The sequence below is a fragment of the Podarcis gaigeae genome (assembly GCF_964106915.1).
Source record: "Podarcis gaigeae genome assembly, chromosome: 4".
In the NCBI taxonomy this organism is placed as follows: domain Eukaryota; kingdom Metazoa; phylum Chordata; class Lepidosauria; order Squamata; family Lacertidae; genus Podarcis; species Podarcis gaigeae.
The window spans coordinates 17,990,583-18,134,761 of NC_139677.1; the positions used below are offsets into that span (position 1 = coordinate 17,990,583).

Sequence of the window (144,179 nt, forward strand, 5' to 3'; positions counted from 1 at the left end):
AAGGATGCTAGAGTATAAACAACTTGGCACCATTGAGTTTAAGGAAGTGAATTAGGAAGATAAGATAAATTTAAGAAATGATAAAAATTTTGGAATATGTATTTTATATCTAAATTTTCTAAGATTTGAATTAAACGATAGTCAAAAATAGAGGTATAACATTGGAAAATTAGTTATGATGATTAAAAAGTAAGGGGACAAATTTGCTGAGTAAAATTATAACCAGGAACGCAGGAGCGGGAGATGTGAGGGAGTCCAAAGAAGTGAAAAGATCTATGTTAAAGAGATGTGAGATTGTATTGTTTTATTGGCATTGTGATTAAATTAAAAATTGTTAATAAAAATATTTTAGAAAAAAATAAGAAAAAAAGAAAAAAAGAAGGGCTTTGCACCTTTATACAATATGCATGTGTGCTTGGGCCCAGGGTCTTTTGCCTGACTCCCTGTTGCTATTCAGCTAAAAAAAAGAAAAAAGTGTCCCCAGATTCATGAAAAAAATCTGGTAACCATACTTCAACTCCCATCAGAAGTGTGTGGTCAATCATCAGGGATGCTGGAAGTTGTAGCCCAACAACATCTTGAGAAGAAGAGTTTGGATTTGATATCCTGCTTTATCACTACCTGAAGGAGTCACAAAGCAGCTAACATTCTCCTTTCCCTTCCTCCCCCACAACAAACACTCTGTGAGGTGAGTGGGGCTGAGAGACTTCAAAGAAGTGTGATTGGCCCAAGGTCACCCAGCAGCTGCATGTGGAGGAGCAGAGACGCGAACCCGGTTCATCAGCTTACGAGTGTACCTCTCTTAACCAGTACATCACACTGGCTCCAGGAAGTCTGCTAAAAACCCTGTGAAGGATTTTCCAAGCTCCACCTCTTTTTCCATAGCAATGGATTCATTCACTTGTAGAAGAGACAATGATTTGGGTTTGAGGAGAGATACAAACCATTGCTGAGTTATCCTAAGATGCAGAGAGATGGAGATAGCCATTATAAGAATGGATTAGTACGAGAGAGGGAGTCCAGAAGCAAGGCAACTAAAGAAAGGTGAACATTAAGCAGTGGACTGGAAAACATGAAACCATGGCTAGGTGAAGGAGAAAAGAGTTTGAGGAAAGGAACAGATGGGATATAGGGAATGCAAGCATGAAGAGCTAATGGGAGGTGGAGAAGTGAATTTTGCAATGATTTGAATCAGGGTTGAAAAATGTGTATATGTGTGTATGATTCCCACCGCCCGCTCCAAAATATCTATTCCTGCACTGCAAGTGATTGGACTAGATGACCCTTGAGGTACCTTCCAACTCGGCAATTCTGTGATTCTATGATTCTATTTTCCTACTTCAGAGCTGAAGCTGCATATTTGGTGTGGTCTTAGAATATGTTTACAGGCCACCCTTAATTGTTAATTGTTAATTGTTTAGAATTCTGAACCAGTAGCAATGCTTGATAACAGACATTATGAAGATTGCCATTCATTATCATGAGTATCTAATCTCTATGGCTTAGTGAATGCTAATATGAGAAATTAGGGGTTTTGTAAGGTTAAACGTTCTCACCCACTTAGATATCTTCCTGTAACGGAAGATAAATAATTCTCAGATTTAACATGAATACAGCATTAATTTCTCCTCCCTGAACCTCCGATTCACATTGCGTATCCATCATACAATTAGATTAATTGAAATAATTGAATCTCTGTATAAAGAGTAACTAGCATAAAGTTTATGATGCAGCTCCTACAATAAACAGTTAAGTGAATAATGGAATTTGGTGACCATAACACTCTGTTTTTGGTGGTTACTATATATTTCGCCATTCATGGAGGATGTGTTATATGATTCAACTGTATGTAAAATCTACATTTTCTACCCATATCCGTCAAGACCTCCTCAGTGTGGGTAAACCAATGATGTAGAAATATTCTGAAATAGAAAATAAGTTACTCTGCTTGAGAATTAAAGACTGTGAATCACTATCCATATCGGGACACCTGGGTCTCTTTGCTCTTCTCATTTCTGGAATTCTACATGTATCAGCCAAGCTGTACTTCTTGGATCAATTGGTTGAGTTCCAAATCCACAGTCTCATTCAGTTCAGATTGATCTACAGCTACTTTGTGGACAGGAAGGTAATAGAAAGGAGGCTAAAAAGATAAAAACCAAAAAACCAAATGGGGCATTATTTCAAAGTAGTCTCTTCAGCAACAGCAATTTCCCCTCTCTTTCCATTTGTTTAAAATATAGGGGTGTGTGTCAAAGGAATTAAAAAGGATTTTAACAGATTAAAAGGTTTTGAAGGTTAAAAGTCCTTACAATAAGTTTTAAAAATGTGGAGATATAGCCAACAGGAAACCAGGGCGGTGGCTGCAAGGCTGTTAGGCTTCGTTAAAACTAATTTGTCATGCTGGCTTCACAAAGTTCTATGGTGCAAATTCCTGGGGTTGTCCGAACACATAAAACAGCCTTACCTTGGATAAGAGGAATTTTTAAAAGAACAAAATGGGGGGGGGGGGAGAAGCCAGCAAAGCAAAACCCCATCATGTAATATGCAGAACTGCTTGTCCTTACGGATGTCATCCTGTGGCTGGATCTGCTATGGTTATGCAGCGTTGAGATGTCATTCTTTCTCTTTAATTCCCAGTTGACTAGGAACACCCATATACCGTATTTTTTGCTCTATAAGACTCACTTTTTCACTTCTAAAAAGTAAGGGGAAATTTGTGTGCGTCTTATGGAGCGAATGCAGGCTGCGCAGCTATCCCAGAAGCCAGAACAGCAAGAGGGATTGCTGCTTTCACTGCGCAGCGATCCCTCTTGCTCTTCTGGCTTCTGAGATTCAGAATATTTTTTTTTTCTTGTTTTCCTCCTCCAAAAACTAGGTGTGTCTTGTGGTCTGGTGCATCTTATAGAGTGAAAAATACGGTAACTGATCTGGTAAGCATCAGGGATTTTTCCCCCAGCTGGAACTCAGTTCTGACACCTCTCGAGTGGGCACGATTGTCATTATATGAGAACAAGGGAGGCATTCCTGGTGAGTTCCGGAACCTCTTTTACAGCACTGCTCACTCCTATTTAGCCTCTCTTGTTCTCAGCGGTGTCTTTAGGTGGGTATACCTTTGTTGGCTACAGAGCATTGCAATAGCATCTCGTTCATTACCTAAATGGAGGGACCAGTGTGAAGGACCCCCACTGTATACCTCACTTCATGGCAATGATGTCCTTGCATCTTGCCATGAGAGAGATAAGATGATGGGAAGACCAGTGCTGTGTGGGAGCATTAGGTTGGTTTCACTAGTGTGCCAGCAGAATGCTGATGTCCTGCTGCCTCTCCCCCGATTTTCCCAGTAAGCGGCAGCGACAAACCTACTGGGAAGCCAGGTGCACCGCATCACGCCTCCCTACTGCCCATTCCTGCCTATAATAAATCCGGCTATAATAAATCACTGGAGGAATTATTAAAATCCATTGATACTGCAGCAAATTGAGTGAGGTGGCAGAGTGGCACTATACAGAATTATTTAAAAAGCTATCTTATCACAATTAAAAGTGTTTTTGTTTTGTTTTGATTTATTGGATTTCTATACAAGCCCGTCATCATAAGATGTCAGGGTGGTTCACAGAATAAAATACAGGATAAAACCAAGTAAATCAGCAAAACAAATCAGCAAAACAATACCCACCCCTCCATCCTTTCCCACCCCACAGCAAACGCTCATCCCAGATGCAGCATTAGAATAACATTCTGTGCAGCTCTGAGCTTAAGAACAGGGGACCACCACAGGCAGAAAGGAAAATGGCACAGCGGTGAGAAGAATGTTGATGCACAGAATGAAAGAAACGGGACTAAATTACTTTCAGACTATTGTACTCTGTCTTGAATTGTTTTGCCTAAAACCTGTAATCAGGTTCCCAAAGGCTACAGTTGCATCAGGAGACATTTCTGACATTTTGCTTAAGGGCATGCAGTTAACGAAGCCTTTGCACGTAAATGATATGTGATCAGCACCTGTATCCACCAGCCCCATGCATCTTATTACTGATGCCACAGTGGGAGATAATCAAATGGGGGCTTGGGCTGGTGGTCTACTATCCAGTGTGCTTTAGAGCGGCCACAAATGCATCTTTTCCAGGTCCAGAGAGAGAGAGAGAGAGAGAAAGATGTGTCAGGTGTCAGGTGGCATAAGGGTTTACCTGGTCCAGTGAACCTCAGATTCTTACCTGGTTCCATAGTTGTACAGTGGTACAACTTCATTGTACAGTGGTACCTCAGGTTACAGATGCTTCAGCTTACAGACGCTTCAGCTTACAGACTCCCCTAACCCATAAATAGTATCTCGGGTTAAGAACTTTGCTTCAGGATGAGAACAGAAATTGTGTGGCGGCAGTGGGAGGCCCCATTAGCTAAAGTGGTACCTCAGGTTAAGAACAGTTTCAGGTTAAGAATAGATCTCCGGAACGAATTAAGTACTCAACCCAAGGTACCACTGTAAAGGCCAATGTACTATCAGATTTCCAGCTAAGATTTCTTAATGAACTCAATGTTTGTGAATTTTAACATGGACAGATTTCATGCACACCACCTCCAGATTCATGTCTCAGGCAGATCATAGTTATCCACTAGAACTGAATCATCTGATGAAGTTCATGGCTCAGATAAATAAATAAATATCAAAATCAGTTAGTGTATTTTGGCAGTTTTATTTTCAGTTCCTTTCCTAATGATATGTGGCATGGATTCCCCCCCCCCTTTACACTGCTGCCACACACTGGGTTAATGCCAGTATGGTGTAGTGGTTAAGAGCGGTAGTCTCATAATCTGGTGAACCGGGTTCGCGTCTCCGCTCCTCCACATGCAGCTGCTGGGTGACCTTGGGCCAGTCACACTTCTTTGAAGTCTCTCAGCCCCACTCACCTCACAGAGTGTTTGTTGTGGGGGAGGAAGAGAAAGGAGAATGTTAACCGCTTTGAGACTCCTTAAAGGGAGTGAAAGGCGGGATATCAAATCCAAACTATTCTTCTCTTCTTCCTCTTCTTCATTTATCTACTACGACCCTAAGGTCTCATTCTTGGTCATCCATGGCCAGTTCAGACTTCATGAGCATATAGGTGAAATTAAGTGGTATTTTTGCCCCAGCATGCATCACTTTACACTTGTTGAAATTTAATTTCATTTGCTATTTTACTGCCCATTCACTCAGTTGAGAGAGGTCCTTTTGGAGCTCTTCACAATCTCTAACGAGCCTGAACAATTTAGTATCATCAGAAACATTGGCTACCTAATGATAAAAGCAGCAGTATTTCTTTACAGTGGAGGGAGGTGGGTCAAATAAAAAAGCCAAAACACCTAAATTTACGTTGCATGCTGAGGCCCAATTACCTGGGACTAAGCCCCATTGAATTCATAGGACTTCTGAGTAGACATGGTTAGAATTGTGCTGTGTCAATCTACTTTTTGCAGTCTTCTGTTTCCCCTCTTCGTTTCCAAAGAGAACAAGTGCTTATGAGCGTTGATAGATGCTAAAGTGCAGCACGGAAAGAAATCTGGATGTCTTCATGCTCTCATCTGTTTGTGTTCTCATTTGATTTTATGCTTGCCTGCCCATGCACAGTGCGCTCCCTCAGTGCTCGCTTGTGCACATCAGTGAGTTGGTTAGCACAGTGTTGAGGAGAGACTGGAACAAATGGATGGAAATGAAAGAAGTGGCCAACTGCACATGTGCCAATCCAGAATTAGTTTTAGGAAGTCTCTGTGGAGGAACAGAAGGATGATGAAACTGAACATTGGGCTGAGGAACCCAGAAAACAACTACAGAATGTAACTAAAGAAATCCAGTCATCTATCTGGAACCTAGTTTTTCCAAGAGTCTGGAAATCATATAGAAATCTGGAACGAACTGTTTCTGGTGTCTTCTAATCTCCTTTTATGCCATGTTCCAGATCCTGGTATCCCAGTTTCACCTACTAAACTTCCCCTTCCCTGATACAGTGACAAAATAGAAGGATCTCGCAACACGCTGTGCCTAACAGTGTCCATCCCTCCTCAGAAGCAGTCGCAGGTTCTACACAGTGACAGCTGCAGGAGCAACAAGGTATGAGATGTCTAATTGCGGCAAAATACCTTGCGACTCCATCTTTGCCATTTGTATTCACCGTTTCCTTTGAGCATGAGATCAAGGCACTTGATCTCATCCTTCCTATGGGTAAAAGCGCCGCTACTGTTTTATTTCCCTTCTCCGTCTGATTAAAGTGTCTGTGAAGACACAAGATTTTTGACGGTGGCCTAGCTATCATTTCCCCATATGTTGGTGCATGCTTAATGAACCAGCCAGGTGCTGATCCTGCTGGTAGCCATCTGTCTTGTGGCAAGGAATTAACTACATTGCCAACTCTTGCACTTATAACTGGGAGTCTGTTGCTATTTGGAATTATTGTTCAAGTCTCAGGTGCCAAAGTCAGGAGCCAATTTTTCTCCTCTTTCATTTATTTGCAGGTGTGAAAGTAGTTTAAACAATGCAACATGAATAATACAAAGATTCAGAAGCCGCACTTTTATTTTAAAAATGTTGCCTAGCAATGCGGAATATCTGTGCTATATATTCTAAATCACTTTTAAATCTGGGGATGGTTTATTCTAAGATCTAAGCATGCTCACAGATCAAAGTTCTACAGCATAGTCCAAGGATTGGTTGTAACTATTTGAGCTGTGGATTCCCAGGGCTTTTGGTCTCTGTACAAAATAATGCAGAGAATTTAGCACCTTTGGACTCCAACTCCCCAGTGCTTTGGGTTTTGATCATTCCTATGTGCCATTTTCTTACCTGTCATTGACATACAAACAGCTGCTATCATGTCTGGATCTTGTCATTAAATTGGAGAGAAATGGCAGAAGTGTGTTCTCATTAGATTTCAAATACTTCTCAGTGCATTATACAACCCCAAGAATTCATAATCAGGAATAAAAAGGTGCAATCATGGATGAACTAGACATAATGGAGATTTCACCTTTTATACTTGATGCTGAATTTGAGGTCTATGCAATACATTCAGAAGAGTTAAAAAAAATGTATGCACCTTAATTCAATGCCAATTAACACTGTTTTTTTAGTTAAATATTGTCTTTTGTGCCTGTATTAAAACCTTGAAAGATAATTGTGTACTCACAAACTATGTCTTCAGAGAAACTGGGAAAAGTTGTTTTGGATTTTCCTTCTTTCACTCTTCTAGTGCATTGGGGTATTTATTATGTCCACTTTGAGCTGAACTTGACCTGGCACAAATTTCATGGGGATGGCAGCCCAGAAGAAAGCATTCTCTCTGGTAGCTCCAAAAATGTGGAACTCTAGATGCCAGCAGAGGTCAATGATACAATTCCCTATTCCCAGCAGCAAAATGACACAACAATATATATTTGCCTACATGACATGGACTGGTTCCTTCTTGCACATGTGATTCCAGGGCTGCATTGTACATGAATAGCCCTCTTGGACTGGCTTTGTGGGGTGCGTGTTGGGATCACTGTTTTATCTTGGTCCCTGTCCTACTGTTCAGTCTCAAGTGCAGAGAGCAGCATTGGGGAAATGATATTCACTCCCTTGGCATTTATGTTATGGGATGCTGCATGCCACTATTTTGTCCCCAGTGTGTTCAGCATCTATATGAAGCAGCTGGGAACTGTCATTAGGAGATTTGGAGCTCAGTATGTCCTTAATATGCTGATAAAACACAGTTGTGCGTATGTCTTCTTAATATCTGAATCTGGAGTGGCTGGGCAGGATCTGGGCTAGGGGTGGACTGGATGAGGGCCAATAATCTGAGCTTTGGTGGACATGCCCAAGGATTAAGACTTTCTGGGAAATGATTTACAATAAAATGAAAAAGGTATTTAAATATACTTTTTTGAAGAAACCAGAGGCCTTTCTCCTGGGCATGGTCGGCCAATTGGTGTCAAAGAAGGATAGAACTTTCTTTATGTATGCTACTACAGCAGCAAGAATACTGATTGCAAAGTACTGGAAGACACAAGATCTACCCACCTGGGAAGAATGGCAGATGAAGGTGATGGACTTCATGGAATTGGCAGAAATGACTGGCAGAATCTGAGACCAGGGAGAAGAGTTGGTGGAAGAAGATTGGAAGAAATTTAAAGATTATCTACAGAAATATTGTAAAATTAAGGAATGTTAGAAAGATGTTGGAATGAAGTTACATGGCTTTAGCAGAAATGTTATAAAGAATTAAGTATAATAGATTGTAATTGGATTAAAGGAAAAAAATAATGTTAGAATTTGTTAAGTTAAATGATAGGACAGAAATTTGAGGAAGATGGAAAGGATTTGCTGAAACAATTAATCGAAGTGGAATACAAAAAAAGGGAGGTGTGAGGGAGGTCGCTGAAACAAGTAAAAGAAAGTTAATAACACTGAAAGTATTGGTTGTGTTTTTTCTTTTTTCTTTTTAATTGTTTTTGTTTTATTTTTCTTATGTATATGTAATATTTTTGTCTTTGTATTGTATTGTATGGTTTTCTTATGTTTAATTCTTTTTTTTCTTTCTGTAACTTTCAAAACTTTAATAAATATTATTTAAAAAAAATAATAATCTGAGCTTAAACCATGACAAGATGAAGGACAAGCAGTTCCTGTGCCTGTAAATCAGTTACCCTCCAGCCCTCCAGGTGTAAAACTCAAATAATATAATATCATATTTAGAGCATTCAAAAAGTATTAAGAACATCGGAAAATGCTTAAAAACAACCACACACCCTCACAGCTCATAATTTAAAGGTTGCCAGGAGCAATATCTTTCAACCATCCCTATCTATGCCTGGCCAAACAGGAGTCTTACAGAGAAGACTCCTTCCACCTTAACATGAATAATTATGGGAGTTCACCAATATCTGGAGGGCCACCTTATGGAAAGGCTGAGAACATTGCCAGAATCTCCTCCTCTTCCTTTCCCTGCAGCATGAGATGCCAAACATGTAAACATATCGAGTCACAGGAGCTCTAATTAAAAAATGCCGAGGTTTGAGCAGATCTGAAGAGCAAAACAAACCACAATACAGTAAAAATAATAACAGAAAATGGAGGAAACCAGAGTACATGACATCTTGACATTGCACTGGGAAGTACAACTGCCCTTGGGGCATAAGCAAACTTTTATAAATCTAACTAGCATTTGCTTCAGTGCTGATAGTTGTTTTCACCCTAATTTGTCTCCTTCCTGAACAAGCTTTTGCCTCTTGGCTATAGCTTATGGTTCCAATAACTTTCCAGTCTCCTTTCGTATGAATTGCAGGAAGGGGTGGGGGGAACGGAGCGAGAGATGCGGTTCTTTTTATGATCCTTCCCAGGCTCTGCCTCTGGAATTTAAAGGTAAAAGAGAACATGAGGAAGGAGCGTGAGATTTATTAGGTTGTGAAAAAGTCTCCCGGGGGAAGCAATAGAGCTCCATCACCTGCCATATTAGAAGAAAGGTGGTAAGTGCCTTGTTGGAGGCTGACTTGCACTGTCAGAGGGTGGACAGAGACTCCTGAAGTGACTGAGCCATCTTTAGTAACTGTAATTGAGCCAGAGGGAGTTTTCAGGTATACAGCTAAGCTGGCATTAGACATCTTTTGCATGGCCAGGACATCAGAGAGCAGACTTTAAAGTTCAAGCAGATTACTGACACTGTTTTCACTTCATTCCTTCCTCTTCTTCTTTTTAATGGAGACGAACATATTCCATGAAGTGTAATAGGAATGAATGAAATGTGTGATTCATCAGTGCTTCTGGAAAACATTACATCAAAATAGGGGATGGTGCCCTCATGGTCCTGCTATCCTATATTCATGTCAACCCCCCTTCACATGATCAATGTAAGAAGGGGGCTTTGCTACTCTCAGGAAAAGGGGGGATATTCCCCATCCCTGGTGTCATGAACTATGTTTATTGTGGTCAGCTTGCTTCTGTGTGCATGTTTGTAAAAGTATCTTCATAGAAAGGAAATATATGTCTCTAAAACATGCAAAATTGCTTTAAGTACTAGATAGTAGCAAGTCATAGTTCTGTTGTTTTACGTTATGTGTGTATCCGTTCTCATTTTATATCATTGTGCTAATGGTTATTATTTTTAACTTGTTTTATAGCACCCCGTCCTGGGATTACTTTGCAACGAAGAAGGGTGGGCTGAAAATATTTTAAATAAATAATGGTCACTGTCGATGGGAGCTTACCGACCAATGCATTTCATTCAGTTAAATCCATTGCAGAGGAAACAATTTTGAGTCATACTAAATTAAGAGTGGTCGTCATAATTTGTACCTAACTCTGTTGTGATGGCTGTGCCCACAAACTACTTTTGTGCCATCAGTTTGCACCCTGTTTCTGTGACAGTAACATGCAAAAACACAGATATAATAATTACTGCAATGGTGTCTCTTATAGAGCATGCCACAGGTTCAGGACAAACCCAAGCAATCCAGAATATCCATAAAATGGCTGCAATCCATCTAGTATAGGAGTTTATCACAGGAAATAGCTGTGCAGAGCTATTAAGCCACAAAAGTATTGAGTAAATTGGGCCTTGGAGTTTAGCATTGTAAAGACAAGTGTATATCGTGATAAAATGTAGAGTGATATTTCACTTTTTACTGCATGTATACTTCTAACAAAATAGATGACCTCATCTTGTGAAGAAATAAATACACATTGATAACTGATCAAGCAATTTAAAATGCTATAGCAGGTGCTTGGGAATGTGTGTGTAAGCATGAAGAAGCTAGAGACTTTCTATGTAACGAAGCAGGAAGCATCAGATGTGTTGCTATTTAATTATAAAATATGAAATATTTAGAAATGTTAATTGGTTCTTTTCCAATAGTGATAAGAAGAAAGAAGGAGAGGATTTATTTGAATAGCTTACTGCAATTCTACTCTGCCAGGTTGATTAATTGTCCAATCCTTCTTCAGAAATAATTGTATGTGGTTTGAGATGAGAACCTGCAGAAATAATAGACTGCACCAGCCCTTTAGAAACTCTGGAAATAAACAGTGATGTATTTTGGTTCTGAATTTTAGCTGCATCTTGTTTACCAATATTTATGTAGACGCAAGCAAAACTTTGGAAAGGTAATGTAGTCATATGTGAATGATAAGTAGACTGTATATTTAGTCGTAAATTTGGAATGGCTAATATGGACACTGAAGGGAGGCTATTTTTATAAGCCCCAAGTCATCGCTTCGGTCAGTCATGGCAAATTCAAGGATGCCACCAGGAGCAATGATAACAAAGCACCTTCTGGTATGTAGGCTTAAAGAATTACAGCTGAGGAGCACAAGGTTAATGAAACATAAGGGGAGATATTAAAGTGAAGAACTGGAGATGTCCAGAACCAGAAGCTTGTAGGTCATGTTTACAACAAGGGGTACCAAGTTCAGAGTTAGAATCAAGAATTGTGCTAGTATTAGCACAGGTATTGAGCCAAGTGAGAATTTGTGATCCAGGGAAACATGATGAAGAATTGACCTCAAGCGTCCAGGAGAAAACAAGTGAAATTCAGAGGCATATCATGAACAGAGACATAAAAGAACCCATGGCTTTCAGAAACCATCAACAAGGTTAATTTCAAGTTTAATACATGACATCAGCATTAAGATAATACGTGCAATTGGAAGGTAAGAAGAAGGAAGGGAAATACTTTAGGGGCGAAAAGGGCAAGTGAAGAAGAAAAAGGCTAAATAAAAGCTGTGTGAGGGAATGTGTAGCTATGTGGCTCCTGAGACAATGTTATTCCATGACGTGCGGAAAGGCTGGGCAAGGGTTCCCACAAACCCATGAAATGAAATTTGGGAGATACATTTACTGGGTAGTATCCAGCTAAATAGTTCAAGGTGTTTAGCTGTACTGTGGAACCCCCCATCCTCTGTACTCTCTGTGCCCCTATAACTGATTTAGGTAGTTGCATGGGATGGAGGGAGAGGGGAAGTTCTGCTGTGCAGTCAGCCCTCCATACAAAATTTCCTTGTACCATTTTGAGTAGGCCTGGCCTCTAGACCTGGCTGGCTTGTGCCCACTCTGCCCATTGCTCCATAAGGCCATTGGTACTAGTATTCATCCTCTTTGTTTCCTATGAGCTGGAAAGGCCACACTCTTAACAACCCTTCCCTTGACATTCCAAGCTCCCACTGTTTACAACTGTTATATAAATTTCACTGTGGGGCTATGCGTATTCTACGAGTATAGAAAAAAGGCAGAAAATGGCATTTGGCTACAGGCTTCCGCTTATGAAGAATATAGGGTTCCATTTTTAATAAAGCAGGTTTGCAGCCTTTGTAAATGTATGCTCACAAGTGTGTTGGCAGCACTTGTTAAAATCTCAGGATAATTAGCTGAGCAGGTATTTTATGCCCTCCAGAAGCTCAGTGTGCCACCTCTTGATGAGCAGAACCAGGGAAAAATAATAATACGTAACATCTAAGGTATTGAATACTAAATCACACACAATGAGTGAAATCATGCCAATTTTGTTCTATCTGCATAATTTATACAGGGACATGGATGCTAATGGTTCAATATTCAGCCACTATTGTGAGCTAATAATATGAACTAATTGAATACAATAGGACCAAATGCCACAGTTCTTTTATCAACATGCAAACTTCTTGTATGAATAATGAGTAACACCCAAGTGAGTTTCCCAGCGAATCTATGAACTTCCAATAAACTGGAATGCAATAGACAGCTTGTGCATCTGCTTATGTGCTAGTCCTGATCTTTATTCGTATAAGGTATATGAAAATAGGAGGGTGACTTATGAAGGTCATTCCAGGCTTGTAAAAAGCAGCATGCAACACAGACCCAGATCAGCTTTCATGCAAGAAGATCAGTGAATGTGAATTGATGTGAGTCTAATTGCTTCTTTCTGTTCAACTCTAGCAGAACCATGGACAGTTCCCTGGAGGTGAAAGAATGGTATAAGGCCTGCCCTCAGCCTGCAGACAACTGGGTTGTAGCCTGTCAAGATTTCACATAATCAAACAAATTTAAGGCAGGCAACTATAAAAGCTATCACTCAAAGTAAATAAGATGTCACGACTTTCAGGCCTTTGAGCAGATTTCCTTTTGAGATGATTCTGCTTCTTAGATGTGGTGATTCCCCCCCCCCCACTATATGTTACCAAGAACATCAGCCACCCCAGAAGCATATTCCTTTCATGCCGATATAAGTTTGGATTGAGTTCCTTATATTACCTGACAACAGCTAGTGATGTAGACAAAGCTCAAATTGGGCAAATTTGGAAGACAAACTCCTCTAAATTGAAGTTATACATTTAACACACATCTAGAGCTTATGGATTTCCTTTAGGATTTAGTTTATTAATAGTGTTGGGAATGCTAGCTCTGTGAGAGATAAATTACAGCTCTCATTATGGTTTGGGGGAAGCCATGTGCTTTAAATGTGTGCTAAATGTGCTTTTCACATTCACCCAGTGCTAGACCAGCTGCACTGGCTCCCAGTGGAGTACAGGATCAGGTTTAAGGTGCTGGTTTAAACCTTTAAAAGCCCTATACAGCCTAGGACCCTTGTATCTACGGAACCGCCTCTCCTGGTATGTCCCACAGAGGACCTTACAGTCTTCAAACAAAAACATCTTGGAGGTCCTGGGCCACAGGGAGGTTAAGGCTGGCCTCAGCCAGAGCCAGGGCTTTTTTGGCTGTGGCCCCAATCTGGTGGAATGCTCTGTCACAAGAGACTAGGACCCTGCAGGACCTGAAATCCTTCCGCAGGGCCTGCAAGACAGAGCTGCTCTACCAGGCCTTTGGCCAAGGCACAGTCTGACCCCCTCCTTTGCTAATCCTCACAGAACTCTAGCCCAATGGATGCCATTAATTTGATTTTGAATTGATTTTAAAATGAAATGATTTTAAAATGAATTGATATTCCTCCTTACTTTTATACAATAACATGATAAGAAATGGAATCTCCCAGGCACATCATATATTTTAATAATAATAATAATAATAATAATAATAATAATAATAATAATAATAATAATTTATTTATATCCCGCTCTGAGCCCAGCTTCAGCTGGGCAGGGCGGGATATAAATAAATTATTATTATTATTATTATTATTATTATTATTATTATTATTATTATTAAAATATATGATGTGCCTGGGAGATTCCATTTCTTATCATGTTATTGTATAAAAGTGTATGCAACCTATACTATATCCTTTGCTATTATCAGTTGGATTTTATTTATCTTTTGTCCCAGAGCACAAACAATGTTCATATTCCTCCTTACTTTATTTCATACCACTGGCTTGATCTTCTGTCCTTGTTTTTGCCAGTAGCGACTCTCTCTCTTCCTGGGCTACCCTTTTGGCTTCTCTGTCATATTTTTAGTACAACATGAAAACTTCTACATCTTAAGCAAGTTAGAAAACAGAAACACCACAATTGTCTCAATTATTGATAGTTTCTCAAGGGACCTTGATGTTTTGTTCATTCTCAAGATACGCAGCGGCATGGTTTTCCAGTTTCTCAACACTTCTGTGAATAAAAATATTCAAGAAGAAGGAAAGGGGAGAGGGATACTGGTGATAAGTGAATTCTGTAAAACTGTCCTTAAATCTTTTAATTTGTTGCCCATGTTATGAGCAATAGCTGTCTTTTATAACAGAAAGGGGGCTATTAAAAGGCAGCTGGTGTCATTATACACAAAACACTCATACCAATCTGCTGTGCAATTCTAGATGGATATCATGAATCTTGTACCAACTGCTTTCTTAAATTGTCATCTTATTTCATTTTTTTTTTAAAAAAAGGTCATTTAACAATTAAGATACTTTGAACATCTTAACGTATTATGTTGCCCTTCTAAATATTACATATTATAAAATGTGTTATGTCCTCAATGAACTATTTTTCAGGAGCCCTTTAACTTCTATGCCTCCTAAATATATTTATAACTGCTGAAAAGCTTAGGGTTCCCTCAAACCTCTCTCTCTCCTGTTCATAGGTAGTAGCATCAGCAATAACACTCACAGCCTGAACATCAGAAATATAGGGAACAGTTGAGGTCCTGCAACAAAAATAGGTTGCATTTGGGGTGGGGGGGAGGTGCTGTGGAAAATCCCAGATGCGCTACACTCTTGAATTTCTCCATGATTATCTACGAGAAGCTAGGTCTTCTTCCCCTAGGGAGAATGTGGATGGTAGTGAATTGGGGCTTTTTTTTACTGATCCAAGGAAGTTCAGACTCCCAGGGGCTCTGTTGATATCAGGCCCCATAAGAGAAATGTGCAGGAACTAGAGGAGCTCTTCAGTGATCAAGTACATGCCGTATTTTTTGCTCTATAAGACTCACTTTTTCCCTCCTAAAAAGTAAAGGGAAATGTGTGTGCGTCTTATGGAGCGAATGCAGGCTGCACAGCTATCCCAGAAGCCAGAACAGCAAGAGGGATCGCTGCTTTCACTGCGCAGTGATCCCTCTTGCTGTTCTGGCTTCTGAGATTCAGAATATTTTTTGTCTTGTTTTCCTCCTCCAAAAACTAGGTGCATCTTATAGAGTGAAAAATATGGTAGTTTCCACATTTTCCCCTCCTTTCTGAATGTGCCTTTAAGAGCCAGAAGCTAAGAATACAATTATTGGATTCATCTGCTGTACATAATTATGAGGGTTATATCCAATACTACTCATACTCAGAAAAGACCCAATGAAATTCTGCTGAATTCACTGGGTCTATTCTGCATATATTAGATAACATCTTGAGAGTTCTCGCTCTCATTTGGCTATTCAGAAACTTACACAAGACATTTGAAATGGCCCTTAGCCCTTTTCTACCTCTATCTCAAAAGCCTGAGTTACTTGGATGCTAGTCCCACTTAATCCAATTGAGAATTCTTCCAAGTGAGCATACTTTTGTACCTTTAATCTTCTAACCAATAAGGAAGATTGAAAGCCCACGTATGTGACCCTTTTCGAATTTAATTAGAGAGATCCTTCCTGCGTTCATGTCATTTGCCGCGGTTACACACCAATTCATTCTTAGAGAAAAACAAACACAGACAATAGGAGGACAGAAAAGAAGGACAATTAAATGAACTCCATCTCTCTGGATTGCCATCCACTTCATTCATTCTTCATCACAGTCTCTCTCTCCTCGTGGGCATGGACTTGGCAGCCGCTCTTACCACTTCTGACAGGGCTGGCAGGTTCCATTACCGACTCAGCTCTCTGCTGATATCCATCCTTGATTCTGCAGCATTGGCAGGCGTATATAAATGGCACTGGAGTCTTTTAGTACATAGCAAAAGAGCCTTAGCCTAAGTGCACACAGCTCTTGGAAGATAAGTCCATGATGAAAGAGTCAGCTGCGCATTTGAATGGTGTTAACAAACACAAGCATAGGATGGTGTCTGGGCCAGTACAACTTCACAATGCCCTGGGGTTGATACAGTTTGACCATGGTATCAGAAGATTTGTGGCATTTATCACTGCAGTGTCTTACAGGATTAGAGGGATTGCAGGTTCCAGAGATTCAAAACATTAAACAGTTATTTTGTGTGTTTGAATGTTCTCACATTGTAAGTCCTTTCCTCCCCTCCCTGTTTCGGAAATATTTAAATATCCCCAAGGATGTTAAAAGACAATGGTTTAGACCTAAGATGTAAGGAAATTCTGAAACAACCACCCACCCACAGGACTCAGGGCTCTCATGAACAATGGGGAATGGGTTGCCAGAATAGGAAGGAATTACTCAAAAGTAAACCTGAATATTAAAGTAAGTTGAAGGAAGGAAGGAAGGAAGGAAGGAAGGAGAAAGAAAGAAGAAAGAAGAAAGAAGAAAGAAAGAAAGAAAGAAAGAAAGAAAGAAAGAAAGAAAGAAAGAACCCTAAGCAGGGTATATAAAATAGTATAAAATAAATATTGATAACACAGGTATAACCAGCACAAATTTTAAAACAAGTACAGTGGTACCTCCGGTTGTGGATGGGATCCGTTCCAGAGCTCCAGTTGGATCCAAAGGTGTCCACAACTGGAGGTGCCTGTTCTGCGCACGCACGCGGCATGATAGAGCGCTTCTGCACATGCGCACACATATACTTCCGCGTTTTCCGCGTGTGTATCCCGAAGGATCCATAACAAGATGGACATGTAAGTAGAGGTACCACTGTGTACATAACTAAATTATTTGTCTAGGGGATCTTACTGAAATAAAAAGTATTTTAGCAGGTGTGTGAAATAGTTATGACAATGATTAGGGCTTTTATTCAGCCAGAACTTGCCAGAACTCAGTTCTGGCACCTGTCAGATGGGTGCCATTGTCTTTCTAACATAATGAGGAAGGCATTCATGGTGAATTCTGGCACGTCTTTTTCTAGAAAAATGGCACTGATGAGGGTATAATAGATATGGTTATTCAAACCATAGGTGCCCTTGACAGAAGGCATTATCCACCCCTGCCCACCTTCTCCAGCTGGCTCCACAAAGGTTCCTAGGCAAATAAAATGATCTCACTCTCATTCCTACAAAGGATGCAGTAGTGTAGCTTATGTAGGCAGTGTTGCCCTTCTTCCCCCTGCTCCCCTAGCCCTTGCTTTATTGCTTTGTAACGATCCCTTCAAGGCCTTCAGAACTATCCGTAAATATCTGAGAGCCTCTGTTTATTCTAGCAACCCTCAGATGAGCCTGAGCGAACTTGACCCCCCACATACATTCACTTATGCCATGTTTTCTCCATGCTCTGCTTTGCAATTTGATATCTTTGGTCAGAGTGCTCTTTTTAAAAGTATTACTCCAGCTTGGCAGCTCCACTTGCTTTTCACAGATAGTCTGCGCTTTCATTTTCTCCTTCCCCTTGGGTTTGGGTTTACACAGAGGGGCAGGAGTTCCCTTTGCTCGGCAGGCATGTGCGGAAAGCAAATATAACATCTCATTTCCCTGAATGAAAGCGCCAAGTAATGAACTAAGTAATAACTAGTGTGATGTTAATCACAACAAAGACAAACAAACAGATAACAGCATTACAATAAATGTCATACTAATGAATACATGAATCCAAAATTAAGTTTGAAATATGTGCGCGTATTAAGCATATGCATATCTGTCATAAAAGGCAGCTTGAACTATTAAATTAGAAAACTTAGAGAAATTGCAGCGCTTTTGATCTACATCCATTAGTATTCCTTGAAGCTACAAAAGGCATATCTCCCATACCTCTTTATCAAACTTCCCACCCCGAATCACTAACAGCTCTTTTTCGAAATAGGAAGATTGCGGATGACAACTTGAGGAAAGCATCAAAGGAAGTAATTTAGATGCTGCTTTATATTCTTCCCTTTGATTCCAGCTGCAGCTAAAGTCTCCCACTCCGTAGACCATAGTCTTCTTGCAAGAATTGATGCGCTAAGAAGCCAAATTGCTGCAACGTGCTACAACCAAAGCCTCTTGTGCTGCATGCTTAGAGAATTGGGAGGGGGGAGAGGGAGTAATCAGGGCACCAAGGCTTAACAAATAGCCTCAACTAAATCTTTCAAGCGCCAGCCACTATAATTAATTATAAACCTCAGAGGAAAGGACATTGCTAGGCTGGAAATCCTCCAAAAATGATGTTAGCAGTTATTATCCTTCCAGCCTTTTCACATGCATGACATATCCCTTGCTAGTGAAACAACAAAAAAACCAACCCATGATGTGAGTTTATTTATTTTCTATTTAAATGACTTTTGGGCTACTTTTCAGGATCATAGATTGCAGACAAAACAGCTTGCAATGAAACATCACAGTGCAGTGATATTAAGCATCCCAACAGTTCTGATGGAAACAGGCTAGGTGTCATCTGTGAGTGAGATAAAAGAGTCATGTCTAACAGCAGGGTTGTTGAACTGGCTGTGGCTGGCAGACTAGATCCCACCTCCACCCCCAGCAGGCCAAGATTGATAGGGGCTGCTCATCTGTCAATCACCTCCCATGACAGTAACCCCAGGTGGCCTGTTTTGTCCATTCGCTTTGAAATCCAGGTCCCGTGGTTTGCAAGTCCCATCAGTCAGCTTCCAATCCCTGTGGCTTAGCAAGTCCTGGTGATCAGCTTCAGCCCCCTTTTCGGGTGCTCAGGTGCTGGCTGTGGCTGGGGGGTCCTCTTTGCCAGTGTTGTCTGGTTCACCTTGGCTCAGCTATCTGTGCACTAGTGACCTCCAACCTGGATGACTGTAAGGTAAAGGTAAAGGTACCCCTGCCCGTACGGGCCAGTCTTGACAGACTCTGGGGTTGTGCGCCCATCTCACTTAAAAGGCCAGGGGCCAGCGCTGTCCGGAGACACTTCCGGGTCACGTGGCCAGCGTGACAAAGCTGCATCTGGCGAGCCAGAGCCGCACACGGAAACGCCGTTTACCTTCCCGCTGGTAAGCGGTCCCTATTTATCTACTTGCACCCGGAGGTGCTTTCGAACTGCTAGGTTGGCAGGCGCTGGGACCGAGCAGCGGGAGCGCACCCCGCTGCAGGGATTCGAACCGCCGACCTTTTGATCGGCAAGTCCTAGGCGCTGAGGCTTTAACCCACAGCGCCACCTGCGTCCCTTGGATGACTGTATTGATGCCTTTAATGATAGTTCAGGAACTTCAGCTGGTGCCAAATGCAGCCACCTGCATTTTTGGGCCAGGTGGTGAGAACATATTACTCGTCTATTGAACTGACTGCACTTGTTACCAGTGCTTTTCCACGCCCAACCAAAAACTGTTGATGATTATCTTTAAAGCCCTGAATGGTTTGAAAGTGGGTAATTCAAAAGGAGTGCTTGCACCCATATCAGCCCACTAGGACTGGGCGAGATCTGGCTTTCAACATCACAATATATCACCAGCTAAGCATCGTGATATACTTGATATATTGCGATGTCTGTAATAAGGATGGATCTATGTAGAGGCACTGGCTGGCTTCACATTTTTTCCTGCATTGTGATTTTTGCATAGCACACACACACACACATCATGATTTGCAATATATTGCCAGGTCAAAAATTATGAAACTGATATCAAGATATGGGCTTGCAACCGGTTATATCGGTATAATGATATATCGCCCAGCCCTAAGACATGTAATGATTTGTGATATGTTGCCAGGTCTAAAATTATGAAACCAATATAACAATATGGACTTCAAACCGGTTTTGGACAATATATGGATGTATCACCCAGCCCTACAGCCCACTTGTGTGCTACAATTTGCTTCAGAAGCCTTGCTTAAATGCCCACATGCTAAGATAGACAGGCTCACAAGCACATAGAGCACTTCCTTCTTGATGGTAGACCCACAATTGTGCAATTCAATTCTGTGTGCAATTAGGCTAAATCCACTCCCCCTACTTTTAAAAAAATAAAATAAATAGTGCTGTTGTTAGTAGTGTTCTGAAATGAAATGGTTGTTTTGGCTCTTTCAATATTATATTATATTTTTTATTTTGGTGTATATTTCTTTTCATTTCAAAAGGTGGTCTACAGTTGGTTAAAAATAAAAATAAGTGTATTCTGCTGAACACACAATCCTCCCTAAAATTAGGAAACCTGTATTATAAGGCTTCATGGTTGTGAGGAGGCTTCTAAGCATTTTCAATTCTATAACTTTGTAAGAAGAAAAAAAATCATTAGGGAACAGATTCTCTGTATGAGAGATAAAGAGAGACTAAAAGCAGTTTGCCAAAGTTTCTTAGGATTTTTCTCTCAGCGTCTCACCAAAATGACACATGTTGATGAGAAACTTACCATTTTAATGTCAAATTTCCCAGCGAGTTTCTCCAAGTTGACTTGAATTTAGACCTTCAGGGATACATGTTCAGCACCGTATCAAAAGACGTTATGTAACTTCCATTACTGGTAATGAGAGGCATGCAGCTATATCACCCTGTATTGTGTGAAAAGCATTTCTCTTTATGTTAGCTTAATGCAGTTTAATGTATAGTTGTGGGCTTTGAATTGCAGGTGATACTGAGATGGTGAAGCAGAAGAGAACTAAAAGAGACAATGAACTTGCAAATCTGGTGCGGAGCCTTTATAGATTTTATATTTGAAATCTTAAAAGTTCCATTGAAGCAGCAGTATTTCTCTCTGGATAGAAGGATAATTTTAAGAAAATATAATATGCATCATAAAACCAAGAAAATGAATAGAAATGTAGCTGAACCCAGGACAGCAAGTTTCTTTGCTTCTGCTTGAATGTGAAACTATGACAACAGAATGAAAAAAGATGCAAGATGCATTTAGATGAGATGCAAGGATAAGTCTGACTAGGAATCAAAAGTCATTCAAATGTTACTCAATGGCAGTATACAAATGATTTTTTTAAAGAAACCCACACAATTGCTTGATCAAGTATGAAGAGAATAAAAGCAACAACGAGAACTTGAGATATATTTTCTATGATATTACAGAAAAGAAATGAGGATTTGTTATGCAGCATTTGAGAAGGGCCCCTTCCCTTCCTAGGTTTCACAGTCACTTTTCTGATTCTCACCATCAGGGGTGACACCTTGAATAAAATATTGGGGGGAAGGGGGGAGGACCAGGTAAGCTCTGCCCCACATAATCAGTCACAAGATGCGGCACTCAAACACCTTTTGGAAGACAATGCCCATCAAAGTTTGGGGCCCTCAGTCCCCTCAAATATTTTAGGGGAAGCTGAAGGGACCTCAGCCTCTAGAAGTTGGCTCCTATGTTCACCATAACCATACGTGGGAAGACAGGTAAACTAATGCCAGTGTACTGGAAGAAGCAAAGATCACCAGTGTTGAAGCAATGATTCTTCAACATCAGCTTCGTTGGACTGGTCATATTGTGTGGATGACTGATTATCGTCTTCCAAAGCAACTACTCTACTCCGAACTTAAAAATGGAAAGCATAATGCTGGTGGTCAACAAAAAAGGTTAAAAGACTCTCTCAATGCAATTTTAAAAAATGTAGTATAAACACCGACAACTGGGAAACACTGGCCTGCGAGCGCTCCAATTGGAGAACAACCTTTACCAAAGGTGTCATGCGCTTTGAAGAAACTTGAACTCAGGACGAAAGGGAGAAACGTTCTAAGAGGAAGGCACACTTGGAAAATGTGATCAACTCCCACCCAGAAACCTATGTCCCCACTGTGGAAGGATGTGTGGATCCAGAATTGGCCTCCACAGCAGTGGCGTAGCGTGGGGGGTGCAGGGGGGGCCGGCCGCACCGCACGCAACATCTGGGGGGGCGCGCTCGCACTCGCAGCTCTCTGCCCCTACTAAAATCCATGGGTTAGGGGGCGCAAATTACTTGCCTTGCCCCGGGTGCTGACAACCCATGCTACGCCACTGCTCCACAGTCACTTACGGACTCACTGTTAAAACTGTGTTCATGGATGCCAGTCTTACTCGGCTACGAGTGATCACCAAAGAAGAAGAGGAAGAAGAAGAACGTGCGAGGGGAAGTCATGTACCAGCTTCACCTCCAAATCCCATTGCCCTCCCTCCCATAAGTTGGGAGAGTGACGATCTGAAGGGTGAAACCTCCTATACTCAAAGGGAGCCTCTGCCCTTGGGGAAGATTAATAGAATGATGGTGGGAAAGTAACGCTGGTGCATTTGTTCCTCCACTCCTCTTTCACAAGTTTCCTCATGTCTTTGAAAAGGGCTTAGGAAGAGGTTTCTAGGATGCTGACCACTGATCCTCACCTCCTTCCCAACTGCCAGGACAGCCATTTTAAAAAGAAGCATGGAACAGTAAAGATCAGTGACATGTACCAGCAAAAGACAAACACAAGAAGGATAAGAATGTGCTTATTTTTAGATAGAATTTTGGAATTTTGTGATTGAAGCACCCACTCTGAACCTAAAAATCAAGCCATACTTCATATTACTATCCCCCCCCCCACGCACACCCACACCCACACCCAATCATTTCTTCTTTTTTAAGTTCTAGAAACCATAAAAATGATCTGGGGGCAGTTGCAAAAAGCCACCACCCAGAGGGTATATAGAATATATAAGGTAAAGGCAAAGGGACCCCTGACTGTTAGGCCCAGTCACAGATGACTCCGGGGTTGTGGCGCTCATCTTGCTTTACTGGCCGAGGGAGCCGGTGTAGAGCTTCCGGGTCATGTGGCCAGCATGACTAAGCTACTTCTGGCGAACCAGAGCAGTGCACGGAAACACCGTTTACCTTCCTGCCGGAGCGGTACCTATTTATCTACTTGCACTTTGATGTGCTTTCAAACTGCTAGGGTGGCAGGAGACGGACCGAGCAACAGGAGCTCACTCCGTTGCGGGGATTCAAACCGCCGACCTTCTGATCGGCAAGCCCTAGGCTCTGTGGTTTAGACCACAGTGCCACCCATGTCCCATATATGGGATATATAGTACTGGCCAAAGGGCTACAAGATTCAATGGAAGATAGAGATCACTTCAGATATGCTGACAGAGCACAGGGGGATTTGAACCAGTGGCAAGCACATGATCTGTGTGTGGGAGTCGTCACCCTGTAGCAAGCACAGGGGGATGTTGCTCATCTGGCTTCCCGATGCTGAGCATTGCTGCCAGGAGTCAGAGGCAGGTGAGAGAGGTGATGAGGAGCTAGGTACAGTCTGGGTGCAGCAGCAAAGCCAACTGAATGCACCTGCTGCTGCACCTGCACCACAACAGACTCAGCACTGGGATGCCAAGTGGGCAATACTGCTCTAGCCACAGCACCTCGGTTGGCTGAGCCACCTCAGGGCCACCTTTTGTGCAATAACTGCATTGCAAGGCAGTTGCAATAGAATCATAGAATCATAGAGTTGGAAGAGACCACAAGGGCCATCGAGTCCAACCCCCTGCCAAGCAGGAAACACCATCAGAGCACTCTTGACATATGGTTGTCAAGCCTCTGCTTAAAGACCTCCAAAGAAGGAGACTCCACCACACTCCTTGGCAGCAAATTCCACTGTCGAACAGCTCTTACTGTCAGGAAGTTCCTCCTAATGTTTAGGTGGAATCTTCTTTCTTGTAGTTTGGATCCATTGCTCCGTGTCCGCTTCTCTGGAGCAGCAGAAAACAACCTTTCTCCCTCCTCTATGTGACATCCTTTTATATATTTGAACATGGCTATCATATCACCCCTTAACCTCCTCTTCTCCAGGCTAAACATGCCCAGCTCCCTTAGCCGTTCCTCATAAGGCATCGTTTCCAGGCCTTTGACCATTTTGGTTGCCCTCCTCTGGACACATTCCAGTTTGTCAGTGTCCTTCTTGAACTGTAGTGCCCAGAACTGGACACAGTACTCCAGGTGAGGTCTGACCAGAGCAGAATACAGTGGCACTATTGCTTTCCTTGATTTAGATGCTATACTCCTATTGATGCAGCCCAGAATTGCATTGGCTTTTTTAGCTGCCGCGTCACACTGTTGGCTCATGTCAAGTATGTGGTCAACCAAGACTCCTAGATCCTTTTCACATGTACTGCTCTCAAGCCAGGTGTCACCCATCTTGTATTTGTGCCTCTCATTTTTTTTTGCCCAAGTGCAATACTTTACATTTCTCCCTGTTAAAATTCATCTTGTTTGTTTCGGCCCAGTTCTCTAATCTGTCAAGGTCGTTTTGAAGTGTGATCCTGTCCTCTGGGGTGTTAGCCACCCCTCCCAGTTTGGTGTCAATATGGTATCTAAGGTTGGCATGTTTATTATAACATTACTCCTGTGCTGGACAACAACTTGGAGCATGTGACACATTCTCCTTCTGTATCTCTATCTGGGGGTAAAATATATATTTGGGGAAAGTTCCCTGTTTTGTCTATCGGATGGCTATTAAAAAAACAAAAACCACCACAACCACTTTTACAAGATAGATTAGGAAGGGTTCTTGTCCCTGTTCCTGTTCTTTAGTCATTTATTTTAAATCTTCCATCTTGAGCAGCAATTAGATATTACAACTAAATCCATTTTTTTAAAAAAATTAAGGCACTGATCCTAAACATATCCATATAGATATACATCTAATTGAAATCAGTTTATCTACCTTCTGAGTAAATACATTTACAATCAGAAATTTTGTGTGCAGATTACTATAATTTACTATTTATACTGCCCTGCTCTATTTGGGTCAGTTCCATGTGCTTTATAATCACAGTGGTTTTATTTCTTTTTATAATTGTATATTTTATTGCTATAATCTGCTCGGGGACTTTATGGCGAAGGGATGGGTAAAGAAATTTTATAAATTAGTGTACAAACACAGTGAAGCTTTTGTTTTGGGAGGTTCAAGTAAATTACGGCTTGCCCCATTCAGTATCTGGTTTGCCATTTCTTTTGTCTCCTGTTTCTGACGCTATCTATGCTTATCCTATCCATAAAGATTTTTCTTTGGAGTTTTTCAAGAACCATTTCTGTTTAGCTGTATCCTAGACGTGTACGTGAATATTATGTCTTACTAGTTATGTGTGTTTGTGCATTTGTGTGCTACAGCAAACTATTCTAATAATTATTCAGCTGAAAGATTCTTGCCTTGGCCTAACATCCTGATCTTTCAAAATATGACAAGAAATAATTGTACAAATAGAGTTGCTCAGAAGATGTGTTCTTTTGCTTTCATCTCACAAAGGTCACTAGCTCATCCATCAAAATATTGGTTATAATTTCAATCTCTCTGTTCTATTTTCATCTCTTTTGCCTCCCCTGCCATATTGTATAGACACTAGCTGTAGGTTAATACAAATGATGCTAACAGCTCTTCACTTCTAGTACTTCATAACATCGGACACCTATTCCTTCGAGGCAGCTGGCTGTAAGCAATCTTTCTTATGAACTGCTTCTTTCATCCTTGGTGCTTTTTCCATCCCATGGATTTCAGTGGACTCATGCATGAGTAACTGGGCAAAGAATGCAGAAGTCCTTGTATTCCTAGTAGGTTGCTGTTATTTACTGAGTTGAATAGGATCCAAAATGCAGCAGTCTGATTGGTCCTAGAACAATAGGATCCAAAATGCAGCAGTCTGATTGGTCCTAGAACAATGCAACAGTATAATTGGTCCGCAGGAGCCACCCAATCCAGCTCCAGGTGGAAGTGAATCCGCAACCTGATTTTCCTACAGGAGAATCCCGGAATTAGCAAATCACGTGCGGCCCATTGTGTAAATAATGTATATAGAGCTGATATTTTGGGGAAACTTTCATTCCTCACTACTATAAGCCGAATAAAGAGCATGAAATCCACACTCGACTCCAAGTATATTTCAATTGCATAGAAAGGTATGCATGTTCTCCTTGTTTGGAAAACTGGCATTTTAAATTTATCCAGTTTCATTTTGGCCACATCTTTTTATTTCAACGTCCCAGGAACCTTATGAGATAACTCCATTACCCAAACCAAGGGTGGGCAATGTTTTGGCATTTGAAAACCACTTTCTCTCCGGGATAATCTGTCAGAGGGTCACACCAGTGGTGGGCAGGAATATGACTTTTCTTTCCTAAATTAGACTGTTGAAATGAAGAAAGCTAGTTTTGAGCAAAAGGACTGTGACCTCAATTCAGTTCTGGTACTGAAAACAGATTCATACATGTGCTTGGAGGCACCCTGTTTCCCCCCCCCCAAACTTTAATTCTTTTGCACCAGGCTCTGGTTAGTTGATTGTGGGCTTCCAATAAAAAGCAAAGTAGGTCTGGCCACTCTAAAGTCTGTGCACTCCTGTACTAGACGGACAGCAGTCTGCCTTGTGGCAGAATAGAGCCAGAGCCACAACAGGAACAGATTCCTTTAGCACATGAGTTGTTTGTGCTCCAGAAGGGTTTATTTCCTTCTCTGACCCAGTTAAGCTTATGGTTTTAATGGGATTACCACAAAATGGGAGGGAAATAACCTTCAAATCTCTCATTTTGCCATTCTAAATTTAATTTGATGGGTGTTAAATCCAGGTTATCCTTGCTCAAAAACACGCCTGGCATAACTGGCTGCTAAAGTTATAGCTGCTACTGAAACCTGCCCAACACGAGGCAAATATGGAAGTTCCTGCATAAGCAAAACAACTAACAATTTCCAGAAGAACTAAAAGAGTTTCATTAAGGCAAGTGCCAAATTGATGAACAATAAAAAAAAAACATACCCATGTAACAAGATATACCTAGCCAGAACTTAAGCAGAGGCCTTTCTCCAGGTTCTCCTGCCTAATGAGATCAGTCAGGTAGTTATTAAGGAGAAGGACTTTTCAGAAGTGGTACCTCCAGGCTTGACTACAGTAATTCGCTCTATGCGGGGCTGCCCTTGAAACTGTCCCACAAACTCCAGCGGGTGCAGAATGCTGCAGCGAGGCTCCTCACGGGGTCCCTGCCATGGGAGCATATTCATCCACTGCTTTACCAGTTGCACTGGCTCCCGGTGGAGTATAGGGTCAGGTTCAAGGTGCTGGTCTTGACTTTTAAAGCGCTTTGTGGCTTAGGGCCCTCGTATCTACGGGACCGCCTCTCCTGGTATGCCCCTCAGAGGCCCTTATGGTCCATGAATAGTTTAGAGTTCCCGGGCCCTAAGGAAGTCAAACTATCCTCCACCAGGGCCAGGGTCTTTCTAGTGATGGCTCCAACCTGGTGGAATGCTCTGTCCCATGAGACTAGGGCCCTTCAGGATCTAATCTCCTTCCATCGTGCCTGTAAGAGAGAGCTATTCTGCCTGGCCTTTAATTTGAATTCAGTCTGATCTTTTATTTCCCCTCTCTTCCCTCTTCCCTCCCCCACCCTTTTATGAATGATCACCCACTCTGAGACCCCACAGCTAATTCTCCCCTGACATCCTCACTGGCCCAAGTAGGACCAATTCAGCCAGCTAGCCCTGGGGATTATCTAATTGATTTTTGAATTTTATTGTAATTCATGTTTTTATACTGTATTTTATGCTGCTTTTATAATTAAGTGTTTTAAATTTGCTGTTAGCCGCCCTGAGCCTGGTTTTTGAACCGGGAAGGGCAGGGTATAAATAAAAAATTATTATTATTATTATTATTATTATTATTACTACTACTACTACCCCCCCAGTTGTGGAATATCATCACCAGGCAAGACTCTCTGGTGATCCATATTAGGTCTTATTTGATGCTTCCAGGCATTTAGATAATTGAGGTTTGGTGCATTTCAGATCCCTGACCAGTTTTGCCACTACCACTTTGTTTTCATCTAACTTGCGCCACTTCGCAATAGTTTTGCTCTGATTTGTACATTGATACACAGCTTCTGTAGGCATTAGATTGGTTTGGGTTTTGCTATATTTGTATTTTATCGATTTTTACTTTTAAAAGGATTGTAAATGGCTCAGGGAACATGGTTAATTGGGCAGTATAGAAATGTTCAAAACAAACAAATAAACAAAATAACCATAGCATGACAAATCAATTAAAAGCTCCTTTACTCAAACACTATTGACCCCAGATGATAAATACAGAAAGACGACCCAATGAGGCAAACAAGCAAATGAAGAGAAATCACATGCTCGGAGTAGCCAATCAGATTACAAGTTTAAAAAGTCCTGCAACCTTGCAGCAGAAAGTTGAGTTTGTGTGGGGGTTTCCCCCCAAAGCTGTCTAGGAGGATTTACTAAACTTTTGCTTGCCTCTTTCGACCTACATGTGCTTTCATTGACAAGGGTAAGAATGTTCTCTTTTGGTTGGTGTGGAAATGAGGCTTTCTCTACTAAAGATGTCTTCAAAAGCTTTCATCACGCTTGCACCTTGCTCTGATTAGTTTAGGCTGAGAAATGTTCAACAGAAGGACAGCAAAGCCTGCTATTTGTTGATTACCCTCACTTTCTAATAACATTTCTCAACGAGCAGTGACTGCCTATGTATGCTGAAAGTCAATAGCTTGCCGAAAGTTAATGAGAATTTGGTCTCCATTTAAAATGTCAGCCCCACTGGGGATCCACTATAAAAAGTGCACATTGGGGTTAGCACATCTGTTTGCTTCAGCTCCACTTACTAAAGCTTGTACATATGAAATATGTTCTGGGTAAATATTCCAGGAAACAGTTTGCCTAACAGTAAAAAAAAAAAAGAAGTAACTTTGGAAAATAATGCAAAGACCCCTGGAAGTGAAAAGTAGCAGATGCTTATTGTTGATGCCAGTGTTGCTGGCTGCTGTCAAGATGACACATGAGTGTCTTGCTCCTTCTCCTTCAAAATCAAAATGTATCATTCTGACAATGCATGCATTTGCTCCTAGTCTTGTGACTCTACCCTGAAAAATCTCTAGTCGCAAGGAAGTATTTGTTGTGACGTTTAGTTGATTGATCGGATCGAAATCCTTGTGGTTGGCTAAAAGGGTGCAATAATTAATCAGAAAGTTTTTATTAAATAATATTTTTGGTACAAGTATTTCTATCTGGAGGTTACAGGCAGCCCCTTTAAAAGGGGAAGATAAAGCAATAGAATCACACTCAAATAATCAACAACATCAAATTAAACATCTACACCATCTTAAAACTACGGATGGTGATCCCATCATTTAACCATTGGACATATCACCTTCAAACTCAAGAAAAGAACTATGTGAAGAGATATGTTTTCAAGATGGTGAAGAAAGATAAAAAGAGCCAGCACTAACCATACTTCAGAGAGGGGGGCATTCCATAAACCAGGTACCACCACAGAGGAGGCCATTGCTCAACTTGCTGCAATATGTATCTCCCCGATAATGGGACAAAGCGAAGGTCCTGTTCGAAAGATTTTAAGGCACAGGTAGGCTGGGAAGGGGGACGCAGGTGGCGCTGTGGGTTAAAGCCTCAGCGCCTAGGACTTGCCGATCGAAAGGTCGGCGGTTCGAATCCCCGCAGCGGGGTGCGCTCCCGCTGCTCGGTCCCAGCGCCTGCCAACCTAGCAGTTCGAAAGCACCTCCGGGTGCAAGTAGATAAATAGGGACCGCTTACCAGTGGGAAGCTAAACGGCGTTTCCGTGTGCGGCTCTGGCTCGCCAGAGCAGCGATGTCACGCTGGCCACGTGACCCGGAAGTGTCTCCGGACAGCGCTGGCCCCTGGCCTCTTAAGTGAGATGGGCGCACAACCCCAGAGTCTGTCAAGACTGGCCCGTACAGGCAGGGGTACCTTTACCTTTACCTAGGCTGGGAAGGAGGTAACATTCCTCCAGTTTTGGGACTCTGAAGGTACTTAGGGCTTTATCAATAAAACTAGGGCTGTGCATCCTGTCTGGACAAATCCCAGATCCTGAAGTGAATCAGGCCAACCCAGAATTAGTCCAGAACAGGTTGAAGCAGTCACATATTGACACAGATCAGCTTCAGTCCACCCAGAAGGACCCAGAGCTGTCAAAAGGGGTGATGGTATTAAATATGTGGTTGGGTGCAGGAGCAGAGGAGATGATGCAGGCAAGATTCTCTCCTGCAGACTTCATTCTTGCTCCCCTGCCTCCTGACCCTAGGGATTTATAGTCTCCCCGATTTTAGGCTGGGCTAGGAGTGATCCAGCTGAAATTGGTAGATGAACTGGACTCCAAACCAACTTGGGAGTGCCTTGTTTAAAATCTTGGATTGGACTTGGAATCAAACAGGCAATCAGTGCAGATCCTTCAGGACCAACCTCACAGAATTCCAATATAGCCAAAAGCAGTTTGCTTTGGGAGAACTTTTGGGATGCATTTCAGGTGTCCCCAAAAGCCTGTTTTTCATGCCTAAAGCTTTTGGTTCAGTCTATCAAAGATGGGTTTTCCAAACAGAGGCTCTGTCCTTCCTCATTTTGAGATGGGTACTTATTGTCAGAAGGTCCCACACATGAGTAGGAAACTGGCAGAGACACATGCATGACTGGCATGCTCTCTCCCTCCTGGTCATTCGTTCAGGAGCTTCAAAATCTTTCCCCAGCCTGAACATCACAGCGACTGATGCCAAGAGGCATCAGCACACTTTAGGATCAGCAGAGTGTGTGCAATCAGCGTACAGACTCAGTAGCACAACATTTTGGCTAAACTACTTTATTTACATATAATTCACTCGGAGCATTCTAACTCAGCTCCTTCCTCATCAGCATCAAACAGCAAAGAGAAAGGACAAAGGACAAAAAGTCATACATCATGGAAATACAGTAATACAAACACCCTGTCCCCATCACTTCCCACAATGTGGAATGAAAACATACACCATCATGTGCTGAAAACAATCACATGACTGCAAGCATGGGAAAAGAACCCTAACTTGCTGCAATATATATCTCCCCTGATAATGGGACTAAGAGAAGGTCCTGCTCGAAAGATTTTAAGGCACAAGTAGGCTTTAGGCATGAAAAACAGGCCTCTGGGGACACCTGAAATACATCTGCTTTTGTACAATCTGCTTTTGTAGACTTCATTGCTGCTCAGTGCTAGTCAGCTGTAGTTTCAGTGCCCTTTTTTACCATTGTGTCAGGGACCGTGCTGAGGAGGGCTGCACTGAGGAGGAATGGTGGGAGCCTCCCCCTCTCCCTGCTCCTGGTTTGGATTCTGAATCTTCCTAGGAGCAGGAGGACAGTATAGATTTGGAATAGTGGTTTGCAGAGGGACATAGTTCAGAAGGCAGAAGCTGGGAAATACTGGATGGGGAACAGCTAACAGAAGAAACACTGGGAGAGAGAGGGTTAACAGATTCACTGTCTCTCGAAAGCATTCTTCTGCTTGGCCCAAGGCCAAGAAGAGCTGAGAAGGTGGCAGAACAGAAAGCACTCAAAGCACAGAGGGTAGGAGCTCAGATTATAAGACGTAGGAGTGACATGGATTTATAGGGACGTAAGGAGGTGTTATCCTTAATTGGGAGCATCACCATTTCTAGGATTTGGGTTCTTTGTTCTCTCGCTGCGATTATTAAAGTTTCTAACGGGTAAGAAGACTTCTTTTCCTTTGCTCTGCTTATATATTGCCACGAGGGGAGGAAGCTGATTCCCTGAAGCCTTATAATTGGTTTGCCAAATAATAGTGATGCCAAATAACAATTATGTGGGCTCAACACAAGCCCCTCCACTCCCTGAAAGAGTGTTTGGACAAATGGTCTAGCCCCATCTGCCCCCCCATTATCCCCCATCCACCACCATGTGCCTCTGGCTGGATGCTCAGTAGGGCGGTTCATAAATTATTATTTTTTAGAAATGCCTGCTCCAAAGGTCTTATCTTTCTACACTAGGGATTATTTAGCTATATCTGAAATTTCATGCATATCAGTTAATATCTTGACCCTGTGCCACTGAATTGAAATGTCAGCCTTCACAACATAGGAAAATGGGCCAAGTAATAGCTATTTTTGTGGAGGAGGGTCAAGATATTAACTGATATGCATGAAATTTCAGATATAGCTATATAATCCCTAGTGTGGTAAGATAAGACCTTTGGAGCAGGCATTTTTTTAAAAAAAGTTTTTTTTATGAACCGCCCTAATGTTCAGTGGACATTGGAACTCCACCTTGCACTGAGAAGCTCAGCTTCCGTACACTTTCAGATGCCTGTCAGATTAATGTGGCAACAGCAGCCACACGTAGCCTCTGTGCTTTCTTTCCAAGCAAGAGTTCATGAAAACCCCCTGCTTGTCATGAAGGCACTCAGGATTGGGTAAATGGAAACATCCCTGAGAGGAAATGAAGCCAATTCAGAGTGGTAAAGGGACCCCTGACCATTAGGTCCAGTCGTGACCGACTCTGGGGTTGCGGCGCTCATCTCGCTTTACTGGCCGAGGGAGCCGGCGTACAGCTTCCGGGTCATGTGGCCAGCATGACTAAGCCAGTTCTCTCGAACCAGAGCAGCACACGGAAATGCCGTTTACCTTCTCGCTGGAGCGGTACCTATTTATCTACTTGTACTTTGACATGCTTTCGAACTGCTAGGTTGGCAGGAGGAGGGACCGAGCAACGGGAGCTCACCCCGTCACAGGGATTCGAACTGCCAACCTTCTGATCGGCAAGTCCTAGGCTCTGTGGTTTAACCCACAGTGCCACCCGTGTCCCAGTTCAAAGTGAGGGTGTTTCTATTAATAAAACACTGCGATGGATATTTTAAACATCCAGGTTCTTCCAGACTGCTTCAACAATACATATTAAAATCAAGCCTATTTTAAGCATAGGAATTCTTGCTTTAATTTCTATAGAACTGGTGGCTTTTTCGTGAGAGAAAAAATGGAAATGCAATTATAGAAACATAACAAGCTAATATGAAATGAAGAGTGAAATTGACATGAAAAAAGAAGACAGGTATGTCAAGGAGATGCTGACATTTACTTTTGCATTGGAACAAATCGACATCATCCCTAAAAAAACAGAACACGGACAAAGCGTAGCAGGTTAATAATAGATACATAACACAAGGTAAGATCTTTCATTACCTCACATAAAAGAGTACATAAAAGACACGTAATTGCAAGAGTAAAAGGGGTTTTTGTTTGTTTGTTTCCAGTGGGCAGGAATCTGTTTTCTTAAAACATAACTGAAAAATTAATATTATGTATACAAAGCATATGACAAAGCATATGACTCCATATTCAGTTTTCATGGAATAAAGATTATAACGGAACTATATACTACTATTCCCTAAACTAGGCACACTACAGAAGACCATTTTTGTGACCAAGTAAAATTTGAAGTGCATTTCAATATTATGTTCAAACCGATATGTTATTTCTCCATCAGCTCTCAGATAGATAAGCAGGCATCCTCCTTGCAACTGCAGGGCAGACCAAATTTTCCTCTTGGCACCTCACTTTTCCCCTTTCTGATCAGGCAGGGTTGAAGAATAGGAAATGCCAGTTTTGCTTGCTGGATCTGGGCCAAATTAGAAGTTTGTGGAGATTATAATAAGCCTCCTCTTCCTGGAGGTGAACATTAGGAGTCCTGAATTTTTTCTCTGGCTTGGTTTAAAAGCCAAGCGAAAGAATAATTTCTGATTTAGTCACAACACCCTGAGAGCTTCCCTCCACTCCACCTGCTGGGCACTAATAATAATAATACTACTACTAATAATAATAATAATAATTTATACCCCGCCTTCCCCGGCCAGAGCTGGGCTCAGGGCAACTAACACCAGTAAAATTACAGTAAAAACATAACACAGGTTAAAATGCAATTTAAAATGCATCCTCATTTTAAAAGTAGCCCATAGATCAAAACCATAAGGGGAGGGAAACATAAGGGTCAGAATGAGTCCAAACCAAAGGTCAGGCAGAACAGCTCTGTCTTGCAGGCCCTGCGAAAAGATGTCAAGTCCCACAGGGCCCTAGTCTCTTGTGACAGAGCGTTCCACCAAGTCGGGGCCAGGACTGAAAAGGCCCTGGCCCTAGCTGAGACCCAGACACTCTCACCCTTTTCTTTACATGGCACTTGTCAGGCAACTAGTAGGGGCAAAGAGAAAGAGAATGTGAGAGGTCATTTCTCTAGGTAGGCCATCAGAAAGCATAGTTTCCCCAAGGGCTACTAGAGTGTCACAAGAACTACTCACACCTTTTGACCAACTAGCTGGAGAAGGGAGGGACCTCCATAATTTCCTATCCATGGGACAGGACCACTTTGGCTACTGCTGACTTGACTTAGCAAGTCTTGTTTTATAGGGAAGTGGGGGTTGAGGATGGGGCCCAAATTCAGATGAAAAATAAATTGATCTGTCCCCTGCTTGTGGGGAGATAACTTGTCTTCTTGTTACACCAATCTGTCACAAGTTAGTATTGGACCCTCTCTCTAGATAGAGCTTTTTAAATTCCTAATGCATTTGGTTCCAGTTCATAAACTGGGTTGTCGTTGCTGCTGCTGCTGCTGTGTTGCTGTTGTTGTGATAATGATGATGATGATGATGATGATGATGATAATAATAATAATAATTTATTATTTATACCCCACCCATCTGGCTGGGTTTCCCCAGCCACTCTGGGCAGCTTCCAACTGAATATTAAAAACAGTACAGCATCAGACATTACAAACTTCCCTAAAGAGGGCTGCCTTCAGTTGTCTTTTAAAAGTAAAATAGTTGTTTATTGCTTTGACATCTGCTGGGAGGGCGTTCCACAGGGCAGGCGCCACTAGCCGATGCATTTGTGATGCATTTTATTGTTGTGACTCATCTGACAAAGGGTGTAATGTAAGTTTTATAAAAGAAACAAAGTGCACAAATGAAATTCAGAATGTGAAAAATATGGGATAAATTGAGATGCAGCAAAATGTGAAAGCATGTTCATTAGTGATAAAAGGAAAGACTGAGGTGGAATCTACACACATATAAAAAAGTTGTGAAAATCCTTTTTTTAAAAAAGCGATTTAAAAAATACATTTAATTTTCCATAAGGCTTGCCATCGCCATGTAGAGTCACATTGTATGTTGCACTTAAAACACACCTAAAACATTTTATTTGCAGCTGTATAGCCGAGTCCTGTGTTTTATCAGGCCATCAGTGTTTTTCTGTTCCTCTACAGTTCGACAGGATTACTCCTGTATCATCACCTGACCTAGCTGAACACCTGATGTTTACTTTCTCATGGGTCATTAACCAAAAAAACTACTTGGCAGCATCTGCTGAAATGTTACTACCATGACAATGTTTACAGATCTAAATTATATCCTTTATTTTGCTCTTCTAACCTAAAGTGGCTAATTTCTTAATCTCTGCTTCATAGCATATCTAGGATTGATGGGAAATCATATGCCACATGGGGTGTTACAGCACACCATAGAGAATCGTTTCACTTCCACACCCTTTGGATCCACATGTGTGCCTTAAACCTGTTTATGTTTCAGTGTTCATTTTAAGCTCTGACGAATATTCTGTCCAGTTTGGTTTCTCCGGTTGCCTTGTGTTCCGTGAAAGAGAACTGGACAGAAACACAGCAAACTCACTCTCTCTCGCTCTCTTTTCGTATGTGAGTGTTTTTAATGTGTGTAAGTGAAAGCTGGACCATAAAGAAGGCTGATCACCGAAGAATTGTATCTGAAGAAGTGTGCATGCACACGAAAGCTCATACCAAGAACTAACTTATTTGGTCTTTAAGGTGCTACTGGAAGGAATTTTTTTGGTTTTGACTATGGCAGACCAACACGGCTACCTATCTGTCACCGAAGAATTGATGCTTTTGAATTATGGTGCTGGAGGAGACTCTTGAGAGTTCCATGGACTGCAAGAAGATCAAACCTATCCATTCTGAAGGAAATCAGCCCTGCGTGCTCACTGGAAGGACAGATCCTGAAGCTGAGGCTCGAAGACTTTGGCCACCTCATGAGAAGAGAAGACTCCCTGGGAAAGACCCTGATGCTGGGAAAGATGGAGGGCACAAGGAGAAGGGGACGACAGAGGACGAGATGGTTGGACAGTGTTCTCGAAGCTACCAGCATGAGTTTGACCAAACTGCGGGAGGCAGTGGAAGACAGGCGTGCCTGGCGTGCTCTGTTCCTTGGGGTCACGAAGAGTCGGACATGACTAAACGACTAAACAACAACAACAAATAAGTGCCTACACTTCGGTCCTATTCTGCACAACAGTTTTTCTCCCCTGCACGAAAGACAACCAAGGAAAAATATCCATAGGATACGCTGGTACAAAAATCTATTTTCCTCAGATATTTGTGTAGCATTGTTATCTCATGTAGAGAGCCATGATCCAGCAAAGAAAAAACAGCTGCAGAACTGTTGGCTTTCCTCTCGTTGGTTATAGACAGACTATGCTGCTTGAGTAAATGTTCTGTTTTGCTATTCTGTTGCCAGCAATGGAAAAACCTGCATGAACAGACTTTAGGACTGCAGTCCAAGGCTTAGCAACACATTTTGACTATGCTGGCTTTCATCCCTTCCCCCCTCTGTTTCATCACCAGAAAGAAAGTAACTAAATGACAGACCTGTATCTGAGCTGTTTCATCATGTATTATAGTCACTGATGTAAAGTTGCAATTTCTAAAGGCATAAAAATGATGAAAATGTAGATGCATGCATTTCCCCTTGAAATAAAATTCCTTCCATATTTACCTGTCTAACGCTGAAGGAGCCCAAGAAAACAAAGTAGAAATTAGTGATGCTCAGATACAGAAGTAACTGGAGAATAATAATTTGGAGAATAACTGGAGAAATGGCACAATTTGCACACACACAGAAAAATGTGAATCCAAAGCTTCTTTGGGCACCTGCAGAAATCATTAAGTGTGAATAAGAAAACACAGTGTAGCACAAGGCGAGAAAGGAGAGAGAGACGAGAATGAGAAGAAGAAAATGCAGCGAGCTAACCACTTATTTCTATTAAATGCCCTGACTGTTCATAAAACCTCGATTGCACATTCTCACGTACAGAGCAGGCCTGAACATTTTTAGCTCCCGTTGCCAGTTATATAAAGCCAAATTTATTATTTATTAATTAAATCCACTTCCAACTCTTCCAACAGAAAGAAGCAATTATATATAAGCCCCACTGGCTGTCACTAAGTCGGATGAAACCTGCTTTACTTTAACAATGTAAAATCACAGGGCCTGATTTTCTCTCTCTGAGTGTTTCTCTCTCATATATGAGATGCATCGTAATAACTTAATGATATAATTATAATGATATAAATTTGCATGTAACTTTTTTGGGGGGACTGGCTATGAAAAAGCAGCTCAGACTCAAGCAGGAGCTTCAAACAAAAGGCAGTTCAATACAGGCAAAGCTTGATCAAGTTGGAACCACCAGATTCTGTGTATAAATTGATTCAACACTGATTCCTCCCTTGTCTGTACAGCTGAATCACTCATATAAAAAGGAAAGTATCATGATGTTAAATTAGCTATTCCCTGGAATCCATTGCCCTTTTGTCTGTGTGTATTGGCGTCACCTTTCTGATGCATTTAAAAACATTTGAAAATGGTCAACATATTCCCCACCACCACCACCGGAAGCTTTTCTTCTGGCTAAATTTTATGAAATACCTTCATGTGTCTCCTTGCAGACCCTTTATTATTCTCACAGCTTTCTTTGGCTAAACTCTTATTACAAGTGGGAAGGTAGAGTCTTCTGGGTGATTACCTGCTTGTATGAACCCATTTTCCTTTAGGTGCTTGTAAATTAATTGTTGATATGTGGCTTTGATTTCTTCTTGTTTCTGTGTTTCTTCTTTCTCCCCTTTGTTTAAAGATAAATGCAACAGTATTATTATTATTTTATTCTGAGACTCTGCCACGTCTATATATGACCCCATATATAATAGCAAATGGCTCAGAGGTTATATCAGCTAGAATCCTTGGTCTCATTGCTCCTCTATAGGTACCTCATCTATCAGTTTTCTCTCACACGCTCTATGCAAAACAACAACAACAATCAGATAGCTCCGGATGGCTCTAACAAAGCCTCCGGCATCATTACTCAAGATGACCCTTCTGAAGACTCCTTCCGGCGTCTCCAGCAGATACTTACAACCCTTACGTCTCTTGTTTTGCTTCCTGTCTAACAACCCTCCCATTCGCAGACTCCTCAGACTTATTGGATCAGCTCCAACCTCTTCCAGGTCTGAGAGGCTGTCTCTGAGTTTATCCATGCCTGATAAACAGCTCTGGCTGTGTTCTAGCCTGCTCTCAGCTACTGCCTTATCAGCCTCTCTGACAAGGTCAGGAAGAGCCGAAGTCTGCAGCTGCCGGCTGTCCCCTGTCTGACTAACATCAAAGCCTTTCTGTTCCTGGCTGCTTTCTGCAATTGACTGCAAACCTTCACTGGGAGCTGGCTCATTCCTGACACCAGCTTTGCTGCTGGCTTCCCAAGCCTGTAGAGGCAGGAAGGGACTGGCAGCATAGGTCTGCAGAATGCAGAGGCGCCAACTTCTGAGGAACATTGAGGGGGCCCGAAGCGACGGCAAGTGTTGATGTTTCTTGCATGATGTTGCATGATGTCCTGGCGTTGCTCTGTGCCCAGCTTTGTGTTTAGCCTCAACAATGGGGGCACCCCCCTTAAATATTGAGGGGACCCAAAGTGCCTCAGCCCCCAGGAGTTGGCACCTAAGGCACAATGCCCCTCTTCCTGCCAAGTTAGTGAGAGGGGATGCAGTCCACCATCCAGCTTTGCCTTCCCCCCAGGTGCCAAAATGCCTCAGTCCACCCCTACTCAGACCATGAGTAGGAGAGTGGCCATGTACTCATGCCTTGCTTGCAGACTTCCCATAGGAATCTGGTCATCACTGGCCACCATTAAAATATTAAGAAATGAATTGGATAAGCATTAAGTCTGACTCAGCAGGGCCCTTCTTTTAGTGTGCTCTTAAGGGAATGAACTTTGAAGAAACCCCCACATTCATTTTGAATTTCACTTGAGGCAAAATCTGGTGCTTTCACTAGTGTTCATCAAATACTCTCACAGCGATCAACAAACAAACCCACAAACAGGACCCGAATTCAACAGCATTCTCCCTGGAGACTGGGAATCCCAGCGAGTTGTGAATTCTGGCAACATGGAAGGCATAACACAGCCATTTATTCACTGATATTCAAACTGAAATTTTCTCCTCTGCTTATATTTTGTGAATGTTGCATTGTGTTTTTAATGAAAAGTTGTATTGTTTTATTACTGATGTTTGCAGCCTTGGGGGGGGGGACTAATAAAAGTCAGCATATACACATATTTAACAAACAAACAATGATGGAATGAGAAAAAGGGTAAGGTAAAGGGACCCCTGACCATTAGGTCCAGTCGTGACCGACTCTGGCGTTGCGGCACTCATCTCGCTTTATTGGCCGAGGGAGCCAGTGTACAGCTTCCAGGTCATATGGCCTGCATGACTAAGCTGCTTCTGGCGAACCAGAGCAGCGCACGGAAATGCCGTTTACCTTCCCGCTGGAGCAGCACCTATTTATCTACCTGCACTTTGACGTGCTTTCGAACTGCTAGGTTGGCAGGAGCAGGGACCGAGCAACAGGAGCTCACCCCATCGCGGGGATTCGAACCGCCGACCTTCTGATCGGCAAGTCCTAGGCTCTGTGGTTTAACCCACAGTGCCACCTGCGTCCCTGAGAAAAAGGGTAGATGGATGCTAATCAGAGTTGTCTACATGTCTCAGAAATAAAACCTGCCTTACTTCATGCCTATTCAAAGTAAATTATGGGAATACATAAACTCCCCCCCCTTGACTTCCACATAGATTTCTGCCTTCCACCAAGTAGGACAGTATATTCGAGATAGTTACCTGCTGAAGTGAATCTGTATTTTCTCACAATTAGCATTGCAGATTCCATTTGCATTGCACTGTACTCTTGTACGAAAGGATAATGTTATACTCTTTATTTTCCTCAAATGGCATTGTTTCTTGTCCAGTTGTTCCTACGGAATAGCTCAATTTCAAAAGCAGTGATCTGGATTTCGATGGCAGCACACTCTGCTAACATGTTCTCTTTTTGCCCCTTAACCTCTCTGATATGCCAAGGAAGGAGGAAAAATATATTAAGCCAAAAGCAAAGCAATTTGACAGATGTACTTGGAAATTAGACGCTCCAAGAGAAACCAGCCCACTAGGTGAACAACACAAACCTCATAATATGTGAACAGCTGCATTTCCTGTGATGCTGTGAATATTGCTACTCCTACAACACGCCTTTTGCTTTTGCCCACCAGATGGGTCACTACAAGTGGGTGGCAAAGCAGACCACAATACATCTTTTAGATGGCAGATGGATGTATTGTACAATTGTTGCCAAACCATGGCAGTGCAAACAGGGTCTTATGGGGCATGTTCAATTTGGCTACGCATAACATGAAAACAGATCAGGCATTAGCACGGGAGGAGGCTGAGATGCAGCTCATTTTCATATGGTGAATTAGCCAAGATACCAGCTAAGTGCACTTCAGCAATCAATAAGTCTAACCAGTCATGCATCTCTAAGGGGCGATATCTAATGTTCCTCATACTCAAAGGAGATGCATTGAAATCAGTTGATTTCACTGGGTATATTCAGAGGATGACTTAGACTGCAAACATAACCCCACCTACATAGGGGTAACACCCACTGAATTCAATAGAACATACTTCACAGGTTGCCTGTTTATGATTGAGTTGTACAGCACCCATTATTTTAAGGGGGCTGAAAATAAAACATGAAGCATCAGAATGCCTTTGTATACATCACTGGTGCACAAGAATTTAAAATACTATGTGCAGTTCTGATTGCTTCAACCCATAAATGTTATCACACATGGGGGGGGTAGTACTGGAAATAGCAACTAAAATATGACCTTTAAATAGAGCCGTTTGGACCAGCACAACTATCACTGTGAAATTAATCATTGTGGGCATTCATTCACCTTCTTTTTACATTTCTGTTCCACAGTGGAGTATCAAGAGATTAGTTAGACTGAAACAATAGCACACTGATTATTGTAAGAACTGCATTTGGTGATGAGGGTTCAAAGGGCGGGAGGGGATGTTGTGGGTGGGGGGAAGAAAACAGAAACAAGGGCTAATCTATCAAAACACATGTCTGAATGAAGATTAATTTGGGGCAATCTATCCAAACTTTTATTAACAATTCATCAATAAAACATAAGGACATAATTTGGATCTTATCTTCTCTCATGTTTCTGATCTAGAAGTGGTGAAAAAGGAGAATTCACAGGGGAGTGGATACTATGTGATAGAAATTCATAATAAGACGAGCTTTTATGTTTGAAAGAATCTAGTGGCAAAGAGAATGTTGAGAACTTTTGAGCTGAAATGCTTGGACTGTTCCCAGGGCTAGTTCTATTCAGAGTACCATCTTATTTTCATCCCTCTGTGGGGGCAGCTATGTTTTTACTCATGCAAAATGTCTCTGGGAACTGTGGGGCATCATCAAGTCCTGTTTCTTCCAGGTGGCACTGCACTATGCAGCAGGAGCACCTTGTCCTAAAGGTAGATTTAAGGCAGTGCCAAGGAAACACCTCCCCACCTCCTTCCCAGCTCCGACAGGATACCAAAGTCCTTTTGCTTCCTCCCAAAGCCTAGTTAGTGCTTGCCCAGCCTGGGGAAGAAGGTGGGAGAGCTCTAGGCTTCCTTCCCCAAACCCAGAGCCTTCCTTACTCAGCTTTGTGAAGGCACAGTGAGGTGTATGTGTGTGTCAAATTTTGACCTTGCACAGGGCACCATATTACCAAAGTCTGCCCCTGCTAGCATGCCACTTGTCTACAAAACAAAGAGAGGCAACCTGCAGACCACCTAATAATTGAAATCTGTCAGTGATATAGGAATTTGCCAATGTGCAGGTTCAAATGGTTAGAAGTGAGCCACTCCTCACATTGGTGTGGGCCGATGATATGAATGAGATTCACTTTAGAAACCCAGCTCACTGGATTCCTATCTCATCCATACTTTGGTCCAGCCACCTTGCAGTTGTGTACCTCAGGTCTTTTTGTTGTGTCTACCACGATGTTCAACATCTGCATGAAACAGTTGGTTCAGTTCATGTAGTTTTTGGGAGTGCAATTGGGGCTCACTGTTCAGCATAGATGTACGGATTAGGAGGGTTCATTCCGTGTCTGTTGTATTGCTTTTTCAGGCTGTTATTGTGTGTCTGCTGGTGCTGTTTTGGTTTTGATGTAGTTTAGACTTCTTTTATTTTTCCCCCCATTATAAAATATGTGAGCTGCTCTGAATGATAGTTATCCAAAGTGTGTCATAAAAATCCTTTCAATAAATTAAAATGATAGTATATGGGCCTTGCATTTTCAGATGGTACCTAAGCAACAAGGTGGTTTAAAAAGTGCTTGGCTGTATTTTATATCCATCTGTCTTAGCCTTTCTGATAACTGGAAACTCAGGCTTCCCTAATATCCAGTGAAACCACAACTGCTTAAATGAACTCCACAACATTGTCATTTGCTCTATAGCAACAGAAACAGTTTGGTGACCTAAAATGAAGGCCTTTTGTGCGTGAAATTTAAAATGCATCAAAGCTCAGTTATAACTCAAAGGATAAAGAATGGAGTTAGTCAATGAAGAGTTTTATTTGCAGGTGTTTGATAGAGAAAATGAGCCAAAGGCATATGACAGCCTCTTGCATTCAGGTATCTGAAAATGATATGTTTTTCTCTCCCGCTGTGCATTTGGCACATCCAAGGACAGGAGCGAGCAAAGCAAATGTGGGGAAATTGCAAGAAAATTCAGAAGAAATGGACAGAAAAGTAACTGAAAGAATGACCGTAGGATGGCATTTCTCAGGACGTACAGCCAAATCATGTCTTGTTGTGCACAACATAGTTAGATGCGTTGTTGGAAAGGAAAACCAATACAAATACAATTCCTCTTCATTTTGTTCTCATAAATTTTATGTTATTTCAGAGAAATGAAATCTGTGCACAGCTTGTCGAGACAAAATGTGGTAAAATGAAAAAATAGATCATCTCCACAAGAGAGTGGACACACACCTACAAAATGTGTTTTCTGCCTTCTCTTGTTTTATCAGTATTATGTACTGGCTCAATACAGTCACTAAAAGAACTTGTAAATTATATCGAAAATAACACACCACATTTTTAGGAATGGGCAAGGGTATGCAAAGATAAGACTTACACCAGCTACGAAGTCCACTGAAAGGGAGGGATCACTTTTCCCTGCTACAGTAGTTTAGATAGGAAGTTCAAGTGCAGAACTACTGCACCTATGAGCAGTCTTGCCACAACATTCCGCTTCCAGTTACCGCTTCCAGATAAGATGCAATTACAGCCCCACATAAGACTCAGCTACATTAGTAAAAATGAAACGTCATAAATGTATTATAACACCGTGACACCAGATGGCACTATAGAGATGGAAATCGGAAATCAGTGGAATTTTCCATTGTGAGGTTTAAAACATTTTTTCAGAGAATCTTCAGAGTGTTTTTTAATAGCTGTGTAGATTCAGCCTTAAAGTGTGTTCATACCTTCCAACATTTCTCCCATGAAAATAGGGATGTCCTTTTCCATACCCTCCAACATTTATCCAATGGAAATTGGGATGTCCTAAGGAAAAGTGGGACATTCCAGGATCAAAACAGAAACTGGGATGGCTTCTGTAAATCGGGGACTGTCCCTGGAAAATTGAAGAAACATAAAAATGGGTGGCATGATAAATCAGCATACAGTGTTCTGGGCCTCCCCACCCCCCAAAATGCAGTGTTATGAGCCCCCAAAATTCCTGTTGGCACCCCTGCTCCCCCCTGCAATGTATGAACACATGCATCTAGGAGGCCAAAGGCACAGTTCTGCATGTAGGAAGCACTCACACATCAGGGAACCTTGTAAAAGAAAGGTTGTGTGAAGTGCTGCCAACTCATGCATACACATTGCAGATATTCCCACCAACATCGCTATTTCTAAAACTTAGTTTCTGACTAATGGATTTCTCAACTTTTAGGTGTTCAACTCCGAAAACAAATGAAGTTTCTAAGTCCATTTAGTTCCTTCTGATTGTATCAGCACTGATATAAAAGGTTGCTCTGTATTTTATCTTCCTGGTTGTTCTAAAGATTTTTTCCCCTCTGCTGCTTGAACAGATGAAACTACATTTATATAGGGGATCATTTCAAGGATATATGAATTGCTTTGGAAACGTGTTATATGGATGTAAAAGCCAAATTACACCATGGTATTCTCACCTGGAACAAACTGAAGCTTATAGTCTGTGAATCTCCTGGCAAATCACCAGTTCTTCAATGTTAACAATTGTTTCTGTTGTACATTTAATTTTGTTCCTCTACTCCTGAGCAGTTTTTATTTAGAATGGACAGGTTTTAGTTCCCTATCAGGTAGAAACTCACATGCCTTTCAACATTTCTTTGATGAAAACAGGGTCAGCCTATTCAATAACAACAACAACAACAACAACAACAACAACAACAACAACAATAATATTTATACCACACCTATCTGACTGGATTACCCCAGCCACTCTGGGCAGCTTCCAACATATCTAAAAACTTAATAAAACATTAAAAAACCTCCATATACAGGACTGCTTTCAGATGTCTCCTATAGGTTTTAAAGTTCCTTATCTTCTTGACTCAGGGGTCACATAACTTCATACCCACCAACATTGCTCTGATAAAAATTAGGGACATCCTATTTGCACCCCCAGTTGCAAGTATTTACATTTGAGCAAATCTAGGTGTGATTGTTGGAGCTAGAAGCAGTTAACTATATGTACCAAAATACACATTTTAAATAAGTTAATACAAACTCATTTGTTTGAGGGAAGGCTATACAACATTGCATCAAGCAATTTGACCCCACATTTCCCAGTGAAATTCCACATCACTTTGGTTATTGCAAGAAATCCTTTGAGACAGGGGGGGATTTGCGGTCCCAAATTTACAGTTATATTATGAAGCAGCATGCCTTTGTTGGGTAAAAGAATGGATTGTCATTAAAAATAAAGATTTGTTAGATCTAGAGGGTTTTAATTTAAGATTTGGATGGCATGCCTATCTGTGGCGGGATAAAGGAAAGAAACATAAAGATTTTTCTAACCATATTATTAGAGGGCCACTGTTAGAAGTGTGGGAAAGGAATAAAAAATTATTGGAACAGAAAACCCCCTGGTGGTTATCACCAATCGATATCCTGACAAAAAAGAAAATAAACACTGAAGGGGAAAGATGGACATATGAAGATCTATTAGTTAAAAAAGAATCCGGGTGGAGAATCAGACCATATGAAGAAATAAAAAATAAGTTGACTGGCTGGATTCAATATCACCAAATTAACTCCATGTGGACGGAAGATAAAAAGATTGGGATAAATGAGAAGAAATCTAGATTTCAGATTGAAATAATAGAAGGAAGAACAAAATTACTATCAAAAATGTACAACCAGTTACTTGAGTGGGACACCAAAGATGAGGAAGTGAAGGAGGTGATGGTGAAGTGGGCAGTGGATTTAGGTTATAATATAGAGTTTGACAAATGGAAGGCATTATGGTGTAAAGGTATGAACTTCACGGCATGTACAACACTCAAGGAGAACATGTATAAGATGATGTACAGATAGTACATGACGCCGGTAAAATTGGATAAAATTTATAAAACAGGTGCTAAAAGGTGTTGGAAATGCAAGAGGAAGGAGGGCGACTTTATACATATGTGGTGGTCATGTGAGATACTTAAAATTTTTTGGGAATCTATCTATAATGAATTTTAAAAAGTCCTCAAATACACCTTTAGCAAAAAACCTGAAGCTTTCCTCCTGGGGATAATTGGTGAAGAAATCAAAAAGGAAGATAAAACATTTTTCCTATACGCAACAGTGGCTGCCAGAATCCTCATAGCACAGTATTGGAAAACGTCTAAAATCCCAACGATAATAGAGTGGCAATCTAAATTATTTGATTATTTAGAACTGGCAAAATTGACACAGAAAATAAGAAATCAAAAAAGTACAAAATTTAATAATGAATGGGATAAATTCCAAATATATATGGAAACAGAAATAAAAGGAAAATAAAAATGTTGATAAAAAACAAATATATATTTGAAAAAATCACAGTAGGTATGAGATAACGCTTACTACGTAAAAATTGCTTGAAGAGTGAGACACTGCAGATAAAAAAATATGATAACTTTTTCCCGAAATTGAGATAAAGGGAAGTCGATGAGTGTTTGTCAATGTAAGTTGAGTTGTCTATGTTTTTATGTATTACATGTTTCGTTTTTCTTTTTTCCTTTTTCTTCTTCTTTTTTTCTTGGCTGTGTAAGTATGTTTGTGATATGTATGTATGTTAAAAAGCAATAAAAAATATTTAAAAAACAAAGCAAGAAATCCTTTGGGGGAGGGGTGGTGTGTGTGTGTGTGTGTGTGTGTGTGTGTGTGTAGTGGGTTTTTTGCCCATCGGCATCAAATCAACTTTAATCATGCAACATAAATCTGTCAGTCAATGAGTAAATCCCATCCGAAAACAGTGACGGTCTGGAAGCACTCACAGTTTTCTTCAGAGACCACAGGTGGGGTCACATGCTGATCACAAGCTTGCAGACAGTGGATTTTGTTTCTGGACCGATCTTTAAACAAAATACTTGCAATTAGTGACTGACCTTTTTTTGTACTTGGCTGAGTTGCCAACTTCATTGCCAATGTTCTCACCTTGAATCATCAGGAATGGAGAACCACGGGGTCCCTGAAGCAATTTCCATAAGTTCTAGCCCGAATGGCCAATGGCCTGGTGTGATGGATGTTATAGTCAGCAGCATCCACAGGGCCACAGGTTAGCTACCTCCAATTTAATTTGTTTTCCCATTGCAGGCAGGTCTCTATCAGATCCTTCATAGGACTCAGATCCTTCATAGGCTATCAGCTCCTTCATAGGACTCAGTTAAATTCATAAAGAAAAAAATGTTTTATGTGTGTTGTACATGCATGATAACACTATGACACCAGATAGCACTGTGGAGTCCCATCTTTCCCTACTGGATTTCCCAGTATGAGTTTACAATGCGCTTCACTGAATCGCTTCTTTGGCGTGTCTAGATCCAGCTATAGTTTGGCTTGGATACAATCTTAAAATGCTAATCTATCATAATGGACAGCAAGCTGTGCATTAACCTTTATCAGTTGTTTGAGATAAGGTACGTGGAGGTCTATCCTTCACAGTATTCCTTTGGCAATCACTTCTGTTGCATGAGCTCATACTGATCTTCTAGGAATTCATGCCACAGTTTGAATGTTTACAACAGCTCGAGTCAAGGTGAAATAAGATGTGCCCTAAAAACTAAGAGCATCTCACAGAGTTACAACAGAAGAAAGCTGTCAGGGTTTTGTCTGTGCACATGCTCGAAATAATAATAGGCGCTGCCAAGCCTGTTTCTTCTCTGAAATACAGCCATATGATTCAGAAATATGGAAACTGTTAAAGGCAAGTAAAAACTCTAATGATGCTAAGTGAATTGTGATGGTTGCATAAACAATATGGGTCTATATTTGTTGTTTTTAAAAATAAACACACAGAGAGAATGGCATATGAGGAGCTGTCTGTATTAGCTGAATCTTGCTAAGGAAGAAGAAGAGGAGGAGTTTGGATTTGATATCCCACCTTTCACTCCCTTTAAGGAGTCTCAAAGCGGCTAACATTCTCCTTTCCCTTCCTCCCCCACAACAAACACTCTGTGAGGTGAGTGGGGCTGAGAGACTTCAGAGAAGCGTGACTGGCCCAAGGTCACCCAGCAGCTGCATGTGGAGGAGCGGAGACACAAACCCAGTTCCCCAGATTACGAGACTACCGCTCTTAACCACTACACCACACTGGCTCTCAAGGATTGAAGTACTTCAAAACTTGGCAACTGGCAATGGTGTAAAGGTCTTGGGAAACAAGTAGCCAGGGGTGCCAACTCGAATAAAATATTTTGAGTTGTGGGGCAGGCAAGCGCCACCCTGCATAATCAATCACAAGTCATGGTGCACACACACAATTTGAATGGCAATGCCCATCAACTTGGGGGGAGCATGACTCCCTAAAACATATATATATGGGGGGGGCTGAAGGGACCTCAGTCCCTAGGAGTTGGCTCCTATGCAAGTAGCTGAAGGGTGCTATTTCAGATTTGGATTCAGGATGGCTTGAGAGCACCTTTTGGGGGGGGAGCAAATTCAGCACAACATCTGAAGCAAAATCCTATAGTCAGAGTTCTGTGCATTAAAGTCCTTTACCTGGGCAATTCAGTGTTTGCAGCAAGAGAAGCTGGCTTCTGAAACCTGTCCACATCATGCCAGTGTGGGGAATTTGCTAATAATAATAATAATAATAATAATAATAATAATAATAATAAGCTGGACCATAAAGAAGGCTGATCGCCAAATAATTGATGCTTTTGAATTATGGTGCTGGAGGAGACTCTTGAGAGTCCCATGGACTGCAAGAAGATCAAACCTATCCATTCTTAAGGAAATCAGCCCTGAGTGCTCACTGGAAGGACAGATTGTGAAGCTGAGGCTCCAATACTTTGGCCACCTCATGAGAAGAGAAGACTCCCTGGAAAATACCCTGATGTTGGGAAAGATTGAGGGCAGAGGATGAGATGGTTGGACAGTGTTCTTGAAGCTACCAGCATGAGTTTGACCAAACTGCGGGAGGCAGTGGAAGGCAGGAGCGCCTGGCGTACTCTGGTCCATGGGGTCACAAAGAGTCAGACACAACTAAACGACTAAACAACAACAACAACAATAATTATTATTTATACCCCGCCCATCTGGGTATATACTTTGTTCTTTAGCATAAGTTGTTTTGATTTTAGACTATTTTGCATGATTGTTACAAGAGGACAAACTCCCTCATCATATGAAACTTAAAACTCCATAACCGAAAAGGAGAAGATCTGATGCAAAAAGAGCATATATAAGTAGAGAAAAGGAGGAGGAATAAAAAGAAGGGAAAGCTGGAATGGAAAGATGAGGCAAGTGTAGAGAAGGATAACATGGTCTTTAATGTGGTTACAGATGTACAAAATACATTTATCGACAGCTTTGGGTTCATTTATTCTAGACATGTGTAGGATTAGATATAAGGATTTTGTCCAAAACTCTTTCAACATTTTTTTGAGAAATGTAACTTGAAATGAATGTAACTTTACCAGGTGGTGGTGCATGTCTACATTTAAAGTGCCGTATTTTTCGCTCTATAAGACGCACCAGACCATAAGACACACCTAGTTTTTGGAGGAGGAAAACAAGAAAACAAATATTTTGAATCTCAGAAGCCAGAACAGCAAGAGGGATCACTGTGCAGCGAAAGCAGCAATCCCTCTTGCTGTTCTGGCTTCTGGGATAGCTGCGCAGCCTGCATTCGCTCCATAAGACGCACACACATTCCCCCTTACTTTTTAGGAGGGAAAAAGTGAGTCTTATAGAGCAAAAAATATGGTACTTGCTACATTCGAATCCATTGAGCAATGTTGCATAGGTACAGACAGCTGCTGCTCAACTTGTCTTATGGGAAGGGCCAACCCTGGCCCTGAAATGACTACTAGGACCTCTTTTTAGTGTGAGGCTGAAATGGCTGCAAAAAACTTTTTGCCACTGCTGAAGTTCGTCTAATATTAACATAAGCCTCTTCCACCTTTGCATCATCAGAATACGTTAAGCTTGGAGTTCCTTTCTTTAAACTTGAAACACTCTCTATTGGTACAATTAGAATGGCCATAAATTTATATCATATATCAAATATGACCAGTGCTATTCTTCTAGAAAAGGAGGTCTGAAACTCACCATGAACGCCTCCTTCTTTCTGTTAGAATGGCAATGGCACCTACCTGAGAACTGCTGGAACTCACCTGAAAGGTTCCAGAACCCACCTGAGAGGTGCCGGAACTGAGTTCTGGTGAGTTCCCTCTGAAAAAAAGCTCTGGGTATGATCTGTTTCTCCTGCCAACCTAGCAGTTCGAAAGCACGTCAAAGTGCAAGTAGATAAATAGGTACTGCTTCGGCAGGAAGGTAAATGGTGTTTCCATGCGCTGCTCTGGTTCGCCAGAAGTGGCTTAGTCATGCTGGCCACATGACCCGGAAGCTGTACGTCAGCTCCCTTGGCCAATAAAGTGAGATGAGCACCACAACCCCAGAGTCGGCCACGACTGGACCTAATGGTCAGGGGTCCCTTTACCTTTACCTTTTATGATCTGTTTATCATCATTGGGTCATATACTAGAACAGGGTTTGTGATGGCCATCTTTCCATGACATTCGTTGGAGAGGTTTGAGGCAAAATGGGGCAAAGCGATAACTGTAGGTTTTTCGTACAGTAATAATAATAATAATAATAATAATAATAATAATAATAATAATAATAATATATTTATATCCCATCCATCTGGCTGGGTTTCCCCAGCTACTCTGAGTGGCTTCCAGCAGAATATTAAAATACAATGATTCATCCAGTATTAAAAGCTTCCCTAAACAGGGCTGCCTTCAGATTAATTTCTACACACATGGAGAAACACAAGCACATCCGCATCTTCCAAGCAAGCATGATGCATTGGCAGAGTTCAAGTACACCTTCGCTCCAGGCAAGTTTGGGCACCAAGCAGCAGGACCAGTGAGAGATGTGGGATGGGGAGAATTTTGAGGGCCAGAAAGAAAGACATGGAGGATAACATTTTAGTCCCTGGGCAGAGGTTTGCCATCCCTGCTCTAGCTTATCAGTCTATCCAACTCCCCCCCTTTCCTCATCCCAAGCTAGTTGACAATATCAAACCATTAACAATCTAACCATCTGGTTTTAAAGCAGCGAATCCATAACAACAGGTGACTAAGGCTGGATCTACACTGACGTATTTAACATTTCTCTCTCTTAGAACAATATTACATATGTCATTCTAAAATGTCACAGGGCATACTTGTTAATGAAAACTTTTTAACCTTGGTTTCTTTCATCAAATGTAAGCAATACCCGGCCACACCATGTTCCAAAATGCTGTTCTTTCCCTGCTGCTGGTCACTGGAGTCAGCATGGTGTAGTGGTTAAGAGCGGTGGACTTCTAATCTGGTGAACCAGGTTCGCTTCCCCGCTTCTCCACATGCAGCTGCTGGGTGACCTTGGGCTAGTCACACTTCTCTGAAGTCTCTCAGCCTCACTCACCTCACAGTGTTTGTTCTGGGGGAGGAAGGGAAAAGGAGATTGTTAGCCACTTTCAGACTCCTTAAGGGGGGTGAAAGGCGGGATATCAAGTCCAAATTCCTCTTCTTCTGGTTGTTCTGCTCTTTTCTCTGGTGTCATGTTTTAATTCTTCCTCCCTCCCTTCCTGAACACTGCCCCTTGAATACAATTGGCGTTTGAATGCAGTAAAACACCACTACTACTACTTCTTCTTCTACTACTAATAATAATTTATTATTTATACCCCGTCCATCTGGCTGAGTCTCCCCAGCCATTCTGGGCAGCTCCCAGTGTTAAAACCAATACATCATAGGGACATATGAGCAGTTTTTCACCTATATAGTAGCATAAAACGATAAAAAATTAATTGATAAAAAGGCAGGGTAATAACGCATTAAGAACATAAAAAGTAGGATGTTATGTATCCATCTATGTAATCAAAACCATTCCTTACCTCCACTTTGACATTAAAAACCATGAGTGTATATCGGCCCCAAGTAAAACAAAGAAAACTTAATAACAACTCTAGACCTCAGCCATCAGATTGTGCATACCCGCTTCACAGATGATATATTTCATTGGAGCCAATCCAGTGCTGTTTTGCTTGAAAAGCAGCTTTAAAATGCAAAGTTTCTACTCAAGAATAGCCAATGCTGTTTCACAGGTTTAAGGGAGGGGTAAATATTGTATTACGTGTGAATTATTCATTCATTCAATTTTGCATTCTTATAGATGGCTACCATCTCCTTGCTATGAAAACAAAATGAGGTTTCTGGGCAGAAGGCATGCATTGGATTAGAGTTCAATTAATAAATAGCTTCTCTGGGCTCATTTAGCGGTTGCTAGAAGCAACTTTTAATAAGTAAAGAATGGTTTGTCGATTAGTCCTGGGCAGAGGCTTTGGAAACATGCAGTGCAAATGTGAATTGAATGACTGTGGTGTTGATCAAGAACGTGAGAGACTTGGGCTTAGCAAAGGCTTAGCAACTTGGGACCAGTTTTAGAACATCTGAATATTGGCACTGGAAAAGGTCCATTTGTTAAGTCCAAAACTGGCCGAAACACGCGAGCCAAGGTGGAAGAGATTGGCTTCCATAATAAAATGGCATAGAAATGAAGTTATACTTGGCATAGTACACCTAACATTTAGGTTAATAACATTTTTGTAATAGTGAGGATACCAAGCAAATAGATTTTGCATTCCCCTGCCAGCTTGTCCAAACACCATTAGAGCCAGTGATTTTAATGGATTTTGGTTCAAATCCTAATTAAACATAAAACTTATACCAGTAATTAGTCTGCATGTTTTTCATATTAGTGAAGCCGTTTGCAGCAATGAGGAGATAAAGCATTTTAACTTCAGCAGCTTAGACATCTAGGTGGAAGTATAAAGAAATAATTTAGGAGAGCTCAATTATAACTTTTGGTTAAAAACTTTCCTGAAGTTTCATTATAATCCTGCTTTTGAAAAGTTGATTCAGAGCCCCTCCGGATTGGTGCTAGTTAATAATGATGATGATGATGATGATGATAATGATGATGATGATGATAGGTGTTATTCTGCAACATGATGCAATAATATGCATCGATGGTAGATTTATCCTAGACTGTCCTCAGATTATTCAGCCTTATAAGTTGTTCTGTGATGCTTCCCCTATTATTGCCATCTTCAGGGATAATAATAATAATAATAATAATAATAATAATAATAATTTATTATTTATACCCTGCCCATCTGGCTGGGCCTCTCCAGCCACTCTGGGCGGCTTCCATAAAAACCAAAAATACCTTGTATATCCAAGGTTAAGGGGTGACCAAGAATGCTTTCTATCAGCTCCACTGGACAAAAGACTTTTAAATCTCATATGCAGACTGCTTGCCATTTATTAATTCAAGTCTGCATTACTAGAGCACACTTTAGGAGAGGCTGTTATTGCTTGGTGTTCTACAAAAATGCAAACGCAACCCGCTGGCTGATCTGGCTGATCGCCGAAGAATTGATGCTTTTGAATTATGGTGCTGGATGAGACTCTTGAGAGTCCCATGGACTGCAAGAAGATCAAACCTATCCATTCTGAAGGAAATCAGCCCTGAGTGCTCACTGGAAGGACAGATCCTGAAGCTGAGGCTCCAATACTTTAGCCACCTCATGAGAAGAGAAGACTCCCTGGAAAAGACCCTGATGTTGAGAAAGATGGAGGGCCTAAGGAGAAGGGGACGACAGAGGACGAGATGGTTGGATAGTGTTTCCGAAGCTACCAGCATGAGTTTGACCAAACTGTGGGAGGCAGTGGAAGACAGGAGTGCCTGGCGTGCTCTGGTCCATGGGGTCACAAAGAGTCGGACACGACTAAATGACTAAACAACAACATGCTGGCTAATAACTGCCAGTCAATATATAATCGATTATGATGTCATTCAAAATATATGAAGCCACTTCAAAATAATGTATATATCATACAACACATCTCACAAAATATACAAGTAACTACAAATTGTTATATGCATCAGAGTCAAACAAAGAATCAAATCAATGAATAGCGAGGAACGCCAAGCCGTCTCTCAAAGGAAGACGTCTCACAAAAGTCACAAAAGAAGATGTCTCTCCCTGAAGAAGTCTCAAAAGGACAGCATTTACTGTATTTATATTCAGTGTTAGCCGCCCCGAGCCTGGTCTTGGCCGGGGAGGGCGGGGTATAAATAATAATAATAATAATAATAATAATAATAATAATAATAATTGGTGTTCAGCAGCTTCCACTCACTTGACAACATTGACCCTATGAGAAGTGGGTCAATGGGAATGCTTTATATTTTGCACTCAGAAAAAGAGTGTTTCCTGCGTTTCAGGGGGTCATACTAGATGTCCCTTCGGGTGTCTTCCAACTCTACAATTCTGTGAATCTGTGCCATCCATTTTGTCCACATGATCAGAATTATCGGGATCTACTGGAGTGGCCTTAGATGCAGCCAGAAGCAAGCAACAACTGAGTAACATAATTAAAAACAGCCCAAAGCCCAATGAATTATGTATGAATTTTGAAAGCTTTCTCCCAGTATTTTAAATAGTTTGTTCAATAAAGGATCTTACTTGATCTCTGCTTCTTCTTCTCTGGGACCAACACAGCTATCAATACTTTCATGCAAGAATGGCTAATGACAGATTAATTTACTTTAAACATGAAAACACTCTTGACAAGAGATGTTACCATATCCTGTAGCTTTAGATGAATGGGATGTAACAAAGTACTGTTTGGAAGGGGGAAAGAGGTGAGGAGTTCTTAATTTTATTGAAGTCTTTAGTAATTAATTAGGAGGCACATAATGAGTACAATTCTTAAGTTGTAACAGAATAATAGACTTGCCTTTTCATCTTGGAACATCAGAAATCTGTAAGCAGAGACAAGTAAGCATAGAGTAACTAGCTGAATCTCTGGGAGGCAGAGGGAGGGGGGATGACTGGCTGAATCAGTGCCTGCGTTCTTTCAAGATATTTTGACAATACTTAAGATGAAGGCTTTGAACAATTCTGCATTCAAAGCACAAAATGCCTTTTACAAGACTAGGTGCGATGCCTTTACCATCTGGGCAGAATTCTAATGCTATCTTACATTCTTGTTCCATGGGACCCTCACATTTCTGTCATTTCAGTTGTCAGCGGCAGTCCTTATTATTGGAAAACATTCACACTTGTCGTACAATTGCCAGTGGAATTCCATAATAGTAGACAAACTCAAACATGGTCTCCTTGACCTCATGAAGTGGTTTATACTATGGTTTTGTGGTTTGGATAGCTTTTGACAACCGCATGCTTCATCAAAAGCCGTAGTTGCTATGGTGGCGGTGGTATGTTCTTCAGTTGGTTAGTTAGTTTCTCAAGGCCATGCCTTATGGAAGGCAGTATCAGGTGATGGTGAACAGGACAATCCAAGGAAAAGTGTCTTGCTTCTCATCAGTAGGGTTGCTGTGCTTACAGGGAGGACAATGTGGCAGGAATGTCCACGTGGCTCAGGAGTGGTGGTAGGAGCACAGAAATGGCTCTGCCACTGAACTTGTGCTGATCTCCATACCATCGTACTTCTCCTCCTTCCACTAAGTGCGGTGGGAAGCCAGCAGCCCATGGAAAAAATTATGGAGAAGGAAATGGGGAGTCTGTGGGTAAATGGGGAGCAAGCATAAAGGCTCTGAGTTCGGCTGGTAGGAGAACCAACTTTTGAACCAGCCCTTGCATTGCCATAGTGTAATTACCATAGTCCCCCCTTCTATGAAAATTGTTACATAACACTTTCGGCAGGCCAAGCTGCCCTTAAAGGACATGGCACAGCAAATGGAGGTTAATCAGACACTCCGCTGATCTGCCTTTCAATCTTCAGATGCCTCTTGTGCTGATGTATCCACAATTCTCTATGCTGGGCACTTGTCATGATGAGGCAATCAGTGATGGGGGAGTCATTTGTTTGGTTTATATTTTAATGTGGCCTTATAAATTTTCACTTTCTGAACCAGTAATGAATGGAAACACAGCTCTTCTTTGAAATCCACCTCTTTGAATTTTGCAGTGCAGTCCTCCAACCAAAGTGTGCATATTAGGGTTTTTTAAAAAAAGAAAAAAGAAAAAAATGCACAGAGATTTATTTTCACTAATAAACATATCTTCACTAAATTAAGCGTTTTCACTATTATACTTATTTGCACTAATATGCATACAGAAGTCGATTCTATAAGGCGGGGGTGGGGGGGGGAATTGCCTGTGCAGGAAAATTATATAAAGAAATGTGCATTTTAGGAGAAATGCATACAAAAAAATAAGTGCAATTTCCTGAGCAGGCTTTACGAAAGAAAAAGGTTGGACCAAACAGGAAACTATGAGAAACTAAAATTGACAGATTAGCCCATCCTTAAGAGAAGATGGAGACTGGTGTCCTTTTTCTACAATGCACTTAAACATTCACTTAAAGTTAGTTACGGAATTGAAGCAGCCCACTGAGTGTTTTAAATCATCATTCACTGTTAACAGTTATTGGAGCAACAGAGTTGGGGCAAAGCAACGCTGCTCGTCATTTATTCTTTCCATGAAGGCCAGATCCTTTTGAGCGATGACTGAAAGATTGTTAACTGTGAGAACCGTGCTACCCAGGGCCAAGGAAATGTCCATAGTCCTGTTGCTTCATAACACTGAAGTCTCCAGGAAACAGGCCAGCTTTGGACCCAGCAGTTCCAGCACTGGTCCTGCCCATGTAATGTCCCAGTTTGAAGCCATACTATGGTTACTGCTGATGAAAAACCATCGGTGGCTGTATCTGCTCCATACTTTCAACAGTCACAGTGGGGTCCTGAGTATCAGCAGAGTCATTCTCCCCCTCTTTTAGTGGAGTCTGGTGGAAGGACTGCTCCACAGGGTCCTAACCTCCCACCAACATCACATACTGGAGATTAGGATGGCTCTCTGTGTGCTGTGTTTTAAAGCAGATGTCAGCTTTAGGTAATTGATATTGTAAAAGGAAAGGAGATTCATATTTAGGAGATGTGTCACCATGGTTGATTTCTAATGGTGGCTGTGTCCATTACTTGCCATTGTTATTTATCCCAAAATATAGGAAAGTGTTTATACTAATTTGCTCCATTGTTCTCCCTTCAGATATTTTGGAAGGAAGATTTAATGGCATTCTATATGTGAATCTTGTGTGTCTGTGTAGCAGTTACTTATTTGTCCTTTGTGCCATTTGCAGGAAAGTCTCTAGAGTAGTATTCCAAACTATATATGGACGCAAATCGGTCGCAAAGTTTGCATTCCAAACTATAAAGATTTGCAGACAACTACCAAATTGTTTTTTTTTTTAAAAAAATAATATATATTTATTACAGTTTTCCAATTTAATACAAAAAGAAAAAACAACAGACAAATACATATTTAAAACAAGACAAAACAAATATAATTCCCATTTCTTATTTCCATTACCTTATGTCCCGGACCTCCTCTCACCTCCCCCTTTTGTATTCCAGTTCAAATTCTTAATTCAGCAAATCCTTGTTACGATTTAGTATAGCTTATTTTAAATTATTATTTCACCTTTACATTACAGCTGGTAACCATTTAATTTCCATCCAACATCATTCTAACATTCATTAATTTTACAATATTTCTGTAAATAATATTTAAATTTCCTCCAATCTTCTTCCGCCGACTCTTTTCCCTGGTCTCGGATTCTGCCGGTCATTTCTGCCAATCCCATGTAATCGATCATCTTCATCTGCCATTCCTACCGAATTGTTAAGGAGTTCTGCTTGTTTAATTTTTGTTCTATCTCTGCTTTATTTTTAAGTAACGGAAATGCATTGTTTGTGAATTTTCTTGATTTTGGAGTTCTCTGCTTCATTGTGTGGAATCAAATATATGTGTGAGGAATCTGAAGGTCTTTGGACAATTAATAAATCTAAAGCAAAGAAACTGTCCTTGCTATTGTCCCAGAACACTTGTCCTTTGCTTCCTACTCCTGCCAATAGAGAAAAAAATAATTTATTAAATTTAAAGCGAATGACCATTTCTTCACTGGCAAAGATTCTCTCTATCAACTTATTTCAACACACTCCTATATGAGGATATTGCCAAGAGGTTTTCAAGGGCATTTTTGGTGATGTCTACCATTTCCTTTTATTCCTACTGCCAACTCCAAATAATAATAATAATAATAATAATAATAATAATAATAATAATAATAATAATAATTTATTTGTATGCCGCCCATCTGACTGGGTTACCACAGCCCTCTGGGCAGCTCTCAGCAAAGAACAGTAAAAACACAACGCAACATTGCACAGTGAAAACTTCCCTGAACAGGGCTGCCTTCAAATGTCTTTTAAAAATCACCAAGCTGAACATAATTATATAAATATGGTTATAAAATGATAATCGCATATGGAAAGGCATATTGACGTAGTTTGTGTGTTCAAATATACATGCTTGCTTGCATGTATGTGCAAAAACAGCACGAGAATTTGCACATGAATTTCAACATAGCTTCTGCAGTGTGGTGGAAGCCAGAAGTAGAATGTGGAAATGCAAGGGGGAGACAGAAGGTCTGAGACTAAACCTGCTTTGTCACCTGAGACTCATATCAGCCACTTTCACACCTTACCCAGGCTACACGTACATTACTTATTTCTTCAGTACAACTATTTTGTATTACAATTGGAAAACTGCTTAGATGCGACAATAAAAGAGGATTCTTTCCCCCAACCCAGCAATGATATTATTTCCAGGTTATCAGGAGAAATTAGTAAGGAATACTTTCATAAGTAGTTTTTTTGTCCATTTTCCAATCAGGTAGAGGAAGACCTGGAGGGAATTTTAGCATTTGTGGAACATCACATTGGTGGACTAAGATCATGGTCCTGAAAGAACGTCAACACTGAAAGTATGCACTGTTTGGCATGGAGGTCAAAGAAGTCCCATTCCTAGTATAAAATCAATATTTTAACCATAACATTTAGAAATAAGAATCAGCCATGAAATTCAACCATGACATTATGGTGCAGGAAGAGCAACACCTGCATATATTATCTCCACTGTGATGGAACAAGCCTTGCAATTCTGCTGATGAGGCATTTAAAGAAAGTCCAGCTCTAAGGTAACTCTTCTAATTAGCCTCCCGCAGGCAGAGTGATACAAGGCAATGCAGAATACTTTTAACTATTTCTCAGAAGTGCATGTGTGTGACCCATACCTTGTGGCAGATGAGGTACTTTAAGCATTGCTTTTTGATCTGTATGTCACTCTTCCCTACATAATTGTGTCTCTAGAGGAACTCTGGGGGGGAAATGAAGATGCAGTGAAATATAATGATGATATCAGATAAAGAGAATACAGTTGCTTCAACCTTTCTATGCATGACAGATTTGTCTTGGTTCGTATAAAGCTTCTCAACTTTCCTCTACCCCTGTAGGTTAAACTTTTTTTCCCCTCCAGAGGGTTCTGACAACTTCCTGTGAATTTTCTTCAGTACTCTGTGTGAGGGTGTGATTTAGCCAAAGTTAAGCACTTGAAAGCCTGAGCGATTTAAGCGGGGGAACTCAGCATATTCTGATGACACTCAGCTCTTCTTCTCCTTTAGGTGAGGCGGTAGAAAAGCTGGATCGGCGTCTTGCCTCGATAATGGACTGGATGAGAGCCAACAAACTGAAACACAATCCACATTAGACTGAGGCACTGTTAGAGGGTGGTTCCCTAGACCAGATAGCTGGGAGGTTGTCTGCTCTTGGTGGGGTTCCACTTCCTCTGACGGAGCAGGTTCATAGCTTGGGGATACTCCTGGATCCTTTGCTGTCACTGGAGTGCCTTCCATCAGCTTCAGCTGCTGACCCAACTGTGCCCTTATCTGGACAGGGATAGCCTAACTTCTGTCATCTATGTTTTGGCAACCTCAAGTTTAGATTACTGTGATGGGTTGCTTAGGATACAAGCTGCCTCTGAAGACAGTTCAGAAATTTCAGCTAGTGCAAAATTCAGTGGCCAGGTTGCTCACCAGGGCAAGACGGTTTGAGCATGTTACACCGATCCTATTCTGACTGCACTGGCTACCAAGTAGTTTCCAGGCCCAATTCAAAGTGCTGGTTTTGACCTCTAAAGTCTTAAACGGCTCAGAACTGCAATACCCAAAGGACCGTCTCTAGTATTGGGGAACAAAGATAGTGAACAGCAAGTACGAAAATGCTCAGAAATGAGAGCTGTTAGGGGAAAGTGAAAGAGGAGAGTGGCTGATGGATGGATGGGTGTGTACACACAAAAAATGTGCTGAGCGTGAATGGGATGGATGAATGGATCAGTGTGAATGGCCTTGCCCATCACTGTCTTTGGTCCTGACCTCTCCTGGCATGCAGCACTGAAATTATGACCCAAATCAGAATGTGGGCCTCTGACTGGAAAAAGTTCCCCACTTCGGCCCTAACCTTTGAAAGTTATTTAAAACCAGAACTTTGAGTTGAGTCCAGTAGCAGTTCTGCTTGTTTCATTTTTCATGTTCTTTAAAAATAACAAATAAAATCAAACACACTTCACTTAAATTGAGACAGGAACATTTTCTGCAGGACAAAGCAGAAACCTCAGCAACGGGAAATATTTTTTCTTAGAACGGGTATTCAGCCACCAGCCAACCTAAAAAGGCAAGGTAAAAGGAGACTGAGTAGCTTAGGTTAAAGCACTTCCCTTTGGCTGCTATTTCAGTGCATACCAAGTCTCGCAACAGAAGCTAATAGACAGGATAAAGCCCCCTGAGGCTCTTAAACAGCATCCAAATCAGTGTCCAGAATGAAGATAAATACCACACAATTTAACATTAGCTTCTCTCCCCACCAGCACCCCAGTCTCCTGCATCAAAACATTGCAGTACACAGTGCAATATAAGCGCTTAGCGTATCCCAGGGCATTTTCTTGCAATAAAATCATTATGGAAAGATCGACCTTAAAAGGACAATTGAAAGTCAGCAATAGGGTAAATTAAAAGGGTAAAAAATTAGCCTTGCACATAAATATACCAAGGGGGAGCCGGAGCGCCTCAGGCAGAGTGAACAAAATAGAATAGAATTAAAATAAGAAGGCCTTGCAGTCTTGGAATTTGAATAGATATATGAAACCAGCAGAGAATACTAGTACCTCGGCAAGCTTTTGCAAATCCCGAAAAGTAGCTTTAAACAAATAAAAAGATCTTCAAGCAAACTTTTGTTAAAAGTAGCAATTTTATATATGTATCTATCTGAGATTTACAGCCCATGAAAAGGCTAATAGGAATAAGCTAATAGGACTTATTTATCTCATCTAAAACAGTCAATAGTCTTCTCTTCCTTGTTCCTGAAAAAGAAAATTTGGGGATGAAATGGCTGTAAATGAGTTCAACTGAGATGTTACAAATTTGTGTCTGGTTTTCTAAGAAGAGCTGCAACCAAAATGTTCAGCCATTGAAGAGAATGTAGGATTTCCTGCACAGATAGCGATGGAAGCTTCTTTCAATACGAGTTCTCTCTGTTTCTCATTTTTCTGTTCTTAATATAATAAGAAAATGCATTTTTGTATGCTCTTTTCACCAGTACCTTCATTTCATGCATACTTTCCCCTAAAATGTGCATTTTTGTAAATATTATTAGGTTGGAAAATTGCACTGCCAGATTTGGGTGTGTGAGTTTCAAAGGTTAGTCCATGTGTGTTCGGGGCAGTTTACCCCTAGCAAGCTTCCCACTTATGCATACTGGTGCAAATGGCATTGGGCAGGATCAACATAGCAAAGGAGGCCCCCATGGGAAGGCTGGCAGGGAGAGAGATTGGCCATGGCATGCCCTAAACATGGATTAAGACTTCTGCATGGTTGATAACCTTCACCGCAGACACCCAATGGCACCCTGTGTGCCCAGCTTGAACCACACCAGGGCTCAAGACAGGGTAATCCCCATGGGATTGGGGCATTTTCCAACCCTCACAGAACAGCATTCCATCAGCAAGGGCTGTTGGAATGTTCAAAGGGATCTTTGTCCTACTGCTATGCCAACCCTGCTTTCTATTGATCTCAAAAAGATTTGGCTTGATTTTTACCCAACGCTGCGTCTTCTCTTATCGTTTCACCACTGCCTCAAGACCCCAAATTGTCCCTGCCGGTCAGGCAGCAGAGGAACCAACCCTCACGGCAGGTTGCCAGGAATGGATAAGACAAGGAAAAGTCCTAATCATCTGGTTTTTATTCATCATTCACAGAGAGAGGCTTGGGAATGCAGACTTTAAACAACAGACTAGAATAATGGCATTGTCCCGAGTGAGTTTCCACCCCCTCTGTCTCTCCCACTTTTTCATGCATCATTGCTACAGGTGCAGAAAAGTGCCCTCTGCCTTTGAGCTTTTTGCTCTGCTACTTTCAAGGCTCACCAGGTTCCGTGAGTGGGGGGGGGGGTCTGGAATGCTTCTAAAGACACTGTGTCCATCAGCTGTTGCCCCCCCCAGTGCTTCTTTTTCTTCCTCCTCCTCTCCCATTATTTTCCAGCTTTCCCCCTCATCTGCCTCTGAGCTGTGTTCTCCCTCCAACCCCTGTTGTAATTCTGAACTGTCCTCTTCTTCTCTGGAAGGGTCAGGCTGGTGAGGTGGTCTCCACCATTCCTCCTCTGCCCAGTCACTGACATCATCAGGGCAAAGCTACCTTTAGAATGCTTCACAATCTTTTCTTTCTTTCTTTCTTTCTTTCTTTCTTTCTTTCTTTCTTTCTTTCTTTCTTTGCTTGCTCTTATCACTCTGAATGTAGGGACGTGGGTGGCGCTGTGGTCTAAACCTCTGAGCCTCTTGGGCTTGCTGATCAGAAGGTTGGCGGTTCGAATCCCTGCAACAGGGTGAGCTCCCGTTGCTTGGTCCCAGCTCCTGCCAACCTAGCACTTCGAAAGCATGCCAAAAAGTGCAAGTAGATAAATAGATACCGCTCCAGCAGGAAGGTAAACGGTGTTTCCATGCGCTGCTCTGGTTTTGGTGTTCCATTGCACCAGAAGTGGCTTAGTCATGCTGGCCACATGACCCAGAAAAACTGTGGACAAATGCTGGCTCCCTCGGCCTGTAAAGCAAGATGACGCCGCAACCCCAGAGACATCGGCGACTGGACTTAACTGTCAGGGGCCCTTTACCTTTTTATCACTCTGAATAATTTGGCAATCACAGCAAACTTGTCCATCTTACTACTCCAGCTCATTTATGAACAAATTAAACACACACAAACACACAAACATTTCCCAACAGGGATCCTGGAGACAGAAGGTGAGTGGACTGCAGCTGCTTTGCTAGTGTGCTGGTCCTGGGGGGCTACCGTGTGGTGTGGTCCGAGTCCAGTCTGAGGTCAAGGGTTTGGTATGGAGGCTGTCCATCAAGGCTGAAGCAGGGTCCAAGGCAAGGAGTCGGGAGTGGTCAGGAACTCTGGCAGAAGAGCAGGACAGGGTGCTGGCAAGAACAGGTTGCCAACAATGTTGCTCCCGCAACCTGGGACTGGGCTGGCTGGCTTTTATCTGCCGGTCGGTCCCAGTCCACAGGTGACTCGCCTCTGCTGGCCTGGAGGCGAGCACTCCTCCTGCGAGAACTTAGTTCCCTCCGCCTCTCTGCCCTGAGCCTCTGCAGCCCAGGACCCAGAGGCAACCTCACCTTCCCCTGACAGGGCTGAGAGTGGAGCACCTGCAGGCAATGGGTCCTCAATCACCTCCAGAGCCAGAGCAGATTCATCTGGTGTCTGCTCCTGAGGATCCAGCACAGGTGAGGACCCTTCAGGCTCATGCCCCAGTCCCGGCTCAGCTGGTCCTGAAGGCAGGGATTCCTGTGCAGGCTGGGATTCCTCAGGTTCAGCCTCTGAATCCGATTCCCAGGCTATCACAGCTAGCTTCCCAGTAGCTGTGTCACTGTGGTTCTGGGAGAGGGGTCAGGAATGCTTTCAAGGGACACTGAGTCTGTTAGCTGTCTCTCCCCTGGTGCTTCTTCTTCCTGCTGCTCTCCCAATATTTCCCAGCTTCTACCCTCTGAACTATGACCTCCTGCAAACCACTGTTCTTACTCTATACTGTCCATTCCTCCTCAGTCCAGCCCCTGACGCTTGATAAACAGTAGGAGCCCACTTCCTGAGAAGCTAACACAGTGGCTCCACCCCAAATGGTGAGCCACCTCAGTAACCTCACTTCTTGCAAGCTTCCATTGTGAGAACTGTCTATTTATTATTTTCTCTGCTTACTGGCTGGGAAAGGTTCTGGAGAGGCACTTCTGGATAAATAAAATAGCGCCAGAACAGATAAACAATGTGCTGAGTATACAAAGCAGCTTCATTTATTCATGTGGTGGGGAGAATTGCTCTTGACACTTTGCTGCTTGAGAAATGTTGTTGAAATGAGCATAAACAGCAATTAATGCATATGTGGCTCAAGGGGAATCTCACCCCACCCAATCCTCAGGGAATTTAATTTTTTATTAATTTATTTTAAGCTCTGATCTTTTTCATGGGACTAAACAGCAGGAATGCTAACTGCATAATACTTGGGGTCATTTTTGCTTGGAAATTAATTATATGAGTGTATAAACTATGCTCAAATGTAGGCAAGTAATTTCTCTCAATTAAATGGAAGATTATTCAGGGACATGTGAGAACTTGGACCAACTCCTACATTCTATATTTTTGCAAGATATTGAGATACATTTAAAGTTCCACTATATTTGTTTCTCTAGCAGGCAACAGTAGAGAGCTTTAACTTTGGAAAACTTACAGCGCATTGCAGAAGTCTTATAAAGCTAAATGCAAGCATATGTATTTCAAAGTTCACATAGCTCTAGGGTAATATGTTATGCAGTTCTATTTACTGCCATAAGATAGTAGTTTATTATGGGTGATTGCTTTTTTCATTTCGTTCAGTTGTTATGAAACAGAACGACAGCCGTATAAACTTCCCATAAATCCTCACAATCTGTTTCTTAAGGGAATGTCTGAAGGGAGCGTCACTTACCCAGATGTAAGTGAAGGGGGGGCCACGAAAGAAGAGAACGTTTTGTGTGAGTGACTACTTGAGGAATGCTTTCACCGCACAATGCAAAACTTGTGAATAGCTAATATAGACTTTAAACAATAGACCAGAAAGATGTGGAAGTAGAACAGTCACAAAATGTTATTTTGTAAGAAAGGTAAACATTGCCGTTTTTATTTTTTCCTAGGCAGATAACATTTCCTGAATACAAAATCAATTCTGCTGAATTTCTGTTTTTTATGGGAAGCTAGAAGTCATTAGGATTCCACACTTCAGAATGCTGGAATGTTATGCTGAATCTTTGATAACATAATATGTTTTATTGTATTGTATTTTGTATTTCAAACATTAGCTATCTTGTTGTAATTAAAGCTGCTCCTCCCACAATCACTTAGGGCAGAAATTTGGTAAGGAAAGCACAGATCTGAAGAAATAATGCAAGCTGTGTGGCAACTATCACAAACAGGAGTCACCTAGAACTCGCCCCTACTTAATGGGAAGAGCAATCCAATCTCCCAATTCAACATACTGGAGGGGGCTTGGACAAGGCAGATGTGTCCCTCCCCCCAGTTCTGCACAGGAAGATTCCACTTCTATGGAGGTTCTCACTTCATGCACTGAAAATGTGGACAGGAAGAAGCTGCTACCAGCACTATGTTAACCCTTGGCATCCAGTGTAATGTGCTGAAACAGGGCATTTTGAAAGTGGAGAGGAGGCAGAACTGGGGTGGCCAAGCATCTGCTAGGTCATGGTAGCTCAGCATATGGCCCAAGAGCTGCATGTGGCTCTCAATATATTTTTGGTGGCCCTCAGCAACATTTGAACACTCCAGAAGGCAGGCAAAGGCCCACAGCCCAGCTCACTAGCTGGCCAGGTGGGGCTCACAAGTTCTGGGATGAGGTATATGATTCCCCAGCTGGAATAGGCTGGGAGCAGGTGTGGGTCACATGCATCATCAATCAAGTGTTTGTTCACTTGCCATGTCGAAGGACCTTGACATGGACAGTCAAGGACCTCCATGCGACTGTACTTTGGGCTTAAAGCTGGATTGCATCCTGACTTTGGACTTGGATTTACCCTGAACCTCGTTTTCTGACCTTCAGCCTCTGGACTTTGAATTTTAGACTTTGCTGGTGCTGATTGACCCTTGAATTTTGAACTTGGACTTGGCACAGTGACTGGTTACCAGGTTGGCCAGGATCAGGACATTCAGCAAGAATGGCTACAGTTGAAATAGTAATACATTACATCACATTATTTTGAGTAAGATTGTGATTAGGGGACTTGTGTGGCTGCTCCGCTACTGATGAGCAACTTTGTCTCGCTTTCGAAGGTTCTTTGTTTAGAACATACAGATGTGGACCAGACAGACCTTCAAGTAAAAGACTCATTCAAACAGAACTGAAAGGAAACATGGCCACTCTAGTCTCAACCAGGTGTACCTTCTGGTGTTGTAGGAGGCCCCACCTGAGAAACCTTCCCCAAGCCCCAAGACTTTTGGTATGTGAACCAGACACGCATCACATCAGCTCCTTCCCTGCTATCTGGCCCTTCAACAACTGGATAAACCTACAGTGAAACACAGAATGGGTAGGTAGGTGCCATAACCAGAAGCCAAGATGCTAGCATGTATGCCAAACATATGGTGGCTCTGACATTAACTTGAGCCACATTATGTTCCAACAAGGGCCTAAGGAGGCAGAGAATCTCTGGGATTTCCTTTTCAGATGCTTTCTGAAAACTCAGAAAAGACACTGCAGAAATAGAGTATTATTAAATTAATCAGCTTATACTTAATTTAATCATGCTAGTAAATTTTAACGTGTGTTTTATTGTGGGGAAAATTATTTGACTGCGTTCTTGGCAGCCAATATAATTAAAACTAAAAGTATATCATTGAGACACAGCTCAGACCAGAGACGAGTGGTTCCTAAAATAAAACCAAGGGCATTTTGTTAACCACGTCTCATTGCAAATGCATTGGCAAATTTATAGTCACAGGCACACAAAAATGTTATACTCAGGACTTTAACTTCCTTTTAAAAAAAGAAAAAAAGCCCCATTAGTTCTGGTTTTTTAACTCAGAAGCTGGGAGATGGGAAAATAAAATTAGATTCCATCTTCTTCAAATTACCTATTGATTTAATGTGTCACATTATCAAAAGGAACTAAAAATAAAAGTGCATTGCAAAAATTACTGCACTGAGTACATAAGGGTGGGGGAGCCTAGGCTGTTCCAAAAAGGGGTTCACAGCAACTCCAGAACTGAAGTCGCGGCTTCCAAATATTCCTTCTGTTCTGAGTTGATAAGGCGAATCTACTAATTCATAAAAGCTCCTGTAGTCTTGCTTCCCCCTTCCCCTCTTTTTTCTCCCCTGCAACCCCTCTTAATAGAATCTTTCATCACACACAGCAGCTGGAGGGACTTCTTCAAAACCCCAACATTTAAAAATTAGATTACATGCCAAAATCGTATTTCAGCATTGTTTTTCTTGCCAGAATTCCTGGGTCTTATACCAGCAGGAACACTTCAAGAAATGAATGGCCATTGTAACAAGCAAATATGGCAAGAAAAACTCATGCTCGTTTTTTTAAAGCCCCCCAAAGAGATGTATAAAATAATTGCCCCAATCCAGCTAAGGAGATTTACAGGTTAAAAGCAGGCTTTTAGGAGCATATCGTTCCTGGATTGAGAAGTATAGATATTAAGCAATTGGGCACTGAGATACAGTGGTACCTCGCAAGACGAATGCCTTGCAAGACGAAAAACGCGCAAGATGAAAGGGTTTTCCGTTTTTTGAGTCGTTCCGCAAGACGAATTTCCCTATGGGCTTGCTTCGCAAGATGAAACGTCTTGCGAGTTCTTGCGAGTTTGTTTCCTTTTTCTTAAAGCCGCTAAGCCGTTAATAGCTGCTAAGCCGCTAAGCCATTAATAGCGGCTAAGCCGCTAAGCCACTAATAGCCGCTAAGCCGCTAATAGCCGTGCTTCGCAAGACGAAAAAAACCGCAAGATGAAGAGACTCGCGGAACGGATTAATTTCGTCTTGCGAGGCACCACTGTACACTGCCAAATGGGCATCCAAGTAGAGATTGATCCTGAGGAAAATTCCAGTGGGACCTCCTATTCACATTCTTGCACAATGAGTCACACGCCCATGCCATATTTGCAGATGACTAGATTCAGAGCCAACATTTGTGAAATATATTATGGGATGCAAGAATGCCCTTTAGTTAAGGCAAATAGCAGCAGCTGCGTGCTTCGGCTGTTCTAAGTTTCAAACTTCTGTTGCTTTATAAAAAATGGCACCTGCTGAGAAAAAAACACACACTTGGAATGCATGATGTATACGCGGACAAAAAAACTCAACAAAGTTTGTGTCCGGATTTTCACTTTTTGAAATGGGGCAACCCTACCTGAGGGAGAGCTATGAATGTGCCAAATTTCAAGTACAGTGGTACCTTGGGTTAAGTACTTAATTCATTCCGGAGGTCCGTTCTTAACCTGAAACTGTTCTTAACCTGAAGCACCACTTTAGTTAATGGGGCCTCCTGCTGCTGCCGCACCGCTGGAGCACAATTTCTGTTCTCATCCTGAAGCAAAGTTCTTAACCCAAGGTACTATTTCTGGGTTAGCGGAGTCTGTAACCTGAAACGTATGTAACCCGAGGTACCACTGTATATGCAGTAAAAATTGCCACAATTACAGCAATTAAATGGCCTCAGCCTGGTATACCTGAAGGAGCATCTCCACTCCCATCATTTAAGGAACCACAGAAAGAGGGGGAAGGAAAACAAGTTTTGAAATGTCAAAATGATTGTAAACTTAGTGAAATGTATAAAATTAGTGAAATGTTTAAAATTAGTGAAATGTATAAACTTGAAAAGTAGAAATTAAAAAAAAGAGAAACTCAAAAAGGAAGGAAGGAAGGAAGGAAGGAAGGAAGGAAGGAAGGAAGGAAGGAAGGAAGGAAGGAAGGAAGGAATGGGTGTGGATCAAATCACCAGATAATTCCTCTAGCAATACTGTAAGGCTCACATGCTTCATCAGGCAATACAAGCCCAGGATAATTTGTGGCATATTTGCTGGTCCCAAGCCCTCCATCCTCCCCATGTCCCCATGGATTTAGGCTTCAAATATGAAAGGTGGGGGTGCCTGGAAGCTTACAACTTAGCTTACCCACACTTTTCCTCCATCTTTCAGACCCACTTCCTGTGCCAGGGACCAGCACATATGTCCCATCTTTCCTGGGCTTCTTGCATTGCCTTATGAAATGCTGACAGACACAATTTGTGACATTGACATTGCACATTATCAGCGCTGATCACAAAGCATGTCTATTAAGACATCAGTTTCCTGACTCTGTGGATTGTGATACAATACTAGAAAGCCTAACTCTGATCTTAAATTGGCTTCTTCTTCTCCTTCTTCTTCTTCTCCTCCTCCTCCTCCTCCGCCGCCATCGCCTTCTTCTTCTTCTTCTTCTTCTTCTTCTTCTTCTTCTTCTTCTTCTTCTTCTTCTTCTTCTTCTTCTTCTCCATCTCCTTCTCCCTTGAATTTAGTGGACAACCCTATGCATACTCGGTTAGAAACAAGAGTCATTGAACACAATGGGCCGACTAGATGGAGGGATGGGTGGAGAGAGAGAGCATTTTTCCTTTTTTTTTAGTTTTGTGAAATGCAATCGGAGAAGGACAGATAATTGGAAACTTGACAATGCTAACCATCTATTTAGCAGAAGACATGGAGCAGGAGGCAGTATCCTTTCCCCAGGGCATTTTAAGAACAGCAGTCCATGCACTAAAGCCTTCTTCTGCACAGGAAATATCTTTACTAGAATACCTGAATTAGCCCAACTGCTTTCCAAGATAACCTCTCTATATGCAAATATTTTGTCATTACTACTTTCCGTGAAAGCGGCGTTCCTTGATATTTCTTCCATCAAAGCACAGAAGAGGAGAGCTGGGCTTCATAATTCTAACCATGTACTCTGAGATACTCACCATTTAATAACCACTGGATTTAAGGGGCTTTTGAGCATGCAGCTATTTGAAATGTTGCCGATGTTTACACGCAGAATAGTTTGTGAAAAGGTGATGTGAAAATTCATTGAGCATTGGAGAGTGGTGCTGAATAGCAATATGTTTGTTAGCACACATACAAAGACGTATGATGGAAACAAACACAAGCTATTAGTATTTGCATTGTAAATGATATATAGGTATGTAAATCAGGATAGTCTCTCATACTGATTTTGAGGTAAAAAGTAGTGCTTCTGAGTAAGTGTTTTCCCCTTCCCTAAATATATATATATGCTTATTTGGCAGAATAGTTATAATTTTATAGCACTACTTCCTTCTATTCCCCCCCCCCTTTTAATGCCTTTGTACTATGTTTGTTCTAATTGCTAATTATTTATTTACTTAAGGTAAAGGTAAAGGGATCCCTGACCATTAGTCCAGACGTGGCTGACTCTGGGGTAGCGGCGCTCATCTCGCTTTATTGGCCGAGGGAGCTGCCGTACAGCTTCCGGGTCATGTGGCCAGCATGACTAAGCCGCTTCTAGCGAACCAGAGCAGTGCACGAAAATGCCGTTTACCTTCCCACCAGAGCGGTGCCTATTTATCTACTTTCACTTTGATGTGCTTTCGAACTGCTAGGTTGGCAGGAGCAGGGACTGAGCAACGGGAGCTCACCTTATCGCGGGGATTCAAACCGCTGACCTTCTGATCGACAAGTCCTAGGCTCTGTGGTTTAACCCACAGGGCCACCCACGTCCCTTATTTATTTACTTATTTTACAGCTAATTTCACATAGCAAATAAGGTGATGTCACAACACAATGTGGTCAGCCGGTTTTAGCTACATTTTAATATCACTGAGGACAAATTCAAAAGCAGTGCTTACTGACTAGACAATTACTTTAGCAGCAATCTCACAGAACCTGCAAAAAAGGAGAGTACTTTTTTGAAGCTGTCAGAAGCGTTCATGGAAAAACAATGCATACTTTCAATCCTATGAATAAACATGTCAAAACCTACCTCTTATTACCTAATGACTTTTTCCAATATTTCCAAAATGTGAATAATGTTCTAAATCTAATTGGGTTAACAAAAACTCAGTTTTGTTACTGTGTGTGTGTGTGTACATGTTCAATCTAAAACCCCTTTACGAGAAATATAAGGATTGGAGCACAATCCCACAAAATGGGCATGATCCAGCACAAATGAAGAATGCTTGCATCCAGTGAAAGTCAAATAAATCTCTCTCAGTTCAATAGGCCTTAAATGTGCTTACCTTTGGCTGGTTTGTGCCCATGTTGTGTACAGTTAAGGACATTTGAGCTCCAAAGAAGTAATCTTTTCACTGAGAAGAAAGAACATTTGTCCATTTAGAAGGAGAAGTTTCTCTTTCTTTGAGGATACCTTTGCCAGCTTAAATGAGTAATCTATTTGTTCTTCCATTGTTGGAAGTAAATTCAATATGCATTTGAATGATTAAATGCTATAATGGGAGTAAACATAATTCATGCTGATCTTATTTACATACAAGTTTCAAACTAGTCTCAGGTCCAGGAGATAAAAGGGTTCCCATTAAAGATTTATTGAAGATTTAAACAAATGTGACTACCTTGAGGCCAGTCAGAAAATCTATTAAAACAATGCAAATTAAAAGATGGAAACACGCAGATTGAAAGGAATAATTGAGGAGCAATGCAACTGCTAAAGAATATTTGCTGCACATTGGGTGTGGCAACTACTTCCCAAGCCAATGTGATCCTAACAACAACAACAACAGTCTTTCCTCAGACACTGGGTTACAATATTTAAGTTCAAAAGGGCATAAGTGTACAGTTGGATTAAAAAAAATCATTAGTAAAGAAGGGGACAGAAAAAGAAAGAGATCCATTAATGCACCTTGGATTTCATCATTAATAATAACAGCTCCTTGTGATGTACAATGCAATTCTATATATGTCTTCTTAGAAGTAACCTCTATTTTGTTCACTGCCAGGTAGGTGAGTATAGGACTGCAGAGTTAGTGACAGAGGAAGTGGAACAAAAGTAATAAATCATAATGAATTACAGGAAAAACCTGTGTGACCACAGAAATTGTATATGACTCGGTTAACCCCATTTCAATGTACATACCAGAAGGGCAAAAACAATGGAGGTGCCTCATTTTTATGCCTTACTGATGAGCTTCCAGCTGACTCCTTTTAGAAGCAAAACCCTGAATTAGCACCTTTGAGCTCCAAATCTATCTTGAAGACCTTGGGTGGTGCGGCAGATATATTTCTCCATCCTACTTATGATAGCGTTGAATGAAATGATATGGAAAACTAATTTTGAGTGAAATTATATGGAAAACTTATTAAAGTGAATCTGTGAATAAGAATGCAATTTTCATGTTATATTTCAATATTTAGTCTGATATATTTAGCAACAGATAATGCATGCTTTCATAGCTCAGGAGGAAGAGCACGAGAGTAATCTCAGGGTTGTGGGTTTGAGCTCCACACTGGGCAAAAATATCCCTGCATTGGAGGGAGTTGGACTAGGTGACTCTCACGGTCCCTTCCAACTCTGTGATTCTATGATTTGCATTCTGATACCTTCCTAATGCTGGAACATAGATGGTGAAATTATGTGGACAGCATTTGGGGACAAATTCATTTATGGCATGAGAAGTTCAAGTCTCATATCTGCATCTTTTTCTTCCCATGCACTTACTCATTGGATATACCATTGTATTACAATGAATGGAACTCTCTGAAGTGAGTTAGGTTCCAGAGAATCTGTTGTGCAGCTGATCAGGAAGGTTCTGTAGTTCTTCAAAGTCCAGTGAAACAGTGGAGACACGCACACACATACTTCTAGTTACACATAGGTAGCCGTGTTGGTCTGCCATAGTCAAAACAAAAAAATTCCTTCCAGTAGCACCTTAAAGACCAACTAAGTTAGTTCTTGGTATGAGCTTTCGTGTGCATGCACACTTCTTCAGAACACACATACTTCTGTAATCCATTGGTACAGTCAAATGCAACGTTCCTTATTTCCCTAGAGTGGGCACATGCAGGGGGACATCCAGTCAGTGAAACTTGTGGCACTGCTCTGGGGCTTCCTCCTCCTGCATGTGATCTGGGAGATGGGTGTGACTCTGGCTGACTCTACAAAAGAGCGTATTCATGCAGCCATTTTCTCAGTTCGTTTTGATAATGCTATTGTCTTGCTGCTGTTCTTTTGCAGCCATTTTGTATTCTTAATGTAATTTTGCTGTCTGCTGGCTCTTAGCCAGCAGCACATGAGTTCATTCTCCCTATGAGATGAACTCACAGTTTCTTTGCGTAACTACCAAATAAAGTCTGCCTTTCAGGGATCAAATCGTGAACTGAAACATCAGTAAACTTTTTATTACTTTACTCAGAAAGACTCTTGTGTCTTTATTCTTTTAGGAGGGATCAAAGGGGACACCAGGAATAAAATTAACTAAGAGAGTCAAACGAATCTGCAAACTAGCTTCCAGCTATATTGAGGGGAATACGCTCTGCTACATCACTTACTAGCGTGAGTGAAGGAAGAATATTCAGTATATCCTTTCCTCTATCCTTAACATTCCCACAACTGCAATGAATCAACAGGTAAGGAGGAAGGTTTAGATAGCAGACTTCAGCAAGGGCATGTAATATTGCAGAGCCACGAGACAGAAATAGATTTATGTATGCACAAAGGATAGCCAACTGTAGGAGCAGCACCTTGGAGACAGTGATCTCATCTTATTGTCTAGATACAGCCTGGGCAGGAAAGAACTGGGAATCCAGCTTCTTAGCTTGGGATCACTTACTGCAGGAAAGAATTAGAATCACACCTGTTTGGAGCACCATTTTCTACAACAGGTAACATGGATTGTTTTCCTCCTGCAGCCCCTTCCTCTGGCACTCTTTTTCTTGCCAATAATAGGAGTCCATATCAAGAGAAATGACGGTCTGGGGTTGAAAATGAGTTCTATAGAAGAGCAGATGTCCAGTTCCTATCACCTCTATCTCCATTTGGCTCCTAATATCACAACCTTGCCAATACCTTGCTATTGGGGCCACAGGGTCTTTCACCATCAGAGACAAAGCAACCTGCTCTGGTACCTGGAGCGGAGTTCATCCTAGGGGGCATGGCGCGCATCCCAGGGGGCATGGTGCGCCACCCACAGGGGCCGTGGTGCATGTCCTGGGGGCATGGCACCCCCCTTTGGAATGGCACCTGGAGCAGCCCATCCCCCGCTTGCCCCCTTGGAATGCCCCTGGTCCCCATCATTAGTAGTTTGAGTCTCATGTGTTACTAGAGTGTTTCAGTTTTGTTTTCTCTCCACTTCTCATTCATCCAGGCTCCAATCCGGTTTGCCACATTTCTGCATTGCTTTGTGAATTGTTTTAAGAAGTCAGCATACATGTTAGCATCTATAGACATTACACTGTTCCCATGAGTTGAGCTGTGTGAGAAGCGATTTGCACATATTGGAACCAATTCGTAGTATATGTATCAGCCTTCCTCCCAGTTACAGACAGAAGGTACACAGGAGTTACTGCCTCTGTGGTTTCTCCCATGGTGGTCTAGGTCAGGGGTCTGCAACCCGTGGCTCCGGAGCAGCATGTAGCTCTTTTACACCTTTGCCGCGGCTCCGGGGCGGATACTAGCAAGGGGAGGAGGCGCATTGTGCGCCCCGACACTCCCCACTGTGGCGGGCGCTGTACTGGCTGTGACATCACATGGGGGCGGTGCGTGCGTTAGTCACGCACCGTCCCGACGTCACCTTCCCGCCCACCTGCCCACTACATTGTAAGGGGCATGTACGCTGGTCACTGTTTTGAAGGGGAATGAAGAACACACACACACACACAAAAAGGTAACTTGTTAATTTATCGTTTATTTCTATGAGGAGGAGTAATTCTGAGGGGTCAAACAAAGAAATAATAAAAAAGTGACAAAAAAGTTATTTTTATAATGACGAGTTTTGCAGCTCCCATTTTTTTTCCCCTTTGGAAACAGGTCCAAGTGGCTCTTTTGTCTTAAAGGTTGCAGACCCCTGGTCTAGGTGTATATATATTAAAGCTTCCACTTGTGCAGTTCATTCTGATATCATGAAAGCAAGGCTTTTTGGAGCTCCACCACTTGTGAGATATGCTAGCAACATGTCAAAATAAGTCCCCAGGAAGATTTTGCTTATCAATTGTATGCAACTTGGTGCAAAGTTGGATGTGTTTTCTTGTACAAAGGAATATTCTCCCCTTCTCTTTCCCCAGGCTTAATCCGTGCTGGGGCTCTCCCACCCTCCAGAATGCTAGTGCTGATCTTTGTGCTAGTGCAATTATTTAGTTGCATACTGCCCTGTATTTGGGTTAGCAAATGTACCCACTTCACGTTCACAAGGTCCTCTTTGTGGTACTGGGTCTTCAATACTGAAAGTACAGTTGGTGGGTGTGTGAGAGAGCCTTTTCAGCTGAGAGGTCCAAATTGTTAAATTGCCCTCAATGGGAATTTCATCATTTGTCCCCACCTTTTAACTGCTTCTAAATGGGCTCTCAAGCCTGTTTTATTCATGCAGGCATTCACTATTGTTATTTTTGCTCAGAGCCTATAATGTTTTAGCTGCACACTGAGATGCTTTGTGATGTTGATGCTGCTATTATATTTGTGTTTTTCATGGTTATGATTGTATTATAATTTGCATTGTATTGTGCATTCTTTTGCTTTGAAAGCCACTGTTGTGTGCACTTGTCACAGAAAAGCAGGGTGAAAATGCTAGTATAAATAAAGAAAAACAACAGCAGAGACACTTGTGCAACTAAAGGTAGATGAAAAGGATGGTCTAAAATGCTAGAAAAGGTGCTAGTTATATTTAAATCAGCTTCAGCTTTTGGCCATGTTCATATCCTCTAACTCCAAACAATTGTTGTTGTTTAGTCATTTAGTCGTGTCCGACTCTTTGTGACCCCATGGACCAGAGCATGCCAGGCACTTCTGTCTTCCACTGCCTCCCGCAGTTTGGTCAAACTCATGCTGGTAGCTTCGAGAACACTACCCAACCATCTCATCCTCTGTCGTCCCCTTCTCCTTGTGCCCTCCATCTTTCCCAACATCAGGGGCTTTTCCAGGGAGTCTTCTCTTCTCATGAGGTGGCTAAAGTATTGGAGCCTCAGCTTCAGGATCTGTCCTTCCAGTAAGCGCTGAGGGCTGATTTCCTTAAGAATGGATAGGTTTGATCTTCTTGCAGTCCATGGGACTCTCAAGAGTCTCCTCCAGCACCATAATTCAGAAGCATCAATTCTTCAGCGGTCAGCCTTCTTTATGGTCCAGCTCTCACTTCCATACATCACTACTGGGAAAACCATAGCTTTTACTATACCTCTAGCTCCAAACAATAGAATCATAAAATGGTAGAGTTGGAAAAGATGTTGAGAGTCATCTAGTCCTGCAAGGCAGGAATCTCAACTAAAGCATCTATGACAGATGGTCATCTAACCTCTGCTTAAAAACATCCGAAGAAGGAGAGTCCATCGCCTTCCAAAGGAGTCAATTCCACTGAATTAAATTCTATTACATACTTTTCCTCTTGGTGTGTTAATGAGCAATCTATTTCCCCAAACCAATTTGTGCAACACGGTGCCCTCTTTTTACAGAATAAAAACAACAGCACAGCACAGAAATATCCCCAGAGGACCAGCACATGCATTCCCTTCATTGATTACATTGTACCATATTGATAATTACATTGTGTTACATCACTTAGCAGAATGATAACATTAACAACAGAATGAGAATACATCATACACTGGATAAAAAGGCAACAAATCCAGTAATTAAGAGCAGACCACTTTCTCAGAGAAAAAAATGCAATCAAACTTGATTACCTGACCAGCTTAAGAATTCTGAAACTATGTACCATCTTTCAACCCAAAGATGTATCAGAAACCAAGTTTCTGTTTCACCCAGCAACATTGACTGTCAAAGTTACATGTTCTTAATGTGAGCCCCCCAACCCACTGTATTTGCTTATTTAGTGACAAATTAGAAAAGATACTGTGAGATCAAAGCTGTTGTCCATCCTCCTATCACATACATCTGGAGGGGATTAGAGCTGGTGGAATTTGTCTATCCTTTATCCTCTGTACTGTTTTGCTGAAATAGTGCCCCACACCCAAAACAATACAAATGGCAGCTTCAATGAGTATTAGGGGAGTGGGTGATATTGAGGAATGATCCAACAACCCCATTACCAGCACAATTCTTCCAACTCCACCCTTCCTGATAGTTGGATTTGCTTTAAATTTATAGATATATATGAAGCAGCTGATCATGTAAAATTAACAGCTGATCACACTGGCTGTTGTACTTTATCATGTCATGTTATATTCCAATAGCATGTGTTCAGCTATTGTAATGGATTCATTTGATGGATGAATCTGCCAGTTTTGGTATCTCCAGGTTTCTCATTTTTTTTCAGTCTTAAGTTCAGTCTGCTATGATTCCTTGCCAGTTTGTGCATTTTTTAAAAGCCCTCACCCAAAACTGCAAGCCTTTCAGTGGTATTTTGGTTCTCAAACTTAATCTGTTCTGGAAGTCTGTTCCAAAACCAAAGCGTTCCAAAACCAAAGCACACTTTCCCATAGAAAGTAATGCAGAATGGATTAATCTGCTGCAGACTTTTAAAAACAACCCCTAAAACAGCAATTTAGCATGAATTTTACTATCTAACAAGATATTTGATCCATAAAATGAAAGCAATAATTAATGTAGTGTACTATAAAATAAAAAAGTATTGTAGATGATAAAAATTAAAATTATTTTTTCTCTCACCTGCACTGATGATAGACATTGTTTGGATGGGGGGCTTTTATCCATTTCCGCAGTCACACAATCAATCAATCAATCAATAGTTGAACTAGGTTCCACACAGTCAGAAAAACAAATTAACTGAAAAAGCTTCAAAACAAAAAACGCAAAATAAATAGCAAAAACAAAAGCAGCAAATATAAGTTGCAAATATCACCTCAGAACACTGCAGTCGGAAACGGAAGGCTTGAATTACAATGGGGGGACGCAAATTAGCAGCACAACAGGAAACACAGGGGGACTGAAAATGGAGTGCGTTCGGCTTCCGAAAATGTTCAAAAACCAGATCACCTACTTCTGGTTTTGCAGCGTTCATGTTCCAAGTTGTTCGTGAACTAAGCTGTTCGAAAACCGAGGTACCACTGTATTATTGTACACATATTTTGACTGACAAACTTAACCACAAAATTGGGAGAAGTGTGAATTTTGAAGGATAGTTGTGTTTTGTCTCATGTTATTTTGGGGGACGCGGATGGCGCTGTGGGTAAAACCTCAGCGCCTAGGACTTGCCGATCGCATGGTCGGCGGTTCGAATCCCCGCGGCGGGGGGCGCTCCCGTCATTCGGTGCCAGCGCCTGCCAACCTAGCAGTTCGAAAGCACCTCCGGGTGCAAGTAAATAAATAGGAACCGCTTACCAGCGGGAAGGTAAACGGCGTTCCGTGTGCTGTGCTGGCTCGCCAGATGCAGCTTGTCACGCTGGCCACGTGACCCGGAAGTGTCTGCGGACAGCGCTGGCTCCCGGCCTATAGAGTGAGATGAGTTCACAACCCTAGAGTCTGGCAAGACTGGCCCGAACGGGCAGGGGTACCTTTACCTATTTTGGGTAGGTTCATATTGAAATGCAAACCAAACCAAACTTCTCTCTGATCCCATCCTCCTGTCCTTGGCTTGCCAATTGCAAAATTGCAAACCCGTGCAAATACAAAAAACAGTCATCTGTGAGAATGTAGGGAAGTACCAGAACAACCCAAAGGTCTGTCTAGCATTTCACCACCATTCAAATAACACCCACCCAGCCAGATTTCTCTAGAAGCTCATCAGCAGTGTGTGATGAACCCCTATCCTTTCTGGTTTGTTACAAACATCTCATATATTCCATGCAAACCTGGAACATCCAAGCAACTACCATGGATTATAGTAACTAGTAAATGGTAGACCAATTTTTCCCGATTTTATCTAATAGTTTTTAAAAAGTCACAAAAGCTCATAGTCATCACTGCAGCTTTTGAAAGTGGATTACATACGTTCACTGTTTGTATGTATTTCCTTCACATCAAATAAATTCAACATTGAGTTATGTCTGGTGGGAGAGACGTTCTCCTTTTCTTCCTTGCGTTCAAGAGAAGCCATTGTTTTGTCTGTAGAACAGTAATTACACGGGTAGGTGACATTGTCTGTGCTTCAACCAGAAGAAGATGAAACTTTAAAAATTTCTAATTAAGCCCCAGGCCTACACAGTTTGGTAGAAATTAGAGGAGAGAGTCTTTTAACTAGTTCTGAAAGATGCTCTGAGTTTCTGAAGAGAACTCTGAAAGTAGGATAATGAGCTATCGGAATCTGAATTGGTACTTTTATAAATAAACTTTCCCATTTTGAAGAATATTTCCCAGCCTACTGTAATGTTGGAGAATTATAACACTCTTGTTTAAACTAGAGGAAAACTTATCAAAAGCTTTCTCACACTGAGAGGGAAATGACATTTTTTGGTGTTATTAAAATGTAATGTATGCTAATAATTAGGTTTGAATTATTTAAAATCACAAAACAACTCATAGACCAAAGCCACAATGAAAATTCTGTAGGAATCAACATAAACAACTTTGATTAGTCAAACAGTCATGTGTTGTCAATACATTAATTAAATGCAATTTTTATAACTGGATGCCCAGAAATGTGGCTTATATTTAAGCAGTATCAGCACAGTGTGTTAAATTAAGCATTTGCAGTGGGAAGGGGGAAAAATGAGACAAAGAGAGAGCTTATAGCTGGAAATGGGATTAAAAAGAAGACCATCGGTACCCATGGGCATAGTACCCATGGCCATCTTAAGCCTATCTGGTGCTGTGGTGCAAAGATCCTTCCGGTGCCCCACACCTTTCCCAGAGTTTCCAACCTGCGGGGAAGAGGCGGAGACTGGACGCGGCACCTCCCGGCTTAGCTGGCTGCTTTGTGCTGCAGTAGCCACGGCAGGCAGCAAACCGAGCAAGCAGGCTTGCACCGAGTGAGTGAGGGCATGTGTGCCGCTGCCGTCAAGTGTCGACTCACTTTTCCCCCTCTTAGCCTTCTGGTGCCCTGCAGAATTTGGTGCCTGCAGCATAAAGGGAAAAAACCGAGCTAGCGCTTGGTAGGAAGGTGTTTGAAAAGGAGCGAGGGCTGTTGGCTCTGCAAGCAAAGGGTGATATAATTGGGATATGAGGTTCGGAGCACATTTCCCCACAGGGCAACTGCAGAAGGAATGTAGTTGGTCAAGGGACCCATGGACTCAAAAAGGTTGAAAGCCTCTGTCATAGATAGCAGTTCCATTATTTTCTGCTTAGACTTCTGAATCCCCTGCCACAAGCCATCTTGGCTGTCAGGACACCTTCACATCAGTTCATGAACTGTGAATGAGCACCAGTCACAGGATTAGCCTTGTATCTGTTGCCTTGTTTCTGGATCCAATTTGACTTGTTTCCAGTTTGACTTGTTATTTGGGTCCAAATCAAGCAATCAAATAATTAAATTTTGCTTCTCACCCCCTAATTTCAGGTATTCTTAACTTGCCAAAAAGAGCCAAATATAGTTGGAAAATAGAACATCAGATTACACCCAGTAAAACAGCTCTTACCAAGCAGTGTGACCCTAGCAAATGGTCTCATCTACAGCTGATCTCCAAGTCCCAAGGCATACTTACTGTTAGGCCATTTAAGGAGCCTTCCTGGAGAAAGCTCCATGCTTGACACAGGGAAAACCAGTGGGGACAACAAAATACACATGAGCACCCAATAAGAGTCATAAAGGTGAGGACCCCCATGCAAATTGTACACACAGAATCCCATTTGCAGCCCACACCTTGCACTCAACACTCATGATAAAAAATATCGGATCCAACTGGTGACTTAAATGCAGCTTCTTCCTCCTTTGATCCCAGCTCTTAGTCTGACACTCCCTTCTTCTTCTTCTTCTTCTTCTTCTTCTTCTTCTTCTTCTTCTTCTGTCACTCGTAGCCGAGTAAGATTATCTTCCGTGAACATGGTTTAACAATGAGTCTGTAAGTGACTATGGAGGCCAATTCTGTATCCATACATCCTTCCATGGTGGGGAAATAGGTTTCCGGGCGGGAGTTGATCATGGTGAGGATTTGCCAAATGTGTCTTCCTCTTAGTACATTTCTCCCTTTCATCCTGAGTTCAAGTGTCTTCAAAGCCCATGACACCTTTGGTAAAGGCTGTTCTCCAATTGGAGCACTCGCAGGCCAGTGTTTCCCAGTTGTCAGTGTTTATGCTACATTTTTTTTTTTAAGATTTGCCTTTAGAGAGGCATTACGCTTTCCATTTTTAAGTTCAGAATAGAATGGTTGCTTTGGAAGACTATAATCAGGCATTCACGCAATGTGACCAGTCCAACGAAGTTGATGTTGAAGAATCATTGCTTCAACACTGGTGATCTTTGCTTCTTCCAGTACACTGCCATTAGTTCGCCTGTCTTACCAAGTGATGTGTAAAAAAAAAATCTGGAGACCCCATTCATCAATTTTTTTGAGGAATTGGTGATGGCGTTTATAAGTGGTCCATGTTTAGTGGTTAGATGTTAAGTGGTTAGAGTCTTACACTCTAATCGCTACACTACAATGGCCCTCAAACTGGTTTATGAAAGTGAGTGAATGAATGGAAGATATAATGAATGGATGAACGATGACTGAAGATGGGGAGGGAAAAGGGGGTACCCCCATTCATTGCTTTTGGCTTTGCCCCCACTACCTATTGTCAGCATTTGATCCCCTAACTAAAAGGTAAAGGTTAAGGACCCCTGGAAGGTAAGTCCAGTCGCAGACGACTCTGGGGTTGCGGTGCTCATCTCACTTTACAGGCCGATGGAGACTGTGTTTGTCTGCAGGCAGTTTTTCCGGGTCATGTGGCCAGCATGACTAAGCCGCTTCTAGTACAACGGAAAACCGAAACCAGAGCAGCACATGGAAACACTGTTTACCTTCCCACCAGAGCGGTACCTATTTATCTACTTGCAGTTTTTGGCATGCCTTTGAACAGCTAGGTTGGCAGGAGCTGGGACTGAGCAACGGAAGCTCACCCCATCATGAGGATTTGAACCGCGAACCTTCTGATCGGCAAGCCCAAGAGGCTCAGTGGTTTAGACCACAGTGCCACCTGCGTCCTGATCCCCTAACTACTAGCCACCAAAGGAATGTGGCTTTCAGTTTCAAAAAAATATTTGCTCACATCTGCCATAAGGGAAGCCTTCATGTATATGTGAAGGACTCCCATCCTGCAAATACCCACATCAGTGAGCTATGGAATTTCAGGAAGTTCTAGCTGTTAGGTCCTTGCTGGTGCAGCATACATGCCAGCTTACTTCTGAGTAGAGATTAAGCTGATGATGAATACTACAGGTTTATTTAATTTTATTTTTTTCATATTTTTTTAGGTATTTGATTATCTCACATTCATGAACAGTTGAGCAACATGTTGCTTGTGGCATGGTGACAAATTGGCAAACTCTTGATGAATGCACTTGTTATTGAGAACCTCACTATTTAAAAATTAATCTGTAAAAGGTCCAAGATTAAACATCTGTTCATCCAACTCCTACCTCAGAGAATAAGGTTGAAGAGGGATAAGGAAGCAATCCCTTTCCATCTGTGGGTTTTTGTTTTGTTTTGTTTTGTTTTTGCAACGATAAGCTCCTATAATAGATTTCCTTTCTACAAAAGATTTGCATTTGTCGCTTTGGCGAGGAATAAAATTTAATATGCTTGCAACAAATATTGAACTGATGGAAATGCTCAGTCCAATACTTCAGAAGCCGAATATGTTGCACGGCTGTTAAAGAAACAATCTAAATAAAGAACCATTAAGATGAAAGATTATCATTCCTGCTGTGGAAGAAGGAAAATCAGGTAGCTCAAGGCATGAAATGGGGAGTGAGGAATCCAGACTGAGATAGCAGAAGGAGTAATTAGCAACAGTTTGTGTAACAGAGGGGATATTATGTCCTTGCAGTTCTATGATATTCCTAAGAGAAGTTTCCCACATTTTGGTCAATACCTTTGACATTAGCTTTATCCCAACACTTTCAGATTTTAGGGGCACTCCTGCCAGGCATCAAAGGTGTGTGGAATTATCTGTCTTACTGGTACAATTATGGAACACTAATTTAGATTTTATATTATTAATATGAAAGTTCCCCTCACAGTTGGTTGGGACACTCACACTGCAGACCTTTTCACAAAGCTCTCCATGTGTACAGAAAGTGCGTATTGATTGATGCACAATCTAGGGAATAATTTCATAGGTGAAGTTGTGCCTCAGTTCCCCATCACTCCCTTTAAACCCAAAGTCCGAGGACACAGAAGTGGATTGTTCCTTGAATTTCTTTCAAGGGAAAGAAACAACCAATAATTAAGGACTAATCTGCAACCACTCCAACAATATAAGTGGCCATATTAACTTACAGTTTGGTCCACAGTTGTGACTTGTTTATAACCCTACTTTGCATAATTATAAGGATTAGTGTGCATAACGAGAGCAATGCAACAAACTGGATTTTGTGTGTACAAATTTTTTTGATTACTCGCTTTGCCTAGGGCCGAGGGAGAGCTATGCTGTGTCTGCTGTAGCCCAGAGCAAGATAACCTCAAATAATAATTATTATAAATACATTGCTCACATAGAAGTTAGGAAATAGTGTGGGACTTGATAATCCTGTACATGTGTTATGTGGTGGCTGGAAAGCAAAACTGGAAGTTTAGAACATCATCTCTTTCTCTCCAATGCATTTTATTTCTCTGTAGGATTTTTAAATAGAAGTGGCTAAAAATGTGCCCGTGTGATAATTAGAATTATGCTGATTAGCTCAAAAGGATGAGTAATCTCATTTGCTTCCAGTGAGTGGAAGATAAACCACATAATATTTCTGCTGGCTCGAGTCCTGAACAGGCTTGTATGATTACCCAAAGTGTAGTTACACTAAAAAATAAAAAAAGTGAGAGATTGTGAGCTTCATAGTTGGAGCTAAACCGATCTCCATAATATGGAAAATAATGGTACAGCCAGAAACAACAACAACAAAGTTATTTTGCCAACTTGCATATTTGAAATATGAGCTTAGCAAGGAAAAATATTTGGGGCATGAACAGGATGTTGGCACTGGTTATTAAGACCATCATTAGAAGACCTGACTCTTCTGAGGTAAGATGTTTGACTACTAGGGATAAGGTCTTCTTGGTGGGGTTGCTCCTTTCTTCTTAGATCAACTTACACCTGAGATAGGGAACTCATGGCCCTTGAGCTATTCCTGAACATAAACTTGCATCAGCTCCAGCCTGCATGGGTAATGGTTAAGTATGACAGGAGTTGTCAGGACTCAGACAAACCTAGCCAATTTGTCACCCATAGTGCTAACTTTAGTGAACCAATTTATAGATTGTGGCAGCTTCATGTGATTTGGGGGAAGTGTATTATCTTAAATCCTCAAATTGCTGTACAGCACTTCTGTGTTGTGGAGTTGTGGGCAGTAGTGGACAGTGTAATGGGATGGTATTGCTCACCTGATCTCCCATTGGTCACATTGCTGCTGGTTACCAGGAGGTAGAGAGGGAAGGGCAAGACAGCAGGGAGGTCACCATGGAGCAAATGACCAATAGTGCATTGACTTCCCTCCTTCCCTGCTCTCCCTCTGAGTATAAGGAACAGGAACATGAGGGACCAGAGGTCAGGTGAACAGTGGGCCTACACCAGGCTGTCTACTACTGACTATTGGGCCATAGCACTGTGCCCTTACCATGAGGTGAAAATGATTGGATATTGAAGGACACAGGACAGGAGAAAATACCGAGCCAGCATTCTGAAAAAAATAGAGATGAGAACAGGCTACAGTTTTGCTTGTTGACAAACAAGGAGAGAAATAATTCTGAATGAATGAGGGAGAAGATTCAAGCTCCACACACTTTTGGGTAATGTAACATATGTTGGAGAAGCTGCTGGGTTCTTACTTCCTAGGAATCTTGGACGTCAAAAATCATCATTGGCTGGATTCAACCTGGGCCATAGCAGACCCAACGGGACTTCAGTTTGATCAGTAGCGACTGGTAGGGTGGAATGCGTGGGGCTCTGCTGCTCTCCTGGCTTCCCAACATCATGGGTTGCTGTCGGTTACCAAAAGGGAGAGGAGAGGAGCAAGGCACAGGGAACGTAGCATGGTGTGGACTGTGGGGGCAGGAGACCAGGTAGACTTCATCTCACTGCACTGAGCTTCCTGCACCTTCGGGTCCCTGCCTCTTGTTAAGTAGCATTGATCTTCAGAGCTGGGAAGCTGAGAATGCAAAAGAATCCCACCTGTGCTGCCTCACCAACTGCTACTGAACTAGGTTGTGACTAACAGGCTCCATTGAATTCAATGGGTATACTCTGCTTGAAGAATGTCTTAGTCCAAATCCATCCCAGTACTTTTACTCAAGTTGCAAGACTAAACATCAGGAAGAGCTTTCTGACAGTAAAATAATAATAATAATAATAATAATAATAATAATAATAATAATAATAATATTCATTTATACCCTGCCTATCTGGCTGGGCTTCCCCAGCCACTCTGGGCGGCTTCCAAAAAAATATTAAAATACCGTAATACATCAAACATTAAAAGCTTCCCTAAACAGGGCTGCCTTCAGATGTCTTCTAAAAGTCTGATAGTTGTTGTTCTCTTTGACATCTGGTGGGAGGGCGTTCCACAGGGAGGGCGCCACTACCGAGAAGGCCCTCTGCCTGGTTCCCTGTAACTTGGCTTCTTGCAGTGAAGGAACCGCCAGAAGGCCCTCGGTGCTGGACCTCAGTGTCCGGGTAGAACGATGGGGGTGGAGACGCTCCTTCAGATATACTGGACCGAGGCCATTTAGGGCTATAAAGGTCAGCACCAACACTTTGAATTGTGCTCGGAAACGTACAATTCTGTGATTCTGTACACAAGAGTCATTTCAACTCACAGTCTTATCTAGAGTTATATGTGGCAGATAAACACACCTCACAGATATCTTACCCAAATATCGGAGCAAAGGTTGTCATTATAAATAGTGAAGGACTGGAGCCATTCAGCCTGTCAAGAGTCAGACTTTGATGTAAAGGCCTACAATTTATACTTCAAAATATGCCTTTTCCAAGTCACTTTAAAATTTATGGGCTTATGTAATAGTGGGCTGGTTTAAAATGAATTTCTATTAATACCTGCCACCTTCATTCAAGGCTTTGTGTTAGGTCCTGAAAGCTGGAGCACAGAAAGTGAAGTGGGTGTGCATATTGATGTCACCTTTGGTGGGAGGAATGATTTAATATTAAGTTTTCCTAATTATGAAAATACACCCACACACCTGTACAAAATTGCTTGGAACAAATCATTGCCTAAGGCCAAACTAGGAGTCCTACCTGGAGCGGGCATATTATCTTTCTCCCTCACTCCCTTGGTAAAAGTGCCACAAAAGCCTCTTCAAAAACAGACTACAGAAAGCAGATGTTTATCCTGGAGGTAAAAAATCCGCATATTCCATAAATTCCGAGTATGAAAAATGTAAGGTAAATATTAATCAAGGCGGAACTCCCCACCGACTCTCACAATACACATGTCAGCTCAGGCTGCTAACACACCATACTTTTAAAGCATGTGATTTCCCCCAGCAAATCCTTGGAACCATATTTCATTAAGGATGCTGGGAATTACAGCTCTGTGAGGAGTGAACTGCAGTTCGAAGGATTCTTTGGGAAAAGCCATGTGCTTTAAATGTGTGGTTTGTTCGAAGCCTGTGACTCAAGGGACTCCTGTGTGGCAGGCTGAGTCCTGGTGTCAGGCCCTGACTCTGAAGCACCTCTGCTATTTTCACTGCTTGTCTTTCTGACTCAGCTGATCCCTTCTCTCCTTGCATTGGAGTCCTGCCTGCAAGTGCCTTTGATTTGATGCTCAAATATGCATTCTTTGCCTTGAAAATAAGTGCATTGGAAAACAGCCAGTATAGTCTTCAGACCACTTTCCCCACACTTCCTTAGAAGAAAGCCCAACAACCTCAAATTATTTATTTGTAACTAAATTTATAACTTGGGAAGCCTATTTATTTATTTATTTTTGATACACCAAAAGAAAAGAAAAAAAACAAGAAAAACAAGAATACAAATGAAAATAGAGATAAACACAATATTAATTACAAGATAATAAAGCAAAAAAATGGTATTTGGACTATAGACCCGACCTCCTGTCTATTCCCTGTTTCACTTATATGTTGCCAGTACACACTTTTATCATAGATTGACTAATTCTTAGTTTATCTTAGATCTCATATCTTTCTTAAAGCTACTACTCAGTTTATTCCAATGCCATTTTTAATCAGTCTCGTTTATTTTTATTCAATAAGTTTTATATACCGTTTAATCAACAAAACAATATGAAACTTTCATTAGAAAATACCTATAAAATTAAACGTTAAAAACAAATGATTGCTCAAAATATAATGAAACCAAGGGTTTTAAATTAAATGTGCATCGTTTAGTTTCACGTTCAAAGGACATGTCTGAGTAGGCTGTTTCAACAAAATGCTTTTAATAGGTACCAAATAAAATACAGTGAAAATGCCTGCCTAATGTTAAGTGGCCACCACACCGAGTGGCTGGTTCCTTACAAATACAGAACTCATATTATGTGGTGCATATAAAAGTCCCAGTTGTGCGGTTTGAAGCAGTCAAGCAGGTACATAGGTACCTGTAGAGTTGGATTGGACCCCAAGTGTCACCGAGTCCAAACTCCTGCAATGCAGAAATCTCCACTAGTGCATCCATGACAGATGGCCACCCAACCTCTGCTTAAAAAGATGAACTCGCCACCTCCCGAGTCCTGAGGGAGTCCATTCCACTGTCTAACAGCTCTTACAGTCAGAAAGTTATTCTTGGAAAATAAAACCCCAAGGTGGTTGTCGCCAATGGAGGCAAAGGCTGGGAAAAGACTCAATATGGAGTCCAAATGGCCGAAATATTGGGAAATTCTGGAACAAGAAGGGGATAAATTGAAATTGCAGAGTTTTGAGAAATTAAAAGATAAAGTGCGAGACTGGCTTCATTATTATCAAATAATGGAGGCTTATAAGTTGGACAGGAAGATTGGCTTCCAGGTGTAAAAATCAAAATTGGAAACAGAATTGTTAGAACCCAAAACTAAGAATTTGTCAAGAATGTATAACTTGCTGTTGAAATGGAATACGCAGGATGAAACGGTTAAATCAGCTATGATCAAGTGGGCACAAGATATTGGTCATAACATTATGTTTGCTGACTGGGAACAGTTGTGGACCACCGGTATGAAAATTACGGCATGTAATGCCTTAAAAGAGAATATTATGAAAATGATTTATAGGTGGTACATGACCCCAGTCAAGCTTGCAAAAATTTACCACTTGCCTGATAATAAATGAAGGAAACGTAAAGAGACTGAAGGTACATTCTTTCACCTCTGCTGGACATGCCCAAAGATTAAGGCGGTCTGGGAAATGATATATAATGAACTGAAAAAGGTATTTAAATATACCTTCCTGAAGAAACCAGAGGCCTTTCTCCTGGGTATGGTCGGCCAATAGGTGCCAAAGAAGGATAGAACATTCTTTATGTATGCTACAACAGCAGCAAGAATACTCATCGCAAAGTATTGGAAGACACAAGATCTACCCACCTTGGAAGAATGGCAGATGAAGGTGATAGACTATATGGGACTGGCAGAAATGACTGGCAGAATCCGAGACCAGGGAAGAGAGACGGCGGAAGAAGATTGGAAGAAATTTAAGGATTATCTTAGGAAACATTGCAAAATTAATGAATGTTAGAATGACATTGGTTTAGAAATTAAGTGGTTTTCAGCTGTAATGATTAAGTAAAAAGAAAAGAAAGGTTAAAAATCAAATGAAAATAAGGGAGAGGATTTGCTGAATTAATAATTAGAAACTGGAATACAGAAAGGGGAGGTACAAGGAGGTCGGGGAAGTAAGTTATAAGAAAATAAGGGATTGAAATTATACTTGTTTTTGTTTTTGTTTTGTTTGTATTATTGTTTTGTTTTTATATAATTTTTGAAACTTTAATAAATATCTTTTAAAAAACAACAACAGAAAGTTATTCTTGATGTTTAGTTGGAATCTCCTTTCTTGTAACTTGAAGTCGTTGGTAGGGTCCTACCCTCCAAGGCAGGAGAATAGAAGCTTGCTCCATCTTCCATGTGACAGTTCTTTAGATATTTGAAGGTGGCTATCATATCTCCTCTTAGTCTCCTCTTTCCCAGGCTAAACATATCAAACTCTCTCAACTGTTGCTCATAAGGCTGGGTTTCCAGACTCTTTATCACTTGTCTTCCCTCTCACTTATACTGATGGTTATATCTAAGTCACAAAGTGTATTATGATTCTGTATCTGTTGGTGAATAAGTTTTTGTGTGACAAACTTTCTCGTACGTGTTCGACTTAGAAGGAGCATTTGATGGCAAATAAGGTCACAGTATTCAAAACGTCAGGAGTGTTCGGAGTGCGAAAGCAAGTGTGGGGAACTTTGGCTTTCCAAATGTTGCTGAACTACAACTCCCATAAGCCCCAGCAAGTATTGCCAGTGTCCGCCTAACAACCCCTCCCCAAGAAGAACCGCCACATGATTGATTAGCAAGTGAGATGGGAAAATAAACTGTGTGGAAATAAAATTATTAACTAAAGGCTCTGTTTTGCGGAACATCTGGAAAGGAAATGAAAGGCTTTTGGATGATGCAGTTCTAATTGGGAACCGCCATTATGAGACAGACTTTGTTGCAAGATTTACAGTCAAAAGGGAAGGAGCCACTGCTCTGTTATCATATCTGAATTCTACGTTTGATTTGGCAAGAACTCCCCTGAAAAGGCTGATTTATGGAGCAACTGGTCTGGGAAAGTTAATGAGCAGACGCTTAGACTGTATTTTATGGGAATTTCTGAAATGGTGCCTGCCGTTTGAATAGGCCTTTTGGATCAGCGCAGTGGCGTGGCGTGGGGGGTGCAGGAGGGGCCGGCTGCAACATCTGGGGGTTAGGGTTAGGGGGCGCAAATCCACAGGTTAGGGGGCGCAAATCCACGGGTTAGGGGGTGCAAATTACTTGCCTTGCCCCGGGTGCTGACAACCCACGCTATGCCACTGGATCAGCGTGAAAATCCACACAGGACTACAACAATGTTTGCTTCAACTGGCTTGTGGAGATAACTCAGAGGTTATTAAGAAGAAAAATGATAACAACAAGAAGATTGGAAGACGGGATTTGTAAAGGATAACAACAAAGAGACGGAAAGATGGGACTTGTGAACATCAAAGCAGCAGAAATGTGAGATGATTGTACCCTTTCTGAACTTGAAGCATGGGTACCTCCAACAAAAATTTAAAATTCAGCTAAATATTTTGAGTTTATTATGTATTGGTATAATTTAATGTGATATGATTGGTTTGTTAATTGGACATATTATCATCTGCCCCTATCATGTAATTGTCATACATAACCTGTCTTTCAGTGAACTCCAGAGATAAGCAATGGTTCCAATAGATTTCTGCTCTATTGAACTAATTTTAAAGATAATTCATTCTAGGAAGAATAGGCAAGAAAGTAGAAGAGCTGGCTAGCTTCAGACACTCCAGATTCTGGTCTACTTACTATTTCTCCTTCTTGAGCAGGGAAGACATCTTCAACTCAGAATCTAAACATTAATCAGCCTGAAGCAGTAGATTCCGCCAACAGAGAAGGGACACAATTTTCCTGCCTCAAGCTCAAGTTTTCTGTATCAGAAGACAGGTAGATGGATATGAACACTTGTCCACAAGGGGTAAATATTCTTGACCTTTCACCTTAGGTGTAAACACACACACACACACACACACACACACACACACCAGTTTGCACAGCTTAACTTTATTAAATACCACACATAATAGTGCAAGAGAAAATAAATACACAAAGTAGCATTCCAGAAAATAAATGTGATGTGTGTGCCTCTATGAAGTAACTAAGGGCAAAGAACTGAATATGGAATGAAGAGCTGAAGACATAAATAAAAGCAAGCTTAGCAATGTGGTCTATTTCAGTATGCACAGCAATCATATATAGGTCATAACAGATTCTGCATATAACCAAAAGATACATTTAAAATGAGGGCAACATTTTCTCTCACAAAAAGTTCCTGTAATTTTATTTTAGAGTTTATAAAATGTGCTGGTGGGGAGCATTTAGAACAGAAGGTCATTATAGCAACGTGGGACAACATGCCATAGTCTCTAACTGGTCTCCAAATGCTGGGACTCTCCCAAAAACCCTTATGCCACCACAGTTTCTCACATTGCCACACAGAGTCCAAAATTTACTCTTAAAAACATTGCACCAAAGAGCACCTATACCACTATAAATGGTGGGCAATAGCTCAGTGGGAGGGTATTGGGTTTGCATGCCAAACATCCAAGGTTCAATTTCCAGAATTTCCAAGTAGAAGAGGGGCCAGTCTGAACACCTGGAAAGCTACAGATAGGTAGCCGTGTTGGTCTGCCATAGTCAAAACAAAAAAAAATCCTTCCAGTAGCACCTTAAAGACCAACTAAGTCAGTTCTTGGTATGAGCTTTCGTGTGCATGCACACTTCTTCAGATACACTGAAACAGAAGTTTCCAGACCCTTCTATATAGTGAGAAGGTGGGAAGGGGTATTACTCAGAAGGCTGGTGGGAATGGGTGATTGGCAGATAGCTGTGATGAGCCTGTTGACGACTCTTAACAACTGCAATAGGTCTTACAGGAAGAAGCAAGGGGTGAAAAGGTGAAAAATGGCTTTGTCATGTATAATGAGATAAGAATCCAAGGTCTTTGTTCAGGCCAGGTTTCTCCATGGTTTTAAGCTGTTATTAGTCAGTATAAATACAGACCTGGGTGGATCAAGCCTCTTACTCTGTTTACATCAGCTTCTTGTGTTCCTATGGTCAGCCATCTCTCCTTGTCCTCCCAGCCCCTGCAGCCCATGTTCATTGTGAGATACCTCAAAGCATCTTTCCATGGTGGTGTTGATGGGGGCAAATGGTCCTTTCTGCTGCCATGACCTGGAGCAACAGCAAAACAGTACTTAGTATTTTCTTTCTTTTTAGAAGGAAAGGAAGGGAGACAAGCATCTGCCACCAGCAGTTTGGAATGTATGTTTCCCAGCCAACCCCAACAGTGAAGATGGTTTGTGATCACTTCAGGCTTAGCTTTGTAAAATGGACACTTGTAACCAAAAAGGCTGGCCTTGCCCTTCAGTTTAGAAGTATGCATATCTGCCGAAAGCTTTCCTGGTGTTGCAACAGTATGCTCTTTGCAGAAACAACGTTGTTCCAAATTCTATCTGGAAGCATTTTAAATTATCCTCATCCACTTGCCTTCTGAGGACTGTGCATAGGGTGGAATACCAAATCGCCGGCAAATGAACTGAACTGTTAAACAAGTATTGTGTTTCCCTTGCATTTGTATTCCTCACTGCAAACAAGGGCTAAAATGTATTGCTCCCGTTTAAACGTATCAGCTTGGATCTCCTTGATGTCTTTCATATCTGCTGCTTCTATACCAGAAGTGGCTTGCTGCGTGGAGTGCAGAGCTGCACTTGCTTCCCAGAAGGTATGTTGCTGTTGCCTATTGGGAGGGGAGCCATGAGGTGGTCAGCTTGGTGAAAGTATGCAAGGAGCTAATCCAGAGTCCCAAGCAGAAGTCGTCTCTTTGAAGGTATTGGAAGAGGCAGAGGCATAGCAACCTGTTCTGGTACCCGGAGCAGCACTCATCCCAGGGAGCATGGCACATGTCCCAGGGGGTGTGCCGCACATGGTGCGCCTCCCGGGGTGCTGCCAATAGGGGGTCAGCATTTTGTCACCCCCCCTTTGGAATGGTACCCGGGGCGGACTACCACCTCCCTCGGCACGCCTCTGGTCAGATGCAGGGATGAGGAACATGTGGCGCTCCAGATGTTGCTGGATGCAAACTCCCATCAGCTCTACTAGCCAGTATGGCCTGTGGTAAAGGAATTATGGGAGTTGTAGTCCAAAACCATCTTTTGAAGATTCTTTAACCCTGGTCTGTGGCAAAACAGCATTTGTAAGAGGCATCCTGAAGTGAAGCAGAGATCCTTGCAAGGTTTTGTGTTGGTCTGGCATTTCAAACATCCAAAAATGATGCAGACATGTGTCTTCAAAAGTACAGGTAATGTCTCTAAGCTTACCAGATAAGGAAATTGCCAGATTGGGGAAGAGAAGGGACAGCAAATTCCAGGGTGGTGAAAGGAGGGGAAGGAGAGCTCTGTTATGACTGACATGTCAAGCTTGTAATAAGAGGAAATGGTGTTTCTCTCCAATCCCAGTGCTTTGGGAGAAAGATGTTGTAATACAGTGGTACCTCGGGTTACATATGCTTCAGGTTACAAACGCTTCAGGTTACAGACTCCGCTAAACCAGAAATATTACCTCAGATTAAGAACTTTGCTTCAGGATGAGAACAGAAATCGCGCAGCAGCGGCGCAGCGGCAGCAGCAGGCCCCATTAGCTAAAGTGGTGCTTCAGGTTAAGAACAGTTTCAGGTTAAGTATGGACCTCCGGAACGAATTAAGTTCTTAACCCGAGGTACCATTGTAAATTGCAGGGCACTTACAATGCAATTGAATGGAGGAGGTGTATTCATGTACATTTGTATCATGTATGCCCCCTTCACATTAATGTCAAATGCATGGCTACTTGTGAAATGGTCAATAGACGCAGTGGGATTCCCTCCCACATGGGTTTGCTAAAGGCATGGAGTTAACAGACCTATACACGAATTAACCTTCTAACACATTGCCCATTCTTTGAGCGCTCTCTAGCTCTGATTTCCCCAATTCCAATAAGGGTCTAATTCTTACCATAATGTCAAGTGTATTTTGAAAAGGGGAAAATATTGTTGAAGAGTCATTTGACACTGAGAGTAGACTATATCAGAAAGGATAAATATTATTGACTCAACAGCAGCATTTTTATCCTTATACAGGGTGTTATATAAATTCAAATAATAATAATAATAATAATAATAATAATAATAATAATAATAATAATAATTTCACGTAAGTGTGTGTGTGTGTGTGTGGACATTAAACCAGGAGTAGCTGACATAGTGCCTGCCAGATGTTGGTCTACAACTCCTGTCATTCCTGACTATTACCCGGTAATCATGCTGGCTGAGGTTGATGGACATTATGGTCCAAAAACAACTGGAGGGCAGCAGATTGGTTATCTCTGCTTTGAACTATCAAGGCTTAAAGAGGTCAGCCATTTTAGTTGGGAAAACTCTTTGCATTTTCTGAATCTAGAACAGGGATGGGATGCAGGCAACTAAACTTTCAAAAGAAGAGTAAGGTTTTGCCAGTTATGGGAAAGTTAAGGGCCTCTCTACTAGGACTGCCAGCTTTAAGATTTAATCACTGTGATTAATCAGGGGGAAAATGTAGCAACGTTCTAAAAATTTGTCCTCAGTTAATTAGTGGGGCTGACAATAAGAGAAGATGCCAGGAGGTTGTCTCTTGAATGGTCTGTCACATTGTCAGCTGCAAAGAAACAGCAGTTTCCGGCTGCATTGCTAGGCTAAAAGCCCACCAAGCCAAATGTTTAAACTGCCCTATCAGGGGCATGCAAGTGTGAAGGTCCTGGATGGCAGACCAGAGTGGCAAAGATGGGCCACAAAGCTTCCAACAGAGGTCTAGGAATTGCCTCTTTGATAAATTACCATCTTAGGGAGGCCTTCATCCTTGGCACTACCCTGTTCAAATTTCAACTGTTCATTAGGAGCCTGAATACACCCAGTGCTTGAGCCAAAGTCCACCTACAGTTGTAATCAACATAGTTGTGGCCAATGTTTACCCCAGATTGTCTGTTCCTTTACTCCTAACTATTGCTCTCTTACCTTCGGACTGGGGAGGGGGCGCTGTGACTGGGTCTGCAACACCATCTGGCATGGATTTAACACGCCTTTCTTTCTGTTAAGCTTATTGTTTTACATTCTCAGGCGTATCCAGGGCTGTTTTTCAACTGGAACTCACTGGAACTTAGTTCCGGCACCTCTCAGGTGGACACCATTGCCATTCTAAGACAATGAGGGAGGTGCTCATGGTGAAATTGAAATCCAGCACCTCTTTTTTATTATTATTTAATAGAAAAATGGCACTGGTATCCATACTAAAAAAAAAGAAAGAATCAAAACAAAAAAACAACAATGTGGATAGCTATATTTCTGGCATACCCTTCTTTTATCTAGACTTTTTAAAATAAATAAATAAAACCTTCTTAATCAAAAATTAAAGATATGTGATGCTCCCTCTAAGCGATGTGCACCACACATCTTTAGCGCTGAGTGCTTTGACACCCAACTGTGTCTCTCTGCGGGAATTGTCCTTTTCTGTCCCCCTTTTTGACTAATGTTATGCTCTGCAGAAATGATGCATGGTGATAATGGTAGCTAAATAATCAGCCGTCAATACTATATGGAAACTGGGGGGTGGGGTGGAGACAGCAGAAGTATGCTTATAGCTATTGTTGCGAATCTATTAACAATGCAACGTAACTGGAAGAATAAGTCATCTTCAGGTTGGAAGAGAAAGCAAGATGTGTAAGCACATGTCATGTGTGGTTCTGAGTACAGTGGTACCTCGGGTTACAGATGCTTCAGGTTACAGGCTCTGCTATCCCAGAAATAGTACCTCGGGTTAAGAACTTTGTTTCAGGATGAGAACAGAAATTGCGCGGTGGCAGCAGGAGGCCCCATTAGCTAAAGTGGTACCTCAGGTTAAGAACAGTTTCAGGTTAAGAACGGACCTCCAGAATGAATTAAGTTCTTAACCTGAGGTACCACTGTATTCTCCAGGAAGGTTTGCCTCTTCTATATAGGAGTTGAGCCACATAGTTCTTTTTTATAGTGGAAAGAGACAAGAGCTGTCTGGGCAGCTGAAAACTGGAGATTCACATGCACCCACGAACTGATCAGAGAGGTTTTGGGAGCCTGGTAGAAGTGGGACAAAAGAGAGGGGACTTAGGCTAGATCCTAAGCTTGTTCACTTTGGTCACATGGCTTGGTATAAAACACAACTTAAAGGCTTATTTTCTTTCTGTCAGGATTAGATAGAGCAGCAGCAGCACCACCAGCAGCAGCCCCATTGCTAAACTGGGTTTGAATCTGGTATAACCTTACGCTAGCTTGCTTTACTCCAGCTTCCTATGCATAGGTGCTAAGCTTCAGAGGATCTAACCCCACACGGTAGGTTGCCAGGAATGGATAAGACAAGGAAGTTCCTACCAATATTTTTTATTCAATATTCACAGACAGAGGCTTAGGATTGCAGCCTCCAGGAGTAATGCTCCCTCGGTGTGATGGCCTGGGACTCGGGCTCAGAACCAGAGGAGTCTCAATCTGCACTGGATCCTTTGCCTCAGGCATCATCTGAACCAAGTCTGGGGGCCCTTCAGTCATCTCCAGGCTTGAGGTTCTCTGCTCCAGCCCTAGGTTGCCTGAAATGTCACCATCAGGTGAGTTCTGCCCTCCACAAGGGCATCCCTCTGTGCACTGCCAGCATGCTCATTTGGGTATCACCTTAAGTATGTGACACAGCCCATACACTTCATTTAAGAGAAGAGAAGAGGTGCCTGCAGTAAAGCTGCACTCTCGCTGCATATGCTGCGAAGAGCATTTTGCTTCTCAAATCAGCTAGCTATTTCCTGATTAGGCGTGACAGCTCAGTTGCTGACATTCTTAATTAACTTGTGGGATAAAATATTTCCTCCAGGGGATAAGAAACAATTTAATCTCCCAAGACTGGGATTTATCTGGGACAGAGAAGTTTACTTACTCTCTTACCCTTCGAAAATGGCTGTGTCAAGTTATTTTTGGCTTGCACTCATTTGATTATCCATTACTACTATGAAAGTCAATGTGGGGAACCCCTACATTGCCAGGGGTTTGTGAACTACAGCTCCCATCATCCATGGCTATTGGCCCTACTTGCTGGGACTGATGGGAATTATAATCCAGCAAAATATGGAGGGCCAAAAGTTCCCCATGAGTGGATTCCTGCTCATTAAGAGGATGCTTTCAGCATTTCTAAGGTGGTACAGAAGCATAATTGGGGTTATTGCTGACATATGTAAACTCTAGGCCTTTTCTCAAGTACTGCGGCTAGCATTGATAATTAGGAGATTTGAATCAGGACATTGCTAGTTTAAAACACATTCTCTTAACTACAGCTATCACAAGCTATACTATAATAGAATCATGGTGTTGGGAGAGAAACCATGGATCATCTAGCCTCGTGGTTCCCAACATAGGGCACATGCCCCAGAGGGGGGCAGTTTGATATTTTTTTTGGGGGGGGGCAATTTGGGAATGAGTTAGACTGAGTTAATAGCCTTTTAGTCTTCCTCCATGTGAATAGGAGTTCACTTTTTGAATAATAAGAACTGTACGTCACGGGAGGGGGGGCAGGATTTTAGAGATGCTTAGGTGGGGCATGGCCAAAAAAAGGTTAGGAACCACTGATCTAGTCCCACAATGCAGAAATATACACCCATACAGGGTTTGAACCCATGACCTTGAGGTTATCAGCGCCACTCTTTAACCAGCTGAGCTATCATTTTGACATCTTGAACCAAACATTCTGTTGCCCAAAAATGCTATTGTCCAGTGGCGTAGCATGGGGGGTGCAGGGGGGCCCAGCCGCACCGGGCACAACATCTGGGGGTTAGGGTTAGGGTGCGCAAATTACTTGCCTTGCCCCGGGTGCTGACAACCCACACTACGCCACTGCTGTTGTCCACTCCAAAATTTGGCCTACTTGTGATGTCACCCTTGCCTGGAACAGCCTGGTTCTACCACTTTTATTTTACCGAAGTTGGCTGAGTCAAGGAGGGTGTAAATTACATAAAGGGGGTGGGTGAGTGGATTTAGACTAAATGCTAAGCCCATTCATGTAACCTGGTGCAAAACACTATTTTAAACACTTGTCTTCCCTGTTTTTAAGCAGGAGAGGACAGAAGACCTGCATGCAAAGCAGATGGTCCAATCCTGCACTATGGAGACCCCTAGCCTGCCTTGAAGGATGTGGGATGGCCTCCCTTTGGAAATGGGCTACAGGAAGAAGGATGTGAAATCTGTGAAGAGAAGCTGCAGCCCAGCTGCAGGTGGAATAGCAGGTGCCTCCAAGTACTGACACACAGCACATCACCTCTCAGGAGGGGGCGAGGTCCGGGGGGGGGGTTTGCCACAGTGACAGGGACCTGCCCTCCTTTGTGATATCTCTTGCTTCTCCCTTAAAAGTCATTGACTTGAAGGTGGCCATTGTGGGTTAGCAGTGAGGCGAGTTGAGTAGTAGAGAGAGGATTTGGTGGTGGTTGGAGACGATAAGGAGAGGTGTTCATTTGATTATTTTGATTGTCATTTGATTTATTACTTTTATTTGATTCATTTGGTTTGATTTATTTTAATTTTGTTTATTATTTTACTTTTTTATTTTAACACTTTCATTTTACTTTCTTATTTTTTGTTCTTTATTTTCATGTTTTTTATTTTACATTTTTATTCTGTGCACATTTTGTATATATTTTGTATATTTATTTTGTTTATAGAGGAGTAGTTAGGGGTAGGTGTAGGGTTAGGGTTAGGCTGGGGGTTAGGCTTAGATTTAGGGTTAGGGCTGGGGGTCAGAGTTTGGCTTGGGTGGGCATTTTAGATAGCTAGTTTAGAGAGGAGGGTGGGAATTCTTTGTGAACAAAATGTGCAGACTGTAAGTAGCATTCCTTTGCTTTCTCTTAGAATCATAGAATCATAGAGTTGGAAGAGACCACAAGGGCCATTGAGTCCAACCCCCTGCCAAGCAGGAAACACCATCAGAGCACTCCTGACATATGGTTGTCAAGCCTCTGCTTAAAGACCTCCAAAGAAGGAGACTCCACCACACTCCTTGGCAGCAAATTCCACAGTCGAACAGCTCTTACTGTCAGGAAGTTCTTCCTAATGTTTAGGTGGAAACTTCTTTCTTGTAGTTTGGATCCATTGCTCCGTGTCCGCTTCTCTGGAGCAGCAGAAAACAACCTTTCTCCCTCCTCTATGTGACATCCTTTTATATATTTGAACATGGCTATCATATCACCCCTTAACCTCCTCTTCTCCAGGCTAAACATGCCCAGCTCCCTTAGCCGTTCCTCATAAGGCATCGTTTCCAGGCCTTTGACCATTTTGGTTGCCCTCCTCTGGACACGTTCCAGTTTGTCAGTGTCCTTCTTGAACTGTGGTGCCCAGAACTGGACACAGTACTCCAGGTGAGGTCTGACCAGAGCAGAATACAGTGGCACTATTACTTCCCTTGATCTAGATGCTATACTCCTATTGATGCAGCCCAGAATTGCATTGGCTTTTTTAGCTGCCGCGTCACACTGTTGGCTCATGTCAAGTTTGTGGTCAACCAAGACTCCTAGATCCTTTTCACATGTACTGCTCTCAAGCCAGGTGTCACCCATCTTGTATTTGTGCCTCTCATTTTTTTTGCCCAAGTGCAATACTTTATATTTCTCCCTGTTAAAATTCATCTTGTTTGTTTTGGCCCAGTTCTCTAATCTGTCAAGGTCGTTTTGAAGTGTGATCCTGTCCTCTGGGGTGTTAGCCACCCCTCCCAGTTTGGTGTCATCTGCAAATTTCATCAGGATGCCCTTGAGTCCATCATCCAAGTCGTTGATAAAGATGTTGAATAAGACCAGGCCCAAGACAGAACCCTGTGGCAACCCACTAGTCACTCTTCTCCAGGATGGTCTCCTGGGGGCAGGGTGTGAGCCCTGGGGTCCCCTCCACAGCCTTAGCTCTCTGGAAATTGACCCAGCCAGTCTTCTCCAGAGAGCTCAGCTACTCCACACTCTTTCCCTGCCTTCCCCTTTTCTCTTCCTTCTCATACTTTACTAGGACATTCCTAGCCCACTTTCCCCCCAGGAGCTCATGGTGGCCTTCATGGTTCTCCCTGCCACCAGTTGTTATCTTCACAGCAGCCCTGCAAAGTAGGCTAGGCTGGCTCAAGGTCCACCAGGGAGCTTCATGTCTGAGTCAGGATTTGAACCCTGCTCTCCCAGGTCCTTCCAGTCCAGCCCTCCAACTACTACACCTCTGCCTGGCTCCATTTTGCATCTCTCCAGCTGCCCTACAACACTGGCCTTCTCCCCCTTCCTGGAGGTCTCTCTGGCTCCAAGGAAGACTCCACCCCCTTCCTCGTGTTCTGCCCCTCTTCTGGGACACCTTGATGCTTGGAGGACCCTCCTAGGGGTCTCCTCCCTCACCAGGAAGGGCAGGGCTGTCCTAAGAAGACGAGGCAGAGCAGCCCTTTAACAGCTGGCAATGCTTGTCTTTTCTTTGGGCTGGAGCTCTTGAACCCATTGCACTTGGGGCCTCCTTTCTCTCTCTGCCAACCCTTCATGTTCTGGGCTGCCTCTTTCCAGCTCTGGTGATGCCCTTTCAGCCAAAAAATTCATTCAAGAAATTCCCATCGCAAAAAAAAAAAAAAAAGGTTTTAAGTGCTTGTGCTCACAATGTAAATTAACCAGAAAATAACACTTGCAGCTGTAAGTATCTTATTTTTCCTTCTTTTAATAATTTCAATGGGGGTGGGTGACAAGAAATTTTCCACACCGGGTACCACCTGACCTTGCTACACCACTGGCTTCTCCTGCATATTACTCCTTTAATACATAACAATAATACGTTCATTGGATATAGGCAGTGCTTTTTGGGGGGTGTACTTAAGGGTACACAATACAATACCAGCACCTCTCCTCCACACACACACAAAAGGTTAAAAGTGTGGCACTTATTGTAACAACTTCAAGGTGTGTACTGCCACCTTTTCTTTTCTTTTTGTAACAGAAAAGCACTGAATATAGGGATTTATTTTCAATCCTCATTGCAGGGGAAAAAAGAAGAGAAAAGAAAAGAAAGTAAAAAAGAACTTGCAATCAATACACGCACAAACACACATCTGATAAAATTCTATTGTTGGATCAATAGCTGCACAAACGGTGGGAATTTCTCATTATTGAGAAAGTGTCACATCAATTGAGTGAAACAATGGACCTTGCTAATCCTGAAGACTTCCTTCTAACATGGAAGCATTTTCTAGCCTGCAGACGCAAATATGTTCTTCAGCTTCACAGCCCCTGTTACTTGGAAGGTATTTTGAGTGCTACAAAGGCACACATTTCCTAAAGCAGAGTTCCCCAAACTTTGGTCTGTGAGCTTCACTCAGGTGGCCTGCAGCATACCCACATTAAATATTCATATCGACTTCTAATTGTATTCTTACTGCCCTTTTTATTTCTTATATTGTATTTTTTTTAATTACAATTTGGGTTTTATGGAATGTAAATTGTAACCCAAGAAAATGCAACGAGAGAAATAAAAGGAGCAATTAAAGCACAATTAAAAATCGTTCCACTCCTAGCACAGCACATGACAATTGCTGCAACAGGCGGGGGAATTATGGGGTCCTCTAAGGCCACCAGCAATTTTCAGGTTGTCCATGGGAACCACTGTCCTAAGAGGGGACAGGGAGTAGGACTTTTTCCCCACTCAGATTTTTCAGAATGCTTATGAGGCGTTCTCCTTAGTGGCTGATTGCAATAAGAGAGAAAGGGGAAGGAGTGTTTTCCTAGTCATGGTTAGCCAATGAATTGAGTTCTGTCTGCATTCTGCTTCTTCTTCTTCTTCAGAAGAAGAAGAAGAGTTTTGATTTGATATCCTGCTTTATCACTACCTGAAGGAGTCTCAAAGCAGCTAACATTCTCCTTTCTCTTCCTTCCCCACATGAAACACTCTGTGAGGTGAGTGGGGCTGAGAGACTTCAAAGAAGTGTGACTGGCCCAAGGTCACCCAGCAGCTGCATGTTGAGGAGCGGAGACGCGAACCCGGTTCCCCAGATTACGAGACTACCGCTCTTAACCACTACACCACACTGGCTCTCATGATCTGCATGACCATCTCATGTGTTTAATGTGAGAGTGGCTCAGATCTGAATGCATATGTGTAAAACAGGTGGAGAACCTAGCCCTTGAGTCATCCTGGACCACACACCCTCCCAAGTCACAAGCACCAGCCCTCTTTTACAGTCTCCTTGATAGTGTTTTCTTTTGTCCTAACTGGAATTCATTTTCCATTATCAGAGGCATAGAGATGAACATGAAGCAAGCCTACTCAATAAAAGGTAAAAGTCCCCATCTTTGCCTATGGCCATGCCTACCACTAATATGTGGGCCCCTAGAAGGCTATCCCGAATAGAGTGTGCCCCCCCAGGCTATAAGATGTCCCCCAGCTTGGTGAAAAAGAAGAAAAGTCTTTTCCTTTTCCTTTCTTCTTCCCTGCTATTTAGCATAATATAACTAATCCACTTTATTCTCTACCAGTCTCCAAAATCCACATTAGTAGCCTCATTTCCATTGATCAAATAAGTGCAAATTCCTGTTTGGAATTCATCTAATGTGGCTGAATCCATTTAAGGCTTCTTTAATAGTGTTAAATAGATTTAGCAATTTGGATACGATCAGTGCTTTCTCCTAAATTACAGATTTCCCTCCCTTCTCACATTGTCCCAGATTTTCCTTTAATTCACATCCAGAGTGTTCTTTCCAATAATGCAGCATATGATTACTCTTTAATTAAAGTAAAATGAAAAATCCACTGTGAAGAAAATGGCCGGGACAAAATCTCACGTCTTTGTTCTGTACTACTTTTTACAGTGAAGGAAATCAGCATTGCTTTGAAATGGGGGGAGGGGGGGACAGCCTACATTTTGCATTTATCACATGGGGACAACTCAGACATATCTATATTACCTGGCCTTTGAAATGTATGTACCTGGTCACAACTTTTTTCCTTCCTCATCGCAAGATACATTTCTACACCACTGTCACCCACGGCATGTAGGTTTTTGCCAGTGGACAGCAAAAGAGGTTTAAAGAAGCTCTCAAGGCAAATCTTTGAAAATGACAACTGGGAAACATTGGCCTGCAAGCGCTCCAGTTGGAGAATAGCCTCTACCAAAGGTGTCATGGACTTCAAAGAAGCACAAACTCAGGATGAAAGGGAGACTGAGCTAAGAGGAAGGCACATTTGAAAAATCCTCACCGTGATCATCTCCTGCTCAGAAACCTATGTACCCACTGTGGAAGGACATGTGGATCCAGAATTGGCCTCCACAGTCACTTACGGACTCACTGTTAAAACTGTGTTTATGGAAGACAATCTTACTTGGCTACAAGTGATCGAGAAAGAAAGAAAGGAAGGAAGGAAGGAAGGAAGGAAGGAAGGAAGGAAGGAAGGAAGGAAGAAAGAAAGAAAGAAAGAAAGAAAGAAAGAAAGAAAGAAAGAAAGAAAGAAAGAAAGAAAGAAAGAAAGAAAAGAAAGAAAGATGCTCCATGTAACCTGGAAGAATATATGTCACTATATGTTTTTGTATTGTGGCAGCCAGATTAGCAATATCTGAACATTGCATAACCTTTTTATTAAATGTTCAAATTTTTAAAATTCTTTTAAGCAACACTCAGAACAAACCTCTCATATCCATTGACTTTCCCTCCACCCCCATGGTGCTCTTTTCTTACTATATAAACCTGCTCTACTACTTATATTTTACCCATTATATACATTGATTCTAACTTATTAAATGTTGCTATGCTTCCTCCATACCTTTTGACATAACCATGATTCCCCCCCGCCAAATATCTAAACCTTGGAGGATTTCATCTGGGGATTCTTGAATGAGCCTCTCAAATTTGGTCTTTAATGCAGAACTTGGCATATGAAGTACATGCAAGAAGAAAGAACTGCATAATAGATACATTTTGTTATATTTGGCCAGATTTCATTTCTTCTTGCTCTAGTTATCTCCTGTTTAGACTACTGCAATGTGCTCTACGTGGGGCTACCTTTGAAGGTAATCCAGAATGCGGCAGCTAGATTGGTGACTGGGAGCAGCCGCCAAGACCATATAACACCGGTCCTGAAAGTCCTACATTGGCTTCCAGTACATTTCCGAGCACAATTCAAAGAGTTGGTGTTGACCTTTAAAGCCCTAAACGGTCTCGCCCCAGTATGCCTGAAGGTGCATCTCCATCCCCATTGTTTAGCCCTGACACTGAGGTCCAGCGCCGAGGGCCTTCTGGCGGTTCCCTCACTGCAATAAGCAAAGCTACAGGGAACCAGGCAGAGGGCCTTCTTGGTAATGGCACCTGCCCTGTGGAACGCCCTTCCATCAGATGTCAAAGAGACAAACAGCTACCTGACATTTAGAAGGATCTGAAGGCAGTCCGGTTTAGGGAAGTTTTTAATGTGCGACATTTTAATGTATTTTTAATCTTTGTTGGAAGCTGCCCAGAGTGGCTGGGGAGGCCCAGCCAGATGGGCAAGGTACAAATAAATTATTATTATTATTATTATTATTATTATTATTATTATTATTATTATGTGTGTGTATCAATGACTAACAAAACATGCATTTTAAATTCCTATTGCAAATTGCTTCAGCATCTGCCGTCATCAGTTGCTCTGATAACAATGATGTAATTTCAAAGGTGGCAGTTATAGATCTTTGAGGACAGAATGCTCAGGAGACCTTCATTCTCTGAAACTAAGCAATCCTGGTGCTCTCCTTGTGTTGAAGCCATGCAGTGTTAATGTGTCTGGCATGAACATCTAAAGGTTCTCCCTTTCTGCTAACATTTTTGGATCTGTTGGCAGCTCCAGAGCAATTACTGCCAGGCTGCAGTTCTGAGAATTCAAATGTTTACCACCAGGCATATATTAGCCATATGTATGCTCCTAATAGTTAAATCTGTTTTTTTATTTTTAAGAGAGCTATTGTATGTCAGAAGAAAGCATGTTAAACTTACACCAGAAACCCATGGTTGTAAAAATCCTGCACTCTCTCTGCACAACTGGGAGTACCGCTCCACATGACCGTTTCCATTCACTTCAATAGAGGGACCACTCTCCTGCACATTTTTGGTGAGTATTAGTTGACTGCTATGTGAATGCTTTACGGTGATGGGTGTCCACAGGAGGGGGCAATGGTTAAATGCTTGAGCCAATGCTGTACTTGCCTCATGAGGTTGTTATGAGGAAGATTAAGCAAAAGACCCAATTCCAGAGAATACAGGCAATGTTTTCCAAATGCAACAATGATATACAGCAACTACGAACCCATGCTAACGATTTTCCAATCATGCTTTAGCTAAACATTCCTGAGGGGCTGTTCTGTTGTTCTCATTTATTTGTTTTACCCCATAATTGCCTTCCATCTTTGTCTGCTTAAGACAACGAGGAATAAAAAGGCACTCATAATTGAATTCAAGGAAGAAATGATACCATGCGGATTGATGCCAACCTTCCCCTGAGATAATAACATGGTGAACACAAGAATACAGCTGAAGGATCATGTATTTTATTATGAGAAGCATCATTCAAAGCAACTGGGAAATTAGTAAGAATCACCACATTTCAGTATACTAACATGGTGGTGCAGTTCTATGAGTTATGCATAATAGTAATTTTGTGAAGAACATTGCAGAATTACAAAGCCTTTAAGGAGTAACAGATAACTTAAATGTGTCTAAGTAAAGGAGAATGATATTGGCTTCACTTTAAGGAGAAAGTGAAGCTCTTTATGGATATGATTACCGGTAGTTGTTCTTGTGGTGCTGGAGGAGACTCTTGAGAGTCCCATGGACTGCAAGAAGATCAAACCTATCCATTCTGAAGGAAATCAGCCCTGAGTGCTCACTGGAAGGACAGATCCTGAAGCTGAGGCTCCAATACTTTGGCCACCTCATGAGAAGAGAAGACTCCCTGGAAAAGACCCTGATGTTGAGAAAGATGGAGGGCCTAAGGAGAAGGGGACGACAGAGGACGAGATGGTTGGATAGTGTTTCCGAAGCTACCAGCATGAGTTTGACCAAACTGTGGGAGGCAGTGGAAGACAGGAGTGCCTGGCGTGCTCTGGTCCATGGGGTCACAAAGAGTCGGACACGACTAAATGACTAAACAACAACAAAGTTGTTCTTGAACAAGGCATAGATTGAAGCATTTGTGTCTCACGGTACTGCATCAGTTATTACTGTTTAAGAGAAATGTTCAGCTGCACTTTAGTCCATCTTCACATGAAGAAGAAGAAGAATTCAAGTTATTTGGACAAATTGTAAACATTTCACAGAGATCTGAAAGTGTCTGTGTGAGAGCCTCAGCTGATTTGTAGGCTTGCCTGTATTAGGTCCTAATTTCCAGCAATTTTAGTTAAAGAATCTTGGGTAGCAATGTTGAAAAATGCATTTACTTGTGTTTCTGCTGCCAGTCAGACTTGACAGTACAGTGGTACCTCAGGTTACATACGCTTCATGTTACACACTCCACTAACCCAGAAATAGTGCTTCAGGTTATGAACTTTGCTTCAGGATGAGAACAGAAATCGTGCTCTGGTGGCGCGGCGGCAGCAGGAGGCCCCATTAGCTAAAGTGGTGCTTCAGGTTAAGAATACTTTCAGGTTAAGTATGGACCTCCGGAACGAATTAAGTACTTAACCCGAGGTGCCACTGTACTGAGGTGGATGGACCAGTGTTGTGACTTGGTTTCCAGTAGATTCATATGTTCATGAACCTCTGTGTAGGCTATATCACTGCAGGTGGGAGCTCATGGCACTGAATGCTCTACCCTTCAAAAAAATAATAATCCTACGTCCTGCTCAGCTGGCCACAGGGACACTGCAAGGAGTTGACAAACTGAGTGTTATCATTCCCCTGCAGGACTCACTTCACCATTGACCCCATTCAATAAATGCCATGTTTGCCTTTTCATGCTTCCTTGAGGGCTCAGAGATAGAAATCCCCTGCTTTGTTACACATCTCAGCTGACTCCATGATGGGAAACAGTGGACAGTGAGTTTTTCAGGATGGTAGTCTGGGCGAAGGGTCAGCATATTGCTCATGGTGCATGGATGAAATAAATGGGAGACCCCAAACAACTGAGTTGACACCTCAGTACCTCTACAGTTTCTGCTGATATACTGTGTCAAACAAAGGGAGAAACTTGTTAGGTTGATGAATGAGCAAACACTCGACCTAGGACCATCTGTCTACTTTGTACTTTACCACTAGGGAATAGTCCTACAGTAGGCCTCTTTAGTTTGGATATGGCTATATTGCTATTCTCTTTGGAGGTTGAAACACAGCATGAAGTAGAAGGTAGTGTTCCACAGGCCAAGCACCCAAGATGCAACAGACAATTCATTAGTCTACCTCCCATCTGCTGCTGTGGGGTTAAGGAGTGACTTTGCATAGTGAGAATTTAGGGCTTTTGACCTGCTGCTCATATTTCTATTTGACATCCTTGGCAAAAACACCCACTGACTTCCATCACAGCTATAAGGCAGCTTGTGGTGCTAGCCTGTGAGCTTTTTCTTGTGATATATGCCATCCTTATTCATCAAGCTGACATATTCTTCCTCCACACAGGGGGCACTAAACAGAGCATAGTTTAGTAGGAGCTTTGGATCCATAGCAGAATCTGAACCATGATTCTGGAAGCTCCATGAGATTTCCACACCTTCTTCTTACCTAATGGACGTGAAGCTTGATGTATGCTGTTCTTGTAATGGTAGTCCTTTGTACTCTGTCTGGAGTGTCAGCTATTTGCATGCTGTCTGTTTTTCTACTGCTAGGGGACATGAGCTCCTACCTGCAGAAGTCCCTGAGGTCTGTGGTTTGTCCATTGCTGTTTGCCTTCCTACCCATTCCACCGTGGTAGCCTGCACTGGAAAAGAGGCACCTTCTTGTACTGTACATTGCTTGTACTGCACATTGTATATACATGGAGGTTCATGACACAATGACAGTGCTATTCATTGATTGGTGTCTCCATACATGTCCAATATAGAAGGCATCACCAGCTGGTGTTGGTGTGTCTGTCAGGGTTGCTGTTGGCCCCTTGTTTCTATAACTGTTGTGGTGCTTCTGACTTCAATCATGATTCCATTATGCCAGGATTCCATTCAGAGCCATGGTTCCTGACATAGACTGTTGTTTATCTGTTGTTTAAAAATAAATTGTAACTTAGAAATAACAACAGTAGTCACTTACAAACAACCCAGTTCTCACAAAATATCCAACATTTTGGGAAAGCATATAATTAAGATTGTCTCCAAAACTTCAGCTAAACTATTTCAAGTAATTAATCACTTGTACTCATTTTTTTGTTATGTATTCAAAGTTTGATATACCTTTAAACAAGTTTTTTTATAGACTGTGAGCTTCCCTACTGTTGCAATTTCCCACATCTTCAGGAGCTATTCATCTTTGGCCAGTGAGCTATTTGCTGAGTGTTTTGAAAAAACAAGTCTAGCAATCAGATTACATATTACTTCCTGATTACTTTTTGATGCACATATAAACTAATATGTCGAGACTACTTTCTACACTTTTGAGATATCAAAGCTGTGAAGGTTGAACATTACTGAATAATCCAAGTGTCCAATTCAGAATGCCAAAGACTTTTCAAAATATAGCAACTGTAATTCCAATTTCTTTGGAGCTGTAACAACACCGAGGCTATGTTTTGTAGCATCTTTTGATCAAATCCCACTGGGACTTACTTTTGAGTAGACACATAAAGTATTGTGCTGTGATTCTCTTTTCAACAGTAGCAGCAATGAAGCCTGTGCAAAACAGTAAAATGATAAACATGGATCAGAGCCTAGGTCCACCATTGTTGTTCCTCACCGAAACCATTGAAAATCATTCCCACTCATTGATGTCCCTTCTAACCATTTATACAGATCTTAGTTGGGCTTTAGCTGTTCACATCCATCATTTGTAGTACGCTGCTGGGATCACAATCTGGGTCTACCTCTCCTGTCTTGGAAAGGATTTTACCATCACCCTCTGGACCTTTCTTGCTACCATGGAAAAACGAGACCCCACAACACACCACCTCTCTCTGTCTCACTCCAAATGTTTGTCTGAGAGCCTTTCACTTGTCTTGTTATTCCCTGCAGCTGGTTTCCTTACTTCACACCACTTCTGATACACAGACCTGTCACTTTCCACAAAACAGCTGGAGCTTTGGCGGTGAGGACTGCTGTTTCAAGTCTTTCATTACATGTAAAATCTGGCCAGTAGGAAATTGGCAGCACAAAGCTCTTTGGCAATGGTAATTTGACAGGGTTTCTATAATTCCTGGGGACCTCCCTGCTCAAGCTAGAGACCAGCTGGATCTTGATCATCCTGGTGGGTCTTGCCATAAATTGCTCCCTAAGAATACTTAGGAACTGTGCTGCCTGTCTATTGCTGATGCATGAACCTGCCTCCACATTTTGTGTTGTAATTTTCTTCAGAAAGAAAGAAAAGGAAGGAAGGAAGGAAGGAAGGAAGGAAGGAAGGAAGGAAGTGTCTGGGTAGCTGGGGGTATAACCCCCTTTCTGTACCCTATTTTCAGTTACCTGTATGAAAGTGCTGTCTGCAGCACGTCTCTAATCATTTCATAAGTTCATAGGTGAACCAGTCTCTAGTTTTGGGGTGGCAATATATCTCTTTCCTCTTTCCACTATTAAAAAGGAACTGCACTTAAGCTTAGTGGTCCAGTTCATATATGGGAGAAGCAAATCTTCCTTGCCATTACTCAGGACCGCATATGGCAAATATGCCTACACATCACATTTCCTATTCTAACCAGGTAAAGGTAAAGGGACCCCTGAGCATTAAGTCCAGTTGCGGATGACTCTGGGATTGCGGCACTCATCTTGCTTTACTGGCTGAGGGAGCCGGTGTTTGTCCACAGACAGCTTCCGGGTCATGTGGCCAGCATGACATAACCCGCTTCTGGGGAACCAGAGCAGCGCACGGAAACGCTGTTTACCTTCCCGCCGGAGCGGTACCTATTTATCTACTTGCACTTTGATGTGCTTTCAAACTGCTAGGTTGGCAGGAGCTGGGACCCAACAACGGGAGGTCGCCCCATCGCGGGGATTTGAACCACCGACCTTCTGATCAGCAAGCCCTAGGCTCAGTGGTTTAGACCACAGCGCCACCCACCAGAGGGTGGCCAATTTCCCAGGCTATGTTACAGTGTCAAGTATATTTCACAACACTATTAGCAATAAGTATGCTTCTGCTATGTTTCCCCCCAGTATCCATGCAGTGTTGAAGGCTGATTATTTAGCGACCATTATCACCGTGCATCATTTCTATGGCAAACAACATTAATCAAAGGAGAGACAGAAGAGGACAACTCCCACAGAGAGACACAGTTGGGCATCAAGGCTCTGAGTGCTAAAGATGTGTGGTGTGCATAGCTTAGAGAGGGCATCTCATATCTTTAATTATTGATTAAGAAAACTCGATTAACGAAAATAAGTCTAGGTAAAAAGAAGGTATGCCAGAAATATAACTATCTGCATGGGGGGGAGGGGTCTTTTTTAATTGGAAATGGCTGAGAATGTAAAACAAAAGGCTTAGCAGAAAGAAAGGTATTTGAAATCTGTGACAAATGTTGTTTTACAATCAAGACAGGATTGAGAATTGATCCATGGTTTCAACAAATCACATTCCTTTCACAACACAGCAGTCTTCAAGATGCATACAGAGCAGGCTTTAACAACCTGTGCTTTGGACTACAACTCCCATAAGCCCTAGCAGTAGAAGAAAAAGGTAAAGGTAAAGGACCCCTGGATGGTTAAGTCCAGTCAAAGGTGACTATGGGGTTGCAGCGCTCATCTTGCTTTCAGGCCAAGGGAGCCGGCGTATGTCCACAGACAGCTTTCCAGGTCATGTGGCCAGCATGATTAAACTGCTTCTGGCACAATGGAACACTGTGATGGAAACCAGAGTGCACAGAAATGCCATTTACCTTCCCGCCACATTGGTACCTATTTAACTACTTGCACAGGCATGCTTTCGAACTGCTAGGTTGGCAGGAGCTGGGACAGAGCAATGGGAGCTCACCCTGTCATGGGGATTCGAACCACCGACCTTCTGAAGGCAAGCTCAAGAGGTTCAGTGATTTAGGCCATAGCGCCACCCGCGTCCTAGCCCAGCAGTATTGCAGGTTTGTGAAGGGAAGGCTGACCTAAGAGATAGCATGTTTGAATATACCTCTCCCACAAAATCTCCCTGGATGGGTAAGCTTAGCACATCCGGAGCAAGGCTTCTCGTTGACTGGAGCTATGTAGGAATGATTAATGCTAAGATGCTATGTGTGCATCTGATGTAGTGATACTCCTGCACTTTGTAATTGCCTGCTTCAGTGGAAACCTGTGGTCTGCATCCAATAAGATTTTTCAGAGGCATTTTTAAAAGCATCCATCAGCTTTGAAAACCAAGAAAATAAAGGCAAGGGGAGGGCTTTGTGGCAATATATAGTCTCTGCCTATGCTTCAGCTTATTTGGGTCAGAGAGTTTTGGTGTGTTTTGTCAAACAAGCTCAGATATTACACAGCTCCCTTGTTCCCAAAGCTTTGAAGCATCCCTGGGTTTACCCATAGCTCTCTGAAGCCTTAGATCACCCATTGGGGGCTTTTGTATGGCTCAGTCTGAGCTGTGATTAATGTCCAAGACTTGTCCAAGAAACATGGACTTTTCTGAGGGGCAGTTAATAAAGCAGTGTGTTAAGGTTGCCAGCACTATAAGCTGGGACAGATCTTTTTATTATTACTTTGGGAGAGGGTTAAACTTTTTATTTCGGAGTTTTCTGAGAAAGCTCATGAATACCAAGCCAGAAATAAATTAAATGGGCGTGAGGGAGAGATGCAGCACTATGAGGATTCTACAAGGCGGCCTTCTCCAATGGGGGCTCAGATATTTATATTGTGGAATAAGTGACAACTGTGACTTACAAGTAATTGAATACTGCTCAAAGTTACACAGGTTTCTATAGAAGCTTTGGGTTTCATAAAGCAGAAAAATTAAGTGCCAACTGGGATGGGGAGGGGAATTCAGTTTGCATTCTAATGGAAACCTTTGTATTCTGAAACAATACGCAAACTGAAACCCAGCTTTCCTTCCAAAATTCACACTTCTGCAATTCTCCCAAAAATGTGTAAAAAATGTATGTCTCAAGGGAAAGTATGCATAAAAATGCATATATCTGTGAAACCGACACACAGCTTTTTATTGGGGAAGTTGATTGAAAAGGTAAATATTAAGCAAAATTGCATACCAAATTTCCTAAAAAATAATAATAATCAGTAAGTGATACATAAATATTGCAAACTGAACCTAAGAACTGAGGAAAAACAACAGCTGCCTGATTCCTCCATCCTTGTTTCCAGCACTGCTAAACTGGTCCGTACAACTGCACTAAGCTTAAAAGTATATGAAAGAGTGTGCTTCCTTCCACTATGCAGAGAACATGTAATGGGAAATTGGGTCCTCCCTTAAAGAGGGCATGTATTGCAGTGAGACCTGGAAACTGACACCCTGTGTTGTGGGTGGGTACGATTGGTCAGCCACAACACCCGATTGGTAGGTCCCTCGTAGCTAGGTGCAATCTGGCCAATGGGACGCAGTCCAAACGGTTCGAGGGACCTACTTATACCCATGCATGTGACCCAGAGCTTCCTCTTTCGGAGCGTGCATTTGGAACACCCACCCACCTCTCCCTACTTTTAGGGCTTTGTGTTTGACCTTGCTATGTCATCGTGTGTCATCTGTCATTGGGACAGGGGCATGGCAGGAATTTTCCCTGCTTGGCTGATTGGCTGTTGTCATTTGGGTTTCGCCTTCATAGCAAATCTTCACAACTCGTAAGGTTGTGGATAGGCTCTGGTTCAGATGATAGGGATGGGAGAATTCTCTTGCCATTCCTATGTGAAGGGTATTACGTTAAAGGAATCCAGGGACCTTCCGTTAAAGGAATCCAGGGACCTTGATGGTTTGGTCAACACTTGAGAGGGGGTTGTGCCCATGCCTGAGTTCAGGGGGACACTTGAGAGGGGGTTGTGCCCATGCCTGAGTTCATAGGGGCTGACCTATGCTGGAACCCTGGGTCAGTGCTGCCTGCAGAATGTAGGGAGCTAGTCGAAGCAGAGCCTATGCAACCATTCACTTTCTGTAATCAATAAAGTTGTGGCCTAAATTCTGCCAAAAACCAAAACCAAAATTTGAGTGAATTTATTTGGGGGGGGGGGGGGTTCTGGGTCTGAACACGCAAAAGCCTTTCACTGTTGATAGGTCAGGCAGAGGGAGAGAATCTTGTAAACCAGATCCCTGCATGACTGATCCCGATTTTACTGGGATATCACTGATGGACAGCAGCTGTCCTGGCTTCTTATGTCAATCTGTGATGTCCTGCTTCCTCAGGGTGCCCACCAAGGCCTGAAGGCCTGCCACAGTCACTGACGTGCTTCAGGAAGCTGGGCCACACTTCCAGAAGCACACTTTCTCTCCTCTCCCAATCTGAGCACTCAGCAAAGGCCTTTTGGAGATAGTGGGACTTCTGGTGGAGGCAGTGGGTGGGGGGATGAGTTGTGAGGTTGCATAGGGTAGTGGTGGCAGTGACAGACCTGAGCGGGTGGGGGGCAGCGGCATGGATTTCAGTTAGAATAAGTTGGAGGGTGTGGTGATCACACAAGGTCCCTGGACATTTAATGGTCTATTGATCCCTGTGCCACCACTGTGATCGCTTCCCCGCTGCCACCAACCAGTTACTCTCTGGTAAAACACTGAGTCCAGTCAGTTGTCAAAAGTGAACCAAACACCCCCCCCCCCAAGATTATTTTACAAACATTAACAAGTTTATGGTTTCTCAGATAATATTCCTGTCAGTATCTTAACTTTGGTTTCTTTACTGACCTATACCTTCCTAATACCTTCTGACTGATTTGCTCAACTGTTTGACTGACTCCTCTTAACAAATTCTCTCACTCTCTCTCACCAGACTAGCCCAACCAACAGACTCATCCTCTCTGTCTCTTCTAACTCCAGACTGTCTTCTCAACAACTCTAACTAACTAAACCTTATACACAGTTAACTCTGTGCTTAAACCTTATACACAGTTAACTCTGCCCCCTGGGTTCCCATTGGTTAGACATTTTATAATTAGTTAACCCTTTCCCTATGAACCCCGTTTGATGTCACACACATAGGAGGGCAAACGCCACGGAGGGTTTGCCCTTGATGGCATCTCTGTGCTGAAGGAGAGGGAAGTGATCCAGCTCATCTAGCATGCAAGAAAGTGACTACACTGTCAAATGTATGAAGCTGAAAAGCAAAAGGAAAGAAATAAAGGCACCAGTGAAATGAAGAAAAGGAGGGAGATGGAATCTGAAGTAAGTAAGCCTGGGGCAGGGGGACTGCATTTTGCTATGGTCAGTAAAACTTTGCGCACATTTGAGAATTAATATCCCCCCTTTCCCTCTTTTTAAATGTATGAAGGAGGTTGCAAGACTCTGAAATTCAACCACTCTTGTTATATATAGCAATAGCAGCAGAAAATATGATTAATAGGCGGCCTGGTTTCTGAGCAGTAGAAGAAAGGTAGAGTGCGAATGTAATGAAGAAGAAATGATACACATCACACAACCCAACACTCTAAAATGCTTCCAAACTCCAAACCATTCCGGATGCCCAAATTCAGAACACAGAGGGGAATTTCTCTGGTCAGCATGTTTAAACAGTGAATCAGACAGCCGAGGTTTTATTGATCTGGCATGGATTTTACCAAAAGGGGTCAAACCTGAAATACTGTAGGTTAAATATTGTGGGGGATGTTTCTCTTTTGTGAAAACATATTTCGCTTCAGGCAAAACTGGTAGCTCTACACTTTGTGTTTGAAAACACAGTTTGTGTGACACTAATAAAGGGAGACTATGACTCAGACACCTTATTTATGCTACAACATGCTAGAAATATAATTCAAAGAGTATCCTCACCTGGTAATAGCTATATATGTGCACTGAAGAATTTTGCGGTATTGTCTGAAAGAACAAATAAAGAGAAGACCCTGATACTTCGGGATTTTCTCCTCTCCCCACCCTCCCAAGCAGACAGTGGGTGACAATTCAATTTTGCCTCCACTTACCTTTACACAGGTGGCGCTGTGGGTTAAACCACTGAACCTAGGACTTGCTGATCAGAAAGTCAGCAGTTCGAATCCCTGCGACGGGGTGAGCTCCTGTTGCTCGGTCCCAGCTCCTGCCAACCTAGCAGTTCGAAAGCACGTCAAAGTGCAAGTAGATAAATAGGTACCACTCCGGCAGGAAGGTAGACGGCGTTTCCGTGCGCTGCTCTGGTTCGCCAGAAGCGGCTTAGTCATGCTGGCCACATGACCCGGAAGCTGTATGCCGGCTCCCTCGGCCAGTAAAGCGAGATGAGCACCGCAACCCCAGAGTCGGTCACGACTGGACTTAACTGTCAGGGGTCCCTTTACCTTTACCCTGTATGGAAGAAGAAGAAGAAGAGTTTGGATTTGATATCCTACTTTATCACTACCCTAGGGAGTCTCAAAGCGGCTAACATTCTCCTTTTCCTTCCTTCCCCACAACAAACACTCTGTGAGATGAGTGGGGCTGAGAGACTTCAAAGAAGTGTGACTGGCCCAAGGTCACTCAGCAGCTGCATGTGGAGGAGCAGAGATGCGAACCCGGTTCCCCAGGTTACGAGACTACCACTCTTAACCACTACACCAGTGACTTCTTTAGCATAGAATTGTAGATTTGGAATTAATATAAAATTGCATAGTTGGAAGGGACCACCAGGGTCATGTAGTCCAACTCTCTGCAACGCAAGAATCTTTTGCCCCAGGTGGGGCTCAAATCCACACTCAAAATAGTCAGTCTTGGCTTTTTATTTGCATTGAATGTTATTTAAGCTAAAGCTTTCGATTTATTGCCATCTGTCTTTGAAAGTTAATCCTACACTTTCAAATGTTATCAAAAAGGATCTCTGTTGTTGTTTTTTTTAAAAGACTGGAGTTCTGATTTTTTAATTTCATTTTTTTTTGCTCACTTTGACTCATCTCTTTGAACATAAAATTGCAAGGGTGAAGTAATCTAACAATTTTATATGCATTTTAAGCAAGTTGGTGGGGGAGTATCACAGTACTTTTGGAATACAGAATGTGAAACTTTTCTCATTTTATTTCCGTGGTTTTATTTTGAATTGTGTTTTAAGATGCTCTAAGTATTTCACATGTATTGGTTCTGTGTTAGCTTTGCATCAGGTTTCAAAGATAGGGCATTTTTAGCTGTACATTTTCCCCATCCTTCTTATTCTCATAGATCATAATGATCTTGCAACAGTTCAAAAAGATACTTAGCATACATTGCTGTTTACCCATATTTCTCAGATGTTTCAGAAATGGGAGACCTGGAATGGAATCAGCTGTTATGAAGGATCTGAAAATCAAATCCATGTGGCACAGATCTAAAATGCAGAGCAGATCACTATGGATGTCTGTCTTGCTAGTGTCTTCAAATCCTGAATGGAATTTGGATCTCATGTACTTTGCATCATCTTAACTTACAATGGGCTTGTTTTACAGCAGCTTCTTGTATTTACGATTTAACAGGATTGTTAAAATCTCCTTACCTTTGGAATACATGACAACTTTCATCAGAGCATCTAGAGGCATACAACTGCAACACACACACACACATTCTTATTACAAAATCTAAACTGTCAGTACAATAAATGTAGATATATTTTGGATGGACAAAACAATGGTGTGAATACAGTAGTCAAAAGCGAACTTTTAAAATTGCTTAAACTCAGCCAGTGAGCAGCCCAGGGGAGTGGGGCGGTGATGTCACACACCCCCCCCCCCGGGATGACACCCGGGGCAGACCACACTCACTGCACCCCCCTTCCTCTGCCAGTGAACTCATGACTTCCCTGAAATTTGGTTAGATCACCTCTCAACAGATTCTCCATTCCAAATTCCATTGGTTGCAAGATCACAATCAATACATAATCAGAATGAATTGTGTTTGTTTTTAGTGCCTTGGGTGGTACTATTATTGCCACTGTTATTATTATTGCCACTGTTATTTTATTTGCCACTTAATACCAAAATAGGATTCCATTTTGGTAACAGCACATCAGAGGCATCCCTTGCACCCCCATTAAGGAGCTGCATCTGCACACACACCAGAAATATATATATATATATATATATATATATATATATATATATATATATATAACAGAAATAGCCACATTAGAAATTACTACCTTTTACACGTCTCAAATACTTGAAGCATCTAGAGTGAAGGCAAGGCAAGGAGGAAGGGTGAGCAAATTTGCAAGCCTTTGTGCCACAGTGCTTGAAGGATGAGAAGCTTTTCCTATGTTTGATCTCTCAATAACAGTAGCATTGTGTCACCACACACATATGTATCAGACACTCCATAGTCTGATTTTTGCACCCCACTGGGCATGCACCCTTGCCGGGGACAAGATTCACCAACCCCTAGGGACGCCTCTGCACCACATGCTTCTAGATCTTCTTGTTTATCATTATTATTGGTTTTCCATCTGACAAGGCTTATCGCTGGCTATTCCACTGGTGATAGGTTGTTGTTTTTTTAAGTCCTTTATTAGAAAAGTTGCCATTGTATATAATTGACCTCCAATAGTAGCAAGGGTCAGTTCATTAGGGGAAACTGGTCACAAGTCTTCTATGAACATTCTGTTCTCATACTGCCCATTAGCAGTTGCTAATGTATATTAATGATTGAATGTGCATTAATGAGCCATTGATTTTTTTTAAAAAAAGAATTAAACAGCGCTCTTAAATTATATCAAGGGAAATGGCCTGTTAGTATGATGCAAATTAATGCTTACCACTTCCCCCCAAAGAGAGAAAAGAAAGTGGAACATTAAGACCAGGCTGTTTGGTATCTTTCAGAGCCGTACCCTGGCAAGAGGCACAGAAATAAAGAAAGAAAGAAAGAAAGAAGAAAGAAAGAAAGAAAGAAGGAAAGAAAGAAAGAAAGAAAGAGAGAGAGAGAGAGAGAGACATCAAAAGTGCAATGTCACCATCTCAACGTGCTATCAGCCTGAGCAGAAGCTAACTGCAGCTTTGATCATATTGCCGCCTCAGCCTTAAACTTAGTGCAGAATAAGGGAGAAGGGGATGATGCTGTCAGAAATTCCTTTTAATCTTTAAAAGAAGAAAGGAAAGAAACTGTAACTGCAGCAGTAGTAAATCAAAGTTAGACTCCCAGATAAGAACTGTTAGCTGATAGATTCAGAATTATTAAGTGAATTGTAAGATAGGATGGGGTGTTGTACATTTTCTTCATGTATATCAAACCGGCAGTGTAATGTTCTTAACATTAATATGTTTTTAAACCATGCAATAAGGTTCAATGGGGCATTCCATGGTATTTGAGCATAGGATAGCAGCCTTAATTATCTGTCTTTGTTTCTTGGTTCCTGTATGATAATAAATAAAACAAATAAATGTGATCCAAAAAGTTTAGTGGCACTCAAAATCACCCCTGAGCATTATTTCCTAAGAAATAAGTTTGACTGGTTTTAATGGAATTTACTTCCAAGTTAGCACACAGAGGTTAAACCAGTTGATTTCTATTGATTTTAACTGAACTCCGAACAATTTAGCATGGACGCTTCCAGTGGTTTGTTTGTTTTTTGTCAGCACAATAACCTCGTAATAAGGAAATGTAATCATCATGGTTCATTCTGCCTGTCTTAGACTTCCAAAAAGGAGAGTCATCCAAAGCCCTTAACCTGATCAGGCCAATATAAGCATGCATGCATTCGTCCATTTTGGCTCTCTAAAGGAGCAAGCCAACACAATGGAAGGTAGAAAAAGTTATATTGGTATGCCAAATCCAAACTCCATTCAGGAGTGGGGCTACAGCTGACTGAGCCAGTCAAAGCCTGGCAGAAGGTAAATAAGCCTTTAAATTGTTTGACTTACAGCACATCTTTTGAGCTCCAAGCCAACCAAGCCCTTCCCCCAAGTAAATAACTTCACACTGACACATATTTTTGGTTTAAGTTATTGGGTAAAATTTAGGCCACAACTTTACTGATTACAATAAAGTGAGTGGTATTGGCTTAGACATTGGCAACTGACTATGACTGACTCCTACCTCTCTGGCAGGTAGTCTGGAAGGGTAAACAAACGAGGGAGCCACATCAATGAAGACCAACCGAAGCTCACCCCGGGGTTCCTGTGGTCCTGGCATGGCCCTAGCCCCTCAAGTGAACTTCAGATGAGATCTAGGACCCCCCAGATTCCTTTACCAGAATACCCTGTTCATGGAGGGGCAGGTGATGGCCGAACCTCCCCCCCACACACACCTCACTAAGCCAATGCCTAACTGCCAAACCTTACAAAGTTGTGACAATTCCTAAGGGGCTGGTGAAAACCAAGTAGCTAGAGTCAATTTGCCAAAAGGACAAAATTCCTACCCGGCCCCTGTTCCAAAACAGACGACCAACTAACATTCAAAGCAAGGCCAATGCAGCAACCTATAAATAGGGACGGGGGGGGGCAGGTGTTCAGCAGCGTGAAGCAATTGTCTTGGCCATGTCACGCTGCCGCTTTTAAAGGCCCCCCCCCATCACACCACCTGCCTCGGATTGGCTCAAACGGCCTGGTGTGATTGTGGGGCCATAATGACAGGCCTGGGACATGCCCAACACCTACCACCTAGTGGGGTGTGGGTGTGGGTGTTTTTCAGGCGTCTGAGCGCAACCAGGACCCTCATTAAGGAGGATCCCCTTTGCCAGCTTATTTTGCATTGGGTTGCCACATCGTGTGACCAAGATGAAGGAGCTTAGGTCCAGCCTAAGTCTCCACCACCACTTTCTGGTCCTCCTGTCATACCTGTGGAACACATTGAGCTTGGCTCAGCGTGTTGGGTTCTGGCTGAGAATGGGGGAGAGATGCTGAACATTCTGTGGCTGAGTCAGGGGTGAAGGAGTTAAGACAGCATAGCCTGGGTTCACCAGATAAGAAACTGGCTGACAAGTCCTCAGCAAAACTTTCTCTCGGTGTAATCGAACTTACATGGTTGAGAGAATAAAATGGGTAGCCCACATCTGCTACCTGAACACATTGAAAGGAAGGGTGGCATGCAAATGGTTTTAACCAAGCAAATGGATCAATTATTCATTTAAAAACAATAGATTTTGCTAATTAAAAACCTTTCGAAAATTGACTGAGAAATCCATTATAAAGCTAATATAGTCTGAGGAAATGGTTTCTACAGCTATCCCACAGTGATTAACTGGACACATTCTTATCTGTCACTTAAAAGGAGACTTGGCAATCACGGTGTCTGATTTTGACTCTTTATGAAAAGAATAAAATATAACATATGGTTTGTTTATTTCTCTTCCTCTTGGTGGTTGAGAAGGCAGATGCTTAATGGCAAGACTTTGAGAAAGAGCCTTTCTAAAAGTCACTTTTAGAGTTATCTGTCAATTTGATATGAGAACGTAAGATGGCCATTCTTCTTAGTATGAAGCCCAATATTATGATAAAATGAATGCAATTTCTGACATAAGCATTTACATCATTACCTCGGCTTCTTCATAGCTATAGCATATTAGTCAACCAGAAGTCTTGGGAAGATAAATCACTGTCAGCATAGGAGGGAGATGTGATTTATATTCCACTTCCATGTATTTATTTAGAATGGAACTATGAGATTAAACAAAAAGCTAAATTGGCTGTTGACTCAACAAGGGGGAAAATGAACACTTGTAAATAAATTGTGCTTCACAGACCAGTACTTGGGACATTAAATGTAAGCTCTGCCCCTTTCTCTCCAGCAACTAACTGCCAAACAGCATGTAGAAAATAAATTACGAGGGGGGGGGGGAAGAATCACAATTTGCTAATGTTCTCCAAAGGGCTGTGCCAAGTTATGAATAGAGGTTATAATTCTTGTGGCTTGATTTGGCAATAATATAAGTGTGATGTTTTGCTTAAGATGCAGTCTGATAAAAATGTTGACTGGGTTGCTCTGTTGTTTTTGTTTTTAAATGCATCCTGTTTTCAAAAACACGGGACTGCTATCATATTTCTGGGAATATTCAGTCATTCATCTGTGTATGCAAGAAAAAATTGTTTACTAGGGCCATGTGTTAGAAGCTCTATGCCAGACCTTCCCAGTCATGCAGCAAAACACAGTTCATCAGAATTTCCTGTTTCTACCTCCTGGCTATGTATGTAAGAACCAGGAAACTGCCAAGTACCAAGTAGGTTAGTGAAATGGGTTTTCCTTGTTGATCAAACGGTGTATGGGGCTGCTCTTTGGTAATCATATCATTTTCAATTAATAAATATATTTTTATAGAGGTATAATCTAGAATTCCGAAGCTCTTTCTGAGTCTGCCCTGAAAAACTCAGACACACCTAATAAATCATGACAATAACCTAGCCTGGTAAAAGCCTGGAATACATTGAACTCAGTTTCCTCCTGTACTGGACTCTAGATACAAATAATTTACTAAGACAACTGAAGCTATTCAGCTCCATAGTCAAATTAACAAAGCTGATGTTAGGGAGGAAAAATATAATTTGTGGTTATCATGATCTTTCTCCCCAGGAGCAGAGACCGCTTCAGGCTTAACAACATAAACAGAGCCCTCTGGATCAGACCAGTGGCTTATCTACAGTAGTCCAGCATCCTGTTTTCACAGGGGCCTACCAGGTACTTATGGGAAGCCCACAAGCAGAAACTGAGGTCAACAGTATTCCTTTGGTTTCCAGCAAGTAGTATTCAGAAGCTTACTGCCTCTGTCAGTGGATTCTTGATGTAGTGTTCTGTTCTGAGCCATATTCTACTCCAGTGCTTTCTCTAAATGTGGAAATCCATGGTGGCACCATTGCAGAATTGCTTGCTCATTGTGATCTGTCCAGGGTGCTGAATGACCCTATTTCTCTCTCCATACATTGATTCGTGATTCTGAACGGGACCTGCAACTCTTATCTCTGCATGGCAGGCTTGCATTTAGAGTGTGAACCTGTGCACTTACTTGTGAGTAAGGCACACTGAACTTTCATTTTTGATAGGCTTGGTGTGTTGGACAGGCAAGCTGGTAAATAGCCTGTTTTCATTTGAGGGACCAAACCTGGAGAGCAATTGGATTAATCCTGGAGCCTTTGGTGGACACAGGTTATATCATTTCCAAAAAACAAAAAAATTACCAATCATGCCAAGTACTATACAGCACAGGGTACAGGTTATTTGCCTGATGTGACATTCCATACAATTTGCTGTTTATTAGGACTTGAGCTAAAGGTAAAGGTAAAGGTACCCCTGCCCGTACGGGCCAGTCTTGACAGACTCTGGGGTTGTGCGCCCATCTCACTTAAGAGGCCAGGGGCCAGCGCTGTCCGGAGACACTTCCGGGTCACGTGGCCAGCGTGACAAAGCTGCATCTGGCGAGCCAGAGCCGCACACGGAAACGCCGTTTACCTTCCCGCTGGTAATTGTCCCTATTTATCTACTTGCACCCGGAGGTGCTTTCGAACTGCTAGGTTGGCAGGTGCTGGGACCGAGCAGCGGGAGCGCACCCCGCCGCAGGGATTCGAACTGCCGACCTTTCGATCGGCAAGTCCTAGGCGCTGAGGCTTTAACCCACAGCGCCACCTGCGTCCCTCAAGGACTTGAGCTAGGGAGAGCTAAATACTCTAGGTAGGTAAAATCTATTAGATGTACTGCAGCAGCTACCCCCTGTCAATAAGATTGTGCTGCTCAACGGTGGAGACCATTTGTAGCTAATAAGAATCAGTGCATCAAATTGTGTTAAGACTATGATTTGATAAGTCAAATACACCATCAGTGTATCAAACACCTAGCAGACCAAAAATAAAAATGTAGGCGTTCTTATTGGGGAGAACCTTAAATTCTATAGCTAAGTCAAGACTGAGAGAAAGGAAGGGGGGGAGTTAAGGAAACTGTCAGCATTGCCCTTGAGCCAGTGTACCAACTGGACTCATGCACCTCAACCCCGACTGGGCTAGGCGAGCTGGGTAGCACTGCCAGAGACCACCTTTCTCACAGGAACAGGTCACAGTGCTGTGGACTCACAGCTTAGAGCTGAGAGCACCGGATTCACTGTCTCAATAATACAGTCATTGCGCAGCAGAGTTTTGCAGAGTCTTGCAGAGTATAAACCACTCGGAGAGCAGCTCTGTAGAATATCTTCCTTTTATTCTGTAACTACAACTATGATACAAAACTATATACAGAGCTGAATATTCTAAGCATAAATCAATGCTACACTGAGAGTCTGCAGCTGCTCTTAGCAGCAACCTTATCTCTAGACACGATCTCTAACACTCTCTCTCCCTCCGATACACTGACTGACTGACTCTCTGACTCACACACTCACATTGATGTGGTGCTTAGGCAGAATAAGTAGATAGCAGGACACGCCTCCTCCTCTCTGGAGAGTCAGCAGAGATGATCAGGAGATCATCAGGAGATTCTTGGGTATGGGAGGGGTGAAATCTCCTCAGAGAAACAGAGAAAGTAATCGCTAATATCAGTAGCTATTAGCTGTGGTGGCTAAATGAAACATCTCTTTTCAGAGGCAGTATAGCATAAAGCCCAACTAAACCTGTGGGGTGGGGTGGCAAGAGGTGAAGAGGGGGCTTAATCTGTTCCCTTCATGCTGTTTCTTTCTCTCCACATAGCTTGTGGAAGGCAATTTGTAGTAGAAAAGCAGCATGAGGAGAGCACGTTAAGTCCCACTTTCCCCTCTTCATGTCAGTCTTCATTTTAGTTTGCAGTGTTCAGTTGTGCATTTCGAAAAACAAAACCCACCAAAGTCAGGGTTCAGATCCCTGCGGCTAAGCTTCATGTATAGCCTGACCTTCAGGGTCAATTGCACAAGAACATCGGATTGGGTCTCATTTTCATGCCCTGCTTCACCTTCCAGAATTCACCTGTATGCAGCTAGATGCAGAAAGGCGGACCTTTGACCCAATCCATCAGGGCTCTTCTTTTGTTCCCAAGCTCTTATTCGGGGTTTGATAAGGGGCTTAAAGGATGAAATAATCTAGCCACAACTAAATTGCAAAGTTACTGCCTTCATGTGAGAACCTATGTTTCCCCATAGCCAATTCACCAGAAAGAAGATTTGAGAGCCTATGATTGTGGGTAAACAGGTTAAACTTATCCAATATAATGAATTAATTATCTAGAATAACTGGAAGAGTACAGGCTGGAGCTGACAAACAGCCTAGTTTCTTCCTCTTTCCCATTGGATGATGACATTGTCACTTTCTCTTTTTTTCTTTTTAGTATTTTCTGCATTAATTTTTTTACAAAGAAAGCATATATTAAACACTACATCCAAATATTCAAAACTAAAAAAAAATACAAAACCATATATATATATATATATATATGCTTTCGTAGATTTTCACGGGTACAGGAATGCAGGTTTTGGTGTCCTCGGGTGTCTTCCCGTGTAAAAGTTGGGGTGTCTAGGCGACGTTTCGACGAGGTCTCACTCGTCATCTTCAGGCTGGTGCTTTCGGCTTCTTGTTACTGGAACAGAGCGGGATCTCAATGTTTGAGTTCCTATAAATACTGTAGAGGGGGTGTGGTGTCTAGCCTCCAATGTTCTGGGCAGAGAGGAAGTTCCCAGGCTAGTGTGCCTTTTCTTCTTTTGTTCCTTAATTACTTGAGAGATACCTTGAGTGATTTCTTGAGTGATATCCTGAGTACCACTTAGGTGGGTCATTAGGTGTGGATTAGTTGCTAAAGTCTTTGTGTCTTGACCTCTTGAACTTTGTGAAGAGTTTTCCTGAGAAGATGGCTGTATTGCACTTAGTTGTGTTTTGGCTTGGCTTCGTGTATAGGGGCGAGCTGTGGTTTTGTGGCTTGTGTCAGCCAGATCTGTGTAGGGATTGCAGGGGGGTGCAGCATCCGGAGGTGCCACCATGGATTGGCTACTGGATGGTGTCAGTAATTCATCTGTGGAGAGGGTCTGGGTTTGGGTCTGGTGTGGTTGATTGGTGTTGGCGTTCTGTGTGCCTCTGGATCTGGTGTCAGTTTTTGTGGGGAGGGCTAATTTCCAGATGTCTGGCAAGCGGGATGTGTCGTCACGCTTGTTCATGTTGTGAGGGTGTTTCTCTATCTCGATGGCTTCCATGATTATTCTCTTGTGGTGATGTTCCGTGTTAAAGAGCAATTTGGAATCTGCAAAAATCCGCTTGCCAGACATCTGGAAATTAGCCCTCCCCACAAAAACTGACACCAGATCCAGAGGCACACAGAACGCCAACACCAATCAACCACACCAGACCCAAACCCAGACCCTCTCCACAGATGAATTACTGACACCATCCAGTAGCCAATCCATGGTGGCACCTCCGGATGCTGCACCCCCCTGCAATCCCTACACAGATCTGGCTGACACAAGCCACAAAACCACAGCTCGCCCCTATACACGAAGCCAAGCCAAAACACAACTAAGTGCAATACAGCCATCTTCTCAGGAAAACTCTTCACAAAGTTCAAGAGGTCAAGACACAAAGACTTTAGCAACTAATCCACACCTAATGACCCACCTAAGTGGTACTCAGGATATCACTCAAGAAATCACTCAAGGTATCTCTCAAGTAATTAAGGAACAAAAGAAGAAAAGGCACACTAGCCTGGGAACTTCCTCTCTGCCCAGAACATTGGAGGCTAGACACCACACCCCCTCTACAGTATTTATAGGAACTCAAACATTGAGATCCCGCTCTGTTCCAGTAACAAGAAGCCGAAAGCACCAGCCTGAAGATGACGAGTGAGACCTCGTCGAAACGTCGCCTAGACACCCCAACTTTTACACGGGAAGACACCCGAGGACACCAAAACCTGCATATATATATATATATATATATATGGGGAGGGGGGGAATTTTTTTTTTTTTAAATGAAAAATTGATGAAGTACACCAAATTATTCAAAAGATACAAACATTGATTTGTTTATTCTATATGGCAAGTTACCAGAAAGAGATTGCATTTGTACTCCTTTTCTTTCTTTCTTTCTTTCTTTCTTTCTTTCTTTCTTTCTTTCTTTCTTGTCACTTTCTTTCTTTCTTGTCACTTTCTTTCTGTTCCGGAGAACTGGTTTGAATCCCTTCTATGTTGGTTGACTTCCCTCTATCTCTTTTTCAGTTTCAATACTTTCCTTAAGTTAAGTAATGAGTATTCTGTATTCATTTATTAAAATCAGTTTTCCCCATATCACTGTGAAATTAATCTAAGCACAACCAAGTATTATTTTTGGAACCATATTTTATCAGGTACTTTTTGAAACAAGCCCATTCTTTTTTTACCTTATCACCTGAGTGGTTTCTTTTTTTTTCTTCAAAATGATTTTTATTTAGTTTTCCATCCATAACAAAAGAGACAAGACAGTAAAGAAAAAATACAACACGTATAGTTTCAGGCTCTTAATTTCATGGTCCTTACTCTCCCGACTTCCTCGTACCTCCCCTTTCTGCATTCTCATGTCGAAATAGTTAATTAGCAAATCCCTCCCTTTTTTTCAAATTGATTATACAAATTGTTCAGATTCTTCCACTTAACCATTATCGCTATTAACCCCTATTTTTCTCATTCAACATCAATCTAGCATTCACTGATTTTAGAATATTTCTTTAAATAGTTTTTAAATTTTTTCCAATCTTCTTCCGCCGTTGCTCTTCCCTGGTCTCGAATTCTGCTCGTCATCTCTGCCAAGCCCATGTAGTCCATCACTTTCATCTGCCACTCTTCCACGGTGGGTAAATCTTGTGTCTTCCAGTACTTTGCTATAAGAATTCTTGCTGCTGTTGTGGCATACATAAAAAAGGTTCTATCCTTCTTTACAACCAATTGGCCGACCATGCCCAGGAGAAAGGCCTCTGGTTTCTTAGGGAAAGTGTACCTAAGTACTTTTTTCAGTTCATTATAGATCAGTTCCCAGAAAACCTTAATCCTTGGGCACGTCCACCAAAGGTGGAAGAATGTTCCCTCCCTTTCTTTACACTTCCAACATTTGTTCTCGGGCGAATGATAAATTTTTGCAAGCTTGACTGGGGTTATGTACCACCTATAAATCATTTTCATAATATTTTCTCTCAAGGCACTACATGCCGTAAATTTCATCCCGGTGGTCCATAACTTTTCCCAGTCAGCAAACATTATGTCATGGCCAATATCCTGCGCCCATTTAATCATTGCAGATTTAACCATTTCATCTTGTGTATTCCATTTCAACAACAAGTTATACATTTTTGACAAGTTCTTAGTACTAGGTTCTAGCAATTCAGTTTCTAGTTTTGATTTTTCCACCTGGAAGCCAACTTTCCTGTCCACCTGAGTGGTTTCTTATTAGGTCAGTCATTTTGGCTAGTTCGAGTTACTCGCACAACTTTAATTGCCACTCATCTTTTATTGGTGTTAACTCACTTTTCCAATATTTTGCTATTAGCACTCTGTTGTCACATAGAGAAACACTCTTCTATTTTCGTTGACACTGTCACTTTCTTTGCCCAGCTAAATCACCATCTGAGGCCATTCTTCATGCCCCTCCTCCATGAGAGGTCCAGAGGGTGACAACACAATAATGGGCCTTTTCTGAAGTGGCTCCCTGTTTGTGGAATGCTCTCCCCAGGGAAGTTAGCCTGGCACCTTCATTATACAGCTTTAGGTGCCAGGCAAAAATGTAGTTCAAATTGTAATAGTAATAAAAATCCTGCTCTAGAGTAAATACTTAGTGGATTGTAGCAAAACAAAACAAACAAAAGAACAACCTCAATTTTTTATTAATTCTCATTTTTGAATGAGCCCAATACACTAATTCATTTTTCTAAAAGTGCCAGGCCCGACAAAGCTGATTTGTGCATGTGTTGCTATTTTACAAATAACCAAATTAAGCTTCTTAATTATAATTAAAAAAGAATCACATAGATGCTTATTAATTTCAAGTGAACCGTATTTAAATATTGCAAATGATAAGGGCAATGTTTTGTAAATGTTTCAGTTTCCTTTTATGGTTTTTAACAGGAGATGCATTTTAATATTTTCTACTTGAAACAACTATTTAATTTTTTTATATAAATGTATGTTATAAATATATTTGGAGTTGAAATATGCATTCTGCTATTCAAGACCCATCAGCTACTCTTCAGAAACATCTCAACATTCTCATGGCATCAATTATGTTCCCTTACATTATCATATTGCAGTAATAGTGCATTCAATTCAGTGAATAGCATGGAAACAATCTGTTAGTTCTACTGCAGGCTACACCATATGCACTACTTATCCTGTACCTTAACAAATAGATACACTTCATAAAATGTAGCTATATTATATAGGGAATCCTTGCAACAGCACTGACTGTTTGCATGGCTGGTGATAGTGATATGCATCACACATCCAATAACAGTAGACACAAATTCAAATGTCAGTTAATAAGGCAGTGTAGGCTCTCAGTATCTCCTGCCTACAGTTCCTTGAAGAAGTATTGAAATTTATTTTAATTGCCTTGTCAGGTGTTTTTCCAAGAGGATATTGGAAGTATTTATGCCTTTCCTGCAAACAAATGTCCTTAAACAGTTTGAAAAATAATACTCCCACTGTTTAGATGCAGCTTCTGCTCTCTCTGATGATATTTAGATGCACCATTGCCAGCACACACACAAAAAGAACTTGAGATGCAAAAATTAAGCACTAAATTATGGTTATATTTATTAAATGTAGCAAAATCAGAATATCTGGAAAACCAATAAACCATATTTAACCAAATCATGGAAGTCTGGTCAAGTGGGTATATGTAATAAGGAAATATATAATCCTTCCCATCTCCTGGGCATGTTTACAGTTGCAACCTGGGGCCATGGGATCAAGGTTTGGAAATTCTGTCTCCTTGCTATGTGAACCTTGTGTATATGAACCTAGCATTGCCCCTCGGTGTTAGGGACTGGGCAGAGGAGGAATGGTGGAGACCGCCTCCCCATCCTGACCCTTCCAGGGAGGAGGACCATTTAGATTTATGGTCTTGAGGGAGATTTGTGGTTTGAGGGAGGTAGCAGCTCAGAGGCAGATGAAGGAAAAACTGGGAAATCATGGGAGAGCCAGAACAACACCCAGCTGATACGTTGTGATTAGAAAGCATTCCAGACCCTCCATCTCCCAGAACCTGGAGAGCCTTAAAAGTAGAAGAGCAAAGAGCTCAAAGACAGAGGGCATGTAGCAGCACCCATTAGAGGAGATGATGAGAATGGCGAATGAGGAAGTGGGAGAGACAGGGGTGGAGATTCACTCGGGACAATACCATTATCAAAGAGGCTGTGGTATGTAAAACCGCAGTCAAGTACAGTCAAGTACAGTGGACATATTAGGGGATGTTTTGTACCACTCAGGAGAAGACTTTCTGTTTCCTCCTGAGCTGGGACAGACTTCCACTACATGTGACTTGAAGAGGGTGTGGTCCGTTGCACTAGCATGGAGGAGCACACGGCCTCCATGCTCTGATCAGTGTGTGTTTTCCATTCTGTATGTTGCTGTGTGTTTGGAGACTAACTTGGGACTAACTTATTTATGGAATAGTTTTAGTTGTTATATAAGCTAAGCCTGCCTTCAGGGATATGCCTGTGAACCCTAATGAATCTGTGAGTAAACTACTTTTATATTAACGTTAATCATATTCTTCTGTTTATTCTTTTTAAGAGGGATTAGAAGGGATTTTACCAGGAAGGAATCTTTAATAGTAAGACTCAGATGAGTCAGCAACAAGCTGATCTCTGCGTAATTTAAAAGGGGGATGTTTGGAACTCTGCTAGAATATGGAACTTGCTAGCGCAAGTTACGAAGGATATGATTAAATAATATATCCTCTCCTGCCTCTCTAATTATCCCTACAGAGGCTGGGTTCTATAGCCACTCTCTGTAAAGATTGAAATAAAAATGGACGGTAAGAAACTTTTCCTTGTCTTTATACTTTCCTGGGCGACCAACCGGGAGCAGCTGACAGTATCCTGACACTGGGTGAACATTGGATTGGGTGAACATTGAAAAAGCATCAGTGCTTTTTTTTCCTGGGGGGATGCAGGGGTATGCATACACCTAAACACTTTGTGAATCTTTGTACTTTTGTCCATAAAGGTAAAGGTAAAGGGACCCCTGACCATTAGGTCCAGTCGTGACCGACTCTGGGGTTGCAGCGCTCATCTCACTCTATAGGCCATGGGAGCCGGCATTTGTCCGCAGACAGCTTCCGGGTCATGTGGCCAGCATGACTAAGCCACTTCTGGAGAACCAGAGCAGCGCACGGAAATGCTGTTTACCTTCCCACTGGAGCGGTACCTATTTATCTACTTGCACTTTGATGTGCTTTTGAACTGCTAGGTTGGCAGGAGCTGGGACCGAGGAACGGGAGCTCACCCCTACGCGGGGATTCGAACCACCGACCTTCTGATCAGCAAGTCCTAGGCTCTGTGGTTTAACCCACAGCGCCACCCGCATCCCTTCTACTTTTGTCCATATACTGTATCTATTTTTCCCAATTTGAACTATAAATGGAGTACCCCTAAATATTTTTTTAAAGAAAAAAGCACTGGATAGCATAGTCTAAAGGACACCCCCAAGGGTACCCTAAGCCAATGGCAATGAGAGGTGACTAAAGAACATTCCTCACCTTTAACTCAATAGTGCCTCTGGTGTTCAACAACACATTTCTTAAAATTCCCTCATCAAATGGCCAAATAACAAATACCCACATATGCCACTCTTCTAAACCAATTACAATCACCCAGCAGTGCGATGGAGGTGAAAAAGAAGAATTCCAAAGGCCAATCAGGGATTCCTTGCAAATTTCCAATGAATCAACTAGTAAAGCCCACATAGTGAAGGGAGAGTGCTGCAGGAAGAAAGAGGAGCTGTGGGCAGGAAGAGCTGGCTTCAGAAGGCTGACACCACTCCTTCTTATTTGTCTAGCCAGCCTCATATGTCTCTAGGGAGCTCCTCCCCTTGGAGTAACCACTTGAGTCTTCTCTGTAAGAGGAATGCGGTGGCACAATTTGAGAGTGGGAGTTGCACTTTTGTCGTGCTGTGCTCTGTAAATGTCTAAACTTTAAAACACTGTTGAGTTAGCAGCCTCACTGAACCTACCATGCACGTTCAAGTACACATAGAGGGGGGGGGGAACAAGTAGTTTCATCCCATACACAAACAGCAAAATTTGGCATTGTGTGATAGGAGTTACTTGGGTGGGAAAGGTTCATGCCTCCTTGGTAGGGGGGGGGGACTAGTTTATAAATAAAATTTGAAATGAGTCTACTTATTTCACAAAAGTTATTTTTGCTTCCTTGGTATCACAGCAGCTCATGGCTTCCACAACATGTCAACATGAGGGCAATTTCCTTGTACATAGATAAAATTCTAATAGCGGATGATGATGATGATGTTGATTTTCTTAAATTGCAAACTGCTTTGCAACTGCTTTGGATGTGCATTATTTATTTGATACATCTGACTCATAATTACATCTTTAACACCCATGACTCAAGTTTCTTGGAGCAGGTGAGGATTTTACAGTGTAAGCGGAGCCTTTCTGCCTTGCCAAAAAGGGACTTGGGATGCATGCTGCAGCATACTGTTTTGATTTTGTTCCAGCCCAAGCCATATTTACACAGTTCTGTCAATTTGTTAATATTGTTTGTGCCACAAGACAATCACTCTTGATTTCCAGATACGTGCAATTTTCGCTGCGGCTGTGATAATAAAAATTGTGTAATTTGGACAGTGTTCTCAAGCTGTTCTTCTCTTTCCTCCTTCCAGTTATTGAATGAGATCCCTGTGCTGTCTTGGAATGGCAGAACAGCAAAGCTTAAACTAGAATATATGGCATAACCAGGTTGTAAGGCAGAGGATTGTAGCCAGTGTTAGCTTCCATTTCCATGTACACCCATTGAAGTTAATAGGCAAGACTATGTCATTGATCCCAGATGTGTCCCATTTAGCCGTTTAAAAAAGAACCTGAAGAAGAACCAGAAAAAAGTCATTTTGTAGCCAGTTGTGAACAGTGTGAATTATGCTTTTGAAGGAAATGTTTTGAGAGACTATCCATGATCTTGGAGCCTGTGCCGGAAAAACATGAACTCAAACTTGCTAAGCAAACTTGAATTCCTGAATGGTGAGAGTAGCCAGAGATATAAGCACAAGAGGAAGGAGAGAGAGGAGCGTTGATATAGAGACCAAGGGAGCAATCCTACACACAAGAAGCTGGCATAAAGTAAAGGTAAAGGGACCCCTGACCATTAGGTCCAGTCATGACAGACTCTGGGGCTGCGGCGCTCATCTCACTTTATTGGCCGAGGGAGCCGATGTACAGCTTCTGGGTCATGTGGCCAGCATGACTAAGCCGCTTCTGGCGAACCAGAGCAGCGCACGGAAACGGCGTTTACCTTCCCACCAGAGCGGTACCTATTTATCGACTTGCACTTTGATGTGCTTTCAAACTGCTAGGTTGGCAGGAGCAGGGACCGAGCAACGGGAGCTCACTCCGTCGCAGGGATTCAAACTGCCGACCTTCTGATTGGCAAGCCCTAGGCTCTGTTTTACTGTGGGTTTAACCCACAGCGCCACCCACATCCCTAGGCATAAAGCAAGATGGTGTAAATTAAACAGGAATAAAATTACACCAGATCCAAACTCCATTCAGCATTGGGGCTAACTGCTAGGTGAGCCAGCCTCAGCCTGGTAGAGGGAAATAAGTCTTTAAAATTGTGTCTGGGTTAATTTATGTCTAGTTGCCAGGTTACGTGACCAGAAAAGACTTAGGAGCCGACTTCAGACCTACCTCTCTGGTAGTGGCCCCATGCCTCCAGAATGTCCCCTTTCAGGGCTTTAAAAGGGTAAAGGACCCTGACAGTTAAGTCCAGTCACGAATGACTCTGGGGTTGCGGCGCTCATCTCGCATTACTGGCCGAGGGAGCCGAGGTTTGTCTGCAGACAGTTTTTCTGGGTCATGTGGCCAGCATGACTAAGCCACTTCTGGTGAAACCAGAGCAGCACATGGAAATGCTATTTACCTTCCCGCCGGAGCAGTACCTATTTATATACTTGCACTCTGACGTGTTTTTGAACTGCTAGTTTGGCAGGAGCTGGGACCGAACAACGGGAGCTCACCCATCATGGGGATTTGGACCACCCACCTTCTGATTGGCAAGCCCTAGGCTCAGTGGTTTGGACCACAGCACCACCCACGTCCCTGAGGGCTTTCAGAGCTTTGGCTAGGTTAAAATTCACCAGGCTTGATGCAGACAGCTGGGTCCTGGCTGAGCTGGCATGGGGAGAGCTATCCTGGTGTATATTTGGCTGAGCTCAGGAAGAGGCTGTTAATTCTTCATAGGCCAGATGAGTCAGGAACCTCCTAATCCAGTCAGAGTTCTGCTGAATCTGAACTTGCTTATACTGGTTAATTTTGCTTTAGAATTGCTCTCTGAGATGGGAAGTGGGGGGGGGGATCACAGATTTATTTATTTTTTGCATTGATATTATGATTGGGACAAAGAGGAGGGGAATTAAGCAATTAATTAAGTATATTAAAATAGAATCTCACCTTTGCATCTGTCTTTACTTATTTTACCTGTTCTAATCAGTCCTGTTCTTTTCTTTTTTCTTTGTCAAAGTAGGGCTCTCTTCTGGTATGGCTCACTTGAAACTAGTTGCCTTCTTGTCCCTGGGAAAGTTGAGTCTTGTAACACTGCTGGGAATCCCATATTCTAAGGAAAGGCTGTTACTCAGGTAAGGCCTTTCAATCTCTGACATTAATCAGGTAGGGGATTAAAGGATTTCTTACCCATTAATTTCAAATACCTATTTTTTTAGAGTAAGTAGAATAAGGATAAAAATAATTGGCTTCCCACCCCCCTCCTTAAATACAGAGGTTGATCATGCTAGTAGGACCAAAGCAGTGTTGTGGACAAGAGTTTTGGGGAGCGGAAATGGGAAATTTATGTTCAGGTGCCATCAAACTACATGATGTCGTCAGGCAAATCAATATACTGCAACTGAACCTAATTATGAAGACAAAGGGGATATGAATTGTAAATTTTGTACATGGAAAGCTGTCACTGAAGCAATTGATACACTTGTCATTTAACAGCTTCTATTTATTTATTTTAAAAAATGGGGGGTTTCAGCCCACACTTACAAAACAAAATAAAATAAGTGTAAGCTACACAAGGCTGTAATGGCTTCGGGTCAACAGATAATAATTAGTCCCAGTATTATTGTTTCTAGTGTTGGGAATATCTGTAAGGGAATACAGTATTTGGATTTGTGTGTGAGAGAGAATCTGAAGTTTATATTATAGGGTTTTTGGTTGAGTGAAAATTCACTTAAAGCAAAAATTCAAGGTGCATTTTGTAATCCTTTTGGGAGCAAACCATATGAGAATTTTCACAGCATTTCACAAGAGGGTTTTTGTTTTTTGGGTTTGTTTGTTTTTTTTGATCCTGCAAAGTTGTGTAAAAACCAAACTTAAAATGGGTGGAGGGATTCGACTGACAAAGTTGACAGATTTTTCCACACAGATGTCTTCAATTAACTTATGTACTTTCAGTTGTCTGCAGTATGTCTCACTGTGGGCTTAGAGTCATCACCAAAATGTCTCCTAAAGCTGCATCTGAAGTTAATTTGATGTACGTATTCAGAAGGAATGCTTGATGAATTTGGTGAGAGGGCAAAATAATGTTGCTATGGAAGGGGTGGTGGATCTGTGCATCCCTAGGCTGTCACCAGATCATGCATGAATTATAATTTGAAATAAATTTGGATCTTTGGCTGAACATCTGATGAATTGTGACAAAAAAAGTTTAATAGGCTATGAAATTTCTCAGGGAGGTTTCACACGCTTCTTCGTGTGAACTATCCACTACAAAACAGGCTTATTTTCTTTAGCTTGGCACTTTGTGTGTGCATGCATCTCTGAATTTTAATAATGGGTTCATTAACTGTTTCATTAAGCATAAACAAGAAAAGGCAAAGAAGCAGAATGTCCAATTGTGATTTTGTGGATACAGCATTAATGTCAGATACTATAATATCATCTTAGTGTGCATGATGTAAACATATCGTTTCTCCTCTGAAACAGCTTTCTTCCCATTTTTCGTGTCCGCTCAACACATAAATCAAACTTTGCAGTTTATCCATGCCAATATTTAATTATTTTGTGCCTTTGTAGTCTTTAATCTGCTTAATCACATATTATTGGTAAATTGATAGGAAATGAACATTTTGCAAATGTAGAATAGAAATCAGATCTAGTAATGGAATCTTGTACTTATCACTCAAATGTCAAAAGCCATCTTGCTTGTCGTTTAAGTAGTGTATGACAAGTGGAAGGAATTCAGGAATGACATCTGTCATTTGGTTGAGCCATCTGGATCTGTTTTACCAATGCAGAAACTCCAACACATTTCTTGTGATGTACAACAGCAGACCTAGATAATATATCTGTTGCTGGACTGCTATACAGAGAGAGATTCAGATCCTATATCTGAATATTGGGGGTGGTGGAGAATTCGCTGTGGTATATGCTTTAACATGCTTAACTAGGAACTGAGAGATCAGGGTTGAAAGCCTCTCTTGGCCATAAAACTCACTGGGTGAACTTGGGCTTTTCAATCATACATGTCTTTAGGCATGAGATGAAAACATGCCTCTTTACTTAAGCCTATCACTATTAAGCAATCTATGGCCTGTGAAAGTGTGGAAGAAAGGACTGTTATTTTTTTCCATTTTTTTAAATTAATTTTCCAGAATTTTTTTTAAAGAAACAAATAAACAAACAAACATGCATACATACATACATCTCAACCGCAATTAAACCAAACTTCATAACATTGTTAAGTGACTTCCTCGTATCCCCCTGGTTGAATTTCAGTGTATATCATTTTAACGGTTTTGTCTGAGATGGAAGGGAAATGAATCAGGATGGAAGGAAGACTAGAATGGAAGAGATCAAAAGGTCAGGGGATACTTTTCAATTGAAGTCAGACACGTCCGGAATAGGATATTGCAACTATAAATTAAAATTGTTGAGTAAACCTTATCATTTTTTTATGATGCAACTAATTGTGTTGTGTTGTTGTTGTTGTTTTTTGAAGACAACTAATCCATGTGCTTCGCTGCCCCAGTTTGTATTGAGGCAAAGGGAATCAATTAATAAGGTGAAAATCCCTTTATTCACTGATATGTTTGAAAGCTTTTAGCAATATTGCATTAACCTTGACTTTCAGTCTCTGCTTTCCTGACACCAGTCTCCTCAAAATGACTTTTAATCAAAGGGGAGGGGAGTTATGCTGCCTAAACCAACAAGAAGAGGCTCATAATCATAGCAATGGTATATCAAGGTGGATTTTCGGAGCGCAGTGCGCACTTTTTACTAATTATGTATTAAAAGACTATTAAATATTAATTACAATTAAAAGCTTGGCTGCACCAGCAGCCATTTTTAAGCAATATGTATCTCTAGGCAAAACTGGATTTGGGCCATATTCAGTCTACACAAGCAAGAGGATGGAAGAAGCTGCTATATCTAGAGCAAAAAATTCAAATTGTGCAATATTGCACTGAATTCTTCCATTTTTTTAAAAAAATGATACAATTACAATACAAAACAAAACAAGAGTACATAAAATAAATCAGATTTCACCCATGGACACATTTGCAAATTGAAGAAACTTTTGTGAACACCACACAAAGAAACTTAACATAGATTGCAACATATTATGTGGGTTATGATAGAGTGCTTCTTACAAACCTACTTTCTTCAAGGGAAGAGAGCCCTGTTGCAATAAAGGCCTCTAAGGGGACATGTGTGCCCATGGATATCATGTCAACAGTGTCATGGGACAAAGGTTCTTGAAAGCGGAAGAAGCAGTAAGGCCTACAAGGTCTACACAATCATTCAAGCCTAAGTCTACTAACTGTTGACTGTTAACAGCAAACTGCTAAGTCACTGTGACTTGTGGCTCATCTTGGGTGATGACCCTCTCTATGGGCCTCAGTTAGTGCCTGTGTGTCTCATCCAGTGTGTGTGTTGTGTTGTTGCAGACAGAGTGGCTCCAGGACTCTAGTAAATCAGTAACTAAGACTATGCCTCTGTGAAGGGTCAGATAGCTGCTATGAGCTCTCTTTGTATGCTCTTTGACTAATCTGTTTATGAACAAGTTTATTTTCTTCAGTAAAGTTTTATTAAGTTTATGAAGAAGACTCTGCTTGATCAATTTACCTCTATGTGATAAGCAGCCCCTGATACACCTCATTCCTTGTATTTCCAAATCATGGAGTGAATGGCAATGCTTGTGTAGCCAAAATGGCAGCAGATTGAGAAAAAAAATCTACCCCAGGTTTGCATAAGTAAAGAAAAGGTAAAAACGAAACAAAAACCCACATATCCCAAACCCAAAGGAGGCCAACACTTCCTGCTGCTAAAAAAACAAAACAAAACAAAAATCAAAATTGTGTGTGTGTGTATGATTCAGTTACACAGGTTTGCTACTATAAAAATCTGTTGGAATCAGAGCTCAAATGGCAGACCTCCAAAATCCATTAGACAGGCACCTGGCAGAGTGAATAGTAGATCTTGATATATGTGGTTTTTTGGGTTTGGGGGGCATTAGACTAATTAATTAATCCATGCAACATTGACAAATTATTGTTCTTTTATCAGATAAGCATGTTTGCTACCAGCATATTCATACACAGAACCAGAGTGTTAGAAGAATCAAAAGGCCATTGGACCTGCAATCCTATGCCCAATGACCTGGGAGGAAACCACATGAAACTCAATAACTTACTTCTGAGTAGACATGCATAGGTTTACACTACTGATCACATTTCATTATATGAGATATGGGTTTGTAAACTGGTTTGTTGAGGAAGAGGGGAAAGTTGATGGATGAGTGTCAATAAGATGTAGTTGAGATGTTTCCCTTATCTATTCACTGTTAGGTTTAAAGGCCGACACTTGAGAGAGGATGTTGGGGAATTCTGACAGAAACGGAAGTGGAAGCTGCAATATCCTTTCCACTGAACTGAATGGTGTGAAATAACACAATGATAACATAATTAATTAGGTAAAAATCCACGACAGCAGACAGCAAGATGAACAGCATAGGTTTTGTCGAAGGCTGAACTGCAGAGGAAGGGAAACAGTGCTAAGTGGGTCCAAATGGAAATGGCTGCCATCTTACATCCCAACTCTTGAGTGCACTCAAGACTACATTGCACAGATGCAACGATAAGAGCATCCTTTGCTACTTTGCCATTGGCATACATTACAACCCCCACCCCACCTCACTCCACCCCCAAAACTCCACAGTCTGTTGGCCAGAAATAAAAGAGGCCTTCAGGGGGAAAAACCAAACACATTTGTGCAGAAACTATGGGCTTGGGAGCCACAGCAGTGTGGCTCCTTCCCATGCCATGAAGACCACCTAGAGGGAGCCCATGGTACAGTTTATGAAATGGGCAATGTTTGAATAGAAAAGAATGGTAGTCAGGGACTACATTTGAGTGGCTTGGAGCTTCTGATATGTCGATTGCAGCATGGGGAGAAGCCACAATCCAGTGGCTCCATCCCATGTTGTGAAGGCATACCCTCCAACATTTCTCTGATGAAAATAGGGACATCCTATTCCATAATGATAATTTTATTCTTTATACCCCACACATCTTACTGGGTTCCCTCAGTTCCTCTGGGCAGCTTCCAACATATATAAAAAAACATAATGCAACATTAAACAAAACACCTTCCCTATACAGGATTGCCTTCAGAGAGCTCGGGAGTCAAATAACTCCATACCTTCCAACATTTCTCCAATGAAAATAAGGAAAAGTCAGACATTATGGGATCAAATCAGAAACTGGGATGGCTTCCCTAAATCAGGAACAACCATGGAAAATAGGGACACTTGGAGGGTCTGTGAAGGGGTCCAGAGATGGGTGGTGGTGATAGGCATGTCCTCCTTAAATAGCATTTTTGTGCAGTACAGGATGGGATCTTCACTGGGATAGAACACGAGATTCAATAGCAGTCATATTACAACCAATGTGATTATGTTGCACCACTTAAACGAGGCGAGCGCTGTGCTCAAGAAATCCAATATGCTGCAGCTTTTCTTTTCATTTAAATATTGTATAGACCATTAAAAATGAGAGGGCAGGAAATTAAGAAAATGAGGCTGACGGGGAGAGCTGAACTTTGATCTTGCAAAGGTAGGGATTTATTTTTTGCTTTCTTTGCCAGCCCTACGTCCTGCAACTCAGCAGCTTGTCTGCTTTCTCAATCAGCACTTCTCTGATAACTGCTTTAAAGTGTATGTTTGCTGCACATTCTTTCCCCACGGGACTGGGAGTTCAGAGGGGAAATTCAACCTAAAGAGACTGGGCAAAGCAGCTAAAATGAAAACAATGTGACAAATAGGCAGCAAGCAATCGTCTAACACTGAACTGTATGTTTGCACACACAGAGCAAAGTGTTGATTAGGCCTACCCTAACTCATATTTCAAGAATCAGAAGGCATTTATTTGTTATACTGGTAGATGCATTTATATGTTTTATATACACACACACACAATGCACACAATGCAGTCCTAGATTTACAGAAGCCATTGTGGTTTCTGATTTGATCCTGGAATGTCCCGTTTTCCCTTAGGACGTCCCCGTTCATGAGATAAATGTTGGTGGGTATGGAGTTATGTGACCCCTAAGCCAAGGAGATAAGTATACAACCTTTAGAAGACATCTAAAAGCAGCCCTGTATAGGGAAGTGGTTTAAAAAAAAAAAATGTTTAATGTCTTATTATGTTTTTATATGTTTTGGAAGTTGCCCAGAGTGGCTGGGGCAACCCAGTCAAATGGTCAGGATTTAAATAATAAAATTATTATTATTATTGAATAAGACGTCTCTCTTTTCAGTGGAGAAATGTTGGAGGGTATGTAATGGCCAAGATAAGATAGACTGACAATAGAAGATAGGTAGTGTTTCAAGTGTGTACATGGACTCACATGTGTGTAGCTATCGCTCATGAATGTCCATAAACACAGTGGATGCTTGGGTTGCGAACGTGATCCGTGCGGGATGCACATTCGCAACCTGCAATCCGCAACCCGCAACGTCACGTCTGTGCACGTGCAGGTTGTGATTTGGCGCTTCTGTGCATGTGTGGACACGAAAACCCAGAAGGAACCCGTTCCGGTACTTCTGGGTTCCGGAGGTCCGCAACCCGAAAAAACACAACCTGAAGCATCTGTAACCTGAGGAATGATGGTACACTGCTGAGATGTTTAGGATATTTTGCTGGAGTTATAGTGTGTGCTTATTAGGGATGTGTGCTAACCCTTAGCCTTATGCCCACAAAAAGCTCTCACAGAAAGAAATGAAGAAAGTTTGGTTTATTATATGAAATAGGAGTGACATAATATATAAAAATGCTGCTTCAGGCAGCAAAGTTGCGATCTAAACGGGTAGCAAATTTTACAATACATACACATCTTGATTAAAGGGTAAAAGATTCCTTATTTTAGCCATCCACCTGAATCAAAGAGAAAGAGGGAGGTGGGGACGCATTTATTTGACCTACCCCAGAACCAGGGGCGACTCCCAAACCAGCTAGGGAGACAGTTTGCTGTAGTTTTTCACACCTCCACTAACCAAATCAAGGGGGAAAAACTCTCCGGAGACAGACTGAGTGGGAATATATCCGCCCACACACCCATGAGTAGCAATAGATGGAAGCTTTCAAACCCTTCATTTGCACTCTCAAAAGCTACCTTAAAACCACTTTTCAAATCCTCTACCCCGATAGAATTCAAAAGAAGCCCACTGTGTTGATTGTTCCCATTATAAATATATTTTTAAAAGATCTCTGGAATGTTTTCATAGCAGGGGCAATTTACCATGGACGAGGTTTTTTTTGTAGACCACCTACCTTTTTTTATTCATGATAACTTAACTAACACCCTTCTGTGGCTTTACAATGTCCCCAAAACAATGGTAGAAATTGCTTGCATGGAGAGACAGAGAAAAAAGGGAAATGTAAAGAAAGCACCTAATATGCTTTTCTCTGCATTATGAAGCCATTTAGTTGCAGGAAATAGGAAAGAACAGTAGTAATCGAAAAACTCTCCACAGACCAGTAGCAAATGCTCTGTGAATTAATGCTTAGGAGCCAATACATGGGCTATTTGTCTCCTTCTTAGGAAGACGTTTACTGGAATAATTGAGGTTAAAATTGTGTGTGTGTGTGTGTGTGTGTGTGTGTGCATGCCAGGGTCCATTACAGTATGTGTGTGTGTGTGTATTTATATATATGCAAATGACCAAATGCTACAGCTGCCCATTAGCATTGGCTAAATTGCAAGAAGCGAATTCCTGTGGGTGAAAATTGTTTTTCATGTTGGACCGAAATAGCTTGTCGACACTGACCACATCCAACAAATTCCAGGATTTGCTTATTATTTAAGCACGAAACCTCACATTGTATCCAAAAATGTTCATGCCGTTCATGTAGCAAAACAGCTAACAATGCATGGGTAGCTAGACATGGACTAATAATTTTAAATATCAATCAAGAATGGAAAGCAGGTTCCCATGTTTGATGTTCGGGGACAACAACTATAAGTGAGCTTGTGCAGGGGTGGCCTGCTCATGAGGTGAAGCCGGAGTCACATTTTGCTGTGGTGGCGGCTTCCAGTGAGTAATTGTTTTAATTAGTTTTTCTTAAAGTTTTACAAAAAGACTTGAATTTTAAAAATAAAATAAAGGAGCAAAATGTTAACAATAAAGGTGTGCTGTTTGACATTAAAGTTACCTACATCTTGATTAATTTTTGCTGTTGTGTATATTGTTTTTGTTGTTTAGTTGTATAGTCGTGTCCAACTCTTCATGACCCCATGGACCAGAGCACGCCAGGCACTCCTGTCTTCCACTGCCTCCCCCAGTTTAGTCAAACTCATGCTGGTAGCTTCGAGAACACTATCCAACCATCTCATCCTCTGTCATCCCCTTCTCCTTGTGCCCTCCATCTTTCCCAACATCAGGGTCTTTTCCAGGGAATCTTCTCTTCTCATGAGGTGTCCAAAGTATTGGAGCCTCAGCTTCAGGATCTGTCCTTCCAGTGAGCACTCAGGGCTGATTTCCTTAAGAATGGAGAGGTTTGATCGTCTTGTAGTCCATGGGACTCTCAAGAGTCTCCTCCAGCACCATAATTCAAAAGCATCAATTCTTTGGCGATCAGCCTTCTTTATGGTCCAGTTCTCACTTCCATACATCACTACTGGGAAAACCATAGCTTTAACTATATGGACGTTTGTTGGCAAGGTGATGTCTCTACTTTTTAAGATGCTGTCTAGGTTTGTCATTGCTTTTCTCCCAAGAAGCAGGCGTCTTTTAATTTCGTGGCTGCTGTCACCATCTGCAGTGATCATGGAGCCCAAGAAAGTAAAATCTCTCACTGCCTCCATTTCTTCCCCTTCTATTTGCCAGGAGGTTATGGGACCAGTGGCCATGATCTTAGTTTTTTTGATGTTGAGCTTCAAACCATATTTTGCGCTCTCCTCTTTCACCCTCATTAAAAGGTTCTTTAATTCCTCCTCACTTTCTGCCATCAATGTTGCATCATCTGCATACCTGAGGTTGTTGATATTTCTTCTGGCAATCTTAATTCCGGCTAGGGATTCATCCAGCCCAACCTTTCGCATGATGAATTCTACATATAAGTTAAATAAGCAAAATAAGCACACACACACACACACACACACACACACACACATATATAGGCAGGGGAGAGACTATGAAGAAATTTCCCCACTTGACAGTCAAAGTAGATGGATTTGTTTCATTGCATTTTGGAAAATGATATAGAGCATCTGAGAGGATTCTATTTATATGTGTGTGTGAATGATATTCCTTGACAGAATTAATTTGCCACAAGTGTCAAGTGCAAAAATTTATAAATGTTGCTGTAAATGTCAGAAACTTGGTGAATGTTGACATTTGCGAATAATTCTTAAGAGTTTAGGAGGCCAGTGGGGGGAGTCAGAAACGGCCATTGGACCGGAAGCTTCCAGCTCATGAAGCTCTGAGGGGGAATCTAAATTTCAGTTTTGCAAAGGAGTTGGGCATAAATTAAGAACACGGAAGACCTCAAGAGATTGTCTTCGTAAGACAATAGGAGACAGGCTGCTTCTGAATTACTCAGTAAATTACGTATTTCCAATTAACCTGGTAGAACTGATGATTTGTTCTACTTGGATCTACCTCAATTTATAGCTGTAATTTGGTGCTGTTGAAAGAGACCAGCAGGTCAAAACATGTCTGCAGCTGTGCTATTTTTGCACGAGCTTTTTTGTGTGGGGTGGAAGTTGGGCACTGACAGTTTCATATGTATTCTCGTGTAGGTTGACAGGTGTGTGTTTTATTACCAATGCACAATGGGAGTTGTGTTTCGTCAATTCAGGAATGGCCTAGTTTTTGAAGAATGAAATATCTTTCAACATGATAGTTCATATATTTGATATGAATGGATGGTCTTTATACGATGCGTGGTGATCATGAATAAGTCCATTTTGTGTAGTTTTGTATACTCTCTAGTATATTACTGGGAAAGGGAGACATTCCCCATGGCAATAGGTATGCCGTCTGAATATACGTAAGCTCCTATTTTATTATTGTTGTTGTTATTCAGATAAAATTCTGACATCATTCCAAAGCCTGTTGTGAGTGTATTCACAGGTCATAGAACTGTAGAATTGGAAGGGAGCATCCCCCTTCAATGCAAGAATCTTTGGTCCAATGTGGGACTTGAACCCACAACCTTGAGATTAAGAGTCTCATGCACCTGGGTTCACGTCTCCATTCCTCCACATGCAGCTGCTGGGTGACCTTGGGCCAGTCATACTTCTTTGAAGTCTCTCAGCCCCACTCACCTCACAGAGTGTTTGTTTTGGGGGAGGAAGGGAAAGGAGAATGTTAGCCGCTTT

At 41.9% G+C, this 144,179-nt stretch overlaps 4 long non-coding RNA genes across 6 annotated transcripts; 1 reads left to right on the forward strand and 3 right to left on the reverse strand.

The window, feature by feature from the left end:
• Positions 1–36,181: 36,181 nt before the first annotated feature.
• LOC310843025 lies at positions 36,182–40,298 on the reverse strand. The gene is made up of 3 exons (XR_014563469.1): positions 40,090–40,298; positions 37,947–38,042; positions 36,182–36,847 (listed from the first exon to the last, which is right to left on the reverse strand). It is a non-coding gene; the product is annotated as an uncharacterized lncRNA (long non-coding RNA).
• A 3,384-nt stretch (positions 40,299–43,682) lies between these two features.
• On the reverse strand, positions 43,683–52,704 carry LOC310843041. Of its 2 annotated transcripts, none has more exons than XR_014563485.1 (3): positions 51,940–52,704; positions 46,829–46,906; positions 43,683–43,944 (listed from the first exon to the last, which is right to left on the reverse strand). It is a non-coding gene; the product is annotated as an uncharacterized lncRNA (long non-coding RNA). The 2 variants fall into 2 exon arrangements; XR_014563486.1 differs by lacking the exon at positions 51,940–52,704 and adding an exon at positions 51,248–51,519.
• Positions 52,705–57,772: 5,068 nt separating this feature from the next.
• On the reverse strand, positions 57,773–92,183 carry LOC310843034. Of its 2 annotated transcripts, none has more exons than XR_014563477.1 (3): positions 92,029–92,183; positions 71,293–71,361; positions 57,773–57,979 (listed from the first exon to the last, which is right to left on the reverse strand). It is a non-coding gene; the product is annotated as an uncharacterized lncRNA (long non-coding RNA). The 2 variants fall into 2 exon arrangements; XR_014563478.1 differs by lacking the exon at positions 57,773–57,979 and adding an exon at positions 70,847–70,939.
• A 12,498-nt stretch (positions 92,184–104,681) lies between these two features.
• Positions 104,682–118,638, forward strand: LOC310843003. Its single transcript, XR_014563442.1, has 2 exons — positions 104,682–105,166; positions 118,050–118,638. It is a non-coding gene; the product is annotated as an uncharacterized lncRNA (long non-coding RNA).
• Positions 118,639–144,179: the final 25,541 nt, after the last annotated feature.